General features: G+C 39.9%; 1 protein-coding gene across 1 annotated transcript; it reads left to right on the top strand.

The window, feature by feature from the left end:
• Positions 1–27,277: 27,277 nt before the first annotated feature.
• Positions 27,278–109,555, top strand: FGF10 (fibroblast growth factor 10). The gene is made up of 3 exons (XM_024203114.3): positions 27,278–28,083; positions 105,206–105,309; positions 108,715–109,555. The coding sequence occupies exons 1-3, from the start codon at positions 27,750–27,752 to the stop codon at positions 108,910–108,912; spliced, it is 636 nt and encodes a 211-aa protein (XP_024058882.2). The 5' UTR covers positions 27,278–27,749; the 3' UTR covers positions 108,913–109,555.
• Positions 109,556–144,179: the final 34,624 nt, after the last annotated feature.

Here is a 144,179-nt window from a genome sequence, read left to right as displayed (position 1 = left end):
TGTGCTTTATATTAAACAAGTTGATTGATTGTGAATTCAAAAACCCTATACAAACTCTGCCCTCAGTTATGCAGGCAAACCCCAACGAAGTACAGGGGCACAGTGTATTCACTTCAGACTCGGTTGTGATTTGTTGTATGTAGCTGCTGCTTAGGGTGACCAGATAGCAAGTGTGAAAAATGGAGACAGGTTTTTTTTTCCAGGGTGGGGAGGGTATAGTTGCCCCTAGTATCACGATGCTCCTAATAATATTGGGATGTCTGGTCACCCTAGTGCTGCTAAACTGCACCCCAGAAGCTCCCAGGCCCTCAGAGAGAATAACCCAATGCCACGCCTTTTCTGGGGTGCCGCATACTCCCTTTTGCGTGCTAGTTCCTCTCCATGGGCCATAACAAAGGGGCAGAGAGACCTTGGCCCCTGCCTCTCCCCACCCGTTTTGGGGCAACCTGTATCTGCAGGAGAAGCAGCAGTCTCTCTGCCCTCCTGAATGCAGAGATTTAAACTCAGCTTGGCCTTTATGTTATCTGTACAAGAGGAGAAGGGGAAAATTCCTTGTGTCCTCTACCTCCACTGTACACCCATGTAAGAATCAGTCTTAACCTGGCTCTTTGTAATTTCAGTTAGCGTCGAGAAAAGGGGCCAAATGCTGCAGTAGGCAGGCTTCATTGTGAGTTTTGCCTGAATAAGGAGCAGGTGCATAATTTGGCCCAAGGAGAGCTTATGGTATGTTCACCGGCTCCTAATTTAGGCCTCAATCTTGTACTGAGAGCAATGTGGCTAGACACCTATGCCCACATGGAGCCCCATGGAAGTCTGAGAGGCTGTACATAGGTGCAGTGAGCTGCCCATGTGATCCTCAGTGGAGAATGTTGGCCTTAACTTGAAACCCTCCAGCTCTGACATAGAGTTAGAAAACAGTAATAACTGAGCATAGCTAAGTGTGCTTTTATTAGAGTGCCACACTGAACCTTGATTATTTTTAGACATAAGTTCTCATTGATTTCAGTGGGCACTTCTCCTTAAAAGCTTCAGGTGCAATAGGCCTTTAGTTTAACATTCTGTGTTACTGGTGTCCATGATATTGTGGAACAGTTCAAGAGTTATTCTGTTGCACTGATTAAAAATAAATAGAGCACAGTAGAGTGCTCAGCTTTCTCTCACATGAAACTAATCCACACATACATTATTTATAAATAATGCACACCTCTCTAGTTCACAGCATCTAAATTATGCAGAACAAGGAACAGCTGATAAACTAATTTACAGACCTAAGTTTATCCTAGTGGAGATTACTACATTTGTTGTCAGGGTACTTGATGGCCCATAATTTAGATTAAAGCATAAATTGGTAGATGCTGCTATCACAGCAAAGCTAATGTAATTTTGTTAATTAAAAACTAATATTAAACATCTGTCTAGGCAGAAATCTAACTTTAATCAAATAAACACAAGTCTTAGTATTATAAACAAATCCTTTGCTTAGATAAAAGGGACATTTTAATTAACTTAAATATATATGGAAAGTGTAGTTTGAAAGCATAAATGCAATTTAATTTAGTCTTTAGTCAGCCTTGTTAGAAAGTTGAAAACTTTACATGCATTTCAGAATAGATATTAACTTGTAGAGCTGTGTCACAACATTGCATTATACTGTACTGGATTGTTCTGTCCACAATAAACAATATTTTGCTACCATGCACACACTCCCCTTCTGTTTGTACAAAACTGTGTTTATTTTAGTGAAGGAATTCCTTAAATGTAGTCAAGGGACACATGTCTCGGTAGTAATGAAATATTTAGTTCAATATTCACCTGAGAGACTCACTTAGCATGGATTTTCTAAGCAATAATATTTGGTTACATTTGCATTGGATTTCTGATAGGAAGCAGGAGTTTTCCAATGCAAACAGGCCAAATTCATCCCATCAATTTAATGGAGTTACATCTGGAATGAATTTGGCCTATTCTTCATTGAATTGTAAGGAATTAGGTGTATCCCCAAACTTAATTTAGATGGAAATAATTACCTGCATAAATGCACACAAAAGAATGCCCACTGTTAATGCTATAACATTAACAAGACAGATATTTTTGTTGTTTTGCGTAGAGTTTATTATACCTTATGCATTTTATCACTCACAGTTAGGCAACATAGGTAAGCCGTTCTTGTGGTCAGCTGTTGTTTTTTTGATCACTGTACGAGACTGAAAGCCCTAAAAGCAAGCCATTCTTTGGACACTGAAATCCAAATCCCATTTTATTATGATGCCAATGAACTGCTGAGATTCTCCTTTGCTTGTTAACATGATAGCAGACAGACGAGAAGAAATAAAAAGTACTGGCCTGTGAAAGCCAAATCAAAAGGGGAGATTGAAGGGATTTCTCGAGTTACTCAGGTGAGTCTTTAAGCCCCCACCAGTGACCCAGCCAATGGTCAGAATGATGCAGGTTCCGTTTGGTTGCTCCAAACGCCTAGACATGGTATCCAACTGTCTGCACAAAAGGCTGAGAATTTGCAGTTTCTTTGTAAGCTTACTGCACAATAAACAAAAGAAGGGAATCTGATACTAACTAAACAAAGAATGAACAGTCAATAACATTGTATAAAGTTTTTGAAGTCGCAAATCATTATGTGGCAGGAGGGGCTTTGCATATTCCTAGAGTTCTTTACTGCAAGGCTTTTGTTGTTGTTGTTGTTTTTTGGTTTGGTTTGGTTTGGTTTTTCTTTCCATCTTTTAGGTGTAAGGTTTATTTTTCTAGACCTTAAGCCACACCTAATAATAAAGAATTGGATTATGCCATAAATTACATAGAAGAAATGTATTCTGTGGATTAAATTAAATAAAAAAGGACGAGGAGATGAATTTTGTATAAAAAGGCCCTATGATTAATAAGGGAGAAGAAAATATTTTGCAGGACACCTTTATATGTTCTTCAATAATATAGTCCATGTTTGCAAAACTGAAGATTCCCATGAGAAACTGGTACTATTTTTGTACCACTAGGTCTCAACTTCCTAAACTGAAACAAAAATGCAGCATTTAAAAATACCTTGATCAAAATGCTCTTTCTATCATAGGTCTTGTCATAAGAAATTCATGTGGAATAATGTGTACAACTGAAGCACAATTCACTAGCATTTATAGGCCTGAATTTGAGTCCTCTTATAGTGGAAACATTATTATGAGCTCCTCAGAATATATTTTTCTCAGAATGCATTAGCTGTCAAGTTTAAATAATATCTTACATGCCCTTTTGTAACTTGTAGAATTAACTTTATGAAATCCAGCTGTTTAAAATAAAGTCTTGACTAGCAGTGCCATCTAGCATCTCAAAAAAAAAAAAAAAAAAAACACTGCCACCACCATGCAGCTAGAAAATTGGTAGGTTAGTATTTATGAAAACTATCAATCTATGTAACAAATCTATGTAGCAAGTTGTAGTCAAGTGAACAATAGCACATGTTTTGATAATCAGTGCATTACCAAATATAACATCTGTACACGTCACAAACCATCTGGACAATAAAAGTGTCACAGGCAGAACTTTGATGTATCCTTTAAGAGAGCTGAGATTAGAGAGTGGGGGGAAAGGGTTGCATTTAGTAGTTTCATGTTGTGTCATAATAGATTAGAAACAGAATGAAGCTGTGTTAAAAATGGGGAGGAAGGGACAGCAAGAGTTTATCTCCTTAAGGAATTTCTTTACTTTGAATATAGAGGGCATGAATAAAAATATAATGCATCAGATTAACAGAAAAAATTAGAAGTTTTGCATGTACAGTAATGGTAAACATCTGCTTTATATGGTTTGATGACTGAAATTCCCATGCTTTACTGCCCCATTCAGAAATGTAAGGGGTTTATGTTCATTTTACACATATTTTGGCAAAGATCCAAATCCTTTGCATACATACATATACTCTTGTAAAGTGACACCAGATTTATAGGAATATATGAACAAGTAGAATTTCACCCATAATATTATTGTTTGTTAGGCACTAGCAAATTGCTTAGTGTTATATAAGACAAAGCATGAGCGTGAAGACAGTCCCTGCTTTGAAGATCTTAGAGTCGAGAAGACAGACACAGAAAAGGCAGGATGTACTGGGAAGTCACATGAGATATGTTTACAAATCATCATCATTGTTGGCTCTGTTCTTGTGGCTGTCATGGAAGAAGTGACTCCTTAGGGGAGACCTGAATGCAGAGAAGGGTGGTTTGGCAAACCAGGATGGGGTAGGTATTCCAAGCATAAGGAATCATATGGAAAAGAGGCAGAGAGCTAGAAGTGAGAGAAGATGACATAGCAATTCCCAAAAACATCCCTTTGAGAGTCTCTTGCACATAACTATATACCAATAGTCATGCAGCCAAAACCTGTTTTGAAGTATGGAGACGGGTTGGATGGGTCAAAAAAGTGCTAATGAGATCCTGCATCTTTCACTTCTGGGTTGCTGTTGGAGATGGACTAACAGTAAGAAAAAAATATGGATTCTGTTGGTGACATCTAAACAGATTTTTGTTTCAACAATGTTTGCCCCACTTTTTTGTTCACTTTTGCATACACTCTCGTGAAGCAAAAATTGTTAACGTGACTATCTGTGGAAGATACATTTTGCATAAACAAATGAATCTTTCATTTTCTCAATAAAAGATATTCTCTTGGGGCAGAAGCAGAAATAGTGTATGTTTAGGTCAGATAATCAAGGAATAAGGTAATTTGGGAGAGCAGTGAGGTAGTTCCAATATGGAATACTCCCAGCAAACAGTCTGTAAAAAACTGCAGCCTGTGGAGAATGCAAGTGCTCATCCTGGTTTGAATCTAGCCCAGGTCAGTTACCTAAAGTTTTCAGATAGCTGGGTGGTGACCAATGTGAAATGAGTTATTGGGATTGGCCTAATTCCCAGTGAGCAGGTGTTGATATGACAAAATTGTCAGCATGCTGGCAGCATGAGAGAGAAGCAAACAATTATATGGAAACTATCCTGCCTTCACATACCTAGAGATTGCCCCCTCAAAGAAGTTAATCTTTCACAAGTATGAAATTCACTTTATTATTTTATTTTTTGTTATTGTACTGTTGTGCCTAATCCCAGTGCTGGACTAGGACCCCATTGTGCTAACAACGTACAAACACTTTGTTAAAAATTCAGATTGCCCAGTGTGAATGCTTGGGCCATTTGTTAATATAGCAACAGGCAAATGCACTTCTGTTTCTCTCAAACCATCTTTTGCACACTGCAAAATGCTACGCCCCTAGTATCTGTACCAGTTATTTAAAAAATACTGTAAATATGCAATATTTTCAATTTGAGCTGTATGTTAACATACAAAAAAGTCACTGTTGAAAAGAGAACTTTTATAGCATTTTATTCTGAGGATTTATTTCTACCTTTAGCGACTTTAGAGGGCTTGTCTACACTTACCAGAGGATCGACGCTGTGGCAGTCAATGCATGGGTGGTTGATTTAGCGGGTCTAATGAAGACCCGCTAAATTGGCCGCTGATTGCTGTCCCATTGACTCCTGTACTCCACCTGATTGAGAAGAGTAAGGGGAGTCGACAGGAGAGCATCTCCCTTCAACGTCGTGTAGTGTGAACCCTGGGGTAAGTAGATCTAAGCTATATCGATTTGAGTTACGCTATTCATGTAACTCAAATTGCGTAGCTTAAATCAACTTTTCCCTTTAGTGTAGACGAGGCCAAATACACACAAATGACAAATTTTGGTGGCTCGCTGCACATTTTAAAGTGTGATGGAGTCCCTGTTTTTGTGCTAGAAATGAAGATATCTTATTGACATGCTTCTATAGGAAAATCTTGAAGAGGGTGGGAGTGGGTATTTTCTAGACAGTTTCTTTTTTTCTTATAATTGCTTATGTCACAGTCCGTGAAAGGGAAACTCCCGTGAGATGGGTGGACATGAGTCTTTTCATTTCCAGTACTGTAGGGTGCTTAGGTTTTGTATACCTTATATCCCAAGGTAAATGTGCAGCTTACTTTTTTCCTTTTCTTTATGTTCCAGTTGCTCAATGAATTCCTCTTCTTTTCCCCTCTTTCATTTTCCTTCTATTGTGACAAGTCAGTGGGGATGGAGGACAATCCACAGTGAAAGAGACCCAGCCTATAGACGAATATGGGTGCCTCTGCAGCACTAACATAGCTATTACATTTACGTGAGTCCCATCAATCCAATTAAGGAGTTTTGTAATACAGTTAAGGCCTTGCCTGCAGTGGTTCTTGTGCCTGATTAGGGAGTTCTCTCATTTGTTGAATATATCCTCTCTTTTTATGCTTAAAGAACAGGGATGCTAAAACAGACAGTGAAGGCAGAGGGTAAAATTTCCTATCAAAAGGAGGGGTAAAAAATAAAAAATTCAAAACTGCACTCCCTTGCACAACAAACCCACTGGCATGAACCTGATTAGCTTCCTAAGGCCAGCAAAAGCACAAGAACAGGATGTTTTCCTTAAGGGAGGAGGGGATACGCTGACCTTTTAATTTATAAAGGGAAACCACACACCTAGGTGTGGCAGCTCTGCTGACTAGGAGCAATTAGGACAGAATCTGGGTTGTTTATTCTGCTGGGCTCAGAAGTCTTTGTTGAAAGATCAACAAGGGCTTTCAGCCGTTCAGAAAGTTTAGTATATTTCACGCATATGCTGTTTTTTAAACTGTTTTGTGTGTTGATACTATGGATTTGTTCGTTCTTTGAAAACACTGTCTCTTTAAAAAAGTAAGACTGCTACCATATAGAAGTCTGGCTGCCTCTTCACTATAGTGGTAGATTCTCAAGGGACATGCACTTGAAATGAATCCTCGTCCATATAACAAGTTGCACTAATTCAACTAGAGAGGTCTTTCTAGAACTGATTTAGTTCAAACTGGTGCAAACTGCTGTGTGGACTCTTAAAATCAATTTAAACCTGTTTTAGGTTAATTTAGTTTGTCAATTCCTTACTGATTTAAAATAAAATGATATAAGCCATGTTTAAATTGATTTAAGGGGTTTGCACTAGTTTAACTAAACCAATTTAAAAAACAGTTTTAAACAAACTAATGCATCTTATACTTATACTATAGTGTTCTGACAAGATATAGTAATATTTTATACCTAAATATGACCAGATTTGGATACCCTTATTCATGTTGAAAAGCACCCTACTCTATGAATAGCCCTTTTAATTTTAATTACTCATGAAGTATGGTGCTACTAAGCATGAATATGAGAATCAGAATCTTGCTGATGATGGCTTGCATCTTAAAGTGTTTTACTTTTTATTTAGATTTAAAATACAGTACTTTTAAAAACCTATACCTCAGCTCTAGGTGCTCAGACAGTAATTACATTTGCAATCCCTGGGGCAGAATGAAACATGAAAAGTTAACACACAAACTAGGAAGTATAGCAGCAAGGTATACCCTTCCACAGAAGCCCTCTCAAATAGATGGTTTTCATGGTAGGTCTGATGGCCTATTACATTCAGTGTTGTTGGAGCCCTGCTGGTTCCCGGATATGAGAGAGACAAGGGCGGTGCAGTAATATCTTTTATTGAACCAACTTCTCTTGGCGAGAGAGACAAGCTTTAGAGCTTGAAGTTGATCCAGTAAAAGATATTACCACACCCACTTTATCTTTCAAATTCAAGCTATTTCAGGCCAGAAGAAATATGAGTTCCACAGGCAAGGGGCTTTCATGGAGAACCCTAACCACTTCTTTCTCTTATAGTGAGACCAGGCTTAGGTATCTCTTCTGATCCCAACTGTGGGTGTATGGCACAGGGAGAAGGGTGGTATTTCAGGTACATAGGTGTATTTCAGTATCACTGGAAGATGTTTGTCTCTGAGGCAGAGGATGGCAGCCAGTGGGGACACATAACATCAGAAAGGAGATGGAATTTTGGCCAAGATACCACATCTGGGGTGTCCTTACACACTGGTGATTTTGCACCTCTGCACTGACCCATAAGAGCTATTGTAACAGGACACACACTAAGGCAGTTTTGTCCCCGATGGTGGTGCAGGGATGAATTTGACCTTAACATTTTAGTTTTGCATACATTCCAAAAGCCATGGTGGTGGGGGAGGGTGATTGGAGGAGGTGATTGGACCCACCTGTCTTGCTTTTCAGGGTAGAAACTGACATTTAAATATGTTTGTATGATGTCTAGCACACTGGAGCTCCAAGCTGAATATAGGCACTTCCCCAATATTAGTATAGAGCAGTGTTTCCCAAACTTGGGACGCCGCTTGTGTAGGGAAAGCCCCTGGCGGGCCGGGCCGGTTTGTTTACCTGCCCCATCTGCAGGTCCGGCCGATCGCGGCTCCCACTGGCCGCGGTTCACTGCTCCAGGCCAATGGGAGCTGCTAGAAGCGGCAGCCAGTACATCCCTTGGCCCGCGCCGCTTCCAGCAGCTCCCATTGGCCTGGAGCAGTGAACCGCGGCCAGTGGGAGTCGCGATCGGCCGGACCTGCGGACGGGGCAGGTAAACAAAGCGGCCCGGCCCGCCAGGGGCTTTCCCTACACAAGCGGTGTCCCAAGTTTGGGAAACACTGGTGTAGAGTAATAAAATATTTATAAATATTCCCATTAAAAGGTTTGTCTCTATTGTCTAAATTGTAGGTATTCATGGTAATTGCACTTTGAAATGCAGTCAGTTATTTACAAAACATAGAGTTATTTTCTTACAAATAAAAATTTAAAATTAGGACTAGATTCTTTCATCTACTTCTGCAAAAAGAGGAGGATGCTAATCGTGCACATTTCCCAGCAATCCCCTCTCTGTGGATGCTGTTCTACAGCAGTAGAGGGAAGCCCCAGTCAACAGTAGTCCTGGGGCAGCTTTACTTTTGCATGGGCCTCTGTGGACATCTTGAGATCTGTGCAGAAAGATGTCAGTAAGTTAGGTTGGCCCACGGAATTACATCATTCCAAGAATACCGCATACAGGGGTAATGAAGTCTAAGGCACCTGTCCTGCAAAGACTTGTGTGTGTGCTTAAGTTTACATCCTGTGAGCCTGATCTAAAGACCATGGGAGTTATGGGAGTCTTTCCATTGACTTCAATGGGCTTTGGATCAAGCCCAGGGAGTAGCTCCATTGACTTCAATAGGACTATTTGCAGTCTATAAACCTAATCGTGTGTATGTGTTGTTGCAGGATTGGAACCTAAGATGGCAGCAGCAACTCAAGATATGTTGGGATCAGACAGTCAACATACCAAAAGGATGTTGAACTACTAACCTTTTTATGTAGCAAGGCTGTCTGTTTGTAAGATTAGTATTTGTTTATTTTATGCCATTAAATTCAAACCAAGGTAATCTGGATGTTGGGTTTTGTCTTGGCCCTTTGGAGTGGCATAAGCATTTTTTAATCTTTCTTTGAAGCAGAAAAAAATAGGGCTTTCCAAAAGTGTTCAACCATCTCAAACTTTTGAACAAGGTTCTAAAAATTTGGTAAAACCTACACGTTTTTTAGGCCTCTCTACGAAAAAAAAAACATTAGAAGTTCAATTTTCTTTCTAAAGGAAATAGCACATGAATAAATTTGGCACTACAACATTAGATTTACTTTACAGTTTCCTTCCTCAATTCCAAATGGAGAGAGGAATATGCTGACTAATCCAGACTTCTGTAGAAATTTCAGTCCTCGGTTATACAACTTTGTTTAATAAATTATGGGGTTTTTTTTCAAATATTAATCAGTTCTGCCAGTTTAGCCAAAGGGAGCAAAACTTGTTAGCATGAAATAAAATACATGGAAACTCATTTCCTTTTCTTCATAGCTAAGAGTTAATTTGCTGTGAGACAAATTGAACAGGAAAGGAAAGATAACTCTTCATTTTGAATGCATCTGTTTTAAGAACATGTACTAAGCCAATTTATAGCTTTTTTCCTATAGTTGGAAGAGTTTTAAGTCCCGTCCCCCCCCCCCAAAAATCTAATGAGATTAGCAAATAAAACATATTTTTGGATAAAAAATGAAAATAGCTAAGCATATTAACTGTAATCCAACAGCTTCACTTTTAACTTACTGTAATTGAAACATCTTTACATTATTTCAGTTTTGAATTATTACAGCAAGGATGTTGTATGGGTTTGAGACATTTTGAGGTTCATAAATCAATGAATGTCTTCCTCTGATCTTGTTAGCATCCCTGGCAACTCTGCTTGAAGTCTGTTTTGGGGGAATCCTGAAAGCTTTTTCAACCACAAATTACTGGGCTAGATGTAGCAATCACTAGGTGAAATTCTATGGCCTGTGTTACTCAGGAAGTTCAGCCTAGATCAGCAGTTCTCAAACTGTGGGTCGTGACCTCATTTTAATGGGCTCGCCAGGGCTGGCATTAGATTTGCTGGAGCCTGGGGCCAAAGCCCAAGTTCAAGTCCCTCCCTCTCTCCCTCCCCTCACCCCCCTGCCCCCGCCCCCGCCCAGGGCACCATGGTTCGGGCAGGCTCAGGCTTTGGTCCTCCTTCCTGGGGTCATGTAGTAATTTTTGTTGTCAGAAGGGGGTCATGGTGTAATGAAGTGTGAGAACCCCTAACTTAGAGCATCATAATGGTTCTTCTGGTGTTAAATTCTATGAAAGGATTAAGAGGAAACAAGCTATTTTCGTGCACAATTTATATAATTTTGCTTCTGCATTGAAGAAGCTTTGAATATGCATTGAACAGGAAAACCACACCCACTTTCCTCACACTAGCCATCTGACATTTCAAAAGACAGGTACGTCACAGCACAAGATAACTGAGAAATATATTCAAATTTGAAATTGTTTTTGATCTTTAGCTGCATAATATAGCAAAACAGGTAATATTTTAAAAATTGTTTTATAGTGTGATGTAGGAGAACATTACAGTGGGAGGTGCCAGCAATATTCTACAAATGAATAGCAGCAAGAAATGGAGAGTTGAACCAGTTTTGTCTCGTGAATAGAGCACTAGACTGGGACTCAGACCTACTTTATATTCTCAGCTCGGCCACTGGCTTGCAGGGTTACTGTGGGCAAGTCACTTCACCTCTATAAAATCGGGAAGATGATACATCTCCATTGGGAAGCACATTATGATCTACTGATGAAGAGGGCTACAGACCCAGATGTGGCAGATGGACAATTTTCTCCAATATTTTGAATGAACTTTACTGAATTGAGTTAAACCTTATTGACTTCCTTTTGGCTGATTCTTAATCCTACTTTGGCAATCTCATGTTTGATATTGATAATGGTCTTTTTAATGGCACTGTCATCCGTGTCCAACAGAACAATGTCATCTGCAAAGTCAAGATCTTGAAGTTTTCCTCTACTGCACAACTCCAGAATTTTACTTTGATTTTGCTCTTTAAATCATAAAATCTGTCATAATGCAGAAAAGATAGGGTGGTAAGATAAACCCTACTGCACTTCAGTGATGATATCAAACCAGTCTCTCCACTCTGTCCTTACAAGCATTTTGAGCCCCCTGACAGCAATTTCACCAGTGACACCATCTTTCTAGGAAGCCCAAATTGATGCAAGATCTTCCATAGTAACTACTAATGCAGTTGAAAGTGTTGGTGAAATCTATGAAGTTCAAGACTAATCTTTCTGGTAGATGAGCCCTCTCTCAATCAACATTTGGCATACATATGATCCTTTTGATCTGGAGCCTGCTTGCTCATTACACAGTTTTTCCATCTATGACCAGTTTGATTCTGTTCAACAGTATACTGCAGGGCACTTTTCCAGATACTGAAAGTAATTTTATTCCTTGCCAGTTATCACACACCAGCTGGTTGCCTCGTTATTAATTTATAGATCACACCTTTCTTACAATTCTCTGGGCAGAGTTCTTTTCCCCAAAACTATATTATGAAGTTTATAGTTATTACAAAGTTAGTTATTGAAACAACCGAAATACAAAAGTCCATCTCAATTAGCCAGGCAGAAGGAAATCACTGAGTTGACAATAACTGAATTTGAATGGAAAGATGATGGTGGTCGACCAAACTCATGAGGGATCTTATCACCTGAAACAAAATATTCTAACAGCTTGTCACGGAGCACAACTCCTATCGTACCTACTCCCTGCAGAAACTGCACAGACTCCAGTGGTTGTGCCTTCACCATATCCTTTTATCTTAAGGTCCCTCCACCATTTCCACAATTCCCATGCAGCAGTCTATTTACAGCACCAACGACACGTTTTGGCCCTCTCCCCAGGACCCCAGGCTTAAGGCTTCTGAATAACTGGGCTCACCCAGCCCTAGTCCCCTCACTCCCCCTTGGCACTTCCGTCCTGCCTCTTCCTACATGAGCACTTATAGAATATCATGTATCCAGTAGTGATCTTCCCCACTCTCTGTTTATAGCAATGGTATATGGTATGTAACCGGAGCGCCGGAACCTTAATGGAAGTTGGGGGGCGGTGGGGGGGGGGAGAAGAAGCCCTGCTTTGTGGCCAGGCTGGAAGCCAGAGACAGACAGCAATAAGAGCCACCCAGGGAGCCTGGGCTGCTGTGGGGAGCCCCAGACCCTCCACCTGTCCTGAGTGGGGGGCCAAGGGGCCCCAAGAACAGCCCCCAGCCTGTGTCCCCACCCCCTGGATGCACCACCCAGGGCAGGTGGAGGGTCTGGGGCTCCCTACAGCAGCCCAGGCTCCTTGGGCAGCTCTTTCCACAGCCCGGCTCCAGCTTCGGGCCTGGCCAGGGTACGGGGCCTGGGGTGGGGAGAGGTGTGACCACCTCTTGAACTCAGAGCTGGATTTTAAAATCGCTCCTAATTCCTGGGGCAGGCATTGTTTTTACATAAAATACCATCTCTTTTCTTGTTGTCTGTCTTTTTAGCTTTATTCTGAATGTTCCGATGACAAGACAGTGAAGTAAAAATTTGCAGGTGGCCTATATGTCAGTTAGAAAGTTAGGCAACCTCCACACTAGCTCAGCTGCAGAGGAAAGGGGAGAGCACATTTCAGTTCCCTGTGCTGGAAGTCACAAAAGTCCCTCCGAGTTTTTTCCACTGAGTGGCTGACCTTCCTGTTCTGTCTTGGGAAGCCATGCAGGAGACATCCTGTCACTGGTTTCCCTGGTTGCCAGATACTCTGGAATGTATTCAGTGGCAGTTCCACAATATGAAGCCATTTATGTTACTGCCATTCAGGCTTTCAAGGTTTTGCACTGAGTTGTAGGAGAGATTCCACAGCATCCAGTTCACCATGTCATCGCTTCTATTTTCATCCCATGTCCTGAGAGCCTGCAGTACCAGAACCCATAGCTTCCATGGGCAATGTGCCACAAAGATGGTGCTCTGCCTTCTACGCCTCCCCAGTTAGGATCTGTGGGTTCAGGCTCTTGTCTGGTCATGGAAGGAGATGGGAACAGTTAGCTCAGTATTTAGAACTGTCATTGATATCAATGGATTGAATGCAGTGTACAGGTCTATTTGCACAGTAGATTAGTGAGGAGAAATAGGTTAAAAAGGTGGCCATTGCAGATGCATATGCTAAAATCCATCATTAACTTTTTCATGATCCAGGGTTATCACATGGATACCTGTATTGGTTTTATCACTTTTTAAACATAACAGCACTTCAGCTATTAAGACATTTTATATGCATTTTAAAAAGGCAAATCCTCAATACAAACTAATTGGTTGCAAATTTTCATTTTAAAAGTGAAAGTGATATTAATGCAATATTGAGTCTTAAAAATTTACAATTTTGTTTGTGTTCCCCTCTAAATCAAATTCACCCAACAAAAATTATGGAAAAATGTCATCACTTACAAAAGACATTTTTAATACAGGAAGGAATTTGTATTCCAGAATTACATAAACCTTTAAAATTTAGCATTTACAAAGAGGATAACAACCAGGGCTGGCCTTACCATGAGGCGAACTGAGGCAGCCACCTCAGGTGCCAGACTGTGTGTGGAGGGGGGGGAGTGAGGGGGGGTGCCACTAGGACCCAGAGTGTAGAAAATTGTGTCTGCTGCTGGTGCATATGTATTCTCTCTGCTCGAGATGCACAGAGATGGTGGAGTGCTGTGCTGGAGGAAGGAGGGCACAAGAGACATAAGAGGCAGTCAGGCGATGCTACAACAGTTAGTCTTTAAGATGCCACCGGCCTCCTCGTTGTTTTTGTGGATCCAGACTAACACGGCTACCCCTCTGATACTTGAAATTGACTGGATTATCTCAATTGTTTCTTACTACTCTTCATGCCTACAGCTCCTGCAATCACTTTTCACTGCCCTCTCCCTCTCTCCCCACACAGGGTCCCCTAATCTCCCTCTCAGCGGGGGCTCTGTGTGCTCTCATTCCCCCCTCCACCATACCTGGATCTACCAATCTTCCCCCTACCAAGGGTCTGTGTGTCCCCCGTTTCCTCTCTCTCTCCAGACCCGGGTCCCCCATTCTCCCCTGCCTACCATGCCAGGGTTATGGGCATGCCCCTTATCCCCCTTGCTTCCCCCTGGCCCATTCTCCCCTTCACACACACCCTGACCTAATTGTCTTCATTCTTTCTGGAAGATAAGTCATTTAGAATGTCAACATATTCAGCTCTATTAGGGGAGATGACCAGAGATTTTTTACTAGAAGGTTTCCACAGGTGCCACCAACCACCTGTTTGATCTAAAGACAATTGCAGAGGTACTTGAGGCTATGCTAATCAGATGGCAGGGGTTCCATATGTCTCCCATTTTTGGTTTTCCCCAAACTATCTGTAGAGTTTTGGCTATTGATACCTAAAACATTCTCTGAAATTTTGGAATTGATCAGATGCAGCATTCAAATTTTATTGCATTACATACAGACAGAGAAATTCTGTTGGGTTGAGTATAAGGCCTTTACAAGTTCAGCCATTTAATAACTAAACTAGAAGATGCAAGTGTTCAGCCTCTCAGAAAATCAAGCCCATATCCCAGCATTCTCTGTGGAATTAATAGAACCATAGACACGTAGGGCTGGACGGGATCTCAAACAGTCATCAAGTTCAGCCCCCTGTGCTGAGACATGGACAAATAAACCTAGACCATCCCTGACTGGTATTTGTCCAACCTGTTCTTAACAGCCTCCAATGATGCAAATTCTACAACCTCCCTTAGAATCCTATTTCAGAGCTTAAATACCCTTATAATTAGAAATCTCTTCCTAATATCTAACCTAAATTTCTCTTGCTGATGATTAAGACCATTACTTCTTGTCCTAACTTCAGTGGACATGGAGAATAAGTGACCACCATCCTCTTCGTAATAGCCCTTAACATATTTAAAGACTGTTACCAGGTTCCCCCCTCAGTCTTCTTTTCTCAAGTCTAAACATGCCCAGTTTTTTTATCCTTTCTTCATAGATCAGGTTTTCTAAACCTTTAATCATTTTTGTTGTTCTCCTCTGGACTCTTGCCAATTTGTCCACATCTTTCCTAGAGTCTGCCAACTAGAACTGGATACAGTACGCTCACTGAGGCATCACCAGTGCCACATAAAATGGGACGATTACATGCTCTGTCTTACATACAACTCACCCGTTAATACACCCCAAAATGCTACTGGCAGTTGCAACTTAATTATTTAGTTTTTCTACATTCTCCTTTCTGAGTCTACTCTTTACAAGTTAGTGCCCTACAGCCTGGGCTGTGAGTATTACGAGTGAATGAAATGGTTGCTGTTTGATATTCATATTTCAAAGTCCTTGTGAAGGAGTGGACTCATCACTGAAGCACCTCCTCATATCTGGATGTGGCATAGCAGCTCTCTTCCTGTATAGTAGCCCCCACCAACAGCCACTCTGGTCCTCAGCCCTACAGTCAGGCCACGATTTAAATCCACCCCTTCAAGGGTAGCCAACAAACCAATGTCCAAAACTTTGTATCAGATCTCCAGCCTCAAATCTGGGCTCCCGTGGTCCTTATACTCATCTTTTAGGATCTCCTTCTCAGAGGCTTCCCCCCACCTTTTCTGGTGGCTAGTAGGGAAAACCTGGACCTTCTCACTACACCAGGTTCCAGCCAAGGGACCCTATAACCAGCAGCCAAGGTCTGGTCCACATAGCTATTTGCTGCTTCCTCCCTGAGCATTTTCCTATGAGCCTCTCTCAGGCCTTCTTTCCCATAATCTCACTAGTTTAAGCCCTCTTACAGGGCTGGGACTCTCAGAGCCCACCCCTGGGATCCCCTAACAAAACCCCCAACATAAAAAGTATAAACAAAAATCCACTTCCATCCTTCTTTGGCTTAACCTTACATCTCTCTCAGTTAAATGCCTCTCAGGGCTCTCTCCTTGGAAGTCCAGGTTCTGCCCTTTTGTCAGAGCTTGTCACCAGACCCTGGTCCATGCCACTCCTGCCAGCTTCCTCTACTTAGGTGAGACTCCCAGAACTTACACTCTGGCCCTGGCCTTCTTTCTTGACCCTCCCGCTCTGTTCTCTCTAGTCTCTGATCACAGAGAACAACTGCAGAGTTTCACCATACAGTCCCTTTCTAAGCTGTACTTCCTCTCTTTAAACTAACCACCCAGCTCCTGCCCAGCTGGGCTTCATCCTCAATTAAGCCTGCTTGTCACTCCAGGTACAGCAAGGTAGCCTAACTGGCCTCTCAGGGGGCCCACATTAACCCTTTCAGGGGAACACATCCTGTCACAGTCGTATTATCTTTGAATATTCAGATACATAAAGCATAAAGGGCCCAGTCTTAGAACCCTTACCAGGGTGAGTTGTGTGAGTAGAACAACTCAGGAGAGTTAGGGTTGGCAGGATTAACCCTTTATCATGAAAATAATAGGGTTAAAATGTAATGAGACTGGGCAGCCTCACAAGAGCAGTCAGGGAGAAGGAAACTGAGATTTCTCTTTTTCTTTTCTTCTGCGGCCTGCCTGTTTGAGTGCGATCTGTTCCTCCAGTTTTCTGGAAAATGGTCAGAATTAGCCTGCATTGTACGCATAGGCCTCAAGTGCTTGTTATGGTCAGAAATACCTCTTGTGTTGGCAGACTCTGCTGGCTTTAAGGGCTATGCATCCCTGAACTGTATAGTGGAGGTTGGAAAAATGCCTGCAGAAATGCCTAATATTTAATGAATACCCAGGGAAGACACTTGTGTCCATTTTTAACATGCAAGAGGCAACATAAGTTATTTTTAGCATGCAAATGCCTTCTTTTGCAATTGAATGAAGGCTACATCAAATGTCAAATTTAGGGAATTTTGCATTTAGAGCTAATTATCATCAGTGACTTGCAATGTGGATAAAAACTTTAGTAATGTGGATCTGTGTGTCCAGTTGTTAGCTATATACTATAAAGAAAAATTATGTCTCTAAGGCTAGCAGGATGGATGACTTCACTTCAGAGAGTTTCCTAAATCTTTAACATGTTGTATACATTTTAAATAATCTTAGAAAGAGGATACCATATCATTATCCTTTGCTTATGTATTTTGATCTTAATAGAAACCTAAACAATTTGCTAATAAACATAAATCATGACTAAATTGAATTTCTGAGATTTTATTTTAACTTACATTTAACGAGACATAACTAGCTCACAACTGGAACATACCTTCTGTAAGAACAAAAACGTCTTAAGGAAAGGCCATAGTTAAACTATCGGCTCTCTTTGAGGCAGGGACCATGAGTAGTTCTGTGTCTGTACAGCACATTGCACAACAGGGGACTTATCAGAGCCTCTGCACACTATCAAAATATAAGTATAGAATAATAATAATAAGAGTGTATATATTTGAGTGGTCATATTTCGTCATGACTAAGGGCCTACTTGAATCGTGGGGTCATTGTCAAATAATTGCAGCTGAGTTGCGGACAAGACATGGAAAATTGCCGAAAAGTAATAATGGACCTTTATTAATTGCAGTAATTTGGAAAAGCCAGAGAATATGTATTTGTTTAAGGAAAATTTGCTGGAACAATATAAACACTCAAGTATTATGTTATGCCTGCTCATTTTTTTTGATAACCAGACATTTTGCTGCAACTATATTACAATTATTAATGCGCAGGGCTGACAGCGGGAGCCCCAGATGCCAGCCACCTAGAGCTGACAGCGGGAGCCCCATCATGCACAGGGCTGACAGTGGGACCCCGCCCATCAGCCACGCAAGGCTGACAGCGTATGGCAGGACTCCTGCTGTCAGTCAGCCAGCTGACAAAATTGCAGTGGAAGCCTAATATTGTGGGATTTACAATTTCCGCAATATCACAAATTAAGTAGGGTCTTAGTCATGACTTTTTTAGTTAAATAGCTTCAAGGGTGTGATGCTGTCTTCAGATATACAGAGTACCCAAAACCAGAAAACATGTCTGAGTAGACTCCACAAAAACTTGGTGCTGTGCAGGGATGCCAGTATCCTTCAAATTATAGTAGGTGAGCTATATATGTATTCTACACCTGTGAAAAGATTTGATCAGAAGTTTGGGGATGGGGGGAGGGTTTTCAGCTCAGCACTTACATATACACCCCATTAGAATCTAGTGTATCAAGAGCATACTATGTTCTATGTCCTTTAAAGACCATAGAACCTCTTTAGGGGCCAGATCTTGCACCCACTGGTGTATGAGCAGGATATAGATACACATTAAACTTGGGGCTGTCCATTGCTTACCTATTATTTTACACATTTCCCAATTAACACAGGACTCAGTTCTGCAACCCTTACTCACACTGAGTAGTGCTTACTCTCAGGAGTAGTCCCATTGACTGCTACTCATTGCCATAGTCAATGTGTGAGCTGCCCCTGCAGTTGTGAAATAACAAAGAGGGAGCTCGGTTTGCTACCCCAGTCATCTATGGTGAGGGGAGTGTGTTCAGCTGCTGTTTCCACCTCTCAACTCCATTTCAGACAGCGCCACTAGCACTGGCTAGAAGGGACTCCTTCCCTGAATTCCGATAGCACTCAGCAGGCACAGAGCCTAGCCAAGATGTTGATCTTTGGCCAAGCAATGTGCCCTCTGTGTAAGAGGATCTGGACTTGGTTCAAAGGAAATTGTAGATGGTCAGCATCCTTCAGGGACCAGGACTTTTTTGTATAAAAGCTTGTGAAACTACAGGTATTTTTCTTATTCATGTAACCATCTACTTTTATTTTTAATCTTGCTTGAGTTATATCCTACAGCAGGGAGTTAGCCCAGCTTACTATATGTTGGATTCAAAGTAATGAATGTGATTTTATATACTGAAGGACCAGATTATCCCTATGCAAGGAAAAACTTGCACAGGGACCAGGACACTCCAGGGTTTTCATGACACCAAATTTCCATCACAGTGTTCCATTTGATGGGTCTGGCTTCTGGGAATGGTTGGGAGTAAGACCCACCAACCTAGGGGGTATCCCAAGATCTGTGAGAAAATTCCATAGATCTTGAGATATCCATGGAGAGCGTGGGAATTCACACAAAAGGCTTGGTATCTGAGACAATCAGCTTTAACGCTCATCTGGAAATGTGTGTGTGTGTGTGTGATGCCACAAGGTGCAGCCATCACCCACCCCTAACATATATGCGCAGACCCTCAGATCCCAAGCTCTGCAGACTTGGAGTGGATGGACTTAGATGAAATTGGGTGACAGAAGGGAGCATCTTGCAGAGCCATTACTATCCTCTTCTGCCCATCCTGTCCAGGGTCTGTTAATTTTGCTTCCATTTGTTCATTTTAGTGGAAGACTTCAGCGGCCTATATTTGAGGGAGTTCTGTATGCAGAGAGAAAAGAAAATATACTCTCTGAGGGTGGTAGAACTCCCTGCAGATTCTGTCCTTTAAAGTAGATTTTGCAGATTGGAGTATACGGATCTGTCTGTGGGCATGCATTTCTAGAGTCAGACAAATATCACCAAACATGGTCAGTGTTCAACCCATGTACATGGCTATTTATGGGACTCTAGTTAAGTGTTTTGGGGGCTGTCCTGCAGTCTGTTCCACCGGACCCCAATGAATTTCCTACTCATTTCTTTTTTAAAAATAGCATTATTTATCAAACAAAAATTACATGGATATCATCTCTATGTGGCATACATATATTATTTTACAAAGTTTACCATACTTTCTTTACCAGACATAAAATAACCATAAACATAGACTGGGAAAATAACCATAATTAGCATCTTATGAAGAATAAACAATCTTCTAAATCATCTGCTTAACGTGCAGAGTCCAAGCATCTTAGCCAATACATTTGTGACAAAGAAACACACCAGACACAATACAGAGGTCCAGTAATTATTATATATTATTCCATAATGGAGCTTGTAGCATGAGTAAAGCAAGAGGCTAAAAAATGGTGTGACAGCCCATGCATCATGTTCACTAACAGGTGTGCCATGAAATGCTGCCATGTGCACACCTCTCACATGTTGTTTAAGCAATTCTATTGTCACAGACAGAGTGTGGCAGTCGTGCCTAGTGGGTGGAACCAGTCAGGCCTAGTGGGTAGGGCCAGAGACGGAATTGGAAGCCAGGAACCAAAGCCAAGGTGCAGGCGTAAGAGCAGAGTCTGTCATAGCAGCCAGCTGAGGATCCACCTAATTGCACAGATAAGTCTGGAGGGGACACCAAGAAGTTAAGTAGTGCACCTCGACCAGTCAGGGACCCTGGGAGCACTACCAATCAGGCCCTCCATGGGCTGTCACAAATCCTGTGGCATTTGGCTCCACAAGCATCACAGCCTGTCAGTTGCTGGTCTGCTGTGGCTGGCAACAGAGAGGCTGTTAGTGAGGAACCAGCAGTTGCAGGTTCTTCCCTTTGGATCCTTACATCTATTCTATTGCATTCTCTAACTGTTGGAGCCTGGAAGGAATAAAGCATATGGAGTTTAACGCTATTTTGTCTGCCACATTTGAAAAACTATTTTTATGGATAACAACAATCCATTCATTGATTTTTGCACCAGAAGTTCATGAGGGAATTTCACAAATCTACAGGATGTACCAAATCCAGGTGGCTTTAGCTGCATATATACCACTGGCTTCAAGAGTAAGGTAAGTAGCATTTGGCTCAATATCCTTAAAAACAATCATCATCATCATCCCTAGCTCTCAGCTTTTCATCAGTAGATCTCAAACCACTTTCAAAGAAGATCAGTAATCATTATCCCCATTTTAAAGATGGGAAAATTGAGGAACAGAGAGGTGAAGTCACTTGCCCAAGGTCATCCAGCAGGCTAGTAGCAGCCAGGAATAGAACTCAGGTATCTTGAGTCCTAGTCCAGTGCTCTAGCCCTTAGGTCACACCAATTTAAGTGCTACAGTTTACATTTGTCTCTTTAAAAACACGTATAAAACACTAACATGAACCAGATAATTACCATATAGGAGAGTCCAGGACTTATTCTCCACTCTCCTCCCCAGCTCCCCTCTAGAACAAAAAATCAATTATTTATTCACACTTTTTGAGATCTATTACCTTCTCAGTATGTGCAGCCAGCTGCCATCAATGGCAGTTTTGCCTGCATATTGAGAGAATAGACCGTTTAAAATTGGTTCTATCTCAGACAGCAGCAAAGAAAACTGTTTAACTTTCTGTCCATCCATGTCCCTTTTGGATATCTGTCATTGCAAATTCAGAAGACCTGTGGATCTGGTAACCTGCACTTTTTGGAAGATGGTACAATATTGGTGGATGATGATGTAAAGTCAGAGACTGCTATCAGTTCCTGAAATACTTAAGAATACTATCAGGGACTTTAGCGGAAAATGTAAGTGAATTGGAAGAGTGGAGAGAGCTTTTACAAAATCTAAATGTCCTAGAACTGTTTTAAGGAAACTATTTTTCATTTCAGTAAAACGATTTTTGTTTGAATTTAAATATCCCCTTGCAGTGTTTGCAACTCCCACATTGCAGCACTGTGCTAGTGCATGAGAACTGAAAAGCAAAATTGCCAACTGGCCAAATCCTACTCCCACAGAAACTAATGGGAGTTTTACTATTGACTCCAGTAGGATCATCACTGGTCCAGAGGGCTGAATAGAAATAAAAGGAAAAGTGAGTCATCTGTTTTCATTGCCCTTGCTGAGTGAATTGCAAACAGAACCTTGGATATTTAAAATTCTTTCAGTTTTATCCATCGAAGGTGCTCCTAGTAATGCAGTTACGCAATATATATGATTTTTAAGCTGACAGTCTCCCTTTCATTACAATACCGCAGTATGGATCTAGGGCAGAGTCAGGCCTGGATTAATTCAATTTTGTTTATTTCAGACTTGCTGTTTGCGTATGTTTTCATGGTTATGACTGAATTAGAAATTCAAGCTCTTTTTGGAAGATAAATGCAAACACGAGTTGAACTCTGTTAAAACTCTTAATATAGTCCTTGCTCGTACACAAGGAATTGTGTCAGTTACTCAGCTGAAGATTCTAAGAGTGTACAACAACTCAAGGGTTGCTCAAGTGTTACAAAAGGTAATATTACCCATGCAGTCATCTGTATTGCAATAGGCAATGTATACAGCAACGAGCAACTACAGTCTACTGGATTGCGTATGGGTCTAGAAATGAAAATACCTAGGTTCTTTTCCCATCTCTGCCACTTACTCACTGTGGATTAAATTCACCCATGTGCAGAGGGCTGGTGTCCAAGGTCTATGTATCACTTAAAACCCAATTAAGTGGGTCTTAAAGGATGCATTGTGCTGGTCTTATGCATAGGAATGAGTTTCACCCTGTGTGAACCTGAGCAAGTCACTTAATTTCTTTATACAGTAGAACCTCAGAGTTATGAACACCAGAGTTACGGACTGACCCGTCAACCACACACCTCATTTGGAACTGGAAGTAGGCAATCAGGCAGTAACACACACACACACACACACACAAAAGCAAGTACAGTACTGTTTTAAATGTAAACTACTAAAAAATAAAGAGAAAGTTTAAAAACAAAAATTTGACAAGGTAAGGAAACTGTTTCTGTGTTTGTTTCATTTAAATTAAGATAGTTAAAAGTAGCATTTTTCTTCTGCATAGTAAAGTTTCAAAGCTGTATTAAGTCAGTGTTCATTTATAAACTTTTGAAAGAACAACCATAATATTTTGTTCAGAGTTATGAACATTTTGGAGTTACAAACAATCGCCATTCCTGAGGTGTTTGTAACTCTGAGGTTCTACTGTACCTCACTCTATATGGAAAATGGGAATAATAATGTTTGCTCACCCTTGTAAAGCACTTTGAGATATGTGGAAAAGCACTATAGAAGGACAGAGAGAATTTTTGTTATGTTGCAGATTATTCACAGGAGGACCATAATGGTGACTTGTCATAAACCTTAATTTGCATAAAATGCCACAGATTGCATCTGCCCTCGTTTATGGGAGTACATCATGTGGTGTAAAGGTTTCAGCATGCAGTGCTCTGTCTGACTGGCCTGCCTCACATTAAGACAAAGTATTGCATGCTGGGACTTGTGGATTCTACCTGTCATACCACTTTTGTACAGGTGGGATTGATCATATACCACATTGCAGAACTCTGCAGCCTGCATTTGGCCTAGAGACTGCATTGTTTGCATTATCACTGTCATATAGCATTCTTTGCATCATTTCTGGCAGCACTCTCGCTACAAATGACATCACTTGCCCAAATCTGCTCTTATAGCAGTAGCTGGCAAAATTCCTATGGACTAGAATGGGAGCAGGATTGGATCCAATAAGGTGAATACACATCTCTAATTAGACTGTCAGAAGCAAATGGTCATGATTACTATCCAGCAGTCCAAAGTCTGCACAGGAGGCTGGTGGTATTTCAGAGTGAGCTGACTAAAATAACACTTAAAGATTTAAGAAAGACAAGATGGGTGAGGTCATATCCACAGAGCTCTTCCTCAGACAAGTTTATTACCTAAAACAACCTTTCAGGGTTACCTGAAGAAGAGCTCTGTGGAGCTTGAAAGCTTGTCTCTTTCACCAACAGAAGTTGAGCCAATAACAGATATAACCTCACCCACCTTGTCTCATATCCTGGAACCAAGATGGCGACAACAACACTGCAAACTTAAAGACATAGAAGTTACATACAACACCAAATAAAGATGATAGTTTGAGGGAAATCAAAAGTAGGCAGAGCCTAGTGTGTCCACCCGTGAGATACTTCAGGAATTCAAGAATGAAATTTTGTCTAACTGCAGGAACACTTGCAGTTCTTACTGTAAAAAAAGATCTCTACTGATCAAAAAAAAAAATGTGATACAACCATCGGAAGCTAATAGATTGTTATGAATATTTTCAATTAAAATTCCTGTGTTTACTTCATTTCCCCCAACATTCTTAGGAAAGTAGATCTGCCGAAACAACACCCTGAAAAATGTTTTCTACTCGTTGCATACATTTTTGAAAAGGGGGGTTGCTGTGTTTCAATGTGGATGAGTCAATGTTACTGAATGTTTATCAGAATGCCACTAAATAAGCTATGTGAAAATCGTAAAGAGCTTGGAGGCAAAAAAGAAACAGTTTTAGAGGTAGTAGGTACCACTTCTAGTGTAGGACCTGTACTGAAGTTAGTTCCTTTTCAAACTTAGCAGTGAAACAATTAATAAAGGAACCCATTAAGGTCTGATTGTTGCTGCTAAAAAGGAAGGTTGAATTTCAGTCCTTTGAAGTAACTGAGAATGATTCAGGCCTCATTACAGAGATATAATCTACATTCATACATTTATGTTAGTGATTCAAATCTATTGGGACAGATTGAATTCCGTTAAATAGTGCATCTTTCCTGTGGAACTTTTCTCAGGCTTTCTCAGGCTAACCTAAGAGGTGACCTAACAATACAAAGTAGTGGGGTATTTAGGGATTCAACTGTGCTATAAAAGAAAGGCTATACAGAAAGTAGAAAAAGGAATGAGATATAATCTAAAAAGCTATGTCAGCTTTTCATTTGGGCTCTGTTTTGTAAATGCCCTCCCTGTCATCACACAGTCTAGAAAAGGACTCGATCTGTTGTAGTGGTTTTAAGTACTGCACTAAGTATTGCACCTGCCAGAACCAGATTTAATATGAAACTTCTAAAGTTGCAATTTTTATTTTTGATTCATGCAACCAAGCAGAAGTTATAAATAGGTCTAAGCAGAATTTCTCACCTGAGCAGAAAATTCAGCTGTGAGGCTTTAAATAATATTTTAAGTAAAGCCTTTTTAGCTTCCAGTGATATTTTCTCTTCCCAGTGCAGAGAAACTCTAAAAAAAATTGCTGCATTTTGTGACATTTGTTAGCACAAAGGGCTATAATATGATGGTGTCATCAAATGTACAATTTAAGAGACATGTATTTTTAATTACTTGTCATTTTAAATTTTTTGAATCAGCTGAACTTTTGGCTGGAACACAAATCCCTCAGAAACCCTATACCGTATATTTCAGACATTGTGGGTAACCCAGGTATAAAACTATGAGCTAGAACATTGAAATTAACATTGTGGCCACATTAAAGTTGTCAGCCATTCATGATAGAATAAACTTTTTCTTTTTCTTTTCTCTTTAAGATTAGTAACTACAAAAATAAATCCTAAATCAAATTAAGCCCCAACATTTTCTGAAGCCTTTACCACAGTGAAAATATGAAGAATAAATATTCTGAAGTAACATAAACAACACCATAAAACATATTGATTCCAGCATTAAATGGTTCCATTTTTAAGGTTGTTTAAATGTCACCCGCAGAATCTAAGCACATAAATTTAAGAGCTGACTCTTTTGCCCTGAGTAAACATCAAAATTGGAGAAAATCATTTCTAATTTTTTACTGTGAAGTTAACAATATACTAAAGAGCCCAGCCTAATGAATCAATCTAATTTTATACCTATTTGTCTTTTATGTATTTTCTGCTGTTCAAAGTAAGATTGATTCCAAATGCACAATATAATGGCAGAGGCTGGTTTTCCACTGATCAGCATTATTTGCCTGTTTCAGACAAGTTCTATGTTTATGCACAGGATAACCCATTTTGTTTCCACATAATGTCAGTTTCCCTCTGTGATCTAGTCTCTTACTTAATAGTGTTTCGTTATCTTGCATTTTATACGGATTGTTTTACATTAGTGAATGCTCATGCACAGTTTAATGTCTTGTGTACCGACTGTCCTTAATCACGAGCAGGGACACTCCCTGGTCCCTTATTAAGGTATAAAAACTTAGTGCATGACACAGGGATGCCTGATAATTGTTGGTTAAAAAAAAAAACCACAGAAAACCATTCAGACAGATTTTATGGGGAAAACTTTGCAATCCCCATAAAAGCCCATTTTGCTTTGAAGTCCGACGCGTGATTCAGTCAATGACTCATGTTAGTAATTAGAAATTATAGGTCATTTAGATCCCCGATTTCATTTGAGACCAGGAGGGTGAGGGGAGATAAATCTTGAGAGGCTTAAAAGGAAGAGCAGGCTAAAGTGTGAACTTTTTATTTCAGCAACGGAAGCGAGAAATCAATGGTACATTAAAGGGGGGGGAGAGACCTCCATGGAAGCTGGCAGAGGGGAAGGAAAGGGAGCTAATTATGTCTCTTCCCTTTTACTCTCCTTGACCAACATATAATCTTACTTTTCAGGGCTTGTCTGCACTATATTCTTCTAACCAGTCTCGCCCCCGATCCCTTCTCTAGCCCAGGAAGGGGGGTGGGGGAAGTCAGCACAGCAACAAGCTCCAGGTGGTTCTCTCAAGCACTTCACTGCCAAAAAAATAAAATAAAACCCTGCGCTAGAAAACAAGCATTTAAAAAAAAAGGAAGAAAGGAAAGAAGGGGGGGTTCCCTAGAGGGGATTGGCTCAGCCTGGAAGACAGGGAAATTAGTAAAGCATGAGTCTCCAAGCCATGCTGGTGGCCAGCACTCGGAGGAGAAGAACGCTTTAGGAGCAATTAGCAAAGAGCTGAAGATTGCTGCTTCTGCTGCAGACGGGGAGGAAGCAAGGGCAGTTCCGTCCGGCGGCTCCCTCCACAGCAGGCATTGGCTCACTCCAGCTGCAAAAGGGTTTCAGATGTCCCACCGCTGCTTGACCCCCTGCAAACAAGGGTTGACCACCAGAGGCACATCCCACCTCTTGCTTGTAATCACTGACATACACTGAGGCTACAGCTTCCAACCTGTTTACAACCAGACGGGGGAGAGAAGTTGGGATTTTTCTCTCTCTCTCTCTTTGGAATTTTTTTTTTTGGGTACTTTCTGAAGGATTCAAAGCAAAACAAAGAAACTGCCTCCTCTGGGCTGTCAGTGAGAAGGGACGAGTTGTACAACTGGCTTGCGCTTTGCCAAGGAAAGGGGGTGGGGAAATCAGAAGAAGGTGCAAAAGCCATCAAGTGTGTATGTGTGTGTGTAGGGGGTGGTCTTGGGGCAAGAAACCCCTTCCAGTACCCCCTGGGGTTCTAGTCGTTATTTATTTTTGCTATCGTTGTTCACTCTGCTGTCATCTATTTTTCAGACCTTTCTGCATCTAAGATGGTAAAGAAAGGAGGGAGGAAGAGAACGAAATAACCACGGGGAAGCCTCAGACCAGGTTGGGGAGGGGGGGTGAGAATAAAAGGAGAGAGGATTAACCACCACCACCACCACACAAAAACCCCACCAACTTTCTTCTGTGAGGGAGGACTCGAAGGATTAAAAAGGCAGCAACTTCTGAGGCGATTTGTCCCGAGTTATGGATGTTGGTGCACTCACTTCAGGCCAGATCAGAGCTCAGAGGGCTCTAACCAGAAGCAGCAGCCACCAGCTCTCCATTTGCCTTTTACCAGGTTTTACCCTTCCAGTATGTTTCTTCTGATGAGACATTTTCCAGCGCCCAGCGTTTCAGTACAATGTGCAAATGGATACTGACAAATGGTGCCTCCGCCTTTTCCCACCTGCCTTGCTGCGGGTGCTGCTGCCTCTTCCTGCTGCTCTTCTTGGTGTCTTCTGGGTCTGTCATCTGCCAGGACATGCGGTCCCCGGAGGCCACCAACGCGTCTTCTTCATCCTCCTCCTCCTCTTCATCCTTCTCCTCTCCTGCCAGTGCGGGGAGGCACGTGCGGAGCTACAATCACCTCCAGGGAGATGTGCGCTGGAGGAAGCTCCACTCTTACAACAAGTACTTTCTCAAGATTGAGAAGAACGGCAAGGTCAGCGGGACCAAGAAGGAGAACTGCCCGTACAGTAAGTACTGATTCCCCGCAGCCCCCGAGAACTGAGCGCCCAGAGGGAGCCTAATCAATATCACACCCCTCCCCCCAGAAAAGCCCTACACAACCAGGACAGTCACCCCACTACTAGTGCATCTCGTTTGCTCACATGCCACCCCCCACCCTGCCATCCAAACTTTTAGTTCTCAAGAGCACTTGCTTGGGAAGGTGACAGGGAGAGGTGGGGTGGTGTCTCTTTGGACTCTGCTCGCTGCATCCTTCTCCTATCTGCACATCTCATCTCTCTCCAGAAATTTGTTTTGCAAATGGTTTGAGTGAACACAATTGGTTTCCTGGGCTGGCAGAAAAGCAACTTAGAAAGATTTGTAAAGGGGGGAGGGAGGGTATTTTCTACTGAGTCTGAAAACAATTATCCCCTGTCATTAGAATGGTTTGATGTGAACTCTAGTTTAAAACAATACATTGATTCCCCGCCTCCCTTTAAGCCCCACAAGATTTATCTACTTCTCTCTTTCCTCCCCCCCCCCCTCCCCGCCCCCCATCCTTCCACTCCCCATCCCGTGAAAAGTGCTTTTCTGGTTTTGATTTCTGTCCCTGCATGTTGTTGGGTTTTGAGCGATTGCAGCCCATGAAGTTAACTTTTAAGGCACTACTGCTGCTATTTGTCTTTGCCCTGCCTTCTCTCTGGTAACATGATGCTCATGTCTGCGTTGTCAATAGCATATGTGCTGCTTTGTGGTGTCCTGTTGTACTCTTTTCTTCGGAAAGCTCTCATATTGCAGCACTGCTATACTACTATTGCATCGTAAACATCTGGGGCTGTACTCATACGGACCTCACACACATTTCATTGTCATCGTTTCTTAAAGAAGAAATATTTTCAAAGTAAAAGTCACAAGGCTGTTTCAGTGGCTGTACTTTACCCCGTAGAGTGAACGTTTCTCTAATACTAATTAGGCTTCTAGTAATATTATGTCTCTGGTAATATATTTTTGGTAGTCAGTCTTGAGAAATGTAATTTTTGTGCAGGCAAGAAAATGAATAATTCAAGTGGAGTGGGGTGGGGAACTGTAGTAAATACCAATACATTGTAGTAAAAACATTGTACAATACATTGTAGTGTAATTTTAAATGCCAACACCCCTGTGTTGGAAAGGTAGCCTGTGCTATACCAATGTTTGAGAAAGCTACTTTATTTGATCTTACCGGTGAAGAGCAGCTGGTTGGGCTTAGGTTGTTTTTGTAAACCCAAATATACCTAGGGATATATGCCCTGCTAAACTAAAAATAAATGGGTAGCTAAATGAGAGCTGCTTGAAACAGTAAGTAAAGTACAGAGTGTGGTTTGGCAGGATGCCATGTTATATGTTTAAAAAAAAAAAGATTACAGTTAATTCTCCGGTACTTGTATTCTTTCTTTACACCTCCATAATATGCATTTTTTTTCATTTGAGTTCTTGTGTCATTGCTTCCACTTGCTACAGCTAGCAACTTATTTTCATATTTTATATTATCACAGGTGTTAATTCTGCAGTGTTAGACCTATGTTTGTAATGCTTTAGGGGTCAAAGCAGATTGGCTTTACCATGTAGTCTTTTAATTTTCATAGAAAATAGTTTTATGAGATACAATCATATGCTGAAGACTTCATTTTGGTAGGTTAGCCTGTACCTCTAACTGTTACCATTGTTGTACCATGTTTCTTAATAGTGCAGAGTACTGTGCTTCTCAGAAATGTTTCTAAATGTGTACTCCTCTACTTGTAAAATAAATAGGTTTTGTGTGAGCATATTGCTTCAGGAAGGGAATGGGAATTAATGTCTGATTCTGCAGACATTAATGCAGGCACGTAACTTTACTCAGGTGAGTAGTCCTATTTTAATCAGTACAACTATTCATTTGAATAAAGTTACCTACATGTGTAAGTGCCTACAGGATGAGTCCCTAACTGAGGAAAGAGAATAAAGGGAAACACAAACATACACATGATCAGAGCCCCAATCTTACAGTCCTTAGGTAGGAGCAACTCCCCTTAATCTATCTGGCATTATGCCTAGGACTTTTTGTTTTTCACCTAACACATAATAAAATTAGAAGGTAGTTGATATTCTTGTTGGCACGTCATAGATATTTTCAGATTTGCAGAATGTTTGTCCACAGTGCCAAAAATTAAATAAAACATAGATTTGTTTACCTGTTTTTCCCCCCCATGCACAAAAGAACTTCAGAACGGCCATACTGGGTCAGACCAATGGTCCATCTAGCTCATTATCCTGTCTTCCGACAGTGGCCAATGCCAGGTGCTTCAGAGGGAATGAACAAAACAGGTAATCATCAAGTGACATAAGTCAAGCATTAATTCAGAACTACAAAATAATTATAGCTTGTTATCAGCAAAGTTTACATAAAGTAAATGAAGGGCACAGTTTCTTCAAAATGAATAACTTGAGAGTGCTTAAATGAAGTACAGTACTGGAATACCTTTAAAAAGCAAACCCAACTGGATATATAATATTTTAGGAAATATTTAAGTTTTTGCTATCAGATCAAAAAGACTCAAACACCTACACTGCTCTTTAACTACATACCAATGCTAATTAAAATGTCTTCATGAAAGTGCACAACTGTGTTAAATGATCCCCACCTATGTTGCCTTGTATTTCAAGAACATCCATATCAAAACATTGTAAGTGAAAAGCATAGGTTCTGTGAATCATAATTTAACATCTGGCTATGTAATCAGAACACCACCATGATCTCCAGATGGACTAAGTCAGTGGCAGTATTTTGTATCATCATTAAAATATTGTCTAAATGTGTAATTACATGTGACTAAACCTCTGCCATACCTAAGGGGTAAGCCATCTAGCCAGCCCATCAAATTGTAGTCTGTTAAATATTAGGGTGTTTAACCTCTGAAATAAGTTCCTCATCCAAAATCACATTTCCCTAGACAAATAATGATTATTATTGACACACATGGCTTTATTTTTAAATATGTTAATTTGGGGATTAATTTCTTTCACTCAGATGCTAATGTTTAAAATCCAGTTATACTACAAAAAATGTTATCTACGGGGCTGCAAGCTTCTGATATGCTGCGTAATTAGACAACAGTTTTAATGGCTGCTTGCCTGTGAAATGCTATGAAGTAAAAGAAACAGTCGGAGAAAGTCAGGATAAACCTTCAGAAAGTACAATTTAGTTTCCAGTTCCTAAAATGGCTCAAGAAGCATTCATAGCTTTGCTCTATAAATATTATATAGTATGCACTAAATAAAGGTTTACTTTGGCAGATGTTTTCCAACTTGATTACACCAGAACTGTTACCTCAGCCTTTACATACCTCCAGGATAACGGAACGGGTGAATTATGACTATTCTGTAAGAAGTCTGGGGGAGCTTGCATAATTTATCATAGCTGGAGTAGATCTGTCACTAGATATACATAGTATAGTTTAGGTTTTGTTTTATTATTCTTTACATCTAGAGCTTTGCCCTTGAAACTCTACCACTCAGCACTAGTTCTTCTTACCTCAGTGTTGCAGCTGCGAGGTCCTCTTGCTACAGCTCCTGATAAGTCCATTTCTAGAAGTGAATAAAACAGCTGTAGTGCTCTCCAGTGACTGTGAGCATGTGTGAAACAAAAGCCCTGAGTAATTACAAAAGTATTGCCTATAACTTGACATCTGAGATGGCTAAGAAGAGTTTTGAGCTTTTAGCATATGTAAAGATAGAGGCATTGCTGTGTGTAGACATATGGCCCAGTTGCACCTTATTGGAATTAGTGGGATTGCGCAGGTCTAATGGAGAGTGAATTTTGGCCCATATAACATATGATGAGTTGGCTAAGGTAAACATACATTATGTCTTTTTAGTATTACACTGTCAAAAACAATAAAAAATTGACTAAAGAGTCAACTGTCTGAAGGCCTTGAAGTATGCAAGATATGAATGTTAATAGGGATAGCAGTAACCAGGGAAGAGGGTAAAATATGAACTGCATAGTTATTAAGTTCCGCAGCCTAATAGAGATTGCAGAACTGGGCTCATTTATTTATTTATTTATTGAATTAAATCTATGGGCCTGATCCAAAGTTCATTGAAATCAATGGAAGATTTCCCATTCACTCCCGTGGGCTTTCACTTTCAGTAAGGCTTTATGTGCACAGTGCTGTACAAAACATACTGTAGAAGGTAGCACAGCAACCACCAGAAGGAACTTACACTCAAATTAGGCTGGCACCATAGGGGTTTCTGAGCTAGTGTGAACTGATGCAGCTATATTTAAATCAATGGAATCACACTGATTTACAGCAGATGAGATTGTATCTTATAGTATACCTACTTATTGACTTCAGTGGGCCCTTGTAGTCTTTGCATTGACTTCAGTGAACTTTGGATCAGATATATAATGCACAAAGAAAATCTACATCAATGTCACCTATGTTAACAGTGGCACATTAGATTAAGGATACATGACTATTTAAGAAAAATCTACTAATTTCATTGTCTCTTGTAATTGTTTACAGCTGACAAGCCAATGTTTAACTGTTCCCAGGTGTAATAAAACCATTTAATTTGATTGTAAATAAAGTGAGAGAGCTGCAATAAGATCAGATGCACAACTTTAAATAGAAGACTAGAACATTGAGCAAACAGTGCTATCTTAATACTGCATATTATTAAAACAGACTGTATGAGATCACTTTAATTCTTTCAGAGTTGGTTTAGTATATTAAACAATATTATTTTAAATGAAAGACTGCTTTCCAGGCTGATGTATTTCCCTGGTGTCACTTTTTGCAAAGAGTTACATGTTGTTGACAGTTCAAAAATTAAAAAAAAAAAATTGACCTCAGGAAATCATATACTGCTTCCTAATAAATACTTTTGTTTCCTGGGAAGGAAATCTATATATTTTTATTACTTAACTGGTATCTCATTTAAGTCTAGGTTGTTCCTGGAGTTCAGTTACATAATTTATAACCATCAGCATACAAGCACAGACACTTGGGATTTATGTATATGGAAGGAATTGTATTATTTAATGTCTACATGACACTCTCCTGTTACCTTGACTGCATTCCCACCATGTGGACCCTCCACACTGATAGTGTAGCCTTATCATAAATTTCTTAACATTTACAGTTGTAAGGAGTCTTTTTTTACTTTTTGTCTTCATAAATCTGATTTATAACCACTTGCGAAAGAAGACTAAGACAGCATTAGGTGGGGATCACCCTGACAACCTAAGAAGAATATGAGACCAAGGACAAGTAAGCTTACATATTCTACACTACTATTTCAGTCTTAACTTGGTAAGGACCGTAATATGTGGCTCAAGGCAGTATGAAACTTCTCAAGCATGTTCCACTATAGTGTAAGAACCTCTGTCTTGAAAGAAGGCATTTTAAAATGTTTTCAGATGCCCTTCTTGAATCTCCAATTTTATGTGCCCAATCCAGCTCCCATTAAAGTCAGTGGGAGTCTTGCCACTGATTTCAGTGGGAGTTGGATCAGGTCCTGTAGGAATAAAGTTTTCGCTCGTCTACAGAGCCTTATCTGTTGAAGGAAAGCTTATATTTGCAAGCCATGTCTTTCCACCCTTTGTGTCTTCTCAAGATAAGCTATTGGTGGTTCCCAATTATTTTTATCACATTGAAGATTTGTGAATGTTAAACACAAACAAGGTAAAACCTCCTTCATGTGAGTGCTAATGGAAAAAAAATTGTGTTTTTTCTCAAAAGTTTTCCAGCTGAGGAGGTGGAAATGGTGTCAACAAAGTCAATAGAGAGATTAAGCAGCCACTATGGGAGTAGTTCTAGAGTCTATCCATTTTTCTCCTAAGCTTGACTCAGAGTCTTTAATTACTCAAAAAAATGTATTGAATTAAAATTACAGTTCACACACAAATCTAATGTCATCAATATTCTGTGCAGCTGCAGCAAGAAGTGGAGTGTTAAAGTGCATTGTTCCAGGGTATTTTTTTAAATCTTATTTCTAAAGACTTTTATGATCTTGTTTGCCTTTAAAATAGTACAAATGTTCCTTATAGTTGTATAATTCCAAAATTTGTCAACATTAATAGTGGATATTATCTTGTTGGAATTAAATGAAAAATTGGCATCACTCACTCCAGGATATGAAACACAACTTCTTTGATGTGTAATGGAGGGAGGATTTACAAATGGACTCTATACCAATATACTTTAATTTCTATGTTGGCATATGCACTATTATTACTAGTCAGACCATGCATGGCTAACAAAGAGATTATCCTTCTCTTACCCCAAAGATTTATTTAATGAAAAAAGCTCTCCAGTATTTTAATGTCTATGGCTTATTATTTAGATGCTTTATTTTTTCTGTTGAATCAATGGTATTTATTACTTGGTTTTGTGGACTGGGAAAATCATTTTCTCACAGTACTAGTTGCCTTTGTTGCTAATGCCAACTCATTGTAATGAACAAAGAGGCTTTACAATATGGAATAAAGAAGAAATCAGACAGAAAACATGCCATCCAAAGTTTTAAGAAGAAATCAACCTGTTTCCTGGAAAGCCGTCTCTGTCTATAAACACCAAAATCTTCAAGGAAAAAAGTGTGTACACTTTCATCATTGAATGGATTATTAAAACTGAATTAATTATTTGAGGGGGTACAGTTTTACACAAATGCGAGTTTCAATTAATTTAAATGTGAGCCAGGTCACATGCAAAACAATAGCTTTAAAAGCACTCTTTGCTTTTAAATCAGGTCACTTTTGTTCTTTCTTTGAACATTCTGTTCTAATTGGAACAGTAAATCAAAGAAAACACTTAAAATATATTCCCATGTAAGGTGGAGAACTGGACAATACCTTTTTACTGCTACTAACACGTGCATCCAATTATTGCTTGATAGATTCATAGTGTAAGTAGTAAAGCATTACCTTATTTTATAGTTAGGCTAATAATTCTTTAGCCTATCTCCTTACATGTTTAGCTCTAAATAATCTGTCAGTATTGTATATCTTCTGTGATTAAAGAGGAATTTTCACACACTGGGGCAAGCTTCAAAAATTAAAATATGCTGAAACAAAAAGCTGTTTAATTTTTCCCTAACTTTCCACATGGTCTTTCTCTTGATGCTTGTACAGTAGATGCTTGTTTGCAGCAACAATTTGTAAGAGCAACTGCTGCTTACCAGCAACATTTCCTCTGGGAACACTTTCCCTAATGTGAAGTGTACACTCAGCAACATAGCCACCACATAAGAGCAACATTTGTGACATTGTGACGTCACATACTCCGCTTACTTGCATCATTTTTGTGTGTGGTAAAAACAGACAAAATGCCAAGAAGTCTCTAACTGAAAGAAAAAGTACAGATTATCCAAGACTGTCCAATTCCAGGGGCTACTCAAAAACAAGTTGCAGTCAAGTGGGAGTTGCACAGGTCGGTTGCATGCAGAAAATGGAAGCAGAAGGATAATTTTTGGCTAAATATGAAGACGGACAGTTGAATAACTGCTGTAAGAGTGGGTGTGAAGGAAAAGCCCCTGATGTCGACCAGCTCTCTTTATATGGTTCAAGGAGAAGAGGGCACAGGGAGCACTGCTTGCTGGACCCACAATCAAGGAAAAAGCCCTTCAGCTTGCTGCTTCACTTGGATTAAACAATTTTAAGGCAAATGACAGCTGGTTTACCAGATGGAAGAAACGCTTCAATGTCACTTTCAAAGAAGAGCATGTCAAAAAGCAGTGGGCGGACAAACCAGCAGCTTAGCAGTGACAGTACGAAAAACTTCCTCACATTCTTGAAAAGCTCTCCCTACTGACATCTACAGTGCTGATGAAACAGGACTTTATCTGAAAGGCTCTGTGACAGAGGACATGTAGGGAAAAAAATTAAAAGCAAGAAGGAGGGAAAGCTTCAAAGGACAGGGTAACTGTGCTTGTCTGTGCCAACATGGATGGGAATGACAAATGGCTGCTGTTCATGATTGGGAAGGTAAAATGACCTAGATGCTTTCCGAAGGATTTCAGGAAACTTCCCCTCAGTTATGTCAGTTCAGGAACTGGCTGGGTCACAGGTGAGATTTTCATCAGCTGGCTAAAAAAGTGGGATCGTCAGCTTCGCTCGCAGAGCCCTAAGAGATGCCTCTTACTGGATAACTGCTCTGCACACCCCAAGGAGTAGTTCTCACGAACATTCAGCTTGAATTCTTACCCCCTAACACTACATCTTTGATGCAACCTATGGATCAAGATGTGATTAACAACACGAAGGGACATTACTGATCAAAAATCACAAACCGGATTACTGTTGCTCTTGATGCAGACCCCAACACAGATGTTCCAACAGTCCTGAAAACTAAATTTGCTAGAGTGCATTCATCTTGTTGCTGAGGCATGGCAAGATGTAAAGCTGACAATTTCTGACTCTTTCAGAAAAGGCAAATTTGTTGTGCTAGCGGAAGGTGTGCTAGACGAGGCTATTGAAGAGTTTGACGACCCCCTGAACGATGTTCCACTGCCGGTCAACATGGAAAAAGAGGACTTAGTAGCTGCTGTGGATGAGGATTTGCTCATGTTCAGAGAGCTAACCAATGAAGAATTACTGAGCGCGGCTGCAAGGCCAGAGAAATAAGCTTGTGTTGATGAAACATATCCTAATCGAGGAGATAATCAAGAGAGTGAGGATGGTTTTGATGACGGTCCACCTCTGACAAACTCCAAACGGTTGGAGGTGTTGCACACACTTTGGCACTTTTCACAGCTAGAAGGACTTGGTGATAGGGTCTACAGGTCTCTTTGGGACATTGAATCACATCTTCAAAACAAAATTGTGACTGAGAAGAAGCAGAGCAAATTAACAGAGTTCTGTCACCAGAAATGAGTGAGTTTATCCATTCTTAATTTACAATTTGATACTCACCGTATAAATAGAATACACTTTGATGTGGGATAGTACTTTAATTTAGGTTATTACAGTATTAGTACTTATTTGCGTAGCAGACGCCCTCATCCAGGGTGACTTACAGTGCATACAAAGTATTACAGTTAAGTGCGAGTACAAAATATGTTTACAAGAGCAAGAGGCTGTGTTTGTTGTCATGGTTGATGTTTGATCTTAAAACATAAAAATAAAATTTGATACTTTTATAAGTTAACTCAATTAATACCACTTTTTGATACAATATGGTAGTAGGCTACAAATGCAGAATATGTGTAAAATGTACCATACATATATTAATGTAATACTGTAGCAATAATAAACATACATCGCATTGTTGCCATTATAGATTGTTAGCGTGTACTGTAGCTGTTTTACATATCAAAAAAAGCAGATTGCCTTTGGTCAGACAACACTCCCCATAACAGCAGCAGCAGCCTCTTCACAGCAATATAGGAAAAGAGCACAAATATGTTCCTACTTACGAGTATCTACTCTAATGAGTGATTTTCTCTTTTGCCTTGACTTAGCAATGTTGAAAATCTACCATTGTGTAAAATCCTACTGAAGGGACTGGAGATGCTCTTAGTTTAAATGCAGAGGTGCTGGAACTAGGGGTGCTGCCGCACTCCATGTCTTGAAGTGGTTTCCATTATATACTGTTTGGTGCAGTGGCTCTCAGCACTCCCATTATACAAATTGTTCCAGCACCCCTGTTGAAACATATTGTTCCCTACACATCATCCCACTGGGGGCTCAGAGGGATGTTGCCATGGAATGATCAAACGGTCTCAAAAAAACAGTGTAGAACCTGGGAAAATGTAATATTTTTGTAGGCTCCCCACCCACCTCCGCAAACTTTGCAGCTGCAGAGTCTGCGTGTGTGGAGGGCGAGGGACGTATAGCCAGCCAGGTCAGGGCATGGAATGTTTCATATGCAGTCACGAGGCAGTTTGTTGCAGATAAGGCATGTCACTTTTTTAACTGCACAAATACTCAGCTCAGTCTGAGTCTCCTAAGGCTTCTAGTGCATACTGGACAAGCTCAAAGAATTAACGCAGGTATTGGTACAGTCAGTTTCATACTAACTGAATTGAGCTAAATCATTATAAGACAGGTGTAAACCAGTTTAAGTGTGTCCACATTGGGGTTTGGACATGTTTAACTAAATTGATGTAAAAAATTATTTTAATTAAACTGGTTCAATTTTTGGGTGTAGACAAGGCTGAGGTTTTGAGAAGGATTCTGGAAACATTTTGATATACACTCAGAATGATCTGAGGCTCAACACCGACAGACCCCAGTCGATGTTGGCTGGGATCAAACCTAGGACCTCTGGAACTTAATGCCTGAGCCAACAAATTAATATTGCTTAGCCAAGACTCTGGTAGACTGATCCATCTCTAGCTGGTTTAGGTTGCCACTAGAGGGGGACAGAGTGCCACACCAAGCAGGTATGGGTTACATTAGCACAGTCACTCAGATTCTTCTAACATAACTGTTTTTATAAATTAAAAGTATGCGAGCTACTGTGCTAATTAGACACCACCCTCACCCTGAACGTGTGAAGTCATAAACCCACAAAGGATGTGTACAATTTCTTAGAGTAATGTGGCTGAAATTGTATTCACTGCAGCTTCTGTACATGCCACCCAGTGATAGCCAGTATTTATGTAGCCTCTGGTCCTTCCACACACAATGGGGAATTGGATTGTTCCTTTCCCCCAGAATCTGTGACAATATGCACTATTGCTATGTCCTCCTACCTGTAGCTGATGTCCCAACTTCAGTATTATGAGTACTGGTGAGATGAAATACACAAACTGAAAGAGAACACCTTGGTTTAAACACACTGCCCTAGAAGTTATCAGCTATGTAGAGCATTCACAATCAAAAATCTTTGCTAGAAGAGTTAAGGTTGAATTTTTTTCAGTGCAATGTAGCCAGCACTCGAAAGTTTAATATCTTTGTTTACAACAATCTATTCGTTTTTAGAAAAATGAACAAACTTGGAAATACTGTGTGAAAATGAAGAGTAACGCCTGTTCCCCACTTCCACAGAACCCGTATCACTCACTATCAACCCATACACACAACTTTAACATTGTCCCATTGTTTTTGTCTGTAATGGAAATATTCTGTATACTGTTGCGATTGTGTATTGTTTGTTAAAGTGTAGTAAAGTTTTCAAAAGAAGCACAATCCTTCAGTACACTAAGTTATGTCAGAGTTCTGCAAAGTTTCTGACTAGTTAATATGATGGTGGAATAGAAGAATCTTTTTTTATAAATGATCTGTCTAGTGTTATGAAATATCTTTATTGTGTAAGCCTTACTAGTTTGTATATTCAGGTATTTTAACTACATGTGTATCAACTGATATATATTTGTAGCGACTAATGAAGTAGTATATGTTAGTCTTCAAATGTATGGGAAATGGATCAGTTTAATAGGAAATGGAAGTTTAAGGCCCTAAGGAGGGGAGACTTTACCTGCAATTCTAGGCTGCTGGAAGTGCCAGGAATGGATTCCAGAACTGAGTGCAAGGAGCCTTTTCTTTCCTATGCTTTCAGTGACACCCCTTTTCCCCCGCTGGGTCCAAGCAGCATGGAGCAGGTAGCTGTCTGATTCAAATGCAGCGAGCAGAAGAGCCAGACCTGGGGAGGAGGGCCAGCATAGATTTTGACAAGGAGCTTGGGGGTGAGAGAGGTTGACTGGAGGCCACTGAAGGAGAGATTGAAACTGGGAACCAGGGGACAGAGGAGACTAGAACTGATTGAGCAAGGAGACTGGGACTGGGAGCGGGTGGTGGGAGACTTGGACAGGCTGAGCAAAGAGACTGGGAGGGAAATGGGAGGGACTGAGAGTGAGTGAGCATGTATGGGAGAAACAGATTGGATGAGAAGCTGGGCAAGGAAATTGGGACTGGGAACTAGTTAGCTGGGAGACCATCCTTTCTCTTCCTCCAATCCCCTGCCTCATTCACTACAACCTTCCAGGTTCTGCAACAAATGAACCAGTGGGCTTACAAATACTCCTTCACTATATAACCAAGCTTCATCCCCAGAGCGGATCCTCCAGTGCACTGACAGAGGCAGGATCCTGTGGAAAAAAATTGTATGTGATGATGTAATTAGAGACTGTGTCATAATGCATGTGCACAAGGGGGTAGAATTAAGGTTGCTTAGGCAATCTTAATTTGGGCATTTCCTAACTTTTGAGTGCTTGACTTTGCAACCTTAATGATGTTCTTTTAACATAGTTTTTGTGTGTGTAATATAGAGAGAGACCGAGGTGAAGGCGTCAATATACTGTTTTATTACATAATGTGCATTTATTATTTCAGTCCTTCAAACAGTTAATCAAGATTCCCATCTAAGTACACAAACTGCCAGGAGGTTTATTTCTTTTCAGATCATTCTAAAGATGAGATGAAGTTAGAGGTCACAAGAGGTGAATAATAGCTTTCAATGCAATTTCCAGACTTCAATATCATTGACTTCTGAGGAAGTAAACAACAAGGGATTTATTGTCTCATCAAATGACCATTTTTAGGCAATCATGAGCCAAGATTTTCTTTTTGTATATAACCATATGGATGATTTTTTTTCGTGGTATGATTTATGTTTTCAGACAAGTATTTTAGGTATATTAAAATGATGTTGGGGAAAGGGAAACAAAGATCTCTGAAAGTGAGGGAAATTGCCCTAAAGTATCAAATAAAACTTGGTAACCTCTCTAACTGCTTCTGCTTCACAGCTTCACTCATTCAATGCACTATGCAGCTCATTCAATTACATTGCATAGCACAAACTAACAATACATGCACTCCCTTTAGTCAAAATTAGTGCAATACGTTGATTTATTGATTATAGGATCAGCTTCTTGTAGTAGCTGGACACAAATACAAACATTAAAAATATAATAGCCAGTGATCAAACAATATAGCTACAGATGCAAATGGGTCCTGTCTTTATAACAAGCTGAGCCCAAATCTGATTATACAGTACAACAGTGTTACATTCATGACAGACAAGGTGTGCTAAACATCAGAAATGATTGTATCTTAAAGACCTAAACTTGGGATGTTTCAAGACTAGAACTTAATTCTGTGGGTTGGGCCTCTCTGTAATTATTATAAAACATTTCTATAAAAACATAAATGTAGACGCTTTAGAAAATATGCCATGAGCACAGCTTCTTTCTGTTCCCCTTCCCTATATACTCCTAGATGTTTTAGTCACAGGAATTTGCTCATGACATCAATTTTTGACAATGTTAGGCTATTCCAAATCAGTCTACACCTCCTTGAAGTGCTAAATATATCTTAGAGTTGGGGTCTCCCTTTTCTTCATTATTGTCATCATGCCTTTGGCATCCTAGGGGTTTATTCTTTTGGCTGAATTTGCCACAATTGAATTTACTTTTACACACACACACAACCTCTATTTGCCTTCTCTTATGGCACTTATGGTATAACTCTTCTTTGAAATGACAGTTCTCTAATTTATAATCTATTTGACTGCAGTGAAAACACTTACAATAAGGTTATTCAATCTGACACTTGACTAATGTAACATTAATCTGGTGTACATCACTCTTGGTCATTTCTTCTACTACTCTTGCTGCAGTCTTCATTAAAATAGACACATCTGCAGCTGGAAAACACGGAAGATCAACTTCCGTTTCTCTATGTCTTCATGCCTCAGACCACACACCAAACAATCCATCCAGATTTGCTCAAAATATATCATGCTTGCTTAATTTCTACAGTTCTACCACACAGTCACTTGTGGACTCCATATGTTGCTGATTCTCCTTAAGCAACAGGAAATGTTTTGCTATGATAAGAGGATTTGGAGACAAAGACCTTTGTAAAATACCTATAATAATCTCTGTGAAACTCTGCTCTTTTGACTTCGTTGGTTTTGTGAGTGTACACAATAATAGATCATACAGGTAAACAGGGGTGTTAGCTTTTGTATCTGCTATGCTATTAGCATAATAAAATCTGCTCTAGTCTTTCAACATATAATTCATCATAGGGATCCATATGTCCAATAAACCAAGCCACCCTGCATAGGCTCAGAAAGATATTTAGTGCTGCTTGAAATAAAATATTACAAAATTGCTGCTTCACTGACTAAGGAAGTGTCAACAGCGATCGCTTATCCCAGAATCCCATCCGTATTGCCAGTTTGTGTCATTTGTAGGCTTTCTTGAGGGGAAGCTGCTGGTGTAAGGCCCATACTGACACAAGGAAAGTCTTGAACGATATTGACAAGCAAGAAGATCAGTACACAGGAACATCCTGTAACTTGCTATTACATTATAGGCAATGTAGCAAGTGATGCCTATGGTTAAGATGGCCCAATGTTTCCCATTAGATGCACAAGGGGGCTGAACTGAGGTACAAGGAACCTTAAGTCTGGTATTTCCTAACTTCAGAGTGCTTGACTTTGCAACCTAAATGTTCTTTTAATGGGTTTTTTATTTATTAGATGGAAATGCCCTTAGAAACAGCTCTATCACTTGTTACAATACATTACAGCACCAACAGGACTTTGATCCACATGTTTTCTGCCTTTCCATAATAAACAGTCAGCCACAGTCAATATACTAAGTACCATGTTACCTCTGCTAACTGATGGAAATTCCTTTTCTAATTAAATTAGGATAAAGCCTCACAACACAACTACAGCATAAGCAGAAAGCATTATCAGCTGCTATCCATACTGTATTCTAATATGTCATTTGTGGACCTGTTCACAAAAAAACCCTCAGAAAATGTATATGCCATTCCATATCTGCTTTTTCATTGAAATTTCATTTTTTGCAAAATTTTCCTACCTGCTGTAGTCACACGTGTACATGAATAGGGATGATTTCTGTTCAAGTTATAGTCTATACTGTTAACCAACACTTAACAACAGGTAACACAAGCTACTGTACTTTATGGGCCTAATCCTGCTTGCCTTACACACACACAAAATGCCCACTGGTCTCAGAGGAGGTTTTATATGACTAAGAAAGGCAATGTTTGGTCTTAAGAGTGCTTTCCCTATAATCAGGATGCCACAGCCATGCAACAAGCATTAATCAAAATGTGTTCAGTTGAACTTGGCAGTATGTAACAATTGACACTAACCACAATCTGCAGCATATTAGCAATGTGGCAGGCTCGTTGAACTGATCGTTCTAAAGCAATATGCCTGGGGTTAAAAAAATCAAAATGTCTACATAGGGTTTGAGATAACAATTTGTTATATCCTGCTGAGCTACATCTCAGCCTGTATTTGGCTTAGTTCCTTTACATGCTGCCATTTTATGCTCTTTCCTGGTATCAAATGCTCATAAGAGACTGGAATTTTCCACCACAGAATTTATTTTCACGTAAAAGCTCATTAAATGCCATACTAACTGCCAAAGTAATTTTTTTTCTTTCATTGAATTTGATGCAAGAACATCAGAATTACCAGACTAGAACAGACCAATGATTCATCTAATATGATATAGTGTCACTGATAGTGACTAATGCCACGTAAGTGTAGAATGAATAATGGATTGAATTGTGCAAAGCTATAACACCAGGGACAATGACCCCAACTAACAATTTTTATGCCCTGAGGCATGAGAATTGACAAACTTTAAAATTGTTTTTCTAGTTTTCTAGTGCAACTTGATCATACTGTAAAGCCCCAATTTTATTAATATTGATCTGATGCACAACGGGTTATATGAACCATTTTCCTGCTGCCAATTTCTTCTTTCTGTCATGACTTCAGTCCTTCAACCAATGTTCATGCAGCTGAACAGGTTTGAAAAGACAGAGATTTGTCAGGAAAGGAGAGATGGAGTTATATCTGTTACCTTTCATTATATACATTATCCTTGAATGACTAACTTATACACTCTACCTACTGTAATTCTGAGATGTTCAATTTTATGAACTTTTTGATTTTAGGAAGTATTCAATCCCCAATTAGTTCATAAAATCGGGGTTATACTGTATACTCAATATTATTTGTAAGGGAATTGGACTCCCTTGAATGGGAAGTCATGGTCTGAGTGAACATAGTTTTTCTTCTGAAACATACTTCTCATAAAAAAACATTTGAAATATAATATTAGTGTAGTAAGGAAGAATTATCTACCTATTAAGTATTACAAACATATAAATTAATTTGTCTACCCTATTAAGTAAAATATATTGGTTTCATTTTTTAAAATTATAGGTTATTTATTAGATGCCAATAAAGTTTTCTAGCACTGCTAAAAAGTAGGATAGTTTTCACGGGAAGCAAATTTTCACCTCACTTTTTTTGATGATTCAGTATATCTGTCCTACTTGTATGCAACCAGCAAAAGCCAGAGAGATGGTCTAAGCACTAGCTTTTACATTTCTAAAATTCCCTGGAACTGTAAGTTTTGTATCCTGTGCAGGGCTGCCCAGAGGATTCAGGGGGCCTGGGGCAAAGCAATTTTGGGGACCCCTTCCATTAAAAAAAAGATGCAATACTATAGAATACTATATTCTCCCCCCCCCCCCCGGGCGGCCCTGGGAAAAATAAACATTTAAAAACTTTCTGCATCTCGGCACAAACCCAGTTTTGAGAAAACTTCTTTTCAAGTCACCTTTACAAAGTATTAAAAGGCACTAAAGCTCATTAAAAGGGTTGGACAAATATTTTTGGAAAACTTTTTTTGGATCGAAAACTAGGGGTTTTTAAAAAGCAGAAAAAATCACGGACGATGTCTGTTTTCCTTCAAAATTTGTTGTGTTTTTTTTTAATTGAAAAGCTGAAATTCGTCTGCCAAAACCTGAACATGGTTTGGGGTTTCAGAAGTGTGTGGCCAAATATTTGATGCTTGCTGTGTTTGATTGATTGTTTAAAGAAACAATAAAAAAATTCTGCTTAAAAAAAAATCCAAAACTTTTGAACCACCTCAGCTTGTGACCAAATGCCTGAGCCCATCCAGTCAGAGATTTTCCAGGTTTCTGATTCTCTGCTGGCTTCCTTGACTCATATCTGTCTCCATAACTTTGGGTTCATTTAGGTTAGAACATAAGAATGGCCATACTGGGTAAGACCAAAGGTCCATCCAGCCCAGTATCCTATCTACCGACAGTGGCCAATGCCAAGTGCCCCAGAGGGAGTGAACCTAACAGGTAATGATCAAGTGATGTCTCTCCTGCCGTCCATCTCCAACCTCTGACAAACAGAGGCTAGGGACACCATTCCTTACCCATCCTAGCTAATAGCCATTAATGGACTTAACCTCCATGAATTTATCTGTTTCCTAGAGACTGGCTCCATGGGGTCCCTCACAAACTGGAGACAGTTACTGTGGGTTTGTCTTTAGTATAGCTTATGTACATACTGCACGAATTGAGCATTTGAGCTTGTTCCAGAATCTGGGATGAGCCTATGTTGTGAAAACTGAAATGCTCAAAATAGCACATGCATGTGAATGGACACGGGGTGCTAAAATTAAATTAACCCAGGGGTTCTCAAACTGGGGGTCAGGACCCCTCAGGAGGTCACGAGGTTATTACTGGGGGTTGCGAGCTGTCAACCTCCACCTCAAACCCCGCTTTGCCTCCAGCATTTATAAGGGTGTTAAATATATAAAAAAGTGTTTTTAATTTATAAGGGGGGGTCGCACTCAGAAGTTTGCTATGTGCAAGGGGTCACCAGTACAAAAGTTTGAGAACCACTGAATTAACCCCTCTGGAGCCTCGAGGAATGCAGGGGAGGGGGGTTTCCCTTGGTAGGGCTGGGAAGGAGGTAGATGGTGTATGATATTGCTCTTCTTATGTGATCCCTCCCCCATGGCTCTCTTGCTCTATCACTGTTAATCTAAAGTGGCTAATTTTAAATGAAGCTACCCTCCCCTGACATGAATCTCCCTATGGCACTGAAATTAAATGTAGACTATAATTTGGCATTTGAGAAGTGAAAGGGATGGTAGCCCTAAGTGAAAAGATAACAGCTTGGCTCATTGTGTTAAATAGCTGTCTGCAAGCCTCAAACTGCTGAATGAGCTTTAGGGTAGGGAAGGCTGTGCCTCCCCAAAGAGCCTGGCCCTGCCCCCTATCCGACACCCATCCACTTCCTGCCCCCCGACTGCCCCCCTCAGAATCCCCGACCCATCCTGCTCCTTGTCCCCTTACCGCCCCCCAACCACCACCCCGGGACCCACCCCCCACCATCCTCCCCATCCCCTTACTGCCCCGACCCCTATCCACCCCATCCCAGCGGGTCCTGACATACCCCCGGAATGCCCACGATCCAACCCCCCTGGTTCCCCGTCCCCTGACCGCCCCCCCAGCAGCGCTGTCCAGGGCCACTCCTGGGTTACCGCCTCCTCTCCCCTCTCTTGGAGCCTCAGAGCGCCACATCAGGAGCTGCCCTGGCCCCTGGACAGCACTGCAGTGGGCTCAGGCCCCGCCGGAGCCAGGCCGCTGCAGCGCTGTCCAGGGCTGCTCCTGACGTGGCGCGCTGAGGCGTCGGGGGATGAGGGAAGGTGGAGGCGGGGCTGGGGCCCCCTGCGGGGCCCGGGGCCTGGGGCAAATTGCCCCATTTGCCCCCCCCCGGGCGGTCCTGATCCTGTGAAGCTTAATTCAACCCTTCACACGTTCATAGATTATGAGGCTAAAAGGGACCACTGTGATCATCAAACCTGACATCCTGTGTAACACAGGCCATAGGACTTCCCTGAATTAATTCCCATTTGAACTAGAGCATATCTCTTTACAAATAATTCTTCATCTTCATATGTAGATACATTGAGTTCCTTGCAGATTTCAGAGAAGAACAAGGTCCAGTCACCTGTATATGAATTTTCAAGATCCCATGACACTTTTCATGCAAGTATTGGTGTTTGCCCCGGTGTCCTTGGCCAAAATTACGTCCTTCTCTTCCCCCACTGGTTGGCTGCAACTCTCCACCACGGTGACTAAATCTCAGTGGCAATGTATAAATTCCAAGACTGATGCTGCAAGTCTTCTGTACATGGAATTCCTATCACATACTGGCAAATATGCAGTGATAACACATGGCTAATAGAAGGCCTGCAGGGATGAGTTTTTCCAAAGGAATCCTTAAGGGCATAGCTATTTAAGTATGTTCTTGCATATTTCACAAGTGGTCCTTGCACTGCTGATATAGGATCGACTTCAAGGCCTTGCAGAATCAGGCTCAGTCTGTAAATCTCAGAATAAAAAGTGCTATATGTTATCATTCCATTATTTGAGCCCATGACTGAATTCCTTCAAAGGACAATTTATTGTACATATTCTCTTGCCATAGGGTACTTCTGCTTTCAGATGGAGCTGTTTGCTGTCAGATAAAGGCTGACAAATGTTTCAATGATTACAGGATGTCTAATAATATTCCCAGCATTTAGTCAGATAAAGGATTTTCCTCCTTTTTGCGTCCCAGTAATGAATTCTAGCTAACATAACCTGGTATCAGTTTTTTGGCATTCCTTATACTAAGGGTAGATTTGTTTTCTGGTTTTGAAGGAGAGCTGATATTCACAAGTCATATGTCACAAGCCACTAAAAGTGTCAGAACCCCATAGCAGGCCCTTGGTGGCTTGTTAATCTCTCCTTTTTAAAGGAAACAGACTAATTCACTTAAATATAATGAGAGCCATGCCTGGTATACCCTACTTTCTAAACAGTGTCAGCTATACAAGACCTGCCTTATTTCTTCACCTTTTCTGGCTCCAGCAATTAAACATTAAGCTAAGAAGCATGGTTTTTTCTTTTTGTTTGAGCTATTTCAGATGTCAAATATGTGAAAAATGGAGGCTGCAGTTTTTGTAATGGAAAAATATACAAATGTTTTGGGAGGTTTTTCCCACCCTAAATTATTGTCAGCATAATGTAAAAGATAAACCTGGATGTTAAATGGAGAGACCAGATGTATGTCTAACCTTTTGCCCTCGTTATTCTAATTGGCTTCCATTAGGAGAAAAAGAAGTTAAAATAGCTCTAAACAAAAATAACTGATGGTAAAATAAACTTTTCAACTGGATTAGAGTCCTTTATAAAAAAAGGAAGTATTACAGTATCCTATACTAACGGTCCAAAATTCTACATTTTATAATAGTGATACTGTTGTACTTTGAGCTATTATGTTAGAATACTCCATGTTTAGCTTTAATAAGATGGAGGGGGCAGCAACATCCCAAGCAACACTAAAAAAAAAAAATAACACAGATCAAAATGTTCAAATCCGAAAGTTCCAATCTGGGTGCTTAAAGTAAATAAATAGGTGCCAAACTATAGATTTAGGCACCCAGATTTGAAAATGTTATAGTTCCTTTCACTTTCAAAGTGCTCTGGAAACATTAAGTATTTAATCCTCACGACAGCCCTGTATTATTTCTCTTATTTTACAGAGAGGGAAACTGAGGCAGGGTGTTTAAAGGGTAGAGCCTGCCACTCATTTTCCTTCTATGTAGTACCTTATTTCACAAGAACTCCCAATGATTAGGTCTTGGATGTCTCTGGATAAAATGTGCTCCTCCTTTCCCTTTTTCCATTAACAAAATGAATGTTGATGACTGGTTACTCAAATGATTATAACTTCCCAATGCTTTATGTAGTACATTTGGTTTGTCTTTCATATTGACATTGTCCTATAACACCTTACAGAATTAAATACTACATGTACAAAGTTGAAATATAGAAACACATAAGTAGAGGGAAAGAGAAATGAGGAGAGAAGGAAATGTGTCCAGAAGATTTTGAAAACAGATGAAGAGTCAATACGAGAAAGAAGTAGTGGAATGATGTTCCAGATAGAGGGAGCTGAAGAGAGTGTCTTGAACTAATGGTGGCAAGGCTGTATGAGAGTAGTGAGAGTAGATCAGTGCTAGCTAGGGGGAGAAGGAAGGAGGGGAGCAAATATCAGTCCATCAGATGTCCTGGGGAAGTCCATGGTAGATCTGAGTTTGTTTTAGCATGAAAGCACAGAATAAGATAAAATGTATTCCAATTTATTATTTTTAAGTGCTGACAGTGTGCTTAGCACTGGTCAGTAGATACATTTCAAGACAGCCCATGCCCCAGTTAACGCACACTCCAGAAGACTGGCATAGACTACAAGATGAATTGGGAAATCCAGAAGAAGCAGTTACCTTAGCTACATTATTTTTATCCCTTTTTGCAGTTGTTTGTTGACTTTTTTTGCAAGAAGAGTGAGTTCTTAGGAGGGATTTAAACAAGGGAGAAGGTGAGGTCACAGTGGGGTAAAAAGGTCATTGCTTGCATTGAGGGAGGCAGCATGAAAGAAGGTTTGAAAATGAAAGAAATAAAGAAGGTATTGAGGCCAGGAGAGTAAAGGGCTAGAGGGAAACCTCATATAAGATGATATCCAAGAGTTAGATTGGAGAGCATTTGTATAGTGCTTTGAAGATGACTTTCTTCTGACAGCTTCAGCTAGGACAACTGTGACATTGCTAACATAAGCATTCCCTTGCTAGAAAGTGTTTGCCCATAATCCCTTATAGTGCGCTGATCTGATATCACTTAGAATAGTGGAAGGAGTTGGCTTTGTCTGTGAAATGTTTCTGTGACCCAGGGCTGGAAAAGAGAACAATGGGTGAGAATCTGCTGCTGAGACATTAGAGAAAGCAGGTTTTTATTTTAAACATATGTGTTAATCATGATTTAAAATGAGGACCAGGGAGAAAAATCTAGAGCTGGCATAGAAGGGCCAAGGAAGAAAATTATTTACACTGTAAACATACCATATGAATTAGTCATGGCTCAGAATGGATGGGGAGTGGGTGAGTTCAAGCTTTACATTTGTAAAATTATGACTAAAAAGGTTGAGATGAGTTTTTCTTTTGAAGTGGAATGGTGAAGAGAAGATTTGTGTGTGTGTGTGTGTGTGTGTGTGTGTGTGTGTGTGTGTGTGTGTGTGAAAGAAAGATTGGGGCTGTTTAGAATAGAGAGGAGATGAATCAGAGGGTTCATGATGAAAGTACCCAAAATAATGAATGGTATAGAGTAGGGAGATCAGGCACTTCCATACACTCTGTCATAATACCTTATTCACCTTTCAGTTTTCATGTTGATCCCCATCTTTTCCAGTTTAACTAATAATTCCCCATGTGGAACCGTATCAAATGCCTTACTGAAATCGAGGTAAATTAGATCCACTGCATTTCCTTTTTCTAAAAAATCTGTTACCTTCTCAAAGAAGGAGATCAGGTTGGTTTGGCACGATCTACCTTTTGTAAAACCATGTTGTATTTTGTCCCAATTACCATTGACCTCAATGTCCTTAACTACTTTCTCCTTCAAAGTTTTTTCCAAGACCTTGCATACTACAGATGTCAAACTAACAGGCCTGTAGTTACCTGGATCACTTTATTTTCCTTTCTTAAAAATAGGAACTATGTTAGCAATTCTCCAGTCATACGGCACAACCCTTGAGTTTACAGATTCATTAAAAATTCTCGCTAATGCGCTTGCAATTTCATGTGCCAGTTCCTTTAATATTCTTGGATGAAGATTATCTGGGCCACCTGATTTAGTCCCATTAAGCGGTTCAAGTTTGGCTTCTACCTCCTGTGTGGTAATAGCTGCCTCCATATCCTCATTCCCATTTGTCATCCTACCATTATCCCTAAGCTCCTCATTAGCCTAATTAAAGACTGAGGCAAAGTATTTGTTTAGATATTGGGCCATGCCTAGATTATCCTTAACCTCCACTCCATCCTCAGTGTTTAGCGGTCCCACTTCTTCTTTCTTGGTTTTCTTCTTATTTATATGGCCATAGATCCTTTTACTATTGGTTTTAATTCCTTTTACAAGGTCCAACTCTACATGGCTTTTGGCCTTTCTCACTTTATCCCTACATGTTCTGACCTCAGGTAGCTTTCCTTGCTGGTCCATCTTCCACTCCTTGTAGGCTTTCTGCTTTTTCTTAATCACCTCTCTGAGACGCTTGCTCATCGAGCTTGGTCTACAACTCCTGCCTATGATTTTTTTTCCCTTTCTTGGGATGCAGGCTTCTGATAGTTTCTGCAACTTTGACTTGAAGTAATTCCAGGCCTCCTCCACCTTTAGATCCACAAGATTTTCAGTCCAATCCACTTCACTAACTAATTTCCTTAACTTTTTTAAGTTAGCCCTTTTGAAATCAAAAACCCTAGTCACAGATCTATTTTTGTTTATCCTTCCATTTAGTTTGAAATGAATTAGCTCATGATTGCTCGAACCAAGGTTGTCCCCTACAACCATTTCTTCTATGAGGTCCTCACTACTCACCAAAACCAAATCTAAAATGGAATCCCCTCTTGTTGGTTCAGCAACTACTTGGTGAAGGAATCCATCTGCTATTGCATCCAGGAAAATCTGAGCCCTATTATTATTACTAGCACTGGTCCTCCAGTTTATATCTGGGAAGTTAAAGTCTCCCACGGTCACACAATTCCCATTAGTATTTACTTCATTAAAAACATTAAAGAGGTCTCTATCCATATCCAAATCAGATCCCCGTGGTCTGTAGCACACCCCAAGCACTATCCCAGGGGAGGCTCTAGTAGCTTTCTTCCCCAATGTGATTTTTGCCCAAACAGACTCTGTCTTATCCATTCCATCACTTCTTATTTCTTTACAGTTTACCTCATCATTGATATACAATGCTACTCCACCACCTTTGCCTTTATTTCTGTCTTTCCTAAACAGCACATAGCCTTCAATACCTGTACTCCAGTCATGACTACTATTCCACCATGTTTCTGTTATCCCTATAATATCTGGTTTCACTTCCTGCACCAGTAGCTTTAGTTCCTCCATTTTGTTACCTAGGCTCCTTGCATTAGTGTACAAACATCTTAATTTTTGCTGTTTGGCTTTGCTCACATTCTTTACCCGATTAGGCACAGACATTCTAGGGCCAGTATCACCTATTAGACTGGTATCTACACTACCCTTTCTCCTTATGTCCATTCTCCTACCCACAGCTGTATCCTTTCTTACTTCGTTTTCTTCCCTCTCAATGTTAAAAGCCGGCGTGGAGATTACCTGGACATCTCCCCCAAATTCCTAGTTTAAAGCTCTCTTAATCAGTTGTGCCAGTCCATCCTAGAAGTCTATTTCCCTCCCTACTCAGGTGAAGTCTATCCCAAGAGAACAGTCCTCTGTCCATGAATGCTTCCCAGTGGCCATACATCCCAAAGCCCTCCTTATAGCACCACTGCCTGAGCCATCTGTTGATCATCATAATCTTGTCACACCTTTGTTGCCCTTCTCTAGGAATAGGTAGAATCCCACTGAAGATCACCTGATCCTCGATTTCCTTAAGCATCTTCCCCAGCCTGGCATAGTCTCCTTTGATACGTTCCAGTGAGAATCTAGCCATATTATTTGTTCCCACATGAAGGACAATCAGTGGATTCTTTCCCACTCCCATTAGGATCCTCTTCAGCCTCAGGTCCACATCCCGTACCTTAGCACCTGGCAGACAGTACACCCTTCTGTTCTCTGGATCAGCTTTGGTTACAGGCCTGTCTATTCTTCTCAGTAAGGAGTCCCCAATCATGTAGACCTGCCTTTTCCTGGTGATGGTGCGATTCTCCGGTCTATCCCCTGCTCCCTCTGGCTGCAAGTCCTCTCGATTCCTAGTCTCCCTTGCAATCCTCTGCAACCCATCCCATATCCTCCTGGGGCTCATATTTGGTGCTGTTATCTCCATTGATTCTTCCCCTCTTCCTATAGGATTAGTGGCTCTTCTCTTCTTCCTTGCCCTCCCACCTTCAGTGACCACCTGCTGTGCCCCTTCTTCATTTTCCAACTTCTCAAACCTGTTCCTGAGCTCTATTTCTCCTTCACTAGCCCGTCTTTTCCTCTGCCTGGTTCTCTTAGTCACATGCTTCCACTGTCCACTTTTCTCACCCAGCAGTCTCCCCTCAGAGTTCTTTGGTCCTGCTTCCATCTGCAAGTCTGAGCTTTTCCCTTCAGCCTCCTCATGTCTTTGCTCCATCTTCCCCTGGAACCCCCTTCTAAACTCAACCAGAGTTTCCACCTGCATCTCTAATCCCCGGATCTTTTCTTCCATCAGCTCTACCAGGCAGCACTTCATGCAGACGAAACTCTTTTCAGGTACCCCCTCCAGGATCATGTACATGTCGCAGCTTCCACCTCCAGTCATCTTCACTGTGTCTTCCACTGCTTGGGTCACTACCACTGCTGCCTCTGTATCTGTCATAGCCTTCTCACCTAAGTCCTGTTAGTCTGGGAAACACAAACCAAAGCAAAACACCACCACCACAGCAAAACAAACCCCCAACGAGCACCAAGACACTGCCAGAACACCACACACCCCCTTCACTAGCCTGTCTGTTCCTCTGCCTGCCTCTTAGTCTTTCCCCAAACTCCCCTTGTAAACTCCCACTTAAACTTCCCTGTTTACAGCTCTGTTTGCTGGCTCCTGTGCCGCTGCAACTGTCCGCATGAATGTGGTTTAGATGCCATTACTGTACGGTGGGTGCACAACTGGTTGAAAGACTGCACTCAAAGAGCAGTTATCAATGGTTCGCTGTCAAACTAGGAGGACATATCTAGTGGGGTCCTGCAAGTCTTGGTCCTGGTTCCAGGACTGTTCAATATTTTTATTAATGACTTGTATAACGGAGTGGATCATATGCTTATAAATTTTGCGATTGACACCAAGCTGGGAGGGGTTGCAAATACTTTGGAGAACAGGATTAGAATTCAAAACAACCTCGACAAATTGGAGAATTTGTCTGAAATGAACTGGATGAAATTCAGTAAAGACGACTGTAAAGTACTACACAAGGAAGGAAAAATCAAATGTACAACTACAAAATGGAGAATAACAGGTGAGGTTGTAGTACTGTGGAAAAGGATCTGGAGGTTATAGTGGATCACAAATTGAATATGCGTCAACAATGTGATGCAGTTGTGAAAAAGGCTAATATCATTCTGGGGTTTGTTAACAAAAATGTCATATGTAAGACACAGGAAGTAGTTGTCCCATATACTGACCACTGTTGAGTCCTCAGCTGGAGTACTGTTTTCATTTCTGGGCACCACACTTTAGCAACGATGTGGACAAATTGAAGAGAGTTGAGAGGAGAGAAATAAAAATGATAAAGGGTTTAGAAAACCTGACCTATGAAAATGTTAAAAAAATGTGCATGGTTAGTCTTGAGAAAAGAAGACTGAGGGGAGAACCTGATAACAGTTCTCAAATAAATTAAGATCTGTTACAAAGAGAATGGTGATCAATTGTTCTCCATGTCTAGTGAAGGTAGGACAAGAAGTAATGGGCTTAATCTGCAGCAAGGGTGATTTAGGTTACATACTAGGAAAACTTTATAACTATAAGGATGAGTAAGCTCTGGAATAAGCTTCCAAGGGAGGTTGTGGAATCCCCATCCTTGAAGGTTTTAAGAATAGGTTAGACAAACACCTGTCAGGGATGGTCTAGGTTTATTTTGTCTGTCCTCAGCACAAGGGGCTGGATTTGATGGCTTCTTGAGGTCCCTTAGGACCCTACATTTCTATGATTTAATAGTTCTATAACTGTCTACTTCTTGCACTTTCCTCCGAAACAGCTGGTATTGACCACTGTCGGAGGCAGGATGCCAGGCTATACAGATGACTGGTTTGATTTGGTATGGCAATTTCTATGTTTCCTAACCATGGCTCAGAACAGGGACCAAGGCTTCCTTGTGAGGGGAAAATAAGAACTGTATTAAAAGGGGCACTATAGGTTGAAAATCATAGATTTACTGAGACTTTGAACAGAGAGGCAGTGGCTCTAGATATAAATTATACATCCCATAATCTCAGTTCTTTATCCATTGTATTTCTTTTTTTCTTGAATTTGGGAAACCAAAGTAGCCAAATTGCTCATGCTGTGATTTCAGTTTCTGCCAGATATATCTTTTCACTACCTTATAAAAATACTCTTTGGGGCCAACCAAGGAGAAAATACTCATTGATTTGTGGGCTGTGCAAACCCTGAAAAGATGCCAGCTTTGCAGCAGGCTGAAGTGGCCAGGGGAAAAGATCAGCTTGGGATGGAGAGAAAAAGGACATAAAAAACTAAATAAAGTACAAAAAAACCCAACTTTGTTCTGGGAGCTGCAAAGCAGCTTGGTGGTAGGGGGAGCACTTCAGGTAGGGGGAGCACTACCCATCTCCTGTGCTCTGTCCAGCTAGCTATCTTAGCACCATCACCATCTCCTCCTTCTTTGCACGAACCCTAATATTGGACTAATACAGCCCACAAGAATTCCTAAAGCCCTATTGTTGGAACTTTTTGAAATTATTGAAACAAAATGTTTCAGTTGATCCAAACGATCTCTCCTCCCCCTCCAGATTGTCAATTTGTGAAAAAAATTTAAGAGTTCAACTTTTCATCCTGATTAGAGATGGGAAATTTTTCAAAATCTCAAAATTTTTCCCAGGATGAGAAACCCATATCCCACACACTTCTGATAAGCTTACTCCACAAAATACCATCATGTGTTTTGTATATGCCACATATTTTACACAAAGGCTATTTATAAAGTGTGATAGAGTCTTTACAAATTGTATTGGAGCTATTTTGCAAATCCCATTTTTAATAAAGCCAAGCTCAGTGTGCAACTGTACTGGACTCTGGGAGGAAGAGGAAAATTATAGCTAATGAATTTTAAAAATCTCTTAAAGTTACATGGAATTACTTTTGCAGATAAAAAAATGATATGATTGTGAAGTCCACAAAACTTGGGACTATCTAGGGATAGAAGCAAGCGCTATGTATCCTTCTGGGAAGTTGGGAATGGACCCTATCTGAAGATATACTGCTGTCATTCATTACTAGTCCTCATGGTTCATCAAAAAAATCAGACCTTAACCATATCACTGGTCAAGAACTGAGTATTACCCAACTCAGATTAATGTAATATTGAGGTAGAAGATGCAATATATGGGATTTAGAAAGAAACATTTTTCCAGTAGCTCATGTACAATACTAAATTAATTAATTGATGGTGGGAAGAGGTTAATTGCTGAGCGTGTTGCAATGGTAGATGTAGTCCAGGCAGAAATGATTAGGGGGCAGGTGAGTGAGTCAAAGGTGTGTGAAAAACTAATTTATCATGGCTCTGCAATGTATCACATGGATATCACCCACATCATAAATGTGGCACGTATAATATTTTTGTACATGCTGTCCCCTAATCTTGAAATCACAGCACTGGAAGGTGTTTGTTTGTTTGCTTTGGTTTGTTTTTCATTTTATGGCTAGAGTTGGGTGGAAAATGATTTCCCTATCCCACAGAAATTTGAGATATTGAATTTTTTCCTATCCCAAATGGGGATGAAAAGCCAAAATCTCAAAAAATTTGTAAACCCCAAATTTGGAGAAAAATATTGTTTTGGGTTGGTTGAAATGTTTAATTTTAGTAATTTTGAAACATTTTTTTACTATGAGTTTAAATTTTGAAATGAAAAGGTGTTTTGAACCAGAAAGGCATAATTTTTTTGGTTAGAAAATGTTGAAACAAAACATTTGATTATCTTAAAAGTGTTTTCCAAACAATTTTGGAGTAAAAAAATTGATTGAAATGGATCATTTCCCCCAAACAGTTTTGTTTTCGATGAAACAGCATTTTCCAATGAAAAAACATTTTGGTGGAAAATTGCTAGCCAGCTTTATTTAAATTCAAAGTACGAAGGAAATTGGAGAGTGAGCAGATGCAACTCTGATCAGTAGTATATGGTATTTGTCCCAAGCATAATCAGCTTCTAGTGGATTACTGTACCCAATGCTGAAGTGAACACCAGAATTGGCACTAACCGGCAGCTCCGTGCCCTTGTTGGCAGACTTATTGAAGAATTCAAGGAATGCATTGGCACGGTAATTGAAGTACGCTCAGTCCTCGAGAGCTGGGATGAAGCACATTGGAAGGGCATTGTGGGGAAGCTTGTATTACCCTTTCTCAGACAGTGTATAGCCTGTGGCCTCAAGACTTCAGTTTCTAGTACTGTCCAATCATCATGTTTCACAAGCACTGATATTCCGTTTGTGCTATGGATTTGGTTGCATGTTTAGGCTTAAAAATGTTGAAGTGTGTCCATGCAGCAATAGCTGCACAAACTTAAATCCTTGGCTTGGATTTGTACATTTGGCTTCTTTACACCTACAACTCAGGCATGTGCAAAAGTAACCATGCTTATTAAAATGTGGGCCGTTATATCTATTTTGTATATGATTGATATGTTTTCTTTCTTTTATTTATAAAATAATTTAAACGGGAGAATCCTTACCATAAAATGCCTACCTTCTGCAATGTAACTAATTTCTTTCCAACCAGTTTAAGGTCAGGTTGTGGCCTGCACAAGGGAGTAAAGGAGCATAAGGCAGCTGCTCATTCCTCTACTTCCAATGCATGGGGCAAACAAGCTCCACAGAGTGGCTTGCTCCATACCCCCAACATGCCCAATGGTGAAGTTACACTGGTGCACTGAGGAATGTATCTACCACCAGGTATAGACTTGTTATGGTTTATTCCCTCCCAAGAGGAGCAGAGCAACTCCAGGGTTGCTTCAGGGACTGCACAACAACACACTGCCCCTTACTCTGGGCAGATTGCAAACTGATGAGCTAGCCTTTAATTTTATAAAACTGCATATTTTTCATTGAGAATAAAGAACATAACATTTTTACCAAGAGCAACAATGTTAATTAATCTTTGCACAAACGTGTTCTGCATGTTGCCATCTATTTGCATTTGATATGATCTACACAGGTATATAATTTCTGTTGGGAGGGGAGGAAGGAGAGAGAGGAAGACAACACTTAGTTAACAAATGTTTTTTTTCCTGTTGTGACAGATCTTTTCAATATAGAATTTCCTGAGGCCAGTAGGCACAATTTGATTTATTCATGACTTTTGATATAGATATATCAACAGGAGATATTCTCAGCATGCTGACTTTTAAAGATGTCATGGGTAGAGTGAGGACCATTACAACTGATGTGTGGAGATAATGGACAACATATGTTTTTTTGGGCAGGGGTTCGGGGGGAGGGTTTCTACTGTCTATATGTCTGGCTTTAATCATTAACTTCTACATGAAATGTTGCAATTGTTGTTTGAGAGAGCTGTTACACTCTTCCACAGAATGGGACTGTGGATTATAGGTGAAACTGCATTAAGAGGCTACAGAGGTTAATTATGCCTGAAAGTTTCCAATACTATCCACATCAGTTGACACTCCTAGTATACTACATAAACAATCTGGGGGAAGCTATCATTAGCAAAGCAGGAAAGCAGCCAGTTGTCTGTACCCTGCACTATCTCTTTGGTTTTTGAAGCTTCTTTCTCACATGGCCCTCTACTACTGATGAGTTAGTGTGTATTCAAAAAAGTATGTCAGTCAGCTATGTACTCTCTGTGGCATTGTAACAGCATCTCTTTTGTATGCACATGTAATAAGAATCTCAAACATCCATCAAAACATTTAATACGTTTAAAGTTCCACTCTATCAGCCCCTGGCTTGAATTAAAGGGACATGACTAGATTACAAATTGGCAAATTTAATAAAAATAGGTCAAAGTAATTTTGTGTACTACACCTGCACTGGAGTTCTCTTGACAATTTTTGAGGTTAAATAATCACATTTTTCTATTTTACAAAAGTTATTTTCTCTCCTTTGCTGCTGTGTGAAAGATCCACACAAACAAGGAAACTGACTATATCGGTGGAAATAGTCCAAGTGACTATACAAAAAGTGTTATTAGTGTGAACAGTAAACAAACTGATAAATCACATAAAATGTTTTCACTGATCTTTCATTTATAATTATGCTAGAAGTTAGTTGTAACAACAGAAGGTACAACATTTTCAGATAGAAGAGCAGTTTTTAAAATGATGGTGTCCCTTTAAGGCTATTTAATTTGAGTTCCAAACTGCATTGAAATCCATTATTATCTCTGTTTAACACAGAGAGAAATGTGTATTTATCCCCCTTTCACAGACATTACCCCATCTCTTTTATCACTCATTTTCTTGCAAACTAACACAGTTTTCTTTTTTTTAATGGAGTGGGGGCAGTTTTACACTTCTGAGAGCAGAAGAACAAGTTGGGGAAGGGCTTGGAAGGTCAGCCAGGGAGTTTAAAGTGTGGCAATTCACTTCTGTCTCACCTCATTCCTGCTCCTTCAGAGCAGCAGCACAATAATCTTTTAAATCTGTTTGATTTGGCTCACATGCTTGATCCAACTTGGACATTGTTTGCATGGAAGCCACCTTGAATTAGCCTGCATAAGAGCACAGTGAAAAGAATCACAGAACACTCAACAATTCTCCAGCTTTTGGATAATTAACTAATAGAATTTCCAAAGAATTCCTTTACACTAAAAATAATGGATCCATTGAGTTAAAAAAAATGAATTAGAAATAACAATATAATGTAAAATGCTCATTATGCTGAGATATGATGTGGGACATTTTTAGCTGTCAAAATGTGCTTAGAAATGTATAACAAATGCCAGCGTGATACTGTGAATTATGAAAAGGAAAAGGCACAAGTTCTGCTGTGCACCGCTGCCAGTAAATGTCTACTTCTGTTTATACGTTATTACTACAAAACCAAGATAAGATAGTCATTAGCCAAATGTTGTACTGTGCTGTCCAACTTTGGTTCCTGAATTAAAAACCATGAATGCCAAAAAATGATGTTTACAACATCTAATATGTTGTGTAATAAAGGAGTGTTAGGTAGTGCAGCTAATGAAATTATTAATCTTAATGACTTGGCAACGTGGTGTTAAATTGAGTTTAATACTGCTCTCATGGAAAAGATCTTATTTCATATTAATTGAAACAGACTCCAAACGTTGTTGATATTATAATGCCCAGGATGAACAATTATTAGTTTTAATAATAATTTGCTAAGAAGACAACTTGCAAATCATTTGCTTTATAACAGAGGTGTCCAAAAGTGCAGCTGCCTGAAATATTACTCTTGATCACCCTTATTTTAGTATAGTGGGAAGGACTCTGGCAAATACTGGCCCCAGTATACAAAGGCAGCTCAAATCCAGATGGGTGCATGCTGAGATTAGGGACTTGGAGACCACACTACATATTTAAATTTGAGGGCCAGATATTCAGTGGCATATGTTGGCATAGCTCCGTTGAAGTCAGTGGAGTGATTCACACCGACCAAGGCTTTGGCCCTGAGAGTGGTTGCTATCTGTTCCATGTTGTGCATATTGGGGGCCCTGTTCTGCAAACCCTAATTTAAGTAAGTAGTCCCTACTTCCACTAATAATAATGTCATTGCAGTCAATGGGATAGTCCTTGTGAGTACAGACTACACAGCATTTGCATGACTAAGAGTTTGCAGGATCAGATCTGGGCTCTTTGCAAGCTGTCAAGTGACACCCTCAGTTGAACAGCCTTGACACCCCAACTTTCATGATACATGTGTTGTCGATTTTCCCATTATCAAGATGGCCAGGCAAGTGTTACATAAGTACATTTTGATTAAGAATGTGGCAAACAAACTTCATTCCTTCTCTCATTGGTATGACACCTTGTTGGATGCTAGCACTCAATCACTCATTGTTTGAACTCAGGAAATTGAGTGGCTTGTTATATTTATTTGTTTATTTCATTATCACAAATGGGAATCTCTCTGAACTTATACTTTGCAGGTCAGAATGATGTCTAGAAAAAAAACCTAGATCAGTGTCTTAAAGATATGATCTAAACTCCAACAAGTCAAGGAAAGAGATGCTGTTTTTTAAATAGAGCTCTGTAAAATTTGCCAGTTGTAGTCATCAGTGGTTCATGTGAGCATTTTCTGTGCTATCGTTCTGTCAGGATGTATGCCTCTCCTTCCTCCAAATTTTGTTTTTTACCTTGGGTTTTGATTGTATCCAACCCCTTAAAGCCAAACTCAGTCAAGATGTTGTGCCAAAACCAAGAATTTGGCATGATTCCCATCCAAAACAAAAATGTCAGCTTGGGTTCACCTGACGGTTTTGTGAACTTTTGACAAACTTGGTTTGAGTTTGTAACAAAACCCAAAGTCAGGCAAATTTCATACAGTTTCTTGTTTTACTCTGAATATTTCCAACAGCTCTAACTCCAAACAGTGGATTAATTTCTTTTTCTATTATTGATTGTTGCAAGCATTCTGCTGTATCCACAGACAAGAACAGCAACCTTGCCTTAAATGCATTCCCTGGCTTTGAACAGTTCAGACCAGATCCTTACTATAGTACTTGTCTAACATCTTATTTCTATTATTTTTTAACAGAAAGGACTTTTAAAATCCTTCATGGAGAAAACCAACCTTTTCAATGTCCCATATTATTTGTACAGTGTTCAAACATGGGTAGGTATCTCCACATAAAAAAAAAGAAGACCTGATGCCTGCCCTGAAGAACGCACAATCTAATTTCAGACACAACAAAACAGTAGGGAGCAGATGTGATAGGAAGGACCAGGGCTATAGCAGTAAAATAAGGCATGTGCACAAACCAATGAAACTAGTTATTGTTTAATAACAGTAAACAAAATTAAATGGCATGGTTGACTCGCTTCCCATGAGCACCTCAATAGAAGCAGAATTTGAGTTAGGAGAGAGTAGAAGCCTGGCAGACTAGTTCTGGAAGGTTGTTACTCTTAGATACACAGAGAATGGCACAGATAAGGTGAGAGCCCTGGTGTTGGGAGATCAGTGGGTGTGCTCATTAGAAAAATAATAGGTAAACTGATAGACATGACCTTCTTAGCCAAGGTGGCATTGCTGCTGAATACCTTTTTTTACTTTGCCTAACATCCATTTGACTTGTGTTATCTAGCTGCATGGTTTGCTCCAGTATTAACAGTTATTTTGGTTATGTACACCCACACGGGCTGCTGTGGTTTTGGAACAAAGACTCAGACTAATTTATAGAACTTTTCCACATGAACTAAGAGCAAGGGCATTCCTGTTAGAAACCTGACTTCAGCTAGTGTCTGCCTAACCACTGTTGGGTCTAATGAATAGCAATGGAGACTGTATTCCAAAGTGCAGTGAATCATCAAAGGTAATAAAATTGAGATTAGACCAAAGCAGCATCTGGGAGTGAAGTTTTAAGTAGCAGACAGGAATGTGTACTAATTATTGGACTGTTAATATGTTACATGTGTCGGTTGAGAGGAGATTGGTGTGACTAAGGGCAGGCAGTAGCAGAGCCAGTAGCCCTGGATTTTATCCATCACAGATTCTGTATTAAATCTCCAGCTGCTTTATAACTTTTCTAATACAACATATTCCCATGCAAAACCTGTCTGCGGGACAAAGCACAACACTTCTTTCAGATGTCACCAAATTTATGTAAGTGCCTAGAACCATTTGGCTTCCTGCAGAGGAGGATGGAGAGCTTAAATGAGACAGCTGGACACTGTTTTCCTGCTAATAAAATATTTGCACATCTTAGACTGTGGGGAACTCAAGTTCATCGGTATGTTTTGATGGCCTTGTTCCTATGTACCTAGGAAGGATATATTGTTGAAGTGATGTTGCTGCATTGCCTTCTTTTGGCCCTGAATAAAACTGTCAGTCCATGCTCAGGCCCGCTGACAGCCCCAGGTAGAACCGTCAATGGGCCCCCACGCCCGCACGGACGCTGTCTGGGCGGTGCTGCGCCTGTGCTGGCTGGTGCCCAGCGAGCTACCAGCTGCGCTGCTGGGCACACTCTTCCAGCACAGCCAAGGCTTCCACATGCCCACCCAGTAGGTTGCCAACTGTCTAATCATGCAAACCCAAAGACCCTTGCCCCACCCCTTCTCCGAGGCCCCCCCATCCCACCCTTTCTCCAAGGCCCCCCCCCCGCTCACTCCATCCCCACTCCCTCCGTCGCTTGGTCTCCCCCACCATCACTCACTTTCACCAGGCTGGGGCAGGAGGTTGGGGTGTGGGAGGGGGTGCGGGCTTTGGGAGGGAGTTTGGGTGTGGGAGAGGGTGCGGGGTTCAGGCTCTGGGGGGAGCTTGGGTGCAGGAGGGGGTGTGGGGTGTGGGCTCTAGGCTGGATCAGGGGGTTGGGGTGAAGGAGGGCGTCAGGGGTCAGCACTTACCTCGGGCAGCTCCTGAAAGCAACCGGCACATCCCCTCTGGCAGCAGCTCTTAGGTGGAGGGCCAAGGGTGTCTCCGCTGCCCGCAGGCACTGCCCTCGTAGATCCCATTGGCTGCAGTTCTAAGCCAATGGGAGCTACAGAGTTGGCGCTCAGGGAGGGGGCAGCGTGCGGAAACTCCCTCCCCAGGGGCCACAGGGACATGCCGGCTGCTTCCAGGAGCAGTGCAGAGCGAGGGTGGGCAGGAAGCCTGCCTTAGCCCCACTGCGCTGCCAGCAGCGGTGGCCAGGGGCCTCTGGATAATTGCCCCCTTTGCTCCCCCCCCCTCCCGTTGTCGGGCCTGAATGCTATCAGGAGCAAGTACATTTGCCTGAAGAAAAAGCACTCTTCACCCTGGACTGTTCTCTCCTTCTTACAAATATATTGTTATTCTAAGCACCCATCTGTAAGACTAAATGTCATACTAACCTAGCCTGTTGAACAGAATAATATTTAGCACTTGCACTTTTGTTTCTGCAATTTTTGAAAATATAATTAAATAATGTTCCAGAAGCACAGAAAGCAATAAAATTTTAGTAGGGCTTACCATGTTGTTAAGCAATATAACTTTAATCAGTTTATATGTATGGATGAGACATAAGCTTGAAGATTAGTTGCACTAATGGTGTACTAAGTGAACTGGTCACTTTTCCTATGGAAAATTCCTTGACTCAAGTTTCTGCAGTCACCAGTCACTTGACTGCTTTAAAAGCACAGAAGAAAATTCACCTAAATAGTGTTATTATAGTTTGCACCATTCTCATATTTTGTTCTTCCACTAGGATTGCTTAGGGTAAAATTATCTCGTTTACTCCAAGGAAGTCCTTGGGATTACACCTGATAACTGAAAGGAGACTGTGTCCTTAGTGCATTAGTAATCAGTTTGAGGAAAAATTCCTGTGAAACTATAACGTACTCTCAGTGAATGTTGTCATAGACTTCTAGACTCTCTAACGAAAGCAAAGGAAACACATCACTCAGAATTGGGCTATGTTTATAAATCCAAACAACCTCTGTTTTCTGTGTATGTGAGAGCAAAGGGAAAAGAGTTTGGTATGGAATGGAGAACACACAAGTACTAATTCCACCACCTCCACTACCACCAACAGCAACAAAAATGTCTTGGGATACAGCTCAGTTGCTTACGGGATCTAGATCCCCAAGTATCAGTGAGAGGTGTAGTATAAAAACCTAGTGATATATATTCTGTAAGCTCTTTAGGGCTGGGACTGTCTTTTTGTTCTGTGTTTGGATGGCATCTAGCACAGTGGCATCCCGGTCCATGACTGGGACTCCTAGGTATTACGGTGATACAAATACTAAATAGTTGAGTAGATAGAATAATAGTCCTGGAGTTGGGAGGTGGCAGTTAAACACAGCATTCAGATTACTTGAGAAACGTGCCGTCTATACCTTAGGGAAGAGAAACATTTTGAGTGTCTTTCAGTGCTCTCCAATTTTTATGTTTTCTTTTTTTTTATTTCTCTAATTTAACCTATGAAATTGTTCCATGAAGAGCAGTCACTAGGATGCAATATCACAGGTTTGCTGCTGTCCAGGCAATATAGGCTTAAACTGTGCAATGGCAGCATCCTATGCACCATAGAATTTGCCTTAAAAGGAGAAGAGTGGTGGAGCGCTTCAGTGGTACACAGGTTTTGCTCATCCTGCTTTGAGTCAGATACAACCTCACCAGGGCCGGCTCTAGGCACCAGCAAACCAAGCAAGTGCTTGGGGCAGCACAATTTCAGGGGCAGCATTCCAGACACCATTTTTTTTGCTTCGGCAATTGCGCTCCCGGAAGTTTTTTTTTTTTTTTGCTTGGGGCGGCAAAAAACCTAGAGCCAGCCCTGAGCATCACTATTACATGCTACCACAAATTGGCTCTGATTCAGTTTTGTGACTCACTTTCGGATGTCACCAGCTTCCAGTGGTGTGCAGGGCTGGAAGATAATCAAGAAATCCTATTGGTTTGGGGCCAAATCATCCCCTATGTGTGGTGTTATATAACATATTTTCATTTGGCCATATATACCCACCCACTTGATTCAGGTGGTAACAGTGGGTTAGTCCACGCTCCACCCTCAGTGGAACAACTCCCAAAAGGCCATTCTACAAGGTTAGCTCCCACCCACCCCATGCCATAGACCCTGCCACAGTTGGCCAAGCGTGGGTGGTGTAGAGCCGGCTATGCTAGCCAAGCATTCCTTATGAAAGGTGAGCCCTTAATTGTCCTTTTTAGCTAGTATCAGAGGGGTAGCCGTGTTAGTCTGGATCTGTAAAAAGCAACAGAGAGTCCTGTGGCACCTTTAAGACTAACAGATGTATTGGAGCATAAGCTTTCGTGGGTGAATGCCCACTTCGTCGGATGCATATGACGTGCATCTGACGAAGTGGGCATTCACCCACGAAAGCTTATGCTCCAATACATCTTTTTAACTAGTCTTTCTTGCCCCTTTGTGCCACCCTGACAGGCTAGGGTCTGGCCCTAATGCCAGCACTGAAGGCTATGACATCGGTGTCTGCAAATGTCAGAGCTGAATTTAGCCTATATGCTGTAATGTGATATGTGTACTTTGGACTCACGGAGTCTCCACAGAATTCCAGAGAAAAGCCCTGGTCTCTCAAACTAGCAGAGGGTTCAGTCCCCTACATCCTGGGATGCTGAGATGTCTCAGAGACCAAGGTGTTCTGCACAAAACCTGCTGTAACAAAGCTATGTCTGACGACAACCATTCCTATGTAAATCACTCACCTACACACACAGCTAGGCCCAGCACCCTGAGGGTTGTGCTCAAGAACACAGGCCTACTGCAAGCTGAAAGAGAGTTCCTGTAGCTGCTGCAAACAGTAGGTCCCATGCCCTCTCTGTGGGTCAGACAGTAGAATTCACATCATTCACTCACACATATATGCAAAATCAGTATTTAACAGCATGCTTCCATGCTGCCTTCCAAACCAAGTACCCACTCCAGCTCCGGAGTGCACCCAGTCTTGGGGGAGCCACTTTTGTGACTGTCAGTGTCCTTTTGCTCTACCCCTCTTGAGGGCAAGAGGTGTTCACTGCATAGTGGGCAATAGTGCGTGAGTTAATGTTGATCAGATTAGCAGTCACATACCCATGGAATCCCCATATAACTGAGTGGGTGATAATGCTTAGGGTAGCCATCCTCTTAGCCTGTAACCACGACAGCAGTTTTCATCAGTGCTGATTTATTTCTTTTTCACTCTGCAACATTTTCACTCTTAATCACTACTAAAATTAGGCCTGAAATGTACAGGCCAATATTAACTTTTTGAACAAAAATAACATAGACTGAACCTCATAGCTCATCGGGTGCCATCTGTTACTAATTGTTTTGTCAGTTTTATCATCCTGACTAGAGCCAGACTCGATTGAATGAAACTTAAATTACAAACCCCAAACTTGAGGCAAATTGAGTGCATCTCTGAGGTTTGCAAACCTCAGTCTAGTGGGAGAAGGGGAAGAGCCAGTGAAAGCAGGATTGCTCAGATGACTTTGTAGATCAGAGTGTTGCAGTGATGCATACCAGTCAACATTTGCCAACTTCACCTGCTAAATCCATCTCTACTCTCCTGACGAATTCATGGCCCAAAAGAGTGATAGTAGCTGAGTCATATTGGCGCTGATAAATGTAGTTTGAAAAGGTCTTCTAAGACTGTATTTGGCATGTTTGGAAAACATTAAGGGCTGGAGCCTATCCCAGCCTGGAGCTCAGAGTGGGGTGTATAAGGAACTTCATCCCCTTCCATGAAGGGACAGAGCACAATTGCAATTCCTATGATTGGGTGCATGAGCAATGTTTCCCCTTTGGTGCATGTGATAGAAAATGGGGTGGGACAGGAACAAGGAGAAACAAGGACAGTGAGGGGAGCCAGCTGCACCATCCAAAAAGATGGTGCTATGTGCACGCTCCCCTTGCAATCCAAAGACCTTGATGAGGGTTGTGTCTTCTGAGACACAATCCCTCCCAGTGCTCAGACATGCCTGGGGTCATTGCAGCTCCTAACACAGGGCTGTGTGTTAATTACACCCTCAACTTAAAACACAGATGTGTATCTGTCTATTCAACAGCCTCAGACTAGAACTGCAGTCTGTCCATATGTTCTGACTCAGCCTGATAAATTTTATAACCGCTCTTAAATGGCTTTTTCTTTTCAATCTTTAAAAACGTTGCTGCAGATGTGGGCATCACCTTTAGGAGGACCTAAACTCTGGGGAGGTGCAGAATTGGCATCCAACCATATACTATGATGTAAGTAGTACCAGTGCTTTTGCCATGCGTCACTGTAGTGAAAACCAGGAGGAAATATTAAGTGAATCCAAATAGTGTACAATAGAAATATGCCACACTACACTGAATTATTCATCTCTTTCTTATAGCAGCACCACTGGACAAAAAAAAAACAAGCAAAAAATGGGGCCAATCACAAAGGAGCAGCAAAATAATTAAATTCACACTTCCTGTTATTTCAGTGCAAGTCTATAAGACTTCCACACAAAGAATTGCAGTGGAATAACAAAAGGTGTAAATTAAGACAAATTTAGCTATTTTGATGCAAGTTTGTATGTAGACAAGCCCATCCTGAATGAAATTCTCCCTCTACTAGGAACGCTTCCATTAAAGTCACTTGAGGTTGCACTGGTGAAATTGTAGGGCAGATTTGTCTCTGTACATTTTCTTTTGTTTTTGTAAGTTAAGGGCTACCCAGGTATGTCCTCTTTTATAGTTAACCTGAGGTGGTCACCCTCATAAAAACAGCTGATCGGGTGTTAATACCTTGAAGACTCCATCTACTGTTTACTTACATTTTCTCTGTATTGATGATTTGCATTACGGTAATGCCCAAAAGGCCCCATTATGCTACTTGCTGTGCAAACACATTGGAAGGCACTGTCCCTCCCAGCTCCGAAGAGTTTATGTTCTAATTTAGAGACAAGACAAGACTGTAACAAGCAATGAGAGAAAAGAGGCAACTAACAATAAGATTTGGATTTGCAGAACACAATGTGAATAGTACACACACCCTAAAATCACAAAGGGTGAAATTCACTCCAGGCCAAAGGACCTACAAAAAGTTCTGTGTACCACATATGCCCTTAACTTGAATGGGGATTTAGTACATAGGCACTGTGAAGTGAATTTCATCCTGAGTGTATTTGCTGAATAGGGGGATGCAGATCACCTTAGTCTCATGGAATTAGACCACATTGAGCTGCATTTGTGTTGGCTCTAGAAAGAACTATCCCTCTGCCCTTCCAGTTACAAGTATAGCTTAATGATAGTGTCTGCTAAAAATAAGGTCATTTAGGAAATAAAACAAGTGCTTCTCCCCATTTTAAAAGGTAAAATCTGTACGTCTATTTACCTACCCTTTTAAGAGGAAAATTATGAGATCTGTACCTTAGTAATTAGAGAGACGTTAGAAAAGTTAACCTTAAAGGAGAAAAGGCTTCCTTGACTTTACTTTAGACAACCTACATTCTTCTAATGTTTCCTTTTTCATTGGAAAGCAGTAAACTACCCTTGCCTAAAACCAAGGTAAATGGGCTCTTAATGCAGTAAGTCAACATTAACTGCCTGACCTTCATCAAGCACATGGCATCTTGTCACAATCGCTTATCAGTGACAGGTGTATGGTAACAAAATGTTACTTTTCATTTTCTTTCCAGCAACTGGGTAGCAGCTAAAGCTAATCTTCCTGAGATAAAATCAGCATCATGTCCTCAAGGGATTTTGTGCATCTGTTTAGCGTGTTACACCATAGTAAGAAAATAGGAGCTGGAATTATAGGACCTGATGTTGTCCTTGAAGTCAATGGTAGTTTTGCCATTGACTTCACTGGGAGTAGGGCCAGGAATATGGGTTGTATTTCACTGGAATATAACTCTCTGCTTTCTAAGATAAAGGGCATTTCTAAAGAAGCCACTGAAGTGTTTTCACAATCCTTAAGAGTTATAAATGACACACAGATTTCATTCGAAATTGTTTCTCTATTTAAAAAAAAAACTATTGAAAAAATGCTTTACTAGAGTTCACTTATACTGAGATTCTCAAAGATTTTCATACTGTGGAGCACATGTTAATTGAACGAGTGTCCCATGGACCCTCTCCCCTCACATTCACGACCATGCAAACCTCCCACTCATACGGATGCTGCGGCAACCACAGTAGCTACCCTTGGAAAAGTATTACTAAGGATGTGTCTACATTTGGAACTGTGGGTATGGTTCCCAACTCGAGGAGACATACTCGTGCTAGCTCTCATCAAGCTAGAGCACTAAAAATAGACTGTAGCTGCAGCAGCGTGAGCAGGAGGATTGGCTAGTTGCCCCAAGTGTGTGCCTAGAGTCTCTGCATGTACTCAGGTAGCTAGCTCATCCCACTGCTTTACATTCTATTTTTAGCAGATGAGAGCTAATGCAAGTATGTCTCCTCGACCTGGGACTCACACCCACAGCTCCAAGTGTAGACATACCATTAGAAAGTATTGAGGCCAGACCTCAGCTGGTATAAATTTGAATAGCTCCAGTGGATCTAGCCTTTATGTATTTTAATAGCCTTTTAATGCAGTTTCACAATTGGAAATAAGGAGAAGAAGCCAGCAGCATATGACTGGCCAGTTCTCTGCAAACCACCAGCGATCTGTGGATCCCAGTTTGATAACCACTAATCTAATAGAATTCCAGAAACAAACAAATTCATTTCAAACACCAGGTAGGGTTGCTAAGTGACAACAGTGAACTTACCTATCATGTCAGTTACAAAACCCACACATTTAATAACGAGGAAAGGAATGAAAAAATTGTACCCTGCCCAAATAATAAACATAAATATGTTGGGCTGGGTCCTCAGTTGGTGTCAATCAGCATATCTCTATTGATTGTGGGAGAGCTGCTCAGATGTATGCAGCTGAGGATCTGGACCAGTATTCTTATCAAGTCCAAATAAATGCATAATTCATCACAACACACTTAACTCTGACACCTGGCTTTTGCTTGTCTGTTTTTTGTTTTGTGTGTTTTTCTTGGCTCAGTTGTGGTGTCTAAATATTTCCTTTTAAGGGTTACTGCCAATTGAGAAATATCATCTAAATATATTTATCAAATGAGATTCTTTTGGTAAAGTACTTATAATTACTTTTAGAGAATAATGTTCTGTATTGTATCTGTGTGTATTAACAGGAAAAGTGAATAAAATTGTTGATTCATGGTAAAACAACATATGGCATATAGGTGGCTGATCAGAAAAAGTCACTAATGTATAATGTGATTTCAGCATGACTTTGAACTTGTCCTTGACAACACTGTGCGCTGAACACAACTCTGTCTCAAAAGCCCATGTTGGCGACATGGATGGCATCTAAGATTCGGGTCTCACTGACATCTGGAGATGATTTCATCATGATGCCTCTTTCCTCTCGTCTCCCAACAATCCCCACTCACAAAACAACTTCCTACTCATCTCGCACACAGACACCAATAAATTATGGCCACAATTCATCCAGAGGTAGCATTTGTTGTCTGCTCAGAGAAACACGAGGTGGTGCCTGAACACAATGCTTCTTAGCACAACGCTATTGTTTATATAACACAAGTCCAACAATCTGAATTCTGCAAGCACTAGGTCCAGAGAGTCCTGCCTGTGCTCTGCCAGCAACGTCAGTCTTTATTGCCCAAGAGTCTAATTTTCTTGCAAATGCCTTTGCATCTTGTCTTCTTCTGCCTCTTATACATGGAAGGAGTTCTGTGTAAAAAATCTGCAAAGCCACCATGTTGTCCTCTTTCAAATCACTACTTAAAACTCACCTGTCATGGTGCCTATAAAACGCTGCTGTCTGTGATAGCCACTAATCAGGCTAATCGTAATAGCCACACTGTTTACCTTGTGCTTGCTCACCCTGTCTATTTCTTCTTTCCACCTGTTGCGTCTCATCATACACTTTGATTGTAAACCCTTGGAAGCAAGGTGTGTGTAAAGAACCTAGCATAATGGGACCGTAATCTCTGAGTGAGATTAGATGCTACCACAATACAAAAATATTATTAATAATTATAATAAATCTATTTTTAACAGAAATGTTTTCAGTGGTTTTGGCTTTAATTTATATTTTTTATTTTAAAAAATGGGTGGTGCTTTCAGCTCCCTAACATGCACGCAATTAGCTCTCCACACTGGGGTGTAGTAGACCATAACTGTAAAACAGAAAAGAACATGCCAGAATTTATGCAAATATATGAAAACGTGTGCACATTTACAGAGCTTGTTGGCAAGTATGCAAGAATATGCAGCCCAAATTTTGCAGTTACATTACATTTTTTTCCAAACTAATGTCTACTTTGCTCTCCACTATCACCTATCAGTACCTTTCAACAGTACTTCAGATTGCTCCTTCCACTGTGTGAAATTCACTCCTGTGTATAAAGCCCTCATGAGACCTGTGCACCGGCTAAAACAAAATTAAGCTCTATTTTAAGTCTACTTCCCAGCTTAGAATAAAGTATTTTGTAGTGTTTGTAGTGTTTTTCCATACGTGCATTATCCATTCCTGCACACTTTGGGTTGTCTAGTAGTGCTTGAAGAGAATAAGGACTGTGATTTTACTTAGCTCTTGTGCCCATGTTCCTTGTATATTCCCCCTACTTTTGTGTGCATGTCTCAACGCATACCAAAGGATTGGTAAAACAGGAACATCTGTCTGTGTCACTGATTCACGATGTGGCATTGGCTAAATCCTTTGTGGCCCATTTCTCTCATCTATAAAATATAGAGGGGCAGTGGTGTGTTATTTCCTTAGATTTTAAAAATCAAACTGGAAAAACAGAAATGCCATCGTTTGGCATCATTACTGACAGCCACAGTAGATCATCATCAGAATTAGCACCTTTGGATCCACAGCACAGAGCTCTGCCACTTGAACTAACAGAGTAACTGATAGCAGTAACGGGTTGTCATCCTCAGTGTGGATCAGCATTAGATGGGGATGGGACACTTCGCCAATGTGTTTCACAGATATTTGCTGACAGCACAGGAATGGTGAGACTCAGGAATAGTGTGTTCCATTCCTGGCTCTGCAGAGGAATGTGCTTTACAGGGCACAGACTCTTCTGCCCATTCCCCTCAAGCTTGATCCCTTCTTGATCCTACCTGTCCCTGCCACTCACCCTCTCTCCCAACCCTCCATTCCCAGCCCCAGTCTCCTTGCCTAGTCAGTCCATTTTCCTCCATCCCAGCTCCTCTTCCGATCTGTCTCTCTTCCCCCTCTTTCCACCTACCTTCCCCATTACCATTGACTTCTAGTGGCAGTCTCCTTCCCCGAGATCTTCCTCCAGTCTCCTATCCCCCCCCCCCCCGTTTTGCCCCAGTTTCTTTGCCCAGCCAGTTTCTGTTCCCCCTCCCATTTCTTCCCCCCCCCCATTTCCCTTACAAGCTCCAAGTCCCAATGTCCTCTGAGGTCAGACTAGATGTTCTAATGGTCCTGTCTGGCCTTAAAAATCTATATATTTATTAATTCTTTGCCCCCCTCAGCTCCCAGTCCCAATATTTCCCCAGTCCCAGTATTCCCCCCCCCCCATCTCCCAGTCCCAATTTTCTTCTCCCTACCATGTGGCAGCCTTCAGTACCAGTTTTGTGTGCCCCTTTCAGGCTCCTTGTCCCAGTCTACTCTGCCTGGTCTGGCATTTGTCCCCTTTGCATTTGAATGGGCCAGCAATGGGGCTACTGACAGCGCAGGAAAGAGAGCTTCCCTGATATCAGTTCTAATGCCCAGTCCCAGCATCACCCATACCAGCCCAGAGCTGCAATGGAAGGAAAGTCTTGCTCAAGCCCAGGCAGAAGCATGCTCAGTATGGACAGATTCTTTGGGGAAATTAGCTCCAAAGCTCTAGCAAATCTCTACTGCCTATCTTTAAACTGTGATTTTTTTTTGAAAGGCTTATAACTTGGCCAAATTTGGGTGAATTTTCATGGGGATGGCAAAAGGCACCTCTCTGCCACAAAGGCCACCACCACCACCAAAGGTAAAAGCCCTGCTTCAAAGCATGGTGGTGCTAGAGCTTCTCAAATAAAAGGTCACTAGACTTTTTTAAAGGGGGCAAAACAATATATTTTTCATTAGCTCTGTTCTCAGAAATGGCTAAACCACGTTGGCTGAAATTTCCCCAGAAATCCAACCCAAGGCAGACACTTTGCATGGAAAATTTCAGCCCAAATTGGCAAAGTTATAAGCAACTGAAAATAGGGTCTTATAATGGGCTGTGTTGAGCAACCTAATATGCAGTGCTACCAGAGCTGCCTAGAATAAAATGAGCCATAGGATCATCTGCTGATTTTTTTCTAAAGAGGAAGCTGATTTATCTTATTTTTATTTATCTATGGTAGCCACAGAATTATTTCATTTTCATTTACACAGCTTACATGGTTCAAAAGCCAATATTGGCCTCTGGTATTCGTATATACTCTCCACTGAAGTCAGTGGGAGATCTGTTCATGAATCTAACCACTCTGCCAGGGCTAAATCCTCAGTGGGTGTAAATTGGCATCACTGATGTAAACCCTGGGTGTAAATTGATGTAAGCCATGGGTGGGATTTTTAAAAGAACCGAGCGTTGCTTTAACTTTTCTCCCATTGAAGTGAATGTAAAGCTGTTCAGAGTTAGGCCATTACTGATTGCTTTTGAAAATGTGTGTGGTTTTTGCATGCTTTGCTGACAAAAAAAGATATTACTACAGTTCATACTACAAAACCAATACCCTTATGGAAGAGTGTGTTGGAATTGTATACCATCAACATCCGCTGAGCTCTGATCTTTATTACTGAGGATGGTTAAAGAGAACTGAGCTTGTTTTTCAGATCATAAGTTGTTTGCAGTGCCGTCAATTAAGAAAAAAAAATCAACTTGTAAACTGAATCCATATGATGTGGAGGTCTTGTAGGGGGCCAAACCGAGGCTGAGCACCAGCTGGCACATTTCCATGGAAGTCAATTAAGTCATCCCTACTTTTGCCAGCACTGAATTTGGCTCTGAGAGAGAATAGCTATGAAAGCCCATTATTTCATCTTCACAAAGTCACTTTTCAGGCACTTAATTTCAGAACTACATTCGAGTAGAGTTGGCCAAACTATTTATAGTGAACAAATTATCTGACAAATGTAGCCTTCTTTCGTGTTTGTGAAGTATCCATGAGCAGACTGCTTTTTGATAATGTATCTATGATGGATCTCCAGTTACTCTATGAACATATTTCAGCTCAAAGGTTATTTGCAATTTGCTTGCTTCAACTATAGTCAACTAGCCTTTTTTTGTTGTTATTATTCATTGACTATCTAAATCACATGGTAGTGTTTCTGCTCACTGATTGGATGACTGAAAAATTATAAACGGGGGTGTTGTTGCAAAGTCTTCTGGCATCAATAGTGGACTGAACACCTGTATTAATATGTGGATACCCTTATCAACAGGTGAATATGGGTATGTGCACAAAGCAGCCATTAGCCAACATTCTTGCAAACAAAACCTGCCTGCATGGATGTTTGCTAAAAAGAAGAAAAAGGGGTGTGAACATGGCTGAATGGAAAAGGTATTCATGATTAGTGAAAACATACGCATACTTTTTCTCACTAGTCACTTACCTCTACTAACAGCGCTTATTTGCTTCTCCTGACCTGCTCCTGTCACCAGTTGAAAAAAAGCTTAGGCCAGATCTGTCTATCAGCCAGCACTGACAGCTGTCTTGTGGGCAGAAATATGAGAAGGGAAGATGAGTAGTGCTCCATGTCTGTGCTGAATTACATGCAATTTTAGGCGAAGCATATTCACCCTAATCCCCTGAAGCACATGAAGTATTTAAAAAAGCCTGCCCTTATTCTGCCCATGTAGCATGATTCTATGATCATAACTTTTCTATTTCTTGACACCGTTCAGTACCAGAAGTACAGTGCTTCAAAAAAACCCTTCTGAGTGGGACATATACCTGGAAATACAAAACAAAACAAAAATAAAAATAAATTCTACAGACAATGCAGCTTTTAAATACTCTAAATAACTTGCAAGTCAAGACAGTTTAACCAGTCTGTTTAATGATTTGGCTCTTGACATATGAAAAACTTGGGATCACACCTCTAGCTTTATTTTTACATCTATAGCCTAGGAATAGACATCTAATATGTGTGGTTTGTTTCAGATTACATATTGTTTTATTTAGTTGCCATAATAAAGTCATTCCGTAGGTGGCATACAAATGTTTAGAACCAGAGGCACAATGAGTACAGATGCAGAAATATACATGCACTTACCTATTCTTCACAAAAGTCCCCTATATTTTTATGCTCCAATTGAAGTGTCATGAGCAAGAAGTATGGGAATATTTTTGCAGATGCGAACCTGGATAAAAATTTAATCTTTAGTGATTCAGTTCCATTGCTGAACCTAAAAGTAAGGTTTTTTGTCATTGTTTTAAGTAAAGGGGCAACAAATTGCAATTTTTCTGCCTTATTCACTCAGAGCTGTTCAGATCAGATAGTCTGTACAGTTAAATATTGAGCAATTTATAAGTAGAAGCTTTAGAACCTATAAAAGATAGGTGAAATGGAGCAGGTCCTCAAGGAATCAATTCTGATGCACTTAGAGGAGAGGAAAGTGATCAGGAACAGTCAGCATGGATTCACCAAGGGCAAGTCATGCCTGACTAACCTAATTGCCCTCTATGATGAGATAACTGGCTCTGTGGATGAGGGGAAAGCAGTGGACGTGTTATTCCTTGACTTTGGCAAAGCTATTGATACGGTCTCCCACAGTATTCTTGCCAGCAAGTTAAAGAAGTATGGGCTGGATGAATGGACTATAAGGTGGATAGAAAGCTGTCTAGATCATCGGGCTGAATGGGTAGTGATCAATGTCTCCATGTCCAGCTGGCGGCTGGTATCAAGCGGAGTGCCCCAAGGATCGGTCCTGGGGCCGGTTTGGTTCAATATCTTCATTAATGATCTGGAGGATGGCGTGGATTGCAGCCTCAACAAGTTTGCATATGACACTAAACTGGTAGATATGCTGGAGGGTAGGGATAGGATACAGAGGGACCTAGACAAATTAGAGAATTGGGCCAAAAGAAATCTGGTGAGGTTCAACAAGGACAAGTGCAGAGTCCTGCACTTAGGACGGAAGAATCCCATGCACTGCTACAGACTAGGGACCAAGTGGCTAGGCAGCAGTTCTGCAGAAAAGGACCTAGGGGTTACAGTGGACGAGAAGCTGGATATGAGTCAACAGTGTGCCCTTGTTGCCAAGAGGGCTAACAACATTTTGGTCTGTATAAGTAGGAGCATTGCCAGCAGATCAAGGTATGTGATCATTCCGCTCTATTCGGCATTGGTGAGGCCTCACCGGAGTACTGTGCCCAGTTTTGGGCCCCACACAACAAGAAGGATGTGGAAAAATTGGAAAGAGTCCAGCGGAGGGCAACAAAAATGATTAGGGGGCTGGAGCACATGACTTATGAGGAGAGGCTGAGGGAACTGGGATTGTTTAGTCTGCAGAAGAGAAGAATGAGGGGGATTTGATAGCTGCTTTCAACTACCTGAAAGGGGGTTCCAAAGAGGATGGATCTAGACTGTTCTCAGTGGTAGCAGATGACAGAACAAGGAGTAATGGTCTCAAGTTGCAGTGGGGGAGGTTTAGGTTGGATATTAGGAAAAACTTTTTCACTAGGAGGGTGGTGAAGCACTGGAATGGATTACCTAGGGAGATGGTGGAATCTCCTTCCTTAGAGGTTTTTAAGGTCAGGCTTAACAAAGCCCTGGATGGGATGATTTAGTTGGGGATTAGTCCTGCTTTGAGCAGGGGGTTGGACTAGATGATCTCCTGAGGTCCTTTCCAACCCTGATATTCTATGATTCTATGAAATAGCCAGGGAGAATGGCTGAGCACAGAGTAGAATTGGTTCATGGTGATTTTGGGAGGGAGTATACGTTTTTTAGGACTCCAGAAAGCAGGGGATATTGAAAGGCAGTGAAGTCTAATAGTTTTCATCCAGGACTGGGAGACAAGAACTCCTTGTTGTGCCACTGATGCACTGTGCGGCTTTGGTCAAATCCTTTATATCTCGTTTAACCCATCTATAACACCAGATAATAGTGCTTACCTGGGCTAAGATACCAATGTGATCATGTGTCCTAGAAATAACTTGGATATATATTGCTACTTATTGTATTGTAGTGCCTAGAGACCAACTGAGAACAGGGCCCCATTGTGCTAGGCACTGTACAAACACAAAATAAAAGTCAGTCCCTGCCCTGAAGAGCTTACAGTTTAAATAGGCAAGACAGCCTAAAGCTAGTGGAAGGGGATGGAACATACAAGCAGAATGGGCAGCAAATGTCATGTTAGTTCCTCGATTTTTACTTTTTGGGACATGGGCTTTAATTAAGAGGGGATTGGGTAAATGGAAAGACCATTGTCTACACTTAAAATGCTACAGCAGCACTGCTGCGGCGCTGCAGCTGAGCCGCTGTAGCACATCAGTTGTTTCTGTCAGCATAGATAATCCACCTCCCAGAGAGGTGGTAGCTAGGTCAGAAGAATTCTTCCATCAGCCTACCACTGTCTATATGGGGACTTAGGTCGGCTTAGCTATGTTGCTAGGAGGTGTGGATTTTTCACACCCTTGAGTGATGGAGGTGGGTCAACCTAATTTTCTAGTGTAGACCTGCTCCAAGAAAGGAAGAGGAGACATTGAAGAGAGGAGGCAAGGGGGCAGGGCAGGGGGAAAAGGGAGGGAGGGAAGAAAGAAATGGAGGGGAAAGGCATGAACTGGGGGTGAGAGGAAGAGACTGTGAGGGGGGAGTTTCAGAAGGTATTTTGATCTGATTTTCATAGTAGCAGCTAAAACTGAGTGAATAAATTCATAGCTGATGATTTACTCAATTAATTGAGCCTCTGCTTATCGGTTGTCCACAAACAGATTGTGATTTCCTCAACTGTATTTGCTATTCTAATATAGTTGAGAGCTAGTTTTTCAGGTCTTCTACTCCATGTGCATTGATCATGAATGTTCAAAATCTGAGCTGTGTTGCTTTAGTTGCAATTGGTCAGATAAGTCACATAAGAAAAGTTTCTCTTCAAATGTACACTGATGAATGTCACGGTTTCAATGGAGTTGTTCTTAATTTACACCCTGGTGGTTTTCCTTCTTTTGTTGGATGAGTTTGTAAGCACTTCTAGCACTAAGACATGCATGGGCAAATTTTGATTGTGTTTCCAAACATTACTAATACATGCAGTTTTGAAATACACTTCCTTATTTGTGCCAGTAAAACATGATCTCTTGTATGTTTGTAGAAAATCAACACTAAAGTGGCATGACTTTGCAAAAGTGAATTGTCTGAGTTGAATATTTATGATTGCTTTTTGGCATTATTCACCCAGCACTAATTGTAGTCCAATTATTTTGCCAATTGAATGTTTAGCACCATTTCATTCTATAGTTTCAGCCCATACTGCCCAGCTGAATTCAGTGCGGTATTTTGACTGAGCACAGATGACAAAACTGGCCCACTCTCAAAAGAGTTGAAGACATTTGCCTACATAATTAACTTTTTAAAATTAAAGTGAACAAAACAACTAGCTATTTTGTTGTTAAATTTGGCAAATTAGCAATACAAGCCTTCCATAAAATAGTCAAAAAAATTGTTGAGGTACTCTGTCCTTGCTTCTTGAATTTTGCAAGTCATGTTCATATATGACCATCTCTTTGGTTATATTTCTCAGATATTTTGTAAGTGTCTCTCGATTTTAGTCTTTCTCCTCTCCAAGGGATTGAGCTGATGACCTTACTCACATGAGTAGTACCTTCATTCTTGAGTTGGAGTCAATATGACTACTCTAGAAGTGGTGGTATCAGAATCTTGCCCTAAGTAGGCAGAATTATTTTTCTCTTATTACAAAAATTCTTGAAATTGCATCAACAAAAAGGGGGATTTTGATGATTTTTCTCCTCTCCCCACAGCTAAATTTGCTAGTTTTACTTCATTTACAAAGATCCAGGTGAATTTTCCACAGTACTTTATTTTATTTTTTTAAGCAACTGAGTAGGTAGTCTCAGTATAGATACCTCCCTTGTGCACATCAAACTTCCAAGTTATATTTTCCACCCTCTTTAAAATAAATAAATAAATAAAATCCTCATTTCTTTTGTCTCTGATAGATGAAACGGAATACACACTAAACACTGAACCACTAACAAATTAATAGGGTACTTAGACTCAGATGTTTTGGCATTTTTGATAAATAAAGTTGTACTGAAGCTATATGTTGCAGTTCAAAGCTATTAGGAAGCTTTTGTTACAATTTAGCCTTTTCATAATATATGCTTCTTTGAACTCACACTGCAATGGGGGAAGATGAGGAAAGGACTATAGTGATATTTTGAACACATCAAAGACTTAAGAAACTAAACATGCAGGACAGATGCTTTCGTCAACCTGAACTGTATCTGGTTTTCCAATCTTTAACACTACATTTTGCATTGTCCTTTCTAAAAGTTCATGTATTGTGGGGAACTCTATCAAGTTTCCCTAGATTCTCATGAAATTCTTTTGTTTCCAATTCCTTCCACCTTTGATCAATAAAAGATTTAAAAAGATAAATAAATCTCACAGAATCTCTATAGTCATCTTGTCTGAAAGAAAAATTCAGGCAAAGATACATATCTCAACTAGATAGTGATTGATTCTTACCATTTCTGACAATAAATTCCTGTCTTGCTCCCTCACTTTTAGGTGTCTCTTTCATCATTTTCACAACTAAAAGGATGTCTCATCTTTTCTTTCCAAAGTACAATTCCTATTTGAAGCAGACTAGCAATAAAACATATGTCCTGCCTGTTTCTATTAGGTTTTCTTGTGGGGCTCCCCTCCCATCATGTAGTCAGAAATCCCAATTGACTAATATGTCCCTCTGTTACCTGAAAGAATGTGGGTTAATTAGAGAGGGAGAATAGTCTGGCAGTAAAGGCACGGTACTGAGTAGGTGGACAGGAGGGTTCCATGACTCTGTCACAAACTCATTATGTGAGCTTGAGTGAATCACTTACCCTCTCTGGTCTCTGTTTTCCTATCTGTTATATGGTGATGAGGATACTTACATAAGAACGGCCATACTGGGTCAGACCAAAGGTCCATCTGGCCCAGTATCTTGTCTTCCGACAGTGGCCAAAGCCAGGTGCCCCAGAGGAACTGAACAGAACAGGCAATCACCAAGTGATCCATCCCCTGCCGCATCTGGCAAACAGAGGCTAGGGACACCATCCCTGCCCATCCTGGCTAATAGCCATGGTGGACCTATCCTCCATGAACTTATCTAGTTCTTTTTTGAACCCTGTTATAGTCTTGGCCTTCACAACATCCTTTGGCAAAGAGTTCCACAGGTTGACTGTGCATTGTATGAAGAAATACTTCCTTTTGTTTGTTTTAAACGTGCTGCCCATTAATTTCATGTAGTGACCCCTAGTTCTTGTGTTATGAAAAGGAGTAAATAGCACTTCCTTATTTACTTTCTTCACACCAGTCATGATTTTATGGACCTCAGTCACATCCTCCTCAGTCACCTCTTTTCCAAGCTCTTACCCTCTTTTGTATAGTGGTTTGAGATCCTCTGATGAAAATTATTTCTAGAGAGCTGTGGCTGCAGCTGCAAAATATGGTGCTTCCCCTAATATTCTTATTTCCAGTTTTCTTGTTGTCACACAGTAAGTCACTGCTGAAGAAGATGAAGAAATGTGCAGAGCTTGCCATGTGTGCAGAACTAATCTTTCTCCCTTTTATTGAACCTGTTCAATTGTCATCAATTGGTTGTACAATGCAAAGTTTCCTAACTGGGATACGTGAACATTTTCTAATAAATGATCCCAAGAAGCTGACAAATAGATAGCCGATGAAATACTACCTGTGACTTGGCAGCAACACACATAAAGCCATGCATATGGATGTATGACACTGTCACATATCAAATGAACAGTCACCAGACTGCTCTGAGGGGATCCAAAAGCAGAATCCCACATGCCCTTAGTTTGCTGTTCCTCCAAAAGCCTTCTCCCTGGTTCCTCCAAGGAGTCCTTTTTAGACCCCTGCATTGTCACCTCTGTACCTGTGTCCTGTTCAAGAAATTTCCCTCTCCACTTCATCAGCCCCCCATAGAGAAACTTGGTCAAACTGGCTTCCCCGATCAGGCAACCCATTGTTCAGTCCAGAGTACAGTTGCTAAGGTTAAAGTTAATGACTTTCCAGGTGTAGTGACATTAAATGTGACTAGGTAATGTAATATGTAACGCTAGCAACTTTAGCAGAAGGTAGCCTATGTTTGTAGATCCTTCTATACGGTAGGGGTTGCAGAAAGGGGGAGTGCCACCTCCCTGCCATGCACCCCTTTTCCTCTTGACCCCACAAGTGGCTTAGATTTTGAAGGTAGGCAAGGGGTGGGTTAAAAGGTCAATAGGTTTCCTTTGGATTCCACCACACTCTCACAAGGCAAAGCCTTGCATGTTACTACTTTCCCTTTTATGGTGTGGAAAACCTTCCCAAGTGTTTTTTGGTGGCAATCAGCCATTGAGGAAGCCCCTGGCAATATGGTCCATGCAGAAGGTCCTGTGTCCAGAAGCCACAGGGGTGAGGAGGGTGAAACACCTGATCTCTTTCATGGCAGAGAAACCTTTCCTGACCACACGGGCTACTCCGCAAATAAGGGAATGGAGTCCTACATCAGAAAGGCCATACATCCTTTCTGAATATGTAAGGGGATTCAGCCACAGAACCTCACTTAGCAGCTTTATATAGTTTAATTTGTAGCTATGCCTTAGTTGAATTATAAATTCAATACACTATAGCTATGGTTATAAGACAATTTCAATCATAACCCTTGAACTCATTCACTCACAGCTTTACCAGAAATGTTCTGTGCTTGATGTCTGCTGAAGTGGCGTATGTGTGCGTGAGAGAGGGAAGACAGCTTACCTGCTCTGGAATTACATCAGTCTAAAAAAATCCAGTTCTCATTGTACACAATTATTGCCAGACTTTTTCAGACAGACAGTTCAAACAGTACAAACTTCATTTTGAAATTTTTCTACAAACAAGGCCCAGATAGCTCTCTGTCATCGGTGGGTGAGAGAAAACACTAGGAGGTTTCCCTTGTGGTGGTTTCTAAGGCCCAGTCTACATTAGAAACTTTTGTCATGATAGTAATGTTGGTTAGGAACATGATTATTTTTTCAACATATTTATACTGGCAAAAGCTCTATTAGAGGCAGTTATACCGGCAAAAAAGTGCTTTTGCTGATATAAGCTGCATCTACATGAGGAGGTTTTGCCAGTATAGCTATAACAGCATACCCTTTCTAGTGTCCTAAGATGTGTTTTCTAAAGGCCAGAGGAGGGATGAGGGAGATTTGGGGTCTCCTATTCACGGTGATGAGAGATTCATCTGTACCTTTGTCTGGAAATATGATTATAAATGGGATGCACATCACTAACTGACCTACAGTATTTTCCATGAAGTGAAACAATAATGATGGTGCTGATGATCTCATGAATTGGCTAATGTGTACTACTACCCTCTATTGGACCGACTCCAGTGTACATATAGTCTCTAACCTGTTTACACCTAAAGAAGCTTCTCCTTTAGTTTGAATAATAGGGGGCTATGCTGGTGGAACAGAAGGATCTAGTGTCTATCCCCATTTTTGCAGAGTTACCACAAATTTGTTACAGTACTTTACACATACTGCTTTCAATTTATAGATCTCATTGAAAATGCTCTTCTCTAAGTATTCCCACCTTTTTCTCTGTCTCTTTCTCTCCCTTTGAATTTGATAGACCCACTGGGATTTTCTTATCTTGTTTTTGCTAAAAATGTGCATGGACTAAGACTGTCAACTTTGCTTTATTCCATTATAATAAAAGTAGCAGCCTTTAATCATTACCAGCAATATTAGTGGCACACCAGTTTTTACATCTCAAATATGCTTCTAATTTTCCCAGTCAAAGGCAAATTGTTGATGATATCTTAATTTTCTTTCTTTTAGGTAGTTAATGCCAAAATGCAAGGTTATGATCTTGAACTGAATATTTCCCAGATGTGTGGCAAGGTGAAAGGTGGAACAGCTAACAGAACCTGACTTCCTATCCATGTTAGTCTAACTTAGGTGAATTTTAAGTCAGAGTTAATTAACCAGTCAGACCTCCACAAGCCTTCACCTTCACAGCTGCTTGAGATGAAAGCTTAGAGCTTGTGTAGATGTAACATATTCCACATGTTGGAAGAGAAATCAGAATCAGCTGCCACTGTCTCTTTACACATAGTTTATGGTGCCCTGTTAACCACCTTCTTGTCAAAAGTCAGTGATCTTCTAAGAGTTAAATGCTTCTAATGCATTTACAGATTCAGGGCCTGTTCCTGCTTCCACTGATGTCAATTGCAAAATTCCCCCGAGGTTAATTTAGAACACGATTAACCCAATATTTGGAAGGTATTGAGCATCCTTAACTTTCATTACCCTCAACACTCACAGAAGTCACTTGGCACCTTGCAGGAGCAGCTTAATGAAAGACAAATGAATACTGGAAAGAATCAGGATCTGGAAGTATGGGTTTTAATAAAACACCAGCAACACTGGAATTGTTAAAATGGAAATCAAAGATTAATTTTAGCTGGTTTAAAGTACAAATAAGTAAAGACCACTATTAGTAGGAAGCAGTGTGATCTAGTGGTTAGACTTCTGGCTTATATTTCCAGCTTTGCCACTATCCTACTGGATGACCTTAGGAATGTCACTTCACCACTCTGTGCCTCAGTTTCCCCCATCTGTAAAATGTGGGAAATGATACTGACCTCATTTGTAAAGTATTTTGAGATCTACTGACAAAAAGTGCTATGTAAGCACTAGGTAGTAGTAGTAAGCCACTATAGAATTCTCAGTTCCTAAAGCATTGGGATTTACTGGTAGGCAATTTTGGTCACAAAGGCTCTGAAAAGTACACTTCCCAAAATGAAACCAGCAGGAGTCCCTGCTCCCTTCTAGGGAATGTTGTTATATGTGCTATACTCAGTGATTTTTCTTTTAACAGTCTTAGAACAACCTCTTGAGGTGTTAATTGACCAGGTTTGAGTGATTAAGAATTACATTACAAGCTGGTGCTATGACTTACCCTAATCATCATGTCCCTGTGGAGATGCTTTGTGGATAGAGGTTTTACTCTGTTTCAGATGCTGTGAACCATGTACAGTAGTGACCTTCTCCATTCAGTTATTACAGTTAGGTGCTTTAGCATAGCAATAACCCCATAAAACAGTTGATGCCTGTAATAGACTTTGGGACCTAAAGGATTACCAGCTTTGCAAATACCACTCAGTAACTGGTGAGGAGAATTGAGCCTTAATGAGTGAGGATCTATAGTTGATGGAAGTAGTAACCACTTCTCTTTCTGAGGGTAGTATGTCAGGTGTTTTCAAGGAGGCATTGATGAGGGCCTCCACCAAAGATGATGATCTTGTCAATTAGAGACTGGTATCACATCTCCCATTTGGGGGAATACATGAAGAGGACAGTATCCAAACAGTGGTATCAATATCTAAAGTCTTCAGATTTTCTTGATTCTGGACAGTTTCATTTAAAATCTAGGTTTGGGACTGAAATTGCACTAAGGATATTGATTAGTGATCTTCTAACTCTTGTTGAGGTCAACATAGCCAAGCTGAGTTTGTTGGATCTGTTAGCTGCCTTTTGTACAGTTCCCTCAAAGGTGGTGTTGATATGTCTGAGGTCACTGGAAGGAGTGGATGGAACTGCTTGGAAGTGTCTTCTCTCCTTTTTATACTGAAGAACGCAGAGGGTGATTTTGGGTGAATGTTTGTCTACCTCTAGGCAGGGGTGAAAGTAGTTTAAAGGACTTACCAGTACGCCGGAGTCCTGAGTGGGGCGTGGCCTCAACCAGAAGAGGCGTGGCCTCAATGGGAAGAGGCGGGGCCTTTCAAGATTTAAAGGCCCAGGGGCTCCAGCTGTGGCTGGGAGCCCCAGGGCCTTTAAATCACCCCGGAGCTACCAGCTGCAGAGGCGGCTGGGAGCCCCGGGGCGAATTAAAGGGCCTGGGGCTCCTGGCCGCCACGGAGCTCTGGGCCCTTTAAATCACCGCAGGAGCCCTGCCACCGCTACCCCAGGGTAGCAGGGCTAGGGCTGGGGTAGCGGCAGCAGGACTCTGGCAGCAATTTAAAGGGCCAGAGGCTCCAGCCGCTGGGGGGAGCCCTGGGCCCTTTAAAGCGCCGCCAGAGCTCCGGCAGCGGGACTCGGGCCCTTTAAATCACCGCCAGAGAAGCCAGTTCAGTCCAGCACGGCGTACCGGACCGGACCGGCTTACTTTCACCTCTGCCTCTAGGGCAATCTTAGGATGGATTTTGCAAGGTCTCTTGTTCAGTGTATGTAAGAGGTTTTGAGAAGAGCTAAACAAAGGAATTTGCTAATGGTTATTTAGGAGAAGTTCTATGGCCTGTATTATACAGAGAGAGCTGCCAGTAGTGTATTCTTCACAAGGGTCCCTTGTCTTCCTTCCTTCCCAGTCTAGTCCTTGTTACCTGTTTGCACACAATGTAATGCTCTCATTCTTTCATGGGCACCTGTCAAGGAAACCAGCTGAGTGTGTGTGGGGCAGAGTGGTGAAGGAGTTTATTAATTGCCGTATAATGGAGTAAAAGTGAAGTACAATTGTACATTTGCATTTCAGTGGATTTTCACAATGTGTTGTAATTGTTCATTATTGTGTTGTTTTAAACATTGGAAGGGACTTCCATGACAGACACATGTATGTCTTAAAACATCAAAATAAATAAAGTAAATAAATATTCTTTTACTGCTTAAAGGCAACCGCTGTAATTTTAGTCACATGTTTTAACTTACTCCAAGCTATTTTGTTGGTGGTTACTACAAGAAGAAAGGCGACTGCATTGTTGGCTTGAGGGAAAGAGGGAGTGACTCGTCAGACATTTAGATGACTGGGTGGCAAGAACATAATGAATCACAAAAATGGGGATGGGGGAAAATGTGGGCATTGTGGGTCATATTTTCAAAAATGGCTACTGACTTTGGGTGCCTTCATTTATCAAAGTTCATCTTGTGACACCCAAGGGAATGATTTTCAGAGGAACTGGACACCCCATACCTCCAGTAGGAATTACAAGGTCTTTGTCCAGCTGAAAAGCAAGCCTTGTAGAGTATTGCTTAGTTTGGGGGGGAAGGTTAAGTACCAGCCATTTCAAATGTATAAAACCAGCCCAAGCCCTAATGTGATTAATCACATAAGGTGCAATTTATGAGCATAGACTGCCAGCCCAAGTAAAAGAGCTCTTGGGTGGGAACTTCACAGTGGTTGCGGGGGGAATAAAATTAAATTCACAACTGGAGGCTAAAAGTAGGGCAGCTCCACAGGTTATATACCATCTCTGGGCACACCATGCAGGGTTTGTGGCCTCTGAAGTCACATGACTGCAGGCCCAATGGGCATACCCCTGCCTTAACCTCAGCCACTCTCCACCATGGTTGCCTATGTGTAGAAATCACTGAGCCTGTCTTTAATGTACAGAGACAGGTGTTGGGTTTGTCTTCATGGCCACTCAACATCTGCCCATTCCCATGCAGTGATTCTGTGCTGTCCTCATCCTCAACATCACTGCATTAATTTAGCCCACTGTAACTGTTACTTGGTTGCCTTTTTTGCTATCAGATTCCAATGAGCAGAGCCCTCACACTGAATATGGCTGCCAACATTTTTGGTAGGTTGAATGAAAGAGATGGAAAGAATTTATGAAACCACAGTTCACGTGCTGTCATTTAACTGGGTTGCAGGCACAGGTCTGTGAATGTGTGTGCAGGAGTGTAGATAGTCAAAGTCAAGAAAAGTGTCTTCAGCAGCTTAGCTATGGAAACAGAGTTTGTACAAACGGAGAAGACATGCGGCACAAGCTTGTGCAATTAGATCATGTAGTCCAGTGCACAGAACAGAATAACTGGCTGCTATCTGAGGATGTCAGCAGGCAAGATGGGGAAACAATAAAAAAGTAGACTAGAAGATAATGAGAACAGAAGGGTGTCAAGTGATCGTGCTCTTCAGATCAGCCTTTTAAGTTTCAGTCAAGATTGACGACTTTGTCATCCCGTGTTTTGATGAGGTGTTGAATGAATGTTTAAGAAGACAGCATTTATCACTGGTCATCAGAGTTTAAAAAAAAATGTGTTTGTACTAAGGGACTGAAGATAGCAGATTCAGCCAGGTTAGGAGGCAGTCAAGTATTAAAGATGAAAACACTGTGAAAGACATATGTCAGGTGTTTGTATTATACCAGGCAATTGTTTACATCTGTGTGCAAGTGTGCAGGCCTTCTTATTTGCTTTAACATTGCTGCATACCTTTGATGATGAAGAGAGCATATTGAACATGTGAAGTAAGATACAAATCTCTGTAATTTTTTGATTTTCTAATAAATAGCAATATAATGAAAGCATTCCATACAATTCTAGAATGCCGTATTTTTTATTAGTTGTAGTTGTAGGCTGAAATAAATATGATATTTCATTCCATATTCTTTATGAAAATATGTGTATGATATGAATATGGTATAACTGAGATATACTTTATGCAAGATGGCTCATGTGAGATATCATTGGAAAGGTTATGATTTACTGAATGTGATTATCCAATTTATATACCTGTATCTTTTCTGTATCTGAAGTTAGGAATATTGACTATGTATCTGTATTTACAGAGTCAGGTGGTCTTGTTACCTGATACTAAAACATTACCTGGGATTTCTTGTAACTTTCCACTGTAAGGGAAGGGGGGTCAAGTTTGGGAAACAAAGGATTCCCGCCTTATGTAAATCCTATTTAAGGGTGGGTCTGAACAAGAATATAACTGGAACTCTGAACCACAGAAACTTTGCAAACTGCCTGCAACAATATCTAGGGTGAGAAATACTATTTGTAACCAATTTCTTTAGTGAAACTAGCTTAGTTTGTGTGTTTAATTTCATTTTCTTAGTAATCTGCTTTGTTCTGTTTGTTACCCCTTTTACCACTTAAAATCTGCCTTTTATAGTTAATAAAATTTGTTTTGTTTATTATTAAACCCAGTTTCTGTAATTTCTAACGGGGGGAGGGGGCAAGGAGTGTGCACACCTCTCTCCACATTGAGGGAGGGGGCAAATTTCAATATATATCTTTGGGTCTACACTCCAAGGGAGGTGGACATCTGAGTGCTGGAGCAAGTCCCTTAAGCTGAGTCTTTCCAGAGCTGATCTGCAGCTGGGTGTGGCCCTGTGTGTGTGTGTGTGTGTGTGTGTGTGTGTGTGTGTTAGAGCAGTGGTTCTCAAAGCCAGTCTGCCGCTTGTTCAGGGAAAGCCCCTGGCGGGCCGGGCCGGTTTGTTTACCTGCCGTATCCGCAGGTTCAGACGATCGTGGCTTCCACTGGCCACAGTTCGCCGCTCCAGGCCAATGGGGACTGCGGGAAGGGTGGCCAGCACGTCCCTCGGCCCGCGCCGCTTCCCACAGCCCCCATTGGCCTGGAGCGGTGAACCACGGCCAGTGGAAACCTCGATCGGCTGAACCTGTGGACGCAGCAGGTAAACAAACCGGCCCGGCCCGCCAGGGACTTTCCCTGAACAAGCGGTGGACCGGCTTTGAGAACCACTGTGTTAGAGGAGGTTTTAAGAGCCTGGCTCAGCAAGACAGGTTAAAGGGGACCCATGCTGGCAGAACAGGTAGACTCTATGGTATCTCAGCACATCAGGTGGCTTCCCAAGGGATCCAACCCATCTCAATAAGTTCACAGAATAATTTGTATAAGAGAGAGTTAGGAATGGATAGAGGCAGATTTGAGCTGATAACTGGAGATATCCCAGCCAGACAACATAAAGAGCTGGTTGAACAATTTGCAATTAAATAGTTTGTTCACCTAATTTTGCCTCTTTCTCTGCTTTCAGTTTATCCAATAACAAGTCACAATATTCATTTGCTATGCATGATTGCTGGCCAACTTGCGTCAACAGATGTTATCCTATAGATTGTTTGAGAAGTGCCCACTATGAGTATTAGCTGTTCTCACTGCATGATTAGTCCCCTGAGTCTTAGTCCCCAAGTTGTTTTTTGTTGTTGTTCCCTTGCTGGATAACCCAGCCTTCATAAACAGGAATTTCTCAATAAAAACATGTGGCTTTGAATCTGCTAGGGACTGGGTGGGTTGAGAAAGGGAGGATTTTAAGGAAAGAGAGCAGCCAGAAGATAAGCAGGAAGAGGGAATTTTAGAGTATATTTAAACAGCCATTTTTGTCATTTTCCTTGTAGTACCTCTTGACCAAACAGAACATTCCACTGATAGTCTTACTGCAGCGCTACACTACATCTGGCTCTGAGTTGCAAAATTAATTCTGCCCCTTGTATCCATTATGAAGTTCCCAATATTGGAACATATTAAGTACCAGGCAGTACCAGGAAAATGCTGAAGAAGGTGCAGCATTATCAGAAAAAAATGCTGAGTGTGCTGATGGGAACTGCTACCTAAGATAATTACGTGAACAAGAGTAATTACTGTGGTTGTGCACTGGTAGAAAGTGTTGTGAACATGTGGCCTCCAGATTTTAAAATGCCATGGGTTCCTTCTTCCATTGTGAGGCAGAGACAGACAATTAGAAGCAACAACTAATTAATGTAGTGGCTTAGTGCATTTGGCTGGGCCCCGATCCACATGCTAAGCTCTGTCACGCCTCTTGGAGAGAAGCACAGCAGTAGCAGGGCAACAGTGGGAGTTGAGTGGCCATGATCCTTTGAGGATAGCCTGTAGTGCATTGGAATTTTCTGTGCTGCCCTGAGCTGCTGAACCACTCAGCTGAAGCTAAGGCCACATATATGGCTGATGGCTATCTGGTGAAATAGCACTGTTTTGACTGCCAGTACAGACTCTATTTTTAGCTCAAGAGGTATCGGCAACTGGGCCTGTTTCATGTAGCTGCACAATATGTAAGCTGTACCCCCTCTAGTCTTTACTGAGTGGCTGTTTGGTATGACAGGTGCTCTATTCACTGAATAACCCACGTGCCTGTCTGCAGATAATATGAAGAGGTTGGCCTTCATTAAAGTGAATAGGCACCCACATGAGAGTAACTGACTAGTAGCACCAGACATGCAGCTAGAAGAGGGAGGTAACATGAAGGAACTCTCTGGCTAATAATAATATCAACTTCTTAATGTGCTCATTGGTGAAAGCCTGCCAGTGATTGTCTTATTTTCAGAGAGAACACATGCTGCCTTTTTCTTGGACACCATTTGACTTCAGTAAGTTGTGATCCTGAGGGAGACAACTATTAGAGCCAATCTACATTTTAATTGTGTTTTTATTTCCTATGAAATCTGGCCATTTTTCAAACATGGAAAATTTTGCAAACAGTTTTTCTATGAAAACTTTTCTGCTTTTTGTTTATCATTTTCAGTTTTTATTTCTTGCCTTTCAGTTGCCTTTTCAGTTTCTGATTTTGAGTTTTCAGAAGGTTTTCTGTTGGCAATTGTCATTAGTTTTTCTAATATGAAATTTTAAAAACATTTTCAGAAGTTCCAGTTTGACAAATGGATAAAAAGATAAAATATCATGCTGAAAGCTTCAAAATATGAAAAATCAGTCCATTTTGAAATGCAGCAGAATCAAGTTATCTTTGACATTTTTGAAATGAAGCTCTTCTCCCCGTACTGCCCAGTAGAGAGACAACACAAAAAATAAACCAGCTGTCATTTCAGAACTCTCTACTTTTCACATCTAATTTTAATGGTTTTTCTTTGTTTCATTTCAGTACATAACAATTGTATTTATCTGAGTCTTTGTATGTATTTGAGAGCTGCAAATGTAAGTGACCCTATTTTCCAATTTAAAAAAAAAATAGCTTCAAATTCATTTCTACATGCTTAGGTGCATATTTTTGAAAGTCTTGGCCCAAAACTAAACAAAATTGTTCTCTCATTTTAATGTGGGGTAGAGCAGCCCCAGGCAAGTAGCCACATCAGGTGCTGTCAGAGAAGCCAGGAGAAGATTGCAGGCCCAACTCGGTAAAGACTATAAAAAGCTGATGTAAAGAGCCACACAAAGGAAACCATTTGCAGTGCATGCCAAGATTTATTAGTCCTACAAAACTCACGCTACATATTCTTGAGTATAATCTACTGCTCAATTAGGCATTACTAGGTGAAAATTGATGGGCTGTAGTATTCAGAAAGTAAGCCTAGATACTCTCAAAGTTCCCTTCTGGCCTTGAAATCTTTGAAAAACAGAGACTCTAAGCCAAATGTTATGAGATTCCCAATAACTTCAGAAAGTCTTCATCACAACCCTAGAAAAAGTTATTCATCCAGGGCCTGATCCAACTCCCACTGAAATTAGTGAGAGTCATTTAATTGAATTCAGTGGGAGTTGGATTGGGCCCTGTCTTGTATCCAGTAGAAGCAGTCTTGTTTCAAATGAAATAATGATCTTTTCTTCCACTATTATGTCTTCAGTGGAGAAATGTATGCTCATAATAATAACCTCCTTTAACCTCCAAACTTCAGCTTGTTCGAGATCCCAATTCCATATAGCATGGATACATCAAGGGGGCTGTATAAATTATAAGGCAAAGGAAGAAGAATTTTTTTAGATACTTATCTTGCACATTAGCAGAAAGGTGAAATTCATGCTGAATGGATTTTGGGGGTTCACTTCAATTTGGACTGTATAAGAGGGCAGGCTCCCCTCCTGTCCTGAGATCCCACACAAACAGCCTTGGACACTTTCTGTTTGCTAGCATCTCCATGAGTTTTAGTTGTATTCCTGCCACCAAACCACCATCACAATCTCATGCAGCAACTGTTGCTGCAGTTTTCTCTAGTCCTCAGTCCTTCTTCCAGGAAGAGAAAGAGGTCTCACCACCCTGAGCTCTTACTTCCTCTCGAAGCTAATGGGCTAATTAGCTCCTTAGCATATCACTCCCTCACCCAGTCTGATTAAGTAATTGAGTACTCAACTCCTCCATCAGGCCTTTTTGGGGAAGGGAGAGCTCGCGAATTAATGCTTAAGTGATCAGAGTGCTGGATCAGCTACTGGCTCTCAGCACTCGGACACAGGCTGATGAACTGTGGTTCACCAGTGAGATTTTTACTTTGTGACCAAATTGTCTTCTGATGTTTTATTTGACTTAATTTTAGATCATTCTTTTAGAATTTTCATTTGCTAGCACATATTGGTACAAACATTTTAATGTTAATTTGTAAAGAGTTTCCAAAGCATTGAATCTAAATTAGAGGCTGCCACATTTGCTCTGTGGATTTGGAGATATTACATGTGGTCATATACAGTAGAAAAGGCCCTCCATTTTTGTTCCTATGTAATTTTGTTGAGGTGGTATCCTAAGAGGGTGCCTCTATCATGATCCTTTGGGATGCAAGTGCACAAAATCCCTGGCTAGTCTTTGCCTGTGGTTGATGTTCCTGGTGCTTTTTTCCACTGCCATTTGCCCATATATACTCTGGTCCACTACTGAACATCCAAGAATAAGAATCCTTGTGATTATCACTTGTGTAACACCAGAAGATTGACAACATTTCTTTCTCTTAGCTAGTTTGCAAATAGTTGTGTTATTCCCTTTGGTGCATATTTCTGACTCCTGTTGCCTGGAATGGGACTTGTGCATGTACATTCAAAATCAGGATTTGGTTCACAAATCAAAAAACTGCAAAGTGATGGGAAACTTATAAAATTATCACCAGATCAGTGAAATCTATGGGCCTTAACCAAATCCCTTTGAAGTCATTGGGACTTTGGATCAGCCCCTAGGTGAATTTTCATTGAAAAGATTTTGAAGGGGTTTTTTTTAAGCTTGAAAACATTTTAAATTGAAATATGAATCTGCCCTTCTGGCTACAGGTAGATTGTAATGCTGCAGTTTATAGTAATGCACATCTGGGCCTAAGAAAACATGAGTGACATTTAAAAACATGCAGAGATTTTTTTAGAAACAAGCACACAGCATATTACATCATCTTTTTAGTGACTGTGTAGAACCAGCACCTTGTTCTCTGGGCCAGATTCTGCCACCGTTACTCAATACTCTGCAAGTTGTTCCATTGTCTTCAATGATTTATATAAGAAAATGGGGCCACTCATGGAGAAAACTGCTAGTAATCAACATGAGTTGAGGGGGATAGAATCTGGCCCTAAATTGGATACAGCAACTTTAAAAATCCTTGTAAGTATTGTTGCCTGTGGTGTTCATCCACTCTTGTGTGTGGCCTATTTTGGCTAAATGTTTAAATATTGAATATTTTCTAAGTAATATATCTGAATCGAATGTACCTGAATTCTAAACCGAATCATTGCAGCAGGGCTTTCAGACAGAGGGCTATGTGGGCTGTAGCATCTAGACAAATTAGAATTTGCTTGTCTGTGACTAATTTTAAATACTGTTTTTGTGTTTCAGTACCGTTGTTTCTTTCAGTAGCATGCTAACTTGCATTGCTGTTATGCTTGGGCTAGCTACACACTGCCCGGGAGTCACCATTCCTCCCATGGTTCCTCCATTACCACTATCCTTTTGTGAGTGAGCTTACTTTCCCTTGTGTCTGGACTTTGGCCAACTACTCTAGTTGGTAAGTAGGGGGGCAGAGCCAAAGCTCCTCTGACTCCCACTTTCCAAACCACTTGAGAATTAAAGGAGAGAGAAGGGACTTACTTCTCCTTATCCCTCTGCATGTCTGAGTAAGGGCTGTGATAATCTAGCCCTTCATAAGTTTTCTATGCTCTTACGCTGTTGAACTCTATGTTGACATTGTAATAACATAAAAGGTTCAGAGATTCTGTTCCCATAACCTTCCAAAAGTTTGGATGCTAGTCTCAAGTTATCCAAATGCATGCAACTAGAAATTGGATTGGAAATCTCACATGATCAGGATTCTGACAAGATATACTGCATGTTCTTGCTTGAGTTGGGCTAGGCATGACACATCAATAGCTTTCCTTGTGGTATTTCAGTATTTCCACTTATGATTTAAAGCAGAAAGTAGGGAAGTTCTTTAGAATATTAAAAATAATTTTAAAAGCTTCTGATTTTTTTCCAAACTCAAAGGTTTGCTCTTGGGTCAAGATTTGGGATATGGTTTAGGATGAGACTTTTACCCCTAATTATAACATGGTGGTCTTTGCTGGATTTGTAGGAAAATAATTTTGCTGTGATCCTTGTATCATAATTTGCCATCTGACAACTACATTGAAATTGTTATGATTACAGTCAGTTAAACAGGTTTGTTTTAATGAAAACACTTCTGAAAGGCATGTCTTCCTCAACTCACTCTGTTTCCTACACTTATTGCACCTAATTCTCCATCACCGTACACCTTGTGCAGTCATCTGTACTTATGCAAAAGTGAGAATAAATTACTCACATTCTGATATGGTGTCATTTTATACTCACTTTGCACAGGTGTGAACAACTGCACACGTAAGGAAGTGGAGAAGCAGGCTCAGTGTCCTCATATTCCTCACTCCCTCCCCCTTTTCTTTCCATCAATCCGGCTTCCTCCACCAAACAGGGCAAGTGGATAATTAACTAGCCACCAACCAAACACTTAAAACTGATTGTCCCACCTCTCTTGAAACCATCCTTTCCCTGAGGGACCCATCAATAATAACACCTCCACCCCTCAAACATGAATTGGTCCCGCTCTTGAACTGACAAATGTCATTGCTTAATCTGCTCCCCACCACCACCCCTATAGACCCAGACCCTGGCAACCTGGACCTATAGGGGGAACCCTTCAGGGCAACAGACACCAGCAGCCAATAATAAACATGGAACAAAAGTTCCAACAACATAGTCTGGTAGAATCCTACTGAAAGGCTCCCATCATCCAGCCAACAACAGCAGCAGCTGCTGCCACCATCGAAGCTGTTGTCATCAGGCAGCTGACCAACTGGAAAACTGCCTGTTTCAGCAGCCATCTGACATCATCACATTCCATCCAGTTGGGCTCATTCTTCTGCTGGAGAGAAGAGGGAACTGCAGAGATATGTTTGTGCGAGATTATAGTTTAGAGAGGCTCCCTCACAAAGGGCAGTATTATGAATACAGGAATTTTGAGATGTGCTGTGGAAGCAGGGGGTGTGGAAAATACAGTGTAGCGGTGTACAGAAGTTTACCACAGATTCCCTCTATGGCTTTTTGAAATAAAAGTTTTATTCCTTTCTCATTTGCTGGTTTGCTGTTTAGCGAACCCCCAGATCTTTAGATGGTGTCAGAAATGCTGAATGAGAAAGACTGAATTCATTCTGAGGTTAACTCCTGTATTTGAAACTGAAAGCAGAGGAAAGGGGAGCATGTGGAGCAGCAAACAGAGAAGTACAAAGGCTTTTGTATGTATTTTATGAACACAGTGGCAGCTTGGCTACCTTCAGAAGGGAAGAAAGCCAAAAATGGATGTGCGGCAACCTCCACCCAGTCTGCAATTGCCAGGCAATGTTGCAGAGAACTGGAAAAAAATTCTGACAGAGATTTGAATTGTATTTAGCAGCAATGTGGACAGAGGAGAAAAATGATGAAGTAAAATCATCAGTCTTTTTTTCATGTTGTTGGGGAGAAAGCATTGGATATTTTAACAACTTTAAGTTGAAGAAGATGAAAGCATGATGTTAAGTAAAATACTAATTAAATTTGAGGAACGTTGCATGTCAAAAAGGAATGAAGCCTTGAAAGAGACAAATTTTTACATATATGCAAAAAAATTCTCAACGACCAGTCTGTGGGCTGGTGCCAGTTCCTGAGATCTCCCTGACACAGTTTAGGAAGGCAGCAAGCTGCTCCCTGGTATCAAAAAGGTTGCCACAGAATTAAGGAGACTCAGTGAAACCCATGACTTTTGAGCTGGCAGAGCCTCTGGTCAGAGATAGAATCAGTTGTGGCTGTAAAGACAACATGTTAAGGGAGAGAGAGAGAGACTGCTCTGTGAAGGAGATTTAACTTTAGAAAAAGCATTCCAGATGTGCAGGGCAGCAGAAACAGTGGAAGCACAAGCCAAAGAGCTGAATTCACCAGAAGGGGTTATCCTCATACAAGTACAAAAGAATATAGCCACTAAAGGTCAACTCAAAAAGTGGAATCACCCGCTGTGAAAATTAATGTTAGTGAAGAGACTGGGTACATACGGTCATGTGGAAGGTGTGGATCACAGATGTGAAGCCACGTCCCCAGTCAAAGATGTCCAGCAGTTCCTGAGAATGGTTAATTATCTTGGAAAATTCATATCTAATCTATCTACAAAAGCAGCAGCTTTGAGGAAACTCGTAGAAAGTAAAAATGAATAGTACTAGGATTCAGAACAGGAGGAATCATGGGAAGTTTTGAGACAACAACTGATACAAGAGCCCATGTTGAAGTTCTACACTCCAAGCAGGCCTATTGGAATTTTAGCAGATGCTTCACAGTCTGGGTTAGGTGCAGTGATTTTACAGAAACACAATGATTGTTGGCAACCCGTGGAGTATGCATCAAAATCACTGACTGATGAGGAAACCAGATATGCACACGTTGAGAAGGAGCTTTTAGGAATATTGTTTGCCTGTGAGAGATTCAATCAATGTATTTATGGCTAGACTGTAGATGTTGAAATGGACTACAAGCCCCTGTTAGAATTATTTGGCAAACTGCTAAATGACTGTACCTTAAGGATTCAAAGAATGACGATAAAACTGCAAAAGTATGATTTGGTTATAACCTATCCACCTGGTAAATTCACCTGCAGATGCACTTTCCAGAGCAATGACTCTGCTACAAAACCAGAGAAGACTGTAGAGATAGAGATGCAAGCCTACGTAGATCTGATTGTAAGTCAATTCCTGTAGCTAATGAAAAACTGCAACAAATAAGAGGAGAAACAGAGAAAGATGAATCACTGGGGATCTTTAAAGAAGAGATAATTCAAGGGTGACCTGAAGAAATAAGCAATTGCTATCCAAGTATAAGAGACTATTGAAACTGCAACATGAACTTACTATGATAGATGGGATGATTTTCAGGTTCAGCAAGGTTGTAATACAAATAAGCCGCTGGAAAGAAATGCTGTGGAAGATCCACAAGTGTCATTTAGGAATTGAGAAATGCAAACAATGGGCACGAGAAGTGATATATTGGCTGCGGACCAATCATGACATTGCTATTGTGATAGGAAACTGCTTTTAATGCTTGAAATACAAGCCATGTCAACAGGCAGAGCCTCTGAGACCTCACGCAGTTCCACAAAAGCCTATGAGAAGGTAGGCACCGACTTATTTATCTGGCAATCAAAGGATTATTTAATAGTCCCAGATAATTAGTCTCTGTATCCAGCAGTTTGCTCACTGCACAGTACTAGTACTAAGTCAGTAATAGCCAGCATGAAGGGAATATTTTTCAGACATGGAATTCAGATGCAATCTTTAACAATAATGGGCCACAATTTTCCAGCACAGATTTTAGGCACTTTGCCATTGATTGGTTTTCATCACAAAACATCAAGTCCAAATTACCCCCAATCAAATGGATTTGTGGAAAGGAGTTTACTGGTGGTGAAGGACCTTATGAAAAAGACATTCGACAGCAGAGGTGATTTCTATAAAGCTGCATTGGCTTTTCTCCAGCTCAGCTGTTAATGGAAAGAAGGATCAGATCTAATTTATCAATCCCTATAATTTACTGAAATCTAATGACAACAAAACCATATGGAAGATGAAAGAAAATCAGAAATAGATGCAGAAATATTATTTTGACAAAAGGGCCTGTGATCTCCCATCTCTTAACCCAGGTGATAGAGTGTCCCTGAGGAATCATGCCTGTAAAACTTGGGGCCAAAGGGGTACCATTAAAGAACAGCTGAATCCAAGGTCTTATGGAGTTCAGACAGACCAAGGGAATACATTTAGCTGTAATTGAAGAAATCTAAGAGTAATCCCAGAAAGTTCCAAAACATTGACAGTAGATGTGGACTCTATCATTTACCAACCAACTGATCATTTATCAGTGGACAAAGGAGAAACTGGCAAGGAACAAGACAACAACTCAGACTCTAATGAAAGGCTGATGCTGAGGAGATCAGAGAGGGAGATCAAGTGTCCTGAAAGACTCAGAGACTTTCTAACCTGCCTGGAGAATGGGGTATTTGAAGAAAGAGAGTGGTAAAGACTCACTCCAGAGAGATGTGCTGGTAAACCTCTCCTCTCTAGATAGTTGACACGTTAGGTATATGAATTGTAGTTTACGGAAATGTACTAGTCAGGTTGAGAATTTAATGTATGTGTTATTAGATAGTTGTTAGTTGTTTATAGTGAGCTAGTTGGCTTTTTAGGATGAAAGATGTAAAGATTGTTTGTGCAAGACTATAATTTATAGAGGCTCCCTCATAAGGGACAGTATTATGAATACAGGATTTTTGACATGCATCCTGGAAGTGGGGGAATAAAAGTTTTATTCCTGTCTCATTCACTGGTCTGTTGTGTAATGAACCCCAAGATCATTACAGGAACAGGGAGGCAATACCTGTGGGGAGAGAACAGATAGGAAACATAAGAGATCACCATCAAAAGGGTAGGCGGAGGGCTCAGAATTGGGGGGCAGGCAATGGAAGGTGGAATTATGCTGGAAGTCTAGGTTTACAGACACATAAACTGCAGTTTTAGAGATTTTACAGGTGCTTATTATACAAATGACAAGGCAACAGAAGAATGATTGGCCATCCTACACCTCAAAGAAAGAGGTCCTGGAGTCTTATAATCCTTTTTGACTGATACATCCGGAACTGTCTTAGCTGCATTCAATTATTAGTGCAGTAGTGTCTTGATAAAGTATCAGATACTTTATTAATCACAAAAAATACTGAACTATTTCCTAAGGAACCATGTGATTAAATTCCACACTCGCCCCAAGATTTTCTGTAAATATTTTCAGTTCAGATGCCCAGCACTTTTATAAGATGCAAGAAGTTTGCAAATAGCAATACAAAACCATATAAGTGCTATTTTTTACAATTCCTCTGTGTAGTGTGAGATGGCCAGCCATTCTTCTCTTGCCTTGTCATTTGTATAATGAACACTTGTATAAACTATAAAAATACAGTTTATTTAAGGTAAATATATTTGGTTCCTATGGAGAATATGTTTCTAGCCTTTGGGAACTGTGAAGTGAGCACATGCATGGCTACAGGGCACATCTCAAGTTGATATTGTGAATGTTTCTAATTATAACGAGTTGGAAATGATTTGGGTATTGAAAACCATGCTGTTACAGTGGATGTGGTCAAATGGGATTAGTTGTAATTGTTGCAGTTTATAGAGTTACGACTGTAAAATAATAGTCTGATATCTGTTTTAAAACCATAATGGAGGCCACAAAGATTTTTTTCTTTTTCTTTCCAAATTCCTACAAGACATAAAATTGAATTGAGCAACTACTACTGAGATTCCCCAAAATTGCTTCATTAGTTTTTCATAGTGGTTATTATGAAGGCAAATTATACACAAAATAATTTCCACTTTACATGTTTTGTAGAAATTAAAAGACTAAGCCATGAAAATGCCACAGTCTGTTTATCTGCCAAGCTGAAGCTTATTGTACTTGTGGAATATGAAACTTCTGCACCACATAAGGTCTAATCCTGCAAGCCCTGGATGTAGTATCATTATTTATTATTTATATCGCAGTAGTGCCTACAAGCCCCAGTCATGAACCAGGACTTCATTGTGCTGGGCATTGTATAAGTGCATGGAATAATGGTTGACCCAAATAGGAACTTGACCCATAATGTATTTTGCCACAAATATTTCCCTTTTCAGTCTCAAAACAAAGAGTTATTTTCATTAGATGGTGAAAAGAACTTTAAATTGGGATGTTCTATTGTAAGAATTTGTTTCTTTCTTACCCAGGCCAGCTTATGACACAATGACTTAAGTGACTAGTACTTGTATGTAGGTATTTTCATCTTTTTATCAAAGGCCATTGGTTTGAATCCAATCCAGCTCATCGTTTCTGAAAGTCAATATGTGGCTGTTTTGTGACCTATGTCAAACGAATTGGTGGTCTCATCTAAATTTTATTATGCATATGGCTGTATCACAGAATAAATGGGAAGATTCCATTGCCTTATATGGACTTTCAATCAGGGCCCTGAAACATAACTTCTCTAAAGAAGAGACTATAAATTAGGCCAAATTGCATAGGGAAAGAAGCAGTGTGATCTAGTAGAGTCAAATTCTGAACAGACCTAGTGTGCAGCTCTATTGAAGTTTCCAGGGTTGCATTGGCAATGGGGGGCGGGAAGTAAGCACAGAATTTGGTTGATGTTACCCACCTGGGAGTAAATTAAGAACATAGGATTAATTTCAAACATGAACCTCCACTGAAATCTCCAGAAAGACTCTGCAGATGAGAATTTATGAAGTTATCATTTGGGACATAAATCATGTTTTCTATCCACGCTTCCAAGTTTTTAAAACATACTTTCTCGGTGAGAATAAATCCTGTACCAATGGTGATGAGAAGAAACTGATAATAGTTCAGAAGAACCCAGCCACATTTTAGGCAAGCATTACTGGGTACAGTCAAACTAATTCCAGTGCAATAACATTCATCCTGATGAGTTAGTTTCTGCTCTATCAATGAGGATAAAATGGAGTGTGAGATTGTGACCACAGTTTACCAGAAAAATCTGTTGTATTTGATGTTATACTGAGTATGGTTCATTGCACTGTATGCATCAAAGTACCGTATCAACGTACAATATATTGTGCATCATTCAAGTGCAAAACAGGACTGGCTAATTCAATTCCAATTTTGTACTTGAGCAATATACTATCCAGTTTCAAACTGCACTTGAAAATTTCACAAATATGTTATATTGAAAAGTGATACTATATTGGTCAATAGAATGACATTTTATTTTAACATGTTGCAAGTCTTACAAGTATAATATGACAAAATATAATTGTTTAATCAATATTGACATATCTTTATTAATAAAGTCCCTTGAAATGCTAATGTAGATTCTTTTTTTGTTAGAAATGGATCCAACCTGGTTTTATTTGAACCACACTAGGAATTACAGCAGTTTAAAATTTCCTTATAAATAATGGTCTGTGTTCTCCCCATCACTGTCTGGCATGGAAAGAGCAAAAACATATCTTTCACACAGAAAAAGGGAGCAACTGGCAGAGGGAGTGCTCGCACCACATATTCACTCCACCTAGGGGTTGTCATCTACAGTCCCTCCATTTAGTGATGCTTGTTTCTGAGCTGGAGTACTTTCAGGGAGGTGAATGGCCAACAGGGGGGTGAAACTAGAAAGCTGCTGTTCTTCATAGAATGCTCTTGTAGGAAAGCCAAAGAGAAACTCTGAAGCTATATGAGTGTGACAGGTGAACATGGCAATAAATCTCAAAAGAGCTGCGTAAACATTAAAGACCAGATCCTCAGCTGTGTAAATTGCCTTAACTCCACTTAAGTCAATGGAGCTACACTGGTTTAGGTCATGTGAGGATCTGGCCCTAATTAATTAATTCTCAAACTCTCCTCTGTGGTTAGTAAATAAGTATTATTGCCCCATTTTACAGGTGGGGAATCCAGGGTATGGAAAGGTGAAATGACACAATGTAGCCTCCACTGTAACTTAGTAGCAGAGTTAGAATTAGAACTTGGGAGCTCCTCACTCCTGTCCTGTCCTTATTTCCCTTTGGCTATGCTGCCAAAGGGTACATCTTCACTATAGAGTTAAGCCATGTTTACACTATGGGCACTAGAGTGGCATAGGGCAATCCTGTAGTTAAGACACAGACTAGAGCAGTGGAAGGGGTTTCTTCCATTGCTGTAGGAACTCCACCTCCCCGGGCGATGGTAGCTAGGCTGATGGAAGCATTCTTCCATTGACTTAGCTGCATCTATATTTGGGGTTAGGTTTGCATAGCTATAGCACTTAGGGGTGTGGATTTTTCACACCTGTGAGTGCTGCAGCCATGTCAATCTAAGTTTTAAGTATAGAACAGACCTTGGGTTAACACCTCTCATTAGCCTGGCTTGAGGGAGAGTGGCCACACCAAAAACAACACTCATAGTGATTGGGTTGCCAGCACAGAGTAGCCATCACTAGCTCAAACATCAGCAGCATCCCTGATAGGCCAGCTAGTTTGACTTTAAAGTACCACCTAATTCAAGCTAGAGATTTGTCTATGTGAATGGGAATCAGTTGAGGGCCACACTCAAGTTATACCTCAAGCTGACTTTACAGTCAAGGCATCCCCTAAAGCATGTGTATGTTAATGTTGACTGAGATATCATAAGCTTTCACTGATCTGACTGTCCATGTCTTTTCCTGACTGGAACTAGTCAGGAAGCTCCAGATTCCCAATGGGTCCCTACTGTTACTGTTTTTCCTGCCTTTGAAGGTGAGAGAGTTGAGATCTGGATATTATTGTAAACCTCTTTCCCTGCTCCTCACTGGCAGTGGACCTGCACCACTATTCATTGCATCTTCATTCAGTGTTTACTCACACTATAAGTGTTTAGGTTCTCAGGGGAGATTAATGTAGACTTCAGTAGATAATCAGGCTCATCTCACCATAATGGAGTTCTTTTAGATTACAGAATTCTGTAATCTACATTATCCCGCACCATGATGATTTATCTTATTGCAGGGGAAAATGTGAACTCACAAGACTTATGGCAGAAGGAAAGAGGGCTATTTCAAAGTTTCCAATAATATGGACCGCTTCAATTGTTCATGCCTGTCAGGATTTATATTTTATTATAGGTATAGATTTGAGTCACACATATCTATTATCACCCCAAATTTGTAATAAGAGATTTGATAAAAAGAGTAATTTAAATAAACAAAAAACAGAGACCAAAGGATAGTTTGTAACTCTCAACGTGGACAAGACAGAAAAACTGGAAAATTTCTAATTCTGCTTTCTGCTTAAAAATGGCCTTTCATTTTCAAAAAGGAAATTTGGAAGGGCCTGATTCCACCATTATTTCCTGCTTGTGGCTATTATTAAAGTCAATTAGACTTTTGGTCATGCAGGAACAGCAGGATCAGGCTAGTTGTGGCAGGCTGTTAGTACAAAATCCAACTCCTAACAGGTCAATGGAAAGCCCTCACTCACTTCTGTGGCTGCTGGATGCACCAGTGAAGCCACTTATCCTTCAGTGAGAAAAAATAATCCATAATATTGACTGGGTCCATTTGATGTTTTTCTTTATTTTTGATAAATGTTAACTACCACACCAGCTTGTTCACCATTAAAAATTACCTGATAGTTCTCTCATACATAGATTCACAATACTTTTAATATGCATGGCCCAAACAACAGATTTCCTCCTACAAGCCCTCCATGCTAGAGGCAGAATTCCTTTACTACAGACCAAATACTGCAAGCTTCCTAGTATCACCCTACCAATGTACCCCACTCACAATGGGCTTTTCCCTGTATGTAGCACAATTATCAAAGAAAGACCCAGGAAAGGATGTTCTTCACATAAGGTCTCCACCCCAAGCCCCACTTCAGACTGAGGTAAATTAGATTCTATAGTCTTAATGTACTCAATAAGGTTTTTAAGGACAAAAAATAAACATTTCCAGCTAATGCAGTGAATGCCTAGTTATGGTTTCTTCCGTAGTTGTGATTATAATATGGAATTTTTAGGTGATTGGGAAAACAAATGGATTCCCCAGCACCCCACCCCTTATTTCTGAGAGCACTTGCACCTCTTGGACACAAGGTTTATCACAAGCTTGGAGGGAAATTGTTGTGGGTTCCCGTTGCTTCAAATGTTGGCAGCTCATCACTGTAGAAAACTTGCTGAAACCTGGTTCCAACTAAATTTGTTCCTAAGGTTGCTTGGCCAGTGTAGAAGGCCTAGGATTTGTTATTCCTAAAATTTCCAACCATTGCTACCACTCATGCAGTTTTTCTGGTTGTATCAACTTGATGAGCACTAGTATAGGCAGGCCACTATTTTAGCATGTTAAAACCAGTTTAACATGAGCTATGTTTAACCTGAATTTAAATATGGCTCCTAAACAAGATATTAATCCCAATGTGGACACAGTCAGTTTTAGCTCCATCTTCATACCCACTGGCCTGCTACTGACACTGCAGGATGACATTTTTGTAGTGGTTTTGTTGATATTGAGACTTGCCTAATATTAACAGGAACCACCAACATCACACATGGGGCAGTGACTTGTCACACTCACAACCCAATATGGATTAAAATAACCTAAAGATAAAAGACTCTGTATCCCATTACTGGTCCTTTGAGCCATTCAGTATCCCAGAAAGCTTTCTTCTTGAACAAAAAAAATGCTAATCACATTTATTACAAACAGAGCAGAGTGTTTCTCTGCCATCCCAAGATAATGTGGACGTCAAGGTTAGTCTTACTATATCCCAGAATGTCAACACACTTGCCAAAAATGAATTTATCAGCTCAATGCAGCTGAGAGATTTAGTTTATCTAAATGTCCTACAAGGAATAAATAGTTTACCACTGTTTTTGAAGATTGGGGCAAATCTGACATTCTATTGACATATGCTATAGATTTAATTTAATGCTGTGGTTCAGATGTCTCTTCTGATAACTTTTAGTGAAATCTATGCTAAGAGTGGAACTGTTTAAGTATTTTATGGGGGTTTTAAATGCAGGGTTAGCAAAGGAAACATGATAATTGAAACAATGTTTGTATATTCTCTTGTAGTGATTTGGAGAGGAATGTTACTAAAGCTTGTTGGTTGGTTCTGAATATTAACTGGATTTTAGCATGATTTGAAGGGATTCATTTTAAATTTGATCTCTTTTTTCTATAACAGGCAGATCACTTTCTTTAATGAAATGATTAAAAGTCTTTGAGCTGAGCCTCTCATTTATTGATTTATTTTATTTCATTTTTGTATTTTAGGCATATTGGAGATAACATCTGTGGAAATTGGAGTTGTGGCTGTTAAATCGATTAACAGCAACTATTATTTAGCCATGAACAAGAAAGGAAAAGTCTATGGCTCTGTAAGTATGTTGCTTTTGTTTTCAAAATGGACTGCAGGAGTCATAACCATAGTTCCCCCCCCCCTACTGACTAGCTCATTTATCTGTAATTTTCTAGTAATTAGAGCTTCAAGGAGTTCTTCATCAAAATTTCAGGCTCTCATAAACCAGCTCACCATGGTTTGTTCATTAGGCTAAAGTTTGGCAGTGGCTGCTGGCCTTCGTCATTGAAATGGCCTGTTCTGGTGTCTGGTCCGGTCAGGTCTCCCACTAAGTAGCAGCCAACACAGCATGAAAACTGCAGACACTTTGGGGAGAATCTAAAAAAAATTAAAAATTTAAAGGTATTTTATTCTTTCATGTCTACAGTACAATCCCGTTTGTCAATAATTTTGGGGGAAGCATCTGAAATCTCATAAACAGGGGTTTCAGATGATGGAGCAGCAGTGGGAAGGCATTTAAAGGCTGTACATTAGGTTCCCAACTCTAGAGTGCACTGGACAGCATACTGGTCAGCTTTTCAGATTCACCAGCTTTAAAGGGGCAACACTGATTATCACACAAGAATACAGTAGAGAGGGGGATAATCACATCCTCAGGAACATAATCAAACTTTGGTTAATCAGAGTTGGATAAACCTGTACTTACAAACACATATTCTATCTTTTATAGGTAATATATGAATTATCACCAATCATTTTCACAGATACACGTAATATAACCCCATGAATGGGTGAACTAAACTCTAGTTTACACACATACTACATATATCTATAGTGTACATGTCAGGACCCTGGTCTCAAATTCCAGTTTTGAACCCAGGCCCAGTGGGTCCTCAGGAAGCAGCACTGGGCATCCGACTGCACCAACTCTTTGACTTACTTTAGAATTCAGACTTGGGTAGGCTATCTTTTAGGATTCCTCATCCGGCTCCCTGAGTGGCCACATGATCTTGACCTGATTGGCTAGTGACCATATATAAACTTGCAGGTAGAGCATGACACTGGCATTTGTTTAGAATGGCCTGCATAATTCACTAATGGGTCTGATGGCCAAATTTATGCCAGTAAAACTTTTTTTATCATCTGTGAATTAGGATGAAAATTTGGATCAGAATAGAATTCTGCATCTGGGAAAAAGGAGTCAAATGAGTTATTTTTATTTTTATCAGAAATATTTGCCAGCCTTTTTGATTGGTATTTTACAGCTAGTATGAACAGGCAAAGGGGCGGGGCTCTTTAATTTGATTTATTTATCGGATTCAGGACTGACCAGACAGAAGGAGAATTAGTGTGGCTTAGAGCTGTTGCTTAAGTTAATGGCCACTTGCCTTTTTTTCTCCATTGAAGCAAATGATGGAATATTAAAGCAAATCCAAGCAGTCTTTAGGTTTCTAAATGTGGTGAATATAAAGAGCTATTTTGGGAAAGAGAGAGTGTATCCCCTGGAGATGTTTTTCCAAGCTTACATAACTCTGCTAATGGACTAATACTGCGACTCAGAGCATTCTGAAAGTCAAATTGAGTGTGACTGATTCAGTCAACTGTGCGAAGAAAACAAAAGTATGTTTTCTGTAGTTTATAACTGAGGCCTGGTCTTCACTAAAAAGTTAGGTTGACCCATCATCCTTACATCGTTCATGGCTGTGAAGAATCCATATCCTTGAGCAGTGTAGTAAAGCCTACCTAACCCCTGGTGTAGACAGCGCTAGGTCTACAGAAGAGTTCTTCCATCAACCTAGCTACCACCTCTCAGAAAGATGGATGACCTACACTGATGGAACAACCCTTCCTGTCGGCATAGGTAGTGTGTACATTAAAGTACTGCAGCGATGCAGCTGTAGCCCTTCAAGGGTAGAAAAGGCCTGAGGAGAGGTGAAAGATTAAGCCAGGGTTTGAAAGTTCTTAGTTGTATCTAAGTATAATGAACTCTTGATCAGTTTTTAAAATGGAAATCTACAGGAATAAGTCATGAAGATTTATATGAATTGTATAAAAAGTAGTTGTCGTATATTGCCTCTATGTATCTTCAAATGTCTTGGAAACCATGTAATTATTTTAAAGACTCACTTAAACTATCTGCTATATAAGTGTTCCTGCTATATATTTGTGGCTGGTTTTTACATTGTAAATGCTCAAAGTATCTAACAACATTCATCAGAAATAAAATGTCTAAAGCATCTCAAAATAATCTTATTTGTACCATAAATAACACTTTATTATTTCAGCATATTCTTTCTTCTTAATTTTAGTCTTGGCATTTGACTAGGTGCCTTAGAATTACCATATGTAGGTAGGTAGGCAGGTTGTCAATGTTTACATGTTCCATTGTAGGGTTCTTGTGGGCTTCCCTGTAAATAAGAACTTCCTTTCTGCAGTGTAGGAATTACAGAAATACATACTGCTTTGTGTCTTACTGCACATTTCAATGTGCAGGGTTTCAAATGACCTACTTGCAAAAGACTTCCAATTTGTATTTGAGTGGCTTTATTGAAATGGCTTCCTTTTTTCAATATGGAAGCTATTTGTTTATTAAAGACATTCTTGTCATCACTCCTGAAAAGCAGATCTGTGTATGGTAAATATTACAGAAACAATTAGCCTCCCATGACAACATACTTGCCTTTTATGTTTTACATCCTCTCCTAGCAAACTGATACCAATTTTCTTGAAAAATGGAAACCATTCATCCTTGGAAGTGTGTATGCAGAATTTGTTAGGTTCACTGTGAACATTCTTACAATATGGATATTGGGCCAGGCACTGAAGTCTTTTAGGTCCTGATCCTTATTTATGGTAAGGCCCTTTATACCATTCTGGCATGTTAAAGGGGCCTCACACCCACTTTAAGATCCATTTACACTGCCAGAGTGATTTGCACCCACTTAACGTCTCCTTTTCAATGCCACAGTGGTATGAATGGACTTTAGTTTAAATGAGCCTTTACAGTTTAAAATTTACAGTTTATAGATTCATTTAACATGTGCTACCAATAACCTGGATCAAGACACTTCAAAGATTGCATTTGCTTAGAAGTGCAACATGGTGAATGAGTCCATGACTGCTACACAGAGAAACCTTATAACTAAGAAACTGATGTAGTATTGCTGCCATGTTCCGTCCCAGAGGTGGCTGCATGTCACTAGTGGGTGAATTATATACTCTTATTACTATATATAATTATTTATTGCCCAATCGGTTACATTTTTATTTTGTAGCATAACTGACATGTTATAATGTGCATGCAGTTAAATATTTCAATAAGCAAACTGTATAATTTTATAATAATCATCTAGATTATGTTGAAAACTTGTAAAGCACTTTGAAATTCTTCAGGATATTATTGTATACAATATTATTTTACCCTCAACACTGTTAAAAAGTCTTTACATTCTGAACTGGCTGGTTCATTTTTCTCTTTTTACAGAAAGAGTTTAACAGCGATTGTAAATTGAAGGAAAGAATAGAAGAAAATGGATACAACACATACGCATCCTTAAATTGGAAGCACAATGGAAGACAAATGTTTGTGGCCTTGAATGGAAGAGGAGCTACAAAGAGAGGACAGAAAACAAGGAGGAAAAACACCTCAGCTCACTTTCTTCCAATGGTAGTAATGTCATAGATGAAGGAACTGTTTTATTGATGCAGTTGAACCAAAGGCTCTTTTGTCAAGTATACTTGGTAATCCTCTTGAAGAGTAAAGGCAAAGAAACAGTGCAGACGTCTGCTTGTTTGAAAAGGGGGGGAAGCCTTTGAAGGTTTTGTGCTCATTGCTGGCACATGAAGGACTTTTAATTAGTTCTGTGTCATATCTTATAATCAAGATACAAGCTGGATCAAATGGGATGGGAACTATTCCCAGTGTGAATAATGTTTTTTTATCTCTGTGATAGAACTTGCAGGACGTGAGACAATCTGTTGAATGATCTTCGGGGAAAGTTATTTATGGAATACTAACTCATATCAAAGACCTTCATTGCTCATTCAAGCCTAATGATCCAATGAACAGTTAAACACGCAAGCATTTACTGGAAGCACTTGGGTCATATGCACAAATAAAGAAGTTTCTGGAGTAGCCTCGTGGAAGAATGGATAGGATTAAGAAATATAAGCATATTAGAGTTAAACTGTTCTAACAAAATGAATAGTATGGTTTGCCTGTGTATTCTAACTTCATTCCTTTTTATTTCTCTCTAAGTTATTTATTTAATAGGATGTTAAATATCTTTTTTTGGTTTTAAATGATTTCCTCAGTTGCTTCCTTATTTTTCCCCCTTTTTTCAGCTTTTCTCACAGGGGTTGATAGACTGCCTGAGAACAGGAAACTGACAAGTCAGCATTGCAGTGAATATGTCCAATCTGTTTTCTTCTAAACTGTTTTGCACTTAAGCAAAAGGACCTGAAGCAGTGCTCAGATTTATCACACACATTGGATGTGTTTATGTTTGTGAATCCTACCTGCCATCACTCAAGAACAAACTTCAAGAAATACATTGTCAGGAGGGTTTTGTTGCTTGTATGAAATGGATGGAGAGGGCCAAATCTGTACTCAGGTGTATTCGTGTTTGGGATGTGTATGTGTATGTAATTCAGATCCCAGTGATTTATATTTGGGACTAATGTATAGTCTTACTTAGGGGTCTGATCCAAAATTCATTGCAGTTAATGGGAATCTTTTCATTGCCTTTAGTGGTCTTTGGAAAAATCCCTAAATGTGGCTCATGCCCATTGATTTTAATGAGATTGCAATATTGCATGCATTTAAATACAAGCAGAATTATCCTGTGGAGCTGGAAGCACCTGAGAGCAGAATTTGGCTCCCAAAAAATGAGTCCAAAAAGAGCACAGTCCTGCAGTCCTTATTCAGTTAACCTGCATAATTCAACCAAATTGTCCTCATTAACAGCTTGAAGAGTCGCAGACATATATTGGGATCATTTCCTGAATAAAGACCATAGGATATTCATGATCATGCATTTATCAGAGACTACTTTCAAATGCATATAACATTATGAGAGCCAGCTAAAGAACAGCATCCGTGTCCCTGGTTAGAATATCTTTCATATCCATCACAATAAATGAATGCTCAAAAAACACAATATCAGGCACTTTTTATGAAATGTTACTATTCCCACGGCTTAATTTGAGCAAATGAGTTTAAGCCTATTATGAAGTCTGGTCAACCTAAAAGAATATAAGGTTTGTTTTTTGCTTTACTTATTTCTGTAAATTTAGAGAGCTATGGATAGCTCATCAATATAACCGTATTGAGATTCATTTTGTTAGAGCAGATGAATAGAAAACAGTACATCAGCCAACATGTACCACTGTCTTCACATTGTATTCCACTAAATAAATGCATAAACCTCTCTGCAGTGTCCGTAGTGAGAAAAAAAAGTAGTATAATAATATTTTTTCTAAATACTTTAAGTGATAACTATGAGATTATATTGATGTGCAGTTCTATCTTCAGTATTGTTGGGAAAAAGTTGGTTTTATTTTTATTGTTTGGAAACTGTATTTTGATACAAAGGAGAGTTTTGCTAAATGTGTCTTTTTTTTTTTTTTTAACTAAAGTTTTACCTGTAGAAAGGCTGGTGTTATTGTGATCTTCTATAACTTATTTGAGTCAATGCTTAACCAGCACTTCCAATGTTAATCGTTATTTAAGTATTAGCTGTGTATTAAAAAAAAAAAAAAACAGCAGCAGCTTTCCCATAACATGTAAAACATAGAGAACGGTCAGATTGTATTTCCTGTTCCTCAAAAAAAGTTGGCTGTTTTATAACAAAAAAGTGCATTTGAGGCAGAGCATTTTGGCTTGTAGCTAACATTGCATTTCATGGTATTTGGTTTCCAACCTATTTGTTGATGAATGAGATTTTTTTAAAAATCGACCTACAGTAGAATTTCAGATGTTAAAATTAAATTTGTAATGGAGACTGAATAGCAAAACTTGTCATATTAAGAGGGAGGTTTTCTTATTTAAATTTTTAAAGTAATAATTGCATATGACAATGTATAATGGACCACCCACAACAAAAATTAAATGTTTGGTTGAGCAAATATAGTATTGGATAACCACTTTAACAACATCTATGGTACAAACTAGGTTCTCATTTCACAGAGCCATTTACATGACTTAGGGGATTGTATATGTAAACATTCATAATTACAGGATTTCAAAACACTAAAACAGCTTCTAGCAAAACATATCGCTGCTCACAGAGGCCAAGAAAAGAAAATATCACTTTTCTGAAGTGAGAAGAGATGGGGACAGGAGCCATTCTGTGGAACGAATGGTTGGTTCCTGATGGTTAACAAAAATAAAAAATTCTTGAAGGAAAATGATGGCCTGCACTATAGGCATGCTCTGGTATTTACTGTGGTAGAATTGTGCTGCAGACAGTCTTCCCAGAGTATTATAGTTCCTTTTATCATAAGAGGGATCTCCTGATCAAGTTAAAGAGGGTGGGTTTTTTGTTTTTGTTTTTTTAAAGGCTGATCAACAATGTACAGTATGTTATATTTAAATAAAAAATAATAAAATGCTGGGAATAGAGAATAAAAATATTGTCCTTGATTGTTTTATTAGCCTTAAATGATACTGCATAATAAAAACAAAAAATGGAAAAGGTCCATGTATACTACAGGATGTGGTTTGGTGCTCCATAGCCCCAAAACAAAACAAAACAAAATCACTTGAACATTTGTAAGGTTTCTTTAATTTTTTGCATGTGTGAGTCAGCTATCATCACTCTAATAACAACCAAATGCTTTAGATTCTTGCTGTAAGTGTCTAGGTCCACCTAGTTTATACAATGGAAAAAAGCAATGAATATAAAACAAGCATGTTTGATGAAAGAATGAAGGGCTTTAGGAGAAAGAGCATAAACTCACATTTATAAGTAAATGTTAGATAAAGAAAAATACCCTACATTTTGTAGTCTTCATCCAAGACTCTCAAGCTTTTAAAGTTCAAGTAAGGTTAGTAAGATGCAGTAGTGCAAAAACATTTGTACATGGAAGTAGACTCCAACTTCATGTCAGTTATGTAGGCAAAAGTCTATATTAAATGAATCACAGCAAATTTAGGACCTGTTTCTGAAGTCAATCAGAGGTGAGGGTACCCCATATCTTAAAGTATCAGGTGTCATTATTTAGCTTTCTTAAATTAACTGTCTGGGATTATTCCCCCACTGCTAATTTCTTATTAAATTTTAGAAAGAAAAGAGCAACGCAGAGCACACACGCATGCACAAACATTTTTCCGCTGGAATTGTAATGTGGTCAAGGAGACTGCTTCATGGAAACCATTTCAAAGCAGTTGACAATGACAACATTAAATATATACAAGAAGCTAGCTGTTTCGTATCACATTATGGCCAAGAGGTTCAACATGAAAAATTCATTGTTTTTTATTCCAGGAAATTATGGTTTTATATTTGCATATATCCACCCAAGAGATGTTTGAACCTAGTATTTAACATCATGGAAGCTCTTTGGGACTGTCTTTTGGGGGTCAGGGACTATCATTTGCTACTTGTTAGTACAGCACTTAGTACATTGGTGCCCAGATCCCTGATTGGGGCTTCTACAGGCTACTATAATATAATTAATAAGAAGGAAATGGGACTGCAGAAGTTCCTCATCAGTATTTTTATGGAAATTGCACATTGCTTTCACATGAGAAATATATTGCATGTGATGAATAAACTGATATGCTGGTGAAATAAAAATGCACAGGTTTGGCCATTTGGTTCAGTGTGAAACTACTAGGATATCAATGTCGCAGTACCTAAAGGAAAGTACATCAGATACCTAAATGTATAGGGTACATGGCATGTATTACCATAGACAACATGTTGCAAGGAAATAGAAGAGGTTATGTTCATATTAGATCTTAGAATCTAGGATTCTCTTGGGATAAACTAGTACATGAAGAATCAAAACATTCTATGTTCTTCATTACTGTTGTAAACTGAACATATGAATTTGTGCAGCATAGCCCATGACCTCAGCTGCAGACATACTATTTTATGGTCTGAATCATTCTACTTGGTTTTAATTATCTTATATAAATTTTAGATGGCTAATTCACCATTTTACTAATTTCGAAGTCATTTAGCCATCACTTCAGTAGTCCTTTTGCCTGTTGGCAATCTGCACAGAGGGTCTTTCTCTGAAGACAAAATTAATGCCAGCATTACACATTACATGAAGTAGATCCAACATGCTATACATTTGTATGGAAGAGAAACCTTTTAAAAACTATTCCACTTTTATACAAAATGATTCTTTTCAGGAAAGAGGAACATTTCCAGTGCAAGTTGAGCAATCAGTCTGTTAATTTCCACTCAGACTTAATTTATTGCCAATATAGATATTCTCCATCAAATATTTGTAACTTTTAAGTTTAGGAGAAGTCAAAGCTTAAACATACAGCTAGTGGCTGGAGAATATCGGCAAGTATCACAAAAATGCTCAAGGATTACCAGGTTACTAACCATGCTCCTCAAACATGGGAGTTGAATGTTTAGTATTCAGATTAATTTTTCACCCCTCCCAAAGATGGTCTGAAGTAAGGCCAAATGAACAACCGTATTTATCAGTAATCACCATAACTAGTATTACATGAAAGGAGGAAGAGGAATAAACTCTGAATGGACTATATATTCTTCCATGAGATCCATGCGGTGGATGTAAGATAAACTGCTGATAAGACAATTTATATCCATGACAATGCAGAAATGCAGATTTTCAAGATACTTCCATACCACAAATTTCCACAGCCTGCACAACGTGCCTAAACTGGCTTTGACCTATCTTCAAAAGGGGATATGGTTTGGCCAAAAAGATATATTTTTATCTCACCACACTACTAACACTGATTCTACTGTCTCATAATGGTGAAAAGCAATGTGAGAAGACCTTCAGGTGGATTAACTGGACTTCAACAGCTCCAGTGATGTCGAGATACTATGCAGTTAAGTGATCATGCTGTGACGGGTTGGACCACCTTCTGGGATGCCACCTGATACACTGGTATTTCACTGAGCCTCCACTGCTCAATCAGCCTGGGTTTCCTCTCCCTGCTTTGCTGAATTAGGCTCTCTGGTCTCTTGCAGCACACACACATAGGTAGGGCCACACCCCACTGCAAACAAATCCACCCTCTTCCTCAATGTGAAGAGAGATGTGTACACTTCTGCCCCCCAGTTAGAAACTGCATAAACTGGGTTATATTATAAATAAGAAATAAGTTTATTAACTACTGAATTTTCAGTGAATATAAGAGATAGAAGAACAAAGCAGATTACTGAGCAAATAAAACAAAATACGTAAGTAAAGCTCAATATACTTAAGAACAGGTTACAAAATGTAATTTCTCATCCTAAATGTTATTTTAGGCAGGTTGCAAAGTTTCTGTGGTTCAGAGCTCTAATTATATTTCTTTTCAGACTGGACCCCTGTCTCAGTCTGGACTCCTCCTCCCTCGCCCCCCCCCCCCACCTTCCCCTTCAGGTGGCTTTTGTAGTCTTTCTTCTTGGACAGACAGGCCATGGAGTGGAGGAGTCCCGTTTGCCTTCCTCCCCACCCTTAAATAGGGATTTACATAAGGCAGGAATCCTTTGTTTTCAAAACTTGACACCCCCCCTTTCCTTCCAGTGGAAAGTTACAAGAAGTCCAGGTAATGTTCAGTATCAGGTGCCAAGACCACCTGACCTACTATGTCACAGTTACATCCCCAGACGGATGCCTCCCAGGAGGGAGCGAGATTAGTATCTTCATGGTCTTGTTGTTCCTTCCTTGTGGCCCATCAAATCTGATGGCCTGTCGTCTGGTGGGTGTCTTCCCAATATACACCCAGTTATAATTGTTACATAGTCCATATTCCTAACTTTAGATACAGAAATGGTACATGCATACCAATTGGATAATCACATTCAGTAAATTATATCCTTTCCAATGATACCTTACAAGACCCATCTTGCACAAAGTATATCTCAGTTATGTCATATCCATATTATAAGCATATTTCCAAAAAGAATATGGAGTGCAACATCACACATGTATCTATAAAACTATATTGCTTAAATAATGTTAATGTCACAAAATAAGTATTAGCTATTATAAGAGTATCAAATTGATTAAAATCCTTGGAAGGTATATCCTAAGAGAGTATATAATAGTTTGCCGAGGAAGCATTCCTGCACCTTTATGTTACATACTAAATTAGATGGAAAAGTAATAGGAGTTGCTCACATGAGACCTAAGATGTGTTCTACAACTCACCTCTCAGCATGGAGGTACTTAAAAACAAAGATGAAAAGACCTATCAAAAATCACTGAAATATTCACACCTGCTCTGTGAACTACTAGACCACATTAAAAAGCATTAAACCTAAATTATGGAATAGACCTGCACACTTACTCCTGATGTGACTAACTCTGTGACTAGATATGGGATTGAACCAAAGTTCCAGACCCACAACACTTTGAACTTTTAGGAGGAAGGGGGAATTAGAACTTGATATGAATTTTACAGCTGACACTTTTCTTTATAATAGGACAAACCAAAACCCCAGCTCTGAACATCCCCAAATTTGGAGCAAAGGCAAAATTCAGATCCAAATCTGGATCTGAATTCTATAGTATTAAGAGGCATGTATATCAGTGAATGGAAAGAAATATGACAAATCCCAAAACATGTTCTCTTTGATCCATCTAGCCACTAGCTTAACAATATCCAGCTAATTTGCACACTGAGCTATTACAAACATATATTTGATGTGTCATATTATTTCCACTTTGCTGACGTGTATGTTACAAACTACAAACTGCTGCAATCTTGCAGCTTTTTTTTAAACATTATTTCTTAAATAAGCTTTGACAGAGTTCAGAAAAAGTTACATAATTGTTGACCTTTGCATAAAATTTGACATTTTTTTCAAATTGCAACTGGAATAATACATTCCAGATAATCAAATTAAATGCTGTGACCTTGGTCTTCCCGCACACACATAAATGTGTACAAATATTATTAGCCTCTTGAGAATACTAATCTGCATATGCTCAGTTAGAGGAAAGGATGGAGTAAGAGCAGTGGAATCTTGAAACAAGAACACACACATAAATCTAGAGCCATTGTGGCTTGTTGAAAGTTTTTGGAAATTCAACATTGCTATAAAAAGTTGTCAAAATTTCAAATTTTGATTAAAAAACCCTGGAAAATTGACAAGCTTTTCTGTGCAGTTTTTAGAGCAGCCAGTGTGGAAATTTCAGTGGCACTGTTCATGAAAATTTTGAATTTATGAGAGGAAAAAATATGAAAATATTTTATAATTTTTTGGCCACACTACCAAGTGCATTATTCTTCAGCACTACTTTGAAAATGTAGTTTTCAATTTACCTTTACACTAGTCTTTATATTCATAAATTTCTTTTGTGTTGGTTGCCTGGTATTTTTATTTTTTTTCTTTTGTAGATGTAAATACGCAAAATATATAAAGGTTGGTCCAGGGGACAAGGCACCAGAATGGGAATTGAGAGTCCTGTATATTTTTGTCAGCTCTGCCAATGGCACAAGTCATGTGACCTTGGACATCATTTAGGCTACTTTTGAAAATTTGTCCCTGTATTTTTGGTGTTCAAGTTTAGACAATTGTGGCCTGATTTTTAAAGTTGCTGATCACCCACAGCTCTATCGATTCCAGCATGTCTGAACATCAATCATCCATAGACCTCATCCAATGCTCACTGAAGTCAATGGAAACTCTCTTATTGACTTCAATGAGCCTTACTAAAGTCAAGATATATGAGAGGCAGAGGTACCCCAAATTAGTGGCCAGTTTTGAAAATTTGGATCTTAACATCTTGGAACTTCAGTTTCCTCCTATTTGTAAAACAGAGATAGTGTTGCCCACCCTGGCTTAACCAGGAGATCTTCAATTATCTGAAACTCAAAAAAGAGTCCTACAAAAAGTGGAAACTAGGTCAAATTACAAAGGATGAATATAAACAAATAACACAAATATGTAGGGACAAAATTAGAAAGGCCAAGGCACAAAACCAGATTAAACTAGCTAGAAACATAAAGGGTAACAAGAAAACATTGTATAAGTACATTACAAGCAAGAGGAAGACCAAGGACAGGGTAGGCCTGTTACTCAATGAGGGGGGAAAACAATAACAGAAAATGTGAAAGTGGCAGAAGTGCTAAATGACTTTTTTGTTTCAGTTTTCCCCAAAAAGTTTAGTTGCACTTGGATATCTAACATAGAGAATGTCAGTGAAAATGAGGTAGGATCAGATGCAAAAATAGGGAAAGAATAAATTAAAAATTATTTAGACAAGTTAGATATCGTTTAGTCACCAGGTCCAGATGAAATATATCCTAGAATTCTCAAGGAACTGACTAAAGAGTTATCTGAGCCCTAGCGATTATCTTCGAAAAGTCATGGAAGACAGATGAGATTCCAGAGATCTGGAAAAGTGCAAATATAGTGCCCATCTATAAAAAAGGAAATAAGGACAACCTGGGGAAATACAGACCAGTCAGCTTAACTTCAGTATCCAGAAAGATAATGGAGCAAATAATTAAGCAATCAATTTGCAGACACCTAGAAGATAATAAGGTGATAAGTAACAGGTAGCATGGATTAGTCAAGAACAAATCATGTCAAGCCAACCTGATAGCTTTCTTTGACAAGGCATCAAGCCTTGTGGAGAGGAGGGAAGTGGTAGATGTGGTATATCTGTGGTATATCTTTAGTAAGGCTTTTGATATGGTCTCATATGACCTTCTCATAAACAAACTAGGGAAATCCAACCTAGATGGAGCTAGTATAAGTGAATAACTGGGTGTATAACTGGTTAGAAAACCGTTCCCAGAGAGTAGTTATCAGTGGTTCACAGTCATGCTGGAAGGACATATCAAGAGGGGTCCTGCAGGGATCAGGTTTGGGTCCAGTTCTGTTCAATATCTTCATCAATGATTTAGATAATGGCATAGGGAGTACACTTATGAAGTTTGCAGACGATAGCAAGTTAGAAGGGGTTACAAGTGCTTTGGAGGATAGGATTAAAACTCAAAATGATCTGGACAAACTGGAGAAATGGTCTGAAGTAAAGAGGATGAAATTCAATAAGGACAAATACAAAGTACTCCACTGTGGAAAGGTATCTGGGGGTCATAGTGGATCACAAGCTAAATATGAGTCAACAATGTAACATTGTTGCAAAAAAAGCAAACATCATTTTGGGATGCATTAGCAGGAGTTTTGTAAGCAAGACACAAGAAGTAATTCTTCCACCTAGGCCTCAACTGCAGTATTGTATCCAGTTTTGGGTGACACATTTCAGGAAAGATGGGGACAAATTTGAGAAAGTCCAGAGAAGAGCAACAACAGGTCTAGAAAACATGACCTATGAGGGAAAATTGAAAAAAATGGGTTTGTTTAGTCTGGAGAAGAGAAGACTGAGAGAGGACATGATAACAGTTTTCAAGTATTTAAAAGGTTGTTACAAGGAGGAGGGAGAAAAATTGTTCTCCTTAACCTCTGAGGCTAGGACAAGAAGCAATGGGCTTAAATTGCAGCAAGGGTGGTTGAGGTTGTTCCTTAGGAAAAACTTCCTAACTGTCAGGGTGGTTAAGCACTGGAATAAATTGCCTAGAGAGACTGTGGAATCTTCATCATTGAAGATTTTTAAGAGCAGGTTAGACAAACACCTGTCAGGGATGATCTAGACAATACTTAGTCCTGCCTGAGTGCAGGGACTGGACTAGAAGACCTCTCGAGATCCCTTCCAGTCCTATGATTCTATGCTTATCCACCTTTAGTAGCACTGTGATTTCCATACTTGAAAAGTACAATGTATTACTATTATTGCATGACACTAGCTACTGGTTGAATATTGCTATCTTAACTTGTACTGAGACAATGCAGACCTGAACAAAGTCCACCCACAGTTAGATCCATAATGGTCTGTCCCACCTGCCAGGCAGAGGAGGATTTGGAATCAACTCTAGTCTTGCTGTAGTCAAGTGGTTTGCTAATATTTGAGGGAATCACATGTAAATTTTCCTGATGGAACAATTTAGACCAGAATGGGGAAATAAAAGGGTGTACTGAGATTAATGTCAACTCTGAATTTATTTACGACATGCCTTTCCTAGCTTGTGCTTTTTGTTTGGCTGATGGCTGCATCAAGTGGCAGCATGGTGCCACCAACATATAAATGTCAGCATTATAGTTCCATATAGGATGATATTGACAAGCAAAACATGGTTTATATGAACCAAAGTCTTTAGAACCCATGGGTTCCAATGGGACTACTCACATGCTTAAAGTTAAACATGTGCAGAAGTGTTTGCAGGATCAAAGCCTACATTTGGATTGTAATGAAAATTATACTGTTGTTACAACCACAAGATTTGCTAGGGGTTATTTAGTATCAGACACCCATGTTACACCTCAGCTTCTCCTTTTAGTGGTTCATGTAAGGCAGACGGAGGGAAGGACATGAGGCTTTTGCTGTTGTGCAAGATCCTGACTGCTTTTCTCAACTGGTAGCCAGTACTGGAATTATGCTGTTCTAAGGAAGTTTTCTTTTGCTAGCGAATGTTCTAGTGACGTTAGAGACCAGCCATCACAACAGCAGAGGTGGCAGCCTCTCCCTCAGGGTCAGTTGATGTAGCTTATTAAAATGTACTGAATAGAGTGTTCAGTAAGCATGGACTGAGCGTTCATAAAAGAATCCAGGTGTAGATATGAAGAGCTAGAGAGATGCCTCCGTTCACCCTGGGTACAATATCCTCTATCTGGCAAGGATGTGTGAAACTTAATGAATTCATTTAGTTAACTAATTGTTCCTGAAATGCTTTGACATTCTCAGATGAAAGGTGAAGTGTAAAGTACAACATATAATTATCACTATTTATGATTTATTGCGTGAGAGAGGGTTCAGAGAGTGAAGGGGAATGAAGTAAACTCTTTATTCAGAGCTGAAAACAAACAGCAATTGGCCTTTGAAAGTAGCTATTGACATTTGTCTGTGTGTTTCTTTCCATTACTCTTGCTATATTTTCCCCTGAACTTCTTGTGTGGAAGCTCAAACAGCATTATCTAGCACAGTCCTCTATTATTACATTTGAAATGGAATATATGTTTAGATTACTAACTCCAGGTCCCGCTTTTAGTAATGCGGATTAAATTTCACATGTAAAAAGAGCACGCAATGAGATTGGATGCTACAAAGCCTGCAATCATATGTCGCTGAAAAATCTCATGCTATGGAAGGTGGGCCATGAAAGAATTTGTGCTCTTTTTTATTGCCACTGAAACAAAATTTTTCCATGCCTATGCAGTGTGACTCATATTTGCCAGTTTTCTTCAAAACCTGACTCTCTGACATCTGCCACACAGAGTATCCCATTGAACCATTCCAGTTCTCAAAGTTTCTGCTATCTAAGGTAAATCTCTCCAGCTCTCCCTGCTGTCGTGACATTTTTCATGCTCTTGAGGCCCATTCATCTTTCTCCATCTTGAGTTCACTTTGTTTGACAAATTAGCACCCTCTTATAGCCAATTGCACAGTCTGCATGGAATTCTTCAAGTACTTCCATGATCATTGCCTTGTTAACCACATTGTTCCTTCTTTCTCCGGCACTGCAGTAATGTGTCTGTTTCTTTTATTACATTCTGTCTTCCTGCTTTCAAATACTTCCACATTAGTCCTCACAATCAGTTCAGAATTGGGCAACCTGCTCTTCTTTCCTATCTCAGGCTGGAATTTTCAAAGAGTCTTGGGGAATTTCTTTGGTAGCTGAGCCCCTAACTCTCATAGTCTTTCATGAAAATTCCAGCTTTGGCTCTCACTAGTTGCCACAAATATAAAAATGTTGTTTCTGGCATAGCATCTCACTTTTTAAAAGAGCAATCTTCTAGAGAACTGAAGGGACAATACATGTTTCCTTTAAGAAAGGAAAAGCATTATTACCCCTGGACTCATAACCACAGGGCATATCTATGGGCCCTATATGCCATATACAACAATGAGAGAGAGTAAAGTAATAGCTTTTATAGGACCGTATTCTGTAGGAGAAAGAGAAAAGCTTTCAAGATTGTTATTACCTCACCCACCTTGTCCTCTAATATCCCGAGACCAACATGGCTGCAACAACATAGTATACAACATGTATGACCCTTTAATAAACAAAAACAAAATGTCAAGCAAAGTTCAATAAAAGTGACATTTTTTCTCTATCAGCTCTTCAACTCCCAGGAAATAGAACCTGGGACCATCAGTATCAGAAGCTTAGGCCTCTCATTTGAGCTAAAGGCGTAAATGTATTAGCTCACACTAATAGCCTCTTATTCTTTATTTGCACCAGACTCTACAGGGGGATATGACACACTAATCCAACATGTTCTAAATCTTTTTTCAAACAATAACATTCTTTTTGACCGAAAACATTTATATGAATTCACCAAGTTGAACTTCAAAAGAATTAGGTCCGTTTTTGTAAATCATTAAATGAATTCTTGAAACATGAACCTTGAATGACAATCCTGGAAACTGAAATCTACCCATTAGCTACAGAACATGTAAATTGCAGGTAGCAGCTTTTCTGTACTCTTCCTTGCTCACGTACCTCAGCTGACCTAGAGGTACAAACATTAGGCGTGAGAGGCTAGTTCAGTTTCCAGTCCCATTTAGTCTTGGGCATCTGTTGAGACTGCCAGTCAAGGCTGATGGTGGTGATTTGGATACCTGTCCATTGGGAACTAGATTGAGACCACCAACTTATTCTATATAAAATACTATACAGTCAATTGTACTAATAAGTTTTAATCAGTACCAACTGGGGTCAAATTCAAACCAGGAACCTATAGAGGCAGTGCACCCATATCCTATTACAAATCCCCTAATCCCTCCAGTCCCCAAGAATTCAGTATACAAATTCATGCAGGACAGAAAGGAAACATAAGTGGTTAAAAATTCAGCAACCAAAAGAAGTTGAACCAGCTTAAAACAGAAGACACTGCCTAAGTGCAGATTTTTCAGTACAATACATTCCCTGCTGGGAAACTTCAGTGAACTACATAAGAGAGATGAAATCTGTGTCTGATTCAAGCTGCTATTGCACACTGATTGCAGGAAACAAGAATGACCCAGTCAGTTATGACATGGAAAGGTCAATATCCACCTCCTTGTGACATTTAGTAGCTTGCACGAAAAACAACAGATAATTTCCGTGGATAGTTGTTATCTTCTTCAGGAGACCTCAAATGGATAATGTCACAACAAATAAACTTCTCAAGTAACCTACTCCCCCTCAAAAATGTGTTATCCCCTAGTGTCTGATGACTAGTGGATTCAATCCAAGAATCTTTACTCATTTCAACTACTATTACTAACAACATTATGAATTATCCAGTAAATCAGTTTACTCCAATTAAAGCTAGTCTTTGATCTGATGGCAGCTTAATAAGCTCTTGTGCTCATGTCTTATTTTTGTTTTGTTCATTTTAAAAGTGAGTGCAATGCTTGATAAGGGTGATAAAGTGACCTTGGATAGTAAAGTCTTCTATTGAGCCACAAAACAGAGACAACACAAGTTTCCCCTATACCACACTGCCAACATGTATCAACCCTGACCTGAAAGACCCACTAACAGAGGAGAAAGGGCAGTTTATTTTTATGCCCATTCAATTATTGCTGAGATTCTCAACAAGCCAAAGGTTCAGGAAACAGGTTTAAATGGAGACACAATAGAAGGACCCATGGATACCACATTTTATTCTGCTGATTAATTATTGTCTATCCATACAATGCATTGGTATGTTGGCTACAAATGTTACCTTGAATATTTTAACAACCCACTTTCTTAAATGATGTCAACTTTAACATTTTGCTTATATATATATATATATATATATATATATATATATAAATTTACACACACAACTCCTACTTGAAATTTCCTATCAAACTTGTTACGTTATTTCCAGGGTTTTATCACAGAATGGAAGCATAAATGTCACATCCTGCTGTTTCTTTTTATATGACTTAGATAGGAAAAGCTAGCATTGTCTTGCATGAAAGATATTGCCAACTCTAAAGTTAACAGTTCTTATAAATCTCTATTACTCCTACTTGTGCCTTAAAGTATATTACATTTCCTTTTACTCTGGTCTTCTACTAGTTAGTAGTTATAGTAGCAGAAGATAGCGCTTAGTCTCAGATAATGGCACTATCAAGGATAAGGGTTCCATCGTGTTAGGCACCATACAGACAAATAACAAGTGAGAAAAGCCCTTGCCCCATTGAGATTACAATATATATGTCAGACAGGATGCAACAGGTGGACAAGACAGACAACAGAATGAGGAGTGAGGGATAAGGTTATAAATGAAATGAACAGAGTTTAGCATAAAAGAAAATGTCTCTGCTTGCCCAATCTGTGCCAGATAGTGGTGAGCTGTGGCATCATAGCAGAGGAAGGTTTTATGGAGGGATTTAAAAGAGGATAAAGTGGCGACTTAAACATTTTTGATTGGGAATTTTTTTCCCACGCAGACTGGGCTGTATGGGAAAAGGCATGGAGGTGCTTAAATGAGCAGCTGATAATCAGAGCTGGCATAATTGGAGTAAGCTAGTATCTTAGATATATAGGACAGATAGATAGGATAGAGCAACATGGTAAAAAGCTTTAACAACATATAGGTGCGGTTGAGGAGGGAGAGCCAGTGGAGGGATGCAAAGATGGGGTAATAGGATCTGAGCCACAAGCGTAATCCTAACCTCAGTGTTCTGGATAGTTTTAAGGAGGGGCTCAATGTGGCTGGTCTCAAGGCAAGAGAGGAAAAGGTTACAGTAGGTCAAAGCACAAAATTATGAAGGCACTGGCAGTCTGGACAGACAGGAAAGGCTGAGTCTTTGAAATGTTATGTAGGAAAAGCTTTTACACAGCCTGGATGTGTAGGTCTAAATAGAGAGCTGAGTCCATTGTTTTATTCTTTTTCACTTTACAAATAATATGCTTGCTAACAGAGTTCACCCTCTTAGAAGATAGTCATGTCCAGACATGACACAGGCAAGTATTCTTAAAGCAGCCAATATATAATAACCAAGACCCTTTATCATCAAGAGGAAGATGAGAAATCTTTTAATTTCTGATGACTCCTTAATGACTTGGAACCTATCATTCTCCAAGAAACATCATTCAGTTCAGTCCAAAAATGACCTTTTCTTAGCTTGTAGGGAAATAACACCAAACTTATGTATGACTACAGATAACATAGCATTGGTAATATTGCTGAAATATTGTTCAGTCCAGACTTCCTAAAGACTAACTATACAAGCCTAAGGGATTTCAGCAATACTTCACAATTGTTGTAGTGTTTCTGAAATATGTTTAACATTTTCTTCCAAAGTGAACTCACATGATTTTGGAATAGTTGAAAGATTTATGCATTTATTCTGATTTATTCCAAAAGTATTATTCAAATCCTAGGTGTTTGTACAAATGTTTAAAAATATAACAAAGCATAACATAAATAATCAATATCATGAATATACCATTTAGCAATAAAGAACAAACTCATCACAATACCCAGTAATTGGTCAGACCAAATCCTCAAGCTACTCCTCCCAGAAAAGCAGAAGATGAACCTTGCAATGTGCCAATGAACAATAAATCTATGCTCTCTCAGACCAAAATAGAGGGGGAGAAAGTGAGTTCCAGAGTCAAGGACCTTTCCTGGAAAATGCATTGCCACCAGTTCTCTCCCTTTTAAACAAGAAGATGCTATTGACCATGGACACATAGAAAGGTAGGGCTAGAATGGACTTTAAGTGTTCATCTAGTCCAGCCCCTCACACTGAGGCAGAACGAAGTATATTTAGACCATGCCTAACAAGTATTTGTTTAACCTGTTCTTTAAAACCTCCTGTGACAGGGATTCCACAACCTCTCTTGGTAACCCATTCCAGTACTTAACTAACCTATTTTTACAGATAAAAAGTTTTTTCCTAATATCTAACCTAAATATTCCTAGCTGCAGATTAAGCCCATTACTTCAGTGCACATGAAGAACAATTGATCTTGATCCCCTTTATAACAGCCGTTAACATATTTGAAGCCTGTGATCAGGTCCCCCCTTGGGTTTTTTCCTCAGGACTAAACGTGCCCAGTTTTTTTAATCTTTCCTCACAGGTTGGGTTTTCTAAACCTTTTATCATTTCTGTTGCTCTCCTCTGGACTCTTTCCAATTTGTCCACATTTTTCCAAATGTGTGACGCCCAGAATGGGATACAGTTCTCCCGTCATGGACTTACCAGAGCCAAGCAGAGCGGGACAATGTCTTATATACAACACTTCTGTGTCTTACACAGGACAACCTATTAATACCACACAGAATATTTGTCTTTTTTTTTTTTGCAAATGCATCATACTATTGATCTACTATAACCCCCAGATATTTTTCAGCAGTACTACTGCCTAGCCAATTATTCCCAATTTTGTACATGTGCATTTGATTTTTCCTCCCTATGTGTAGTTCTTTGCACTTTATTGAATTTCATCTTGTTGATTTCAGACGAATTCTCCAATGTATCGAGGTCATTTTAAATTTTAATCCTATCTTCCAAAATGCTTGCAACCTCTCCCAATTTGGTGTCATCTGCAACTTCTATAAGTACTCTCCACTCCATTATCCAAGTCATTAAGGAAAATATTGAATAGTACCAGATCCAGGACAGACCTCAGTAACACCCCACTAGGTACAGGCTCCAAGTTTGACAGCAAACCATTGATTACTGCTCTTTGAGTACAGTTTTTTCAACTAGTTGTGCACCTACCCTATAGTAATTTAATTTAGACCAGTGGTTTTCAAACTTTTTTCATTTGTGGACCCATAAAAATTTCAAATGGAGGTTTGGACCCCTTTGGAAATATTAGACCATATTTCCCTAGTTTACTTATGAGAATGTGGTGTCAGACTATCCCAAAAGCCTAACTAAAGTGAAGATATATCATGTCTATGTTTTCCCCATCCACTAGGACAGTAACCCTGTCAAGAAGAAATAAGGTTAGTTTGACATGATATGTTCTTGACAAATCCATGTTGACTATTTCTTATTATCCTATTATCCTTTAGGTGCTTACAAATTGATTTGTTCCAGTATCTATCCAGGTATCAAAGTTAGACTTAATGTTCTGTAATTCCCCAGGTCCTCTTTGTTCCCCTTTGTAATGATAAGGATTATGTTGCCCTTCTCCTGTCCTCTGGGATCTCATCCATCTCCATGGATTCTTGAAGTTAATCACTAACAGTTGCCAAGATTGCTTCAAATGGTTCCTCAAGTACCCTAAGATGTTTTTCATCAGGCACTGCTGACTTGAACATATCTAACTTATCTAAATATTCTTTAGCCAGTTGTTTCCCTATTTTGGTGTGTGTTCCTTCACCCTAGTTGTTAATATTAATTGGGTTAAACATCTTGTCACTATTAACCTTTTTAGTGATGACTGACACAAAATAGACATTAAACACTCAACCTTCTTGGTATCCTCCTTAGCTCTCCTGCCCGGCTAAGTAGTGGACCTACACTTTCCTTTGTCTTTCTTTTGCTCCTCATGTATTTACAGACCTTATTATTATTACCTTTTATGTCCTTTGCTAGGTGTAATTCATTTTGTGCCTTAGCCTTTCTGAATTTTTCCTTGTATACTTGCACTATTCCTTTGTTCTCATCCTTAATTAGTTGTCCATGTTCCCACTTTTTATTACAGGATTCCTTTTTGATTTTCAGGTCATTAAAGAGCTCCTGATGCAGTTATATTGGTCTCTTACCATTCTTCCTATCTTTCCTTCACATTAAGATAGTTTGCAGTTGGGCTTTTGAGAAATGCCCAGCATTCCTGAGCTCTTTTTTCTCTTGATTTTTCTTTCCACAGGACCTTACCTTACCTAATAGTTCTCTGAATTTGTTAAAGTCTGCTTTGGTGAAGTCTATTATTCCTTATTCTGCTGTTCTCACTCCTGTTCCTTAGAATAATGAAATATATCATTTCATGATCACTTTCACCCATATTACCTTCCATTTTCAGATTCACAACCAATTAGAATCAAGTCTAAAATACCTTCCCCCCACACCACTCACAGTTACCTTTCTCCACTTTCTAAAATAAGACGTTCTCCCCGACACATTCCAAGAATATATTGGAGATCAGAGACCTGATTGCTACAGTATCACTGGGAGAAAGAGGTAGTTTCTAACATAACCAGGACCTAAATTAGTTTAATAGATCTAAACCAAAACCTAAACTTCACCCAGAAGCTACTAAGGAACCAGTGCATTGATGCACTGTGGTCTCTGCATGAAACTTTGCATAACAATTACATAACTTATATCACAAAAATAGCCTTTCTTGAAGTATAACAGTATTCCTGTCTTAAGCCTGGACTAGAATGCAGAAGTGCAGAAGCATGTGGAGAAGGAGTTAAATCACCCTCGCTGAATCACCCAAAAAACAAAAAACAAAACAAAAAACACAAGACGATTTCTTTCAAGTTTTGGGCAAAGCCTTAGGTTGGGAAGGAGTTCTTATTTTGTCCAAACCATTTCTCCCATCCCTAGAAGCAAGTGCCTATTTGGTTTCAATTATTTATGTTGTCTTTGTTTCAGTCCCTCCCAGATTCTCCATGTTGTTAACATTTCATTGGTAACATTGTTGCACTCTATGTAAATAAGGAGAATTTTCTTAACTTGAGCCAGATCACGTTTAATACTGCACTGAATAACTAGGGCTGCCCTAATTAAATAGAGCACAGATGGCAGTCCTCTTGCAATACATAGAAATCTTGTGAGGTTTCCTTTTTTTTATTATTGAGCATGAAATACATAACAGATTTCTTGCCACCTAGGTAGAATTGAATGAGATACAATTCTCACCCTCCTCCTTTCCTTCACATCTGTATAGCTGTGCACACTTTGGAAAATCCACATGGAAAAAGCTTTTCCCTTTTCTAAGCTAACATTATGATAGCTATTTTGGAAGAATGATCACATCAAGATAGAATAAAGGTATTTTGCATGGCACATTAGGGTCAGGGATATCTTATGTGCCTTATGAGACATGTTTCAGCAAGAATTCATAGTATAAATGCTATTTCCTTCATATTCATTATCAGAAAAAAGGAGAGTGAAGGAACAAACTAATGAAGGCAAGTGAGACAGACTAGGAGAAATGGCAAAGGTTGGAATTGGTGGAAGGAGGTTGCACAGTGGCCAGGCAGATCTATCATGATATAATTTTAGATTATTCAGTACTGAAAATACTGTCTATACTGTCCAAGAAAACTGTATCAGCACTAGACTTGGTTGAATTCTTCATTGCAAACAACTTCTTTCTCGAGTATTATCCTCACACCAGTCATGATTGGTAGGCCTTTGTTTATTTGTAATTATTTGATTAATAGTGCCTGTAAAATTTGGGCTTAAGGTTTTATTATTCACAGCAAGATCATGCACTACGAAGTCAAACACCTTACAAAAGTCTGAATGTATTACATCTGTGCCGTTACCTTATCAACCAAAACTGTTATCTCATCAAAGAATAAACTCAGATTTATTTGACAATTTTCCATAAAATTATGTCAATTGGCATTAATTATAATTCTATACTTTAATTCTTCATTAATTAAATCCTGTATCAGCTTTTACATTATTTTGCCTGGGATTGATATCATAAAAACATAAGAACGGCTATACTGAGTCAGACCAAAGGTCCATCCAGCCCAGTATCCTGTCTTCCGACAGTGGCCAATGCCAGGTGCCCCAGAGGGAATGAACAGAACAGGTAATCATCAAGTGGTCCATCCCCTGTCACCCATTCCCAGCTTCTGGCAAACAGAGGCTAGGGACACCATCCCTGCCCATCGTGGCTAATAGCCATTGATGGACCTATCCTCCATGAACTTATCTAGTTCTTTTTTGAACCCCGTTATAATCTTGGCCTTCATAACATCCTCTGGCAAGGAGTTCCACAGGTTGACTGTATGTTGTGTGAAAAAATACTTCCTTTTGTTTGTTTTAAATCTACTGCCTACCAATTTCATTTGGTAACCCCTAGTTCTTGTGCTATGAGAAGGAATAAATAACACTTCCTTATTTACTTTCTCCACATGTCATGCTTTTATAGGCCTCTATCATATCCCCCTTTAGTCGTGTCTTTTCCAAGCTGAAAAGTCCGAGTCTCATTAATCTCTCCTCATATGGCAGCCATTCCATACCTCTAATCATTTTTGTTGCACTTTTCGGTTGCCTTTTCAAAAGGCCAAAAAAGAATGTGAAGAACAGCTAGCCAAAGACTCAAAAAGTAATAGCAGAAACATTTTTAAGTACATCAGAAGCAGGAAACCTGCTAAATAACCAAGGGGCCACTAACAGAGCACACAAGGACGATAAGGCCACTGCAGAGAAACTAAATGAATTCTTTGCATTGGTCTTCACGGCTGAGGATGTGAGGGAGATTCCCAAACCTGAGCCATTCTTTTTAGGTGAGAAATCTGAGGAACTGTCCCAGATTAAGGAGTCATTAGAGGAGGTTTTAGAACAAATTGATAAACTAAACAGTAATAAGTCACCAGGAGCAGATGGTATTCACCCAAGAGTTCTGAAGGAACTCAAATGTGAAACTGCAGAACTACTAACTGTAGTTTGTAACCTATCATTTAAATCAGCCTCTGTACCAAATGACTGGAGTATAGCTAATGTAACGCCAATTTTTAAAATAGGCTCCAGAGGTGATCCCGGCAATTACAGGCCAATAAACCTGACTTCAGTACCGGGCAAAACGGTTGAAACTATAGTAAAGAATAAAATTGTCAGACACATAGATGAACATAATTTCTTGGGGAAGAGTCCACATGGTTTTCGTAAAGGGAAATCATGCCTCACCAATCTACAAAAATTCTTTGGGGGCGTGAACAAGCATGTGAACAAGGGGATTGATTTTCAGAAAGCCTTTGACAAGGTCCCTCACCAAAGGCTCTTAAGCAAAGTAAGCAGGTCAGGATTAAGAGAGAAGGTCCTCTCATGGATTGGTAACTGGTTAAAAGATAGGAAACAAAGGGTAAGAATAAATGGTCAGTTTTCAGAATGGAGAGAGGTAAATAGTGTGTCCTCCAAGGGTCTGTACTGGGACCAGTCCTATTCAACATATTCATAAATGATCTGGAAAAAGGGGTAAACAGTGAAGTGGCAAACTTTGCAGATGATACAAAACTACTCAAGATAGTTAAGTCCCAAGCAGACTGCGAAGAGCTACAAAAAGTTCTCACATAACTGGGTGACTGGGCAACAAAATGGCAGATTAAATTCAATGTTGATAAATGCAAAGTAATGCACATTGGAAAACATAATCCCAACTATACATATAAAATGATGGGGTCTAAATTATCTGTTACCACTCAAGGAAGCAACCTTGGAGTCATTGTGGATAGTTCTCTGAAAACATCCACTCAATGTGCAGCAGCAGTCAAAAAAGTGAACAGAATATCGGGACTCATTAAGAAAGGGATAGATAATAAGACAGAAAATATCATATTTCCTCTATATAAATCCATGGTACACCCACATTTTGAATACTGCGTGCAGATGTGGTCACCCCATCTCAGAAAAGATATCAGGCTAACCAATCTACAGTTAAATTACCTCAGTCATTCCACTTGCCTCTCTTATAGTTAGAATTTCATATTTGATGTGTGTGACTGGTCATCCTAACCACATATTAATGTATGGTTCCTGGATGATCTAACTATTAGTTAGCTTTTAATGGTCCTGTGTATGGTGGCCAAGCAATTAGTCACAACAGTTGCACATATCCCAAATTTACTATTAAAAAAGAGCATCCATTCTGTTTTCCTTGTTCATAAATCATTAATAATAAAACTTTATATAAAATTTTGCAGGATGTCCAGAAAATCTGCCAAATGATGAATTTTATGAATTTCAGGAAAAGTGTACAAACCAATTAACTTTCTATTTTCTACTTTTCTACTATTTGTTACTTTTCTATAACTTTCTAGCTATTTATCTTTTTCTAAGAAACCTAAATGTTTTCCCAAGTTCCCTTAATCCTTGTTCAGAGCCAGAACACATTTAAACTAAAAATCCTTTCTCTTTGCCCTCTTCCCATTTCCACTTTGAGCAATGATTTAATAGGATTGTTCCTCATGAACCAATAGGTCAGGGTGAACCTAAACTGGCCAGCTTGACTGGTTTTCATACAGACCCTTGAGAGGATATCAGGCCCAACTATAGATGCAGAGACATAGTTTCTCCAGTTTTAACTTGTGGTTGCAGAGCCACACCAGACCAAGGCATTCACTTCCGACGCCAGTGGTCTCTTCTGAGTTGGACATGAGTCTAATAGGCAAGATGTTAGGGTAAACTGATATTTTTCATGTATTCCTACCAGAATTAGTTCATGAGAGGCTGAGTCTCTAACAAGCAGCTCACTGCAGCTCTAGTAATTTACAACAATCCCACATATCCCAAACATTGTATTTTAAATAGATGGAAATAACTAGTTTAGATGTCTTCAGTAATAGGCCATTTTCTGATAATTACCTTCAAACATTATACAGTCTAAAAAAGCAAGAACATCTGTTAAAGTTATAAGCAGCTTGTTAACTCAGTTCAGCATCGGGAAAGCTTTTTGCTCCTCCTCAATGCCTTAGGACAAGGGTGGACTCAGAATGCAGTCCGCAAGACAATTGCATTTCTACAGTGCATCCACCATTGCTCTTAACTTTAATACAGAAATGTGGATTACAGAGACTTGAGGCCCCAGAAACTGTCTCCATCTTGATCTCAGCAGAGGCCATTCAGATCCAGATAGAACACTGTGTGTTAAAATGTTTATTTCATGTAAGCCATTTCTTCTTATTAAAGATGAGGGTGTTTGTAATCTGTGTGCCACTTGCTTGTCAAAAGGTAAATGCCTTAGGACTTTGCTAAACGTACTTAGTAAACCATGAGCCAACATTCTGAAAGTAAAAGCTAGCCACAATTTGAGAACCAAGTTAGGAAAATATATATTGTCTTAGTAAGGAGACATAGGTGTAAATGTGATCCTCAACATGCTAATGTTGCACTTAGCTATGCATTCTCTTCTGTGGCCTTATTCCTTGCTGCGAGGCAGAAGTAACTTAGTGGCTGCTCAGTAGCTAATTCATTAATGAAAGATCCAATATCCTTGTAGGTTTCAGAGTAGCAGCCGTGTTAGTCTGTATCCGCAAAAAGAACAGGAGTACTTGTGGCACCTTAGAGACTAACAAATTTATTAGAGCATAAGTTTTCGTGGGCTACAACCCACTTCTTCTATATGCATCCGAAGAAGTGGGTTGTAGCCCACGAAAGCTTATGCTCTAATAAATTTGTTAGTCTCTAAGGTGCCACAAGTACTCCTGTTCTTTTTGCGAATATCCTTGTAGTCCAGTTAATCACTTTTTAGCTTTATGCTTATAAACACAATCCTGTACATAAGTGCTGTTTAGGATCTGTCCCGTTGTACAGAGAATCAAAGTTTGGCTATCTGTATATACCATTTACAGAAGCAATAAAAGAAATTCTAAAATATGATTACTGACAAGTCTTCGGATTTTTTGTATATTAATGTTCCAAACTGTTTTCATTTTCTATTAGAGAGACAAGGTCGGGGAGGTAATATATTTTATTGGACCAACTTCTGCTGGTGAGAGAGAAACAGACAAGTGTGTCTTGAAAACCTGTCTCTATATACTCACTATACCAGTGGTGGGCAACCTGCGACCCATGGGCCACATGCAGCCCATCAGGGTAATCTGATTGTGGGCTGAGAGACATTTTGCTGACATTGACCGTCCGCAGACACGGCCCCCCGCAGTTCCTAGTGGCTGCGGTTCACCGTTGCCAGCCCATGGGAGCTGTGGGAAGCGGCGGCCAGCACATCCCTGCAGCCCGCACCTCTTCCCACAGCTCCCATTGGCCAGGAACGGTGAACCATGGCCACTGGGAGCTGCAGGGGGGCCGTGTCTGCGGATGGTCAATGTAAACAATGTAAACAAACTGTCTTGCAGCCCGCCAGCAGATTACCCTGGTGGGCCGCATGCGGCCCGCAGGCAACAGGTTGCCCACCACTGCTCTATACTGATGTATCTAAGGCTACGTCTACACTACGGGGGGGGATCGATTTCAGATACGCAAATTCAGCTACAGGAATAGCGTAGCTGAATTCGACGTATCTGATCCGACTTACCCCGTTGTGAGGACGGCGGCAAATCGACCGCCGCGGCTCCGCCGTCGATGGCGCTTACTCCTACCTGGGCTGGTGGAGTACGCGCGTCGATTCGGGGATCGATTATCGCGTCCCGACGAGACACGATAAATCGATCCCCGAGAGATCGATTTTCTACCGCCGATCCGGGCGGGTAGTGAAGACCAGCCCTTAGAAAACACTACTGAAAAGCTAATGTCTGTTGAAAGGTCACCATAAATGACATAATTCTTCAGCTGTTTTCCTGTCATTGTTCCAATAGAACAGTGGTTTTCCAACTGGGGTACATGTACCAGTGCTCAATTTGTGCCAGGGCTGACCCCTGGCACCTCTAGGCTTGGCAGTTCATAGCCCTGGCACCTCTGAGCTTTCCATGTCAGTTATGAAACTGAAGATACCTCAAATGGGACCAACTTTCAAAGGGTGGGTGCTCAGCACTTTCTGAAACCTAGTCTCCTTTAAAATATATTAGCTTGGGCATCAAAAAATCAAGGCACTCAAAATCACTAGTCACTTTGGAATCTTTAGCTGGAAGTCTTATTCCGTTTTCGACATATGTGACTGATACAAACCCCTCCAAAAGAGTGTGAATTCCTTCCTCTGCTATGATGGTGAGAAGTAGGGAAACAACGCATCCACAGAGCTATCTCAGGTGTGGAGACTTCTGTTTCAGACCAATGAATGGCAATTGTTGCGTGATAGAGCCTCATGTTCCTCCAAAACCAGCAGCAAAGCATCTTTGAGAAGACAGGAAATCTGTTTGCAGTACTAACCACAGACTAAGACTTTCAGAAGATGTCTGATATCTCAAATAAAGACAACGATCCCTCACTCTCACAGACCTTGGGAGACAGGCCAGTCCTCGCTTACAGACAGCCCCCCAACCTGAAGCAAATACTCACCAGCAACTACACCATACAACACAAACACTAACCCAGGAACCAACCCCTGCAACAAACCCCGTTGCCAACTCTGTCCGCATATCTATTCAAGGGACACCATCATAGGACCCAACCACATCAGCCACACCATCAAGGGCTCGTTCACCTGCACATCTACCAATGTGATATATACCATCATCTGCCAGCAATGCCCCTCTGCCACGTACATTGGCCAAACTGGACAGTCTCTATGCAAAAGAATAAATGGACCCAAATCGGACATCAAGAATTGTAACATTCAAAAACCAGTAGGAGAGCACTTCAGTCTCTGTGGACAATCAATAACAGACTTAAAAGTCTCCATTCTTCAACAAAAAAACTTCAAAAACAGGCTTCAACAAAAAACTGCAGAACTGGAATTAATTTGCAAACTTGACACCATCAAATTAGGCCTGAATAAAGCCTGGGAGTGGCTGGGTCACTACAAAAAATAATTTTCCCTTTGTTGATACTCACATCTTCTTGTCAACTGCTGGGAATGGGCCACATCCACTTTGATTGAATTGGCCTCGTTAGCACTACAAAAAGTAATTTTCCCTATGTTGATATTCACCCCTTCTTATCAACTGTTGGGAATGGGCCACATCCACCCTAATTGAATTGGCCTCATTAGCACTGCCCCCCCCCACACACACACACACACTTGGCAAGGCAACTCTCATCTTTTCATGTGCTGTATATTTATACTTGCTTACTGTATTTTACACTCCATGCATCTGATGAAGTGGGTTATATCTCACGAAAGCTTATGCCCAAATAAGTTTGTTAGTCTCTAAGGTGCCACAAGGACTCCTCGTTGTTTTTTCTTGTGGGAAAGGCACTGAACTGAAATTCAGGAAATTTTGTTAAACCAATAGAATAAAAACCAGCAGGATCTTATTAAGAGGGATAAGGCAAAGATGCCACATTTATTGTAAATATAATGATAAAGCAAAAGATAAAAGTAAACAACGTTGTTTGACTACTTATTTCTTATACACACACACACACACATATATATATAGAGAGAGAGAGAGAGGGAGAGAGGGAGATTCATTCACACAATCATTCATTCAAGTTCTGTATAGGTGTTATAGTTACCAGCCTAGAAGTTGCTCATGCCAAGTTACTGGCCAGGTATCTTGGTCATGAGGATGGAGCCAAGACTGTGTCAGGTGCACCTGATGCTCCTGGAGATTGACAGCAGAACCAGAGACTCAAAGTTATCAGTCTTTAGAGTCCATTCTTATAGGAATTAATTCCTATGTTAGTTTATGGGAGCTGTTTCATCCTGCTGTTGCTGACTCAATCAGCAGATGGCACATTCCTGTCCAAAGTGGCACATTCCTGGTGGCTCCACACTGTCCAAAGTTTGTGTTTCTCATCCTTCCAGGTGATGGGGTGGATCCCAGTTTACCCTCAGGGGGTTGTCTGGTGGTCCTACTTGACACATTCTTTGGCCGATGGATACTCCCTTTCTAGGCTGGCACCTCCCTAACCATTCATGTATATCAAGCTTTCATCAGCATACATTCCATATCTTAACCATATTTTAATTTACTGTCTCCACCACTTTCGGGGTGTGTGCTAATTCATTTGAGACTCCCGGCCCTTTAATCACAGAGGGTGAGGGTCTGTCCTAGGAGCCGTTGAATGAAGTGAAAGACACTTAACGGCTTATAGTGTTTGTTTACATTGTACCAATTACTTCAAGAACAAAGTTAATTAACTTGTTTGTAAGTTTTACATAGTAATAAAGTATCTTTCACAGGATAGATATAATCAATGGTTTCTACAGACAGTAGCTTACAAGTTTTATCAGAAGACCCAAGAGATTTTTGTACTTGGTGAAACTGTTGGATTTTAAAGTGTGGGGGACAAATTATGAGGGGGTCACTGTCACTTGGGGGAATCACTGTTAGTACCTTCTTTAATATCCCTACAATTTGAGCTCAGTACCCAGCAGTCATAGACTCCCTGTCTCACCTTGGGCAAGTCATTTAATCTCTCTCTGCTTTAGTTCCCCAGCTTTAAAATGGGACTATTAATACTTCTTTCCTCCCTTTTTTTTATTATTTTTTTGTTTTTGTCTATTTAGACTTTAAGCTCTTTGGGGCAAGGATTTTCTTTTCCTGTATACCGCATTTGTCATTAAGGATCCCTGATCTTGGTTGGGGCCTGTAGATGTAGTGCACATTAAATGTAATAATAACAATAAAAAGTGAAGACATTTCTACCTTTACTGGTTATTGTAAGCAATGAGATGTTATGGTTAACAGCAGATAATGAGTTTTCCCAGTGCCAGCCTATGGACTATGTATGCAGATCAGATAAGATAACAATTGTCCCTTCTGGCCTTAGAATCTGAGACTCTGTGAACTTATGATACCACACTCCTCCCAGAGCAATTGATCACTCATATCCTATGGCTCTTTATTTCTGGGGTGCAGGTGGGTGGTATGAATTTATTGCTCATCATGGGAACAGGCTAGTATGGCTAAACAGAGCCAGTCATAATGCAATATGGAAGCTCCCAAATTTAGCTCTGCTAATATGCCTCAGTTCTGCCCTCCTTGTTATATAGAGATCCCCTCTTTAATACTTTCTTTGATAGAGACCATCAAAACATAGGTAAGTTCATTAGTTTCCATCTAAAATACCATTACATTAGCGGAACATCACTTCTTTAAATGCTCATCATCTGTGGCTCCCAGGGGGGAAATTATCACACTATTGCAGTTATTGTCTCTATAGGTAACATATACTATATCATCTACAATAATATTTGTGTTATAATCTCTGTTGCTGCAGCTTCAGTTTCATTTGTCTGTGAAAACTTAGCTTCAGTTTTCAACTATAAATCAACTCTGATCTTTCTCAAAATAAGAAATAAAATATTGAAAGTTTAGAAATTGCAAGTGTTGACCAAAATGGCAAGTCCTGGGAGACCATGAATAACTGTGAACTCATAGTCAAAAACGTAAGTTCCTGTTAACATAACATCTTTCTTCTCCTTTATTCTTTCCCTGACCTTGTGTATCAGAAAGAAAATCTATTTCACTGAAACAATTGAAAAGGGAAGACAGAACTACAGTCTATTTTCAAAAATGTCTGGTATTGTTGTGGGTTGGCAGTTGTATTTGAGAAAAAAAGACTTAAAAATGTAGGTGGAAGACAGATCTGAATTCCATATTTAACACATATTCTTTTAAAGTTGAATAGTTCGTGGTTTAAAAGATTGTAAAATATTATAACTAAATATTTCTCTGGTTGAGTGCTGGGCCAGATGAGGTAACTTCATGCCTTAATCAGGTCTCATAAAACTGTTTTGGTGTGTGGCAATATTAAATGTCAATTACTCTTGCTAGCATTTGCCCGTATGTAGGAATGCATTATTAGAATTACTGTGTTTAGAGAATTTCTTTTGATAAAAATGTCAACAGATTTTTGCAAACTTCTATCTTGTAATCTTGGTCTTTTGTTGCAATTATTCCCAGACCTTATTGTGGTTTCCTGCACAAAATTACATCCTGAAGCATACCAGTCCAGCATTTACTACAGACACAGGACAATAAAAAGTCAACAGCAGGAGACAATATGTTTTATATGTCCAGTTAACTTTACACAGAGCTGGAAAATATTGGCAAGTGACACTTAATTATGGTACCCCTGGTTTCTTAAAACATATCTCAAAGAACACAAAGACATAAAGCATTTATTTTCTGTAGTTACTTTAAAGACTGATTTTCAGGGTTTGTTTCTTAGGTTACAATTTCAAGATGTTGTTCACATTTCACTAATACAATTATTCTTCCTTGTTTATACTCTTTGTTTACTTTAAATCATTTCCAATTATTAATTGGATAGAAAGTGCTTTCATTTGAGACATAAAAAAAATAATAATTCCAGACAGATGTAATTCCAGTTTATTTACCATGTTGGTTTTGGGCTTGTAAGTTTTAAACAACACCAAAGTTGGAGAGTTTCCTGCTGGACTGCAGAATATCTAGTTCTGGAATGTAAAAACAGTGATGGAAAGGAGCCTTATAAACATGAAAGACAGGCTACAGGGATGTTAACAGTAGGACATTTCAGCTAATGGCACACTGGCACAAACTCCTGTTGTGAAACATTTCTGGAAATACTGGACTAAAAGCATAAATAGTCATGATTCAAAATGGAAGTCAGATGCAATTGACCTTGATATCCCAGGACTGCCACCTGCCTCTTTGTTGGTCAAATCCTTCTATTTTCTACTTAGTGACATACCTTTTTCTCTCCTGATTTATCCCTCCAACCCAGTATTTTTCTGTCAGAAACCGAAACCTATTTCTTCATGTGCTAGAAAAATGTTCCAAGAGGAAATAAAACACTAGCTTAGCACAGGTGATCATGTCTCCTTCTAGTAGCTGGACCCTGCAAAACTAAAAGCCTGCTACTTACCAGTAGGTACTACATTAGCTCATGTGGTAGGGGCATGTACTGAAGGTCCTGGACTTAGATAATATGATAATCAGTAGGGACTATGTATATTAGATCAGTTTGTTATATTAGCACCTTTTGTGGATTGTAAATGTTTTATATATATTTTCTAGCTCATATATGCACATAGAGTAAATCCTCTTAAGCAGTAATTTGACTGACAGTCTGAAATATGCTTCTATTCTGAGACCTGATCCAAATCCTGTTGAAGCCAAACGAAAGACTCCCACTGATGTCAATAAATTTTTGATCCCCCCCCCCCCCACTTCCCTAAAGATTAAAAATGGTAAACGGTAAAAAGATAATCTTACAATATCATTTTCCTCACTGAATCAAAAAATTACGTGGCTAATTAATATCTCCTACAACAAATTATATTTTGTATGAACACCACCAGGTATCATGTAAATTATATCATAGGATGACATTAGTTGACATTTTATTAGAAAAGCAAATCCAAAATGTGCTAATCCTATGTGGATTATATAAAAGTTAATACTTTTTCACTTTCAGATGTACCAAATTATTCACTTTACATTCAGTGAATACTATAAACAGCATTACAAGTGCAATATTACTGCATTATATATTTGTGTTGCTGCTGTGGGAGGAATGTGTTATTAAGTTATTATTACATTAAATACTGTTAACTTTTAAGTCACAGTTGGAGGAAGAATCCAAATACAATGTACTAATGACTTTTTCTTAACAACCTAATTCAGAACTCTAAAAACAAACTTTCATTCATAGTTTTATTCATTTGACACTGTTTTTGTTTCGCCAACTTGGTTTCAAGATAACTGAAAACTCTATATGTGACATTACACACACTTTGGAAAGTCACCCGTTCTGGCCATTTAATTAATAATAGAATAACATAGAATAGAATAAAAAATATTTTTAAATATATTGCATTTTTAAAGACATAGAATTTGCAACAGAGAAGCTGTATACTGTGTGCCAGATCCTCAGCTGGTGTAAATGAGACATCTATACACTTCAATGATACATATTCTGATTTACACCACCTGAGGATCTGACCTTCTCAGTCTATACTAATATAGTCAAGAAATCACAACAGCAACAATGAATAAAAGTAAAGTTTCTATGTGAGAGCAGAGAGAGTGTGTGTGTGTGTGTGTGTGTGTGTGTGTGCGCGCACGCATGTATTTCCTGCAGCAAAGAACAAAATGGCTGCTATCTTTCAACACAGAAAATATTCCTAGACATTAAATACACAAAAAACAAAAACTTCACAACTTTATAACTACATTCATTGTTCAACTTTCGGAGTTTTTACAAAGATTAAAAAAGAGTCTATGTTAAATAATCTTGCATTTTTTAAACTATGGGGAGAAGAAAGGAATTCTATCCTGACTTACACTGCTAGCAGGTCCCTGAAGTTGGTTTGCAGTCATAGCAGAATATGGCCCTGGGAGAACAAAACCTAGCTTTCACATTCTAAGTCTCTTTCATAATAAAACAAATTCTTATGCTATCGGGTATTCACTGCCTTCATAAAATTAGTAGTATACTCTGATTCGGGTACTTTACAGAGAATTTGTGGTTAGGCTGGCAGACCAGGAGATGAATCTTCCTTTGTTTTCTAAAAGTTGAGTTATTAGATTAGCATATATTAAAAATTATTTTTTTCTAACTTTGCCTAGAATGAATAATGTCTTCACAACAGTTTTATTCTTTTCTTTAGCCTGAAAAACCATGATGGCACAACCAAGTAGCTGAATTTCACAGGGAAAGTAGGATATAAATATTGATTCTCCCCATGTGGGGTGATATTTGTCAGTCTGTAGTCTTCAGAATCAAACAGTACTCATGATCTTTGGATGACTGATCTATTCCAGTCGGAGAATTACATTACAATGGTACAGTTTCATTTTACTTGGGTTACAATGGATAATCTGACAAAGAGCAAGGATATAAATAATTATAATCTGCTTTGACCCTTTAACATGATCCTATCTCATTCAGCAGATACATTTTCATGTTCCACTTCCTTCCAGAGAATGTATATTATTTTTTCTACATGTATAGTAATTAGAAATGGTCTTAGATATGAAACCTTTCCTCTATCTGATTTTTTTTTCTTAATGTAAGTGTTAGATTGTACAGGTAATTTACTAATCTTGTAACTATAAAAATAATAAAATCACAGATAGGCTACATGTTGCGCTCCTTCGGACAAATGTCACTGTTGTATAACCATACAAAAGCCAAAAAAAGCATTAAAATAATGGCAAGGCTATGGCACAACCAAAGAAAGTTAAGATACATTAGTGATACTCCAGTCATAACTTGTTCTGTTGTGCCAGATACTGCAACTGCACTTTTTCCCTACCACATACAGATTCCTCTTCTGGAGTGATGTTGGTGAGGCTCCCAGGAGCAGTGGGTCTTTCATCTAACTGAGTTTAACACTCCAACTGAATAGGGTAGTGCATACCTCTCACGCTATTGTTTCACACTGTCTGCAAACTCAGGCAGATAGTGCTCTAACAGTTTTGCTCAATTCATGTGTTCAAGGTTTCTGTCACATCCATGAGGACTACAGACTTACTGGGCTTTTTAATGAAACCGAAATTCTGATGTAATCAGATGAATCTATGAGCTGAGGCTCCAGGCACAGGCCTATAGTACCTATGTCTCTGACTGGTTTTGAGGGCAATGGAGAACTAGATTCAGAATTTATAGTTTTGAACATATTTTTTAAAAATGATTCTGTAAGTCCATATTATCTCCCTAAATATGTAGCCTGATTTTCAAAAGTGCTCAGCACTCAGCCATTCCCAATAATTTCACTGTGAGCTTCCATTTTCAAAATCAGAGCACAAACAGGAAATAGTTAATGGGAAAATAAGGATGAGAAATCTTTCCCCTTTCTACATTTTGTGTGTGATATTTTTCACAGATCATGTATAGGCTTTATCTGCAAACATTTACAAGATTTAGCGGCGCATGAACAGAGAGGGACATGGAAGTTCAAAGGACATTGACTTCCAAAGTGCCATGGTGACCTTTCAGCAGGAGTTTGTGGACATCCAGCTGCTTCTAACAAGATTCCTATTGTGAAATACTAAGACCCTGATCCTACAACTACTTATGCACACGTTTAACTTTATGCACGTGAGTAGAGATGTGGAGTTCAATGAAACTTAAAGCTATGTCTGTGTGAGTACTCACAGGATCAGGGCGGAAATCAAAACTCTTCACTATCCCAAATCAGTTTTTTTATACTGAAAGTAGCTACTAGGCCAGAAACTGCAACTGAAAGGAGAGCCCAGCATCTGGGAGGGGATAGGGTGAGTCAGAAAGGGTCCATATAGTCCAGGGAAGGTTAGACAAAGAAGAGTGTTAGAAAAATGAATCAGTATATTCAAAATAGTAGAGAAAACTTTTTCTGTTATTCTTCTACTAGTAACTATTTTTCATAGCGGAGGAATACATTATATGAAAACCCAGGAAAATGTTTTACATTTTTTAAAAGAAATGTATTATTGGTGTTGGTCCTGCCTTGAGCAGGGGGTTGGACTAGATGACCTCCTGAGGTCTCTTCCAACGCTAACGTTCTATGATTATTAGCAAGCCATGCTCTCGATATGCAATAGCATGCTATTAGTACACTTCTGGAATGGGTGAAGGCATAAGGATCCCCAGGTCCAGAAGCTGGGTCTGCTGGCCCCTGAGCAACTGCTACATCCATGTCACCACCCAACAGCTCTGGCAAAGTGCTGACTGATAGGCTCTGAGCCTTGTAGACCCAAACTCAGCAGGCTGTGCTGCTCACAGACGGCCTGCTTGGCATTGCTCCTGGAATCCCTGGTGGAGATACATTACTGAAACCTGAAGGGGATATGAGGAAGTTGCCTGTGGCAACTAGGTGGATCCTTAGCTGGCTGACAGACCTTGCTCCTGCCCCCAGCTCCGTTCTGACTCCTGACTCCCAACTATGACTCTGGCTTTGGATTTTGGCTCCCAGCTCCAACTCTTGACCTTCTGACTATGACTTCAGCTTAGGCTTTGGCATCTTACTCCAGCTCTGACTCTTTGGTCTGCTACTGGCTACACCCACTAGGCATGACTGCCCATGCGCCAGCCATTACAGAAGGCATTCTACCATTGAGCTACAGCCTCCCAGAACACCCAAGGAGCATACTAGGAATCTGTTAATACACACCCTTGTTGTGGCTTATTATTTTATGTGTCAGTGCAACTTCCACATGTTGCAGTTTTAAAACTGTCTAACATTTTTGGTTGAACAAGCTGTAGCTAAACGTGCAGAAGCTAGTTTTCCATCATGATCCGCCCAGTTACTTTGATGTTTACTTCCCAAAGTAGCCAAAAGTACTAGTCCACATCCACCACATTATGAACAGGAGGAAGCACTCCAAAATTTCACTTTGAAAAACAAAGCAATGTTTGAGTTATAGAAGTGTGGAGGAACATCTGAAAGCAGTAACTTCCTTTTTATTTCTTTTTTTGTACTCCTACATTTTAAAAAAGAGCTAAATGAGTTTCTCTTGTCAAATACTATGAAAACAAATGTGCTGCTTGTTTGAATGCTTGTGTACTGTCAGCTTGGGACCACATTTTTACAACTGCGTTATAATTCCCTGAAAGTAGGGGTTTATAGTGGAAACAATGACACAATATTGACTATAGACAAACTCCAAAACTGAAGAAAAAAGCATTTCATGCTTGACAAATACTTCAGACCACTTCAGCTCCTTGTGTCTAAAATAAGGCCATTAAGTTTGAAGGACAAGTGAAGACCACCCATGCCTGAAAACCAAAATCTGTTTTGAATTACACCAGGGTGAATCAAGGGTATTCCCCATTAACTTCAGTTAAAATACTTTCATCCCCAATTATTGACATAGTTAGTAGGCTAGTTTTGTCTAGGCAGCATGATAGAAGTGAGTCTTCAAGGAGGATTTGAATAAAGTAGCATGACAGACTAGCTCAGGAAGGTCATTCCGTAAGTGGGGGAAGCAAGAATGGAAGCACAGGAGAAGTTATAGGTTAGAATAAACTTTGTGTTGAGGCTGGAACCAATGGTGGGACAGAGAAGGCTATTAGTCAATCTTAGCAAGGAATTTGTTCCTCTGTGAATAGTACAAAGTATGAAAAGTCATTAGG

Source organism: Terrapene carolina, unplaced genomic scaffold, assembly GCF_002925995.2.
Source record: "Terrapene carolina triunguis isolate 2854851 unplaced genomic scaffold, T_m_triunguis-2.0 Scaffold69, whole genome shotgun sequence".
Taxonomy (NCBI): Eukaryota; Metazoa; Chordata; order Testudines; family Emydidae; genus Terrapene; species Terrapene triunguis.
Note: the sequence above shows the minus strand (reverse complement) of the source record. Positions and strands in the feature narration are given on the sequence as shown.

Coding starts and splice junctions, on each gene's coding strand:
- FGF10 (XM_024203114.3), top strand. CDS start 27,750: ATGTGCAAATGGATACTGACAAATGGTGCCTCCGCCTTTTCCCACCTG. Junction 28,084..105,205: donor GAAGGAGAACTGCCCGTACA/GTAAGTACTGAT, acceptor TTTGTATTTTAG/GCATATTGGAGATAACATCT. Junction 105,310..108,714: donor AAGGAAAAGTCTATGGCTCT/GTAAGTATGTTG, acceptor CTCTTTTTACAG/AAAGAGTTTAACAGCGATTG.